Source organism: Ranitomeya variabilis, chromosome 4, assembly GCF_051348905.1.
Source record: "Ranitomeya variabilis isolate aRanVar5 chromosome 4, aRanVar5.hap1, whole genome shotgun sequence".
NCBI lineage: Eukaryota > Metazoa > Chordata > Amphibia > Anura > Dendrobatidae > Ranitomeya > Ranitomeya variabilis.
This window is the reverse complement of record NC_135235.1, coordinates 129069227-129196910: the sequence shown is the minus strand read 5'-3', so window position 1 is coordinate 129196910 and position 127684 is coordinate 129069227. Positions and strand designations below refer to the sequence as shown.

Sequence of the window (127684 nt, the reverse complement as noted above, 5' to 3'; positions counted from 1 at the left end):
TCAATCTGAATGGCCAAAGACATTGACTCATTCAGACCCACCGGCGTGGGGAACCCCACCATAACATCTTTAGGGGCTTCAGAAAGACCCTTTCTGAAAATCGCCGCCAGGGCGCACTCATTCCACTGAGTGAGCACTGACCACTTCCTAAACTTCTGACAATAAACCTCTGCTTCATCCCGACCCTGAGAGAGAGCCAGCAAAACCTTCTCTGCTTGGTCTACCAGATTTGGTTCCTCATAAAGCACTCCAAGCGCCAGAAAAAACGCATCAACATTTAGCAGTGCCGGATCTCCTGGCGCCAAAGAGAATGCCCAATCTTGAGGGTCACCCCGCAACAAAGAAATAACAATTTTGACTTGCTGAACAGAGTCGCCAGATGAGCGAGGTCTCAGAGAAAGAAATAACTTACAATTATTCTTAAAGTTCAAAAACCTAGATCTATCTCCGGAAAACAGCTCAGGAATAGGTATTTTAGGCTCTGACATAGGACTGCGGACTACATAATCCTGAATGCCCTGTACCCTTGCAGTGAGATGATCCACACTAGAAGACAGACTCTGAATGTCCATATTAGTAGCTGCATACAGAACCACCCAGAGATTAAGGGGAGGAGAGAGGCAAAACACAGTGCAGAGGAAAAAAAAAAAAATGACCTTAAGATTTCTCTTCTCCCTCTTTAGCTGCATTAACACTTTCGGGCCTGCTGTACTGTTATGATCCTGGTGGTAGGATCTCAAACTGACCTGACAAATATACCCTGAGTATATAGGACAAGTTCTGGGGATGTGGAAGCTATATTGACCGCAATCCTGATCCTATCCAAGCAAACTAAAGGCAGCTGTGGAACGTTACCTGAAAACCTAGACGTCTCATCACAGCCTGAGAAACTGACTACCCCTAGAGAGAAAGCAAAGACCTCACTTGCCTCAGAGAAATGTACCCCAAAGTTTTAGATAGCCCCCCACAAATAATAACGGTGAGTCAAGGGGAAAACACAAACGTAGAGATGAAACAGATTTAGCAAATGAGGCCCGCTAATACTAGATAGGCAGAAAATAGATAGGTGTCTGTGCGGTCAGTACAAAAACTATCAAAAGTAAACCACGCAGAGAATACAAGAACCCCCACACCGACTCACGATGTGAGGGGCGCACTCTGCACCCCAGAACTAACCAGCAAGCAAAAAATCACATAAAAGCAAGCTGGGCTGAACTCATTATATAATGAGAAACGTTTTCAAGGAAATAATGAGAAACTGAACAAGCAAACTTAGCTTCTCATAGCAGGAGACTGGTCACAAGGAATATTCAGGAGAGCACAGGATCAGGACTGAATACACCGACAGCAGGCGACAAGTAAAGGTCCAGGTGAGTTAAATAGGCCCAGCCTAGCAGGAGATGAAACAGCTGAGCCCAGCCAAGACCAGCCATATCGCTAAAGGCCACCAGAGGGAGCCCAAGAACAAACTCACACAGTACCACTCATGACCACAGGAGGGAGCCCGAGAATGGAATTCACAACAAAAGATACAGTCTAGCCTGTAGTGGAGGTGAAACTTGTTCTGAATTTCAATAAAGTGAACCCGTAGGGGTTAGTGATTCCTCTAGAGAGCCATAGATAGATGGTTGATAGACTTTGCACTTAGAGAAAGAAGAATGTTAAATTATTGTTATAGTACTTAGTAGATAGAATACCTGTATGGGTAATTGGTTCCATAGATAGATAATAATTGTTTTCAATTTGCCTTTGCACAATGTAAATGTGTTTTTGTTTGTAACGTTCAAGTGTTCTCACCTCCCATAAAGGGAAGCACTGTTATATTAATTTGTTCATAGCATTCCAAAAATTTTGCATGTCTTTTAATAACCTGTAATTGTTGTTTTCTTTTCCCAGTCCCGGAGTACTGGATTTAACGGGGGGGGGAGTGCAGCGCCCCAGAGTCCTGGTCGTTGCAGTAATGTCGCTCTTCCACCAGGGGGAGTGATATTACGTCTGATGGTACTAAAGGAGTTCACCTGACCAGGTATCACAAGTCACACACTACACTTCACACTCCAGTTCACCAGGGGGAGCCTTGCTTCTATCTATTAGAGCACTCCTCACATACGGGTAAAACTGGTGGGTTGGATAGCAAGTTAGTCAGAAGCTGCCTGGGTTTGACCCAGAGAGGACCTGTCAGGCAGACAGGGGGAGAAGGAGGAACATCTGAGCTGCAGACAGAGGATCCCTGTCAAGGGTGGGATCTTGACAGAGGTCTAGCACAAGATAGAAAGCTATGGAGCTGCACCTGCCCCTACGTGCAGCAGCATCCTAAGAAAGGACAAGAAAGGAATTGTATTGTGGAGAGTGAGAAACGAAGTCACAGCACAAGGAGATAATACCGGGAGGAGTTCTGCCCCGAGATCGGCAGCCTCCTTCTGAGGCGCATAACTGGTGGCCGGAACACCGAGGGAGTAATAGACTCTACGCATTACTTCAGAGACCAGCAGGACAGTCAATTCCAAGTTGGCTGCCCGACCTTAATACCTAAGAAGACACGGTGGCAAATTGTGGGGGTCGGGGCGTCTCTAGGGTCCCTACAAACAAGCCCCAGGCTATCCCAGTTATACGGGTTGTCCTATCCATACCAGAGAGGGGACAGAGAGAGAGAGAACATCAGAAACATCTACGAGAGTTGTGAGGACTATCCCGTGGTGCTCAGCAGGGAGGTACTACAACACACAGGCGCTAGTAGGAAGGCTACTGATTTCCACCTGGATAAGGGAACTCTGGATGTGCCTTCGGACTGGCCGGATTCCACCTGCCCTGTGACCAGTGCTCTGGACTGTGGACACTGAAGCCTTCAGTAAAAGGTAAAGAGACTGCAACCTTGTGTCCTCGTTATTCACCGCGTCTTATACTATCACCATCTACACTTCTGGGAAGCCCTGGGGGTACACTTCACCTGTGGGAAGGTATACCATCTAGCTGCCATAACATCACCCCAGCGGACCCCTCAGCAGCGTCGGTCACCCTGACCGAATACCACAGGTGGCGTCACGAACACCGTACAAACTACCCCTTTAATTGCACGCCCCTCAGAGGGCCACGGACCGGGTCGGGCCACCGTGACATCCCCAGAACTGAGAAGGACCCGGTACCGAGTACCTCATTGCCCTGACGTGGGGGCGCTCCATATATGTTGTCACTTTTCAGTCCAAGGGTCACTTTAACTTCTATATTACAGTAAAAAAAAAAACGGGAAAAATTCAGACAAAAAACTGGGACTTAATTGGTTATGTTTTCTGTAGAAACATGTTTTAAAGAAAACTTTGCCCAACAACAAAAAAAAAGTATGTTTTAAGAGGATGCAAAAATAAACTGATGAACCTAAGCTTTAGGGTACCGTCACACATTGAAATTTTCATTGCTGCGACGGCACGATCCGTGACGTCGCAGCGATCGTATGAATATCGCTCCAGCGTCGTAGACTGCGGTCACACGTTGCAATCACGGCGCTGGAGCGATGCCGAAGTCCCCGGGTAACCAGGGTAAACATCGGGTAACTAAGCGCAGGGCCGCGCTTAGTAACCCGATGTTTACCCTGGTTACCAGCGTAAACGTAAAAAAACAAACAGTACATACTCACCCGTCGGTGTCCTTCAGGTCCCTTGCCGTCTGCTTCCTGCTCTGAGTGCAGCCGTACAGTGAGAGCAGATCGCAGCACCGCTGTGATCTGCTCTCACTTTCCGGCCGGCACTCAGAGCAGGAAGCAGACGGCAAGGGACCTGAAGGACACCGACGGGTGAGCATGTACGGTTTGTTTTTTTACGTTTACGCTTGTAACCAGGGTAAACATCGGGTTACTAAGCGCGGCCCTGCGCTTAGTTACCCGATGTTTACCCTGGTTACAAGCGAAGACATCGCTGGATCGCTGTCACACACAACGATCCAGCGATGTCAGCGGGTGATCAAGCGACGAAAGAAAGTTCCAAACGATCTGCTACGACGTACGATTCTCAGCAGGGTGTCTGATCGCAGTAGCGTGTCAGACACAGCGATATCGTAACGATATCGCTAGAACGTCACGAATCGTAACGTCGTAGCGATGGAAATTTCAATGTGTGACGGTACCCTTAGTCAAACACCAAGGTTAAAGGGGGTTTTCCAGTTTTGGAAAACCCCTGTTCCCCAGTTGCTCCCTGGGTTGTGGTGTGTTTTAGTGCTGACATTACGTCGACAATGCTGCAGGCCAATCATTGAGATCGGAAAAGGTAACAAGAAAAACAACACTCACCAGATCCTTCTTTCAAGATGTGGTTTTAATCCATAAAATTGGCTACATTGATATTTGTGCAGGTGTCAGGGGAGTTTTTTCATGAACAGTGAGACCTGCACCTCTGCAAATATCAATGTAACCAATTTTATGGATTAAAACCACATCTTGAAAGAAGGATTGTGTGATTGCTGTTTTTCTTGTTACATTTTCCGATATAATACATGTTCTTTATGCACCACCCAGAAAAGATCCGACAAGGCTATTTCTAAGGATTTGGGTTGAAATAACACACAAAAAAGTGACTTGGTGCTTGGAATGACACTTCTTTTTTTTAAACAATCATTGAGATCAATGGCTCGTGCCGTCAGAGTCGGTGAAGTTTGTTATAGCCTGCTGTGTTGTCAACTTGATGTCAGTGTTTTAGACAATAAAAGACACCAGGGGTGGCAGTGGAGGCTCAGTGCTGCACCCAGGGAAGGTAAGTCAGGGAAAGGGGTTTTCCAAAACAGGAAATCCCCTTTAATTGCATAGGAAGCCAATAATCTATAAGTATTTTTTAGACCTGAGAAAATAGCAGAGTGCTAAGAGAAACCCTATGTAAACACACGGAGAACATGCAAACGCCATACATACATACACCGTGTGCACAATTATTAGCAAATGAGTATTTTGACCACATCATGATTTTTATGCAGATTTTCCATCTCCAAGCTGTATAAACTTGAATGCTTATTGGATGAAGCAGATCAGGTGATGTGTAATGAGGTAGGGTGAGGCCTAAGGATACAACGCCCTGTATCAAGGTGCGCAGAATTGTTAGACAGCTTGTTTCCATAGACAAAATGTGCCAAAAGAGATATTTAACGGACTCTGAAACTCAAAAATTGTTGCAAGTCTTACATAGGGCTGCAACACTCTTGAATTGCTAAGACATTGGGGAACAATTAGAGAACCATGAAAACTTTTCTTGCAAATAGTCCATAGAGTCGCAAAAAAACATGTTGAGAAAAAAGTCACACATTGGCTACAAAAGATTTAAAAAGAATCAAAGATGAAGCGCCAAGGACCCCATTATCATATTCCAGAACTGGAACCTCCCTGGAGCGCCCAGAAGTACAAGTTGTTCAATGCTCAGAGACACGACCGACATAAGGAAGACTGAGACCCGACCATCCCTGAGCAAGACACAGAAGGTGAAATGTCAAGACTGGGCCAAGAAATACCTGAAGACAGATCAGTAGCAGGCACAGAACTTTATTTCCACTCAGACGTCAGAAAGCTGGAGGTGAGGTACTGCTATGGGCTGGTATTATTAAAGGGAACCTGTCACCCCCCCCAGGCGTTTGTAACTAAGCCACCTTGTGCAGCACTAATGCTGCATTCTGTCAAGGTGGCTCTTTTATTTGGGGTCCCTTGCACCGCTGAAAGAATCGTTTTTACAATTTGCTCTCCATACCTGTAGTTTGTCAGGGGGGCATGTCTTTCCTCCTAGGACACAATCGCCTCCCAGCCATCACTTATTTCCTCCTTTCCCCTGGGCGCCGCCTCCTCAGCGTTCAGTTATGTCCTCGGTGCCTGCGCTGTAATTTTTTTTCTCGGGCATGCGCAGTTAGTGCTGCCCTTCCACTGACATCACATGATGTCTTCATTCTCGCGCCTGCATGTACGTGCGGCCCGAGATCCCTCCCCGCAGTCCCTTCTGATTTATTCACACTGCGGGGCTGGGAATCTTTCAGCTGAAATGTGTCGCAGCACAGAGAGTCACTGCACTGCAATAAACGCTGCTGGCCAATCCGAGCCTGACAGCTGACGTCGGCGTACATGTTACTGGTGGTACATGGTAGTGACGCCAAGTGCTACTCATCACTTGCACACTAAAGTTCGCTGCAGGTTTCTGCATCAGCTATAGAAGAGGATGCCACATGTTGTGGGAGCAGGAGGATGTGAGTAGAATTGTTTATTTTCTTTACATTTCTTGAAGAAGAGTGGCAGAACTTATACCAAGATGGAGAACATATATTAGTGGAATGGATGGATGGGGGACATTATACCAGGAAAGGGCCCAGAATGGAGACATGCCAGGAAAGGGAGACATTATCACATTATACCAGGAAAGAGAAAGATAATACTAGTATAGGGGACATTATTACTGAAAGGGCCACTTTGCAAGAAAAAGCCCCATGATGCAGAAAATTATATATAGAAGGGCATCAGTATGGGGGACATTATACCAGGAAAGGGAGACATAAGACTAGGAAGGGGCCCAGGCTGGAGACATTATACTATTATGGGGTACATTATTACTGGAAGGGGCCCAGGATGGGGGACATTACGCCAGGAAAAGGCCCAAGGCATTACACCTGGAAGGGGCCCACGATGGTAGATATTATTATAGCAAGTGGCCAGGATGGGGAACATTATTACAGGAAAGGGGCACAGGATGGGGGCATTATTACATGATGGGACATGGTTACATAAGAGGGATAACATGTCTGTCTTCACAAATTGTGGAACGCTCAGAGGTGTAGCTAGGGTTTTGGTTCAATGGGGCAAAACCTGAGTGGGCCCCTAACTAGGTAACCTTGATTGCAACTGTTATGAATCACAGGGGGAATATTTTTATTATCCAACCGCTGCCACCAATATGTGATGAACCGGGGGTGTTTGGTTGCCCCAGTTCTTTCTTCAGGGATTTATTTATATCCCACTTCCCAGTTCCGGCTTGGAACTTGCAGCTCCCTGGTGCCCCCTTACCCTCAGGTCAGTCAGGGTACTTCACCTAGAATAGGTAGTCACCAGAAAGGCTGCTAGGTTGTGTACTGGCTATTGGGCACGCTGCTGTGAGGGTGATATACTATTCCCGGCCGCAGCCGGGCAATACACTTGTAAAACCCTTTCCGTCACTGCCAGCTATACCCAACAAACTCAGTACGCAAAGACCAACATGGATATTACCGCCATATGGTCAGTGGTAGATACCAGTCTGTTATGATCCTTAGTGGCTGAGGATCACAGATTAGACTAGCTAAGTTACTGAACATAGAACAAGCTCTAGGGAGGTGGTAACTGAACTGACCGCAAAACCTGATCCTAACCAAACACAATAAAGGTAGCCGGTGAACGTGCCTAAATTCCTGGACGTCTCGACGCAGCCTGAGAAACTTGCTACCCCTATAGAGAAAGTAAGACCTCACTTGCCTCAGAGAAATGACCCCAAAGATATAGGAAGCCCCCAACAAATAATAACGGTGAGGTAAGGGGAAAATACAAAACGTAGAAATGAAAACAGATTCAGCAAATGAGGCCCACTAATACTAGATAGCAGAAGACAGGCAGGGAACTGTGCGGTCAGTAAAAAACCCTATATAAAATATCCACGCTGAGAATTCAAGAACCCCCACACCAACTAACGGTGTGAGGGGAGAAACTCAGCCCCCTAGAGCTACCAGCAAGCAAGGAAATCACATATTAGCAAGCTGGACAAGGACAAATAAATAACCAAGAAACATATTGAACACTGATGATCAAAAAATGAACAAACAGAAAACTTAGCTTCTCTTGGAGAGACTGATAACGAAGGTAGGCAGGAGAGATCAAAATAGCACTGAATACATTGACAGCAGGCAACAACTGATAGTCCAGGTGAGCTAAATAGGAAACCAGCTAACAGATAACGAGACAGCTGATCCAGCCTCAGACCTGCAGAATGACACAAAGAGCCACCAGAGGGAGCCCAAAGATAGCACTCACACAGTACCACTTGTGACCACAAGAGGGAGCCCAAAAACAGAGTTCACAACACCAGTCCTACAGAACATATAAGAGATTATAGCACAGTTACAGATAATGACTTACTGCTGACGTTCTTTCTGTGGGAATTGTTCATTTTTCCCACCTTTTCCATCTGGCCCAGACCGACATGACAACTTCTTCCAGCCACGACTCGGCTGCAGTGAATACAACAAAGACATATTTTACTTCTCATATTCCAGCCCCATCACCATCTACTGTATTCCCAACCTGCCCAAACTCCTCATCCTGCTGATATCCCAATACTGAGCCGCTGCTGCCGTATGTGTCGCTATTACTGCACCTGCTATGTGGTTCTCTGTGCCTTCTAAATTCTAAAGCAACCCCTCTATAATAAAGTAATGCTTGGTGCAAGTGCCCATAGGCACTTCATATAGTATAATGTACTCCCCTTAGGCCTGCTCTATATTGTATAATGCACCCCCATAGGCAGCCTCTATAGCATAAGGCAGCCCCCATAAGCAGACTCTATAGTATAAGGCAGCCCCCATAGGCAGACTCTATAACACAAAGCAGCCCCCCTAGGCAGACTCTATAGCATAAGGCAGCCCCCATAGGCAGACTCTATAGAACAAGGCAGCCCCCATAGGCAGACTTTATAGCCCAAGACAGCACCCATAGGCAGACTCTGTAGCATAAGGAAGCCCCCATAGGCTGACTCTGTAGTATAAGGTACCCCCCCATAAGCTAACTCTGACAATGAGTGCTTGCCAGTGACCAGATGACATAGGAGATGGCAAACAGTGAACAGCTGAGCCTTAATGCAAGGAAGTTTCCAGGAGTTCTCATCTGAGCAGATTGACTCCTGCACTGCTAAAAGAAACACGCACAGCTTAATATGAAGGTGAAGTGCTTCTAATCAGTGCAGCAGGAGAAATTAGACACTGCATTCTTCTTGCTCCTCTTTGTCTCGGTAGACCCATGACAAAGACTCTATATAGTATAATGCACCCCCATAGGCCTCTATTATATTATGCACTCCCCATATAGCATAATGCACTCCCCATAGACAGACTCTATATAGTATAATGCACTCCCTATAGGCCTTTATAGTATAATGCATTCCCTATAACCAGACTCTATTTAGTATAATGCACCCCCATAGGCCTCTATATTATAATGTGCCCCCATAGTCATCTATAGTATAATCCACCCCCATAGGCCTCTATAGTATAATATACTCCCATAAAAAGTAAATAAATACAATACTCACCTCTCCTCGTTTCCCGCAGCTCCATGCGCTCTCACATAGCGGTTGGGTGGCTGTGCAGGGAGATTGAGTCTCCCTGTTATGCCGCAGAGTGTAACTCTATGGCTATGTGCACATGTTCGGAATTGCTGCGGAAATTTCCACGGCAATTCCGCAACTGTGCCACGGGTAAAACGCATGCGGAATTGGCATGCATTTTCCCGCTAAATCCTGAATGTGTGCACATAGCCTATGGGTGAGCTGCGCAAGCCGATACAGTTACAGTAGCATAGCTCCGGATGGGCCTCTCAGTGAGTAGGGCCCGGGATGACCGCCCTCTCTGCTCCCTGGGTAGCTACGCTATTGGGAACGCTACAGGGGCCCAGTCCAAATTTTGCATCTATGCCCTTCGGACTCTAGTTACAACACTGTAGGTCACCGATATTTGTTTGAAATGTATTTTGTACATTTTGAATCATTTGATTATTATTCTCAGATGAAACACTCACCTTTATTTTTTTAATACAATCCAATAACAGAATAAAAATATTAAGAGACTGAAACTGAAATAAAGCTTTTTAATCTTATATAATCTTTCTTCTAGGTAATCTTACAACATTAGAAAACCATTCATGTGAATAGTTCTGAGCTACAATACCAGACACACCCCATGGACAAGAGGCACAATGTTTCACGTTGAAGTATCATGTCATATTGTCACACCAGGTTACTATTTTATATATTCTTATTATTAGGCTGTGTTTAGATAAGATTATGAAAAATTGACTATTTTTCATCTAGTAAAATGGCCAATTTTTCATCCGTACAGTGTTTCACAGGTCCGATTTTGATATTTGTATGCTATTTATATATCAAAAAATAAAAGAATATGTCATTAATTGCAATGAATGCTGTAAATTGTACTCCGGATTGTGTCTATATTGCATCTTTTATTTTTATGTGCCCATTAAGTTTAAGGGGTGAATCTGGTCGGAATATTGGATCACAGTAGTGAATGGTGTGATTTTTTTACACACAGACCATAGAGTAGAAAGGTTCATCTGAAGGTCCTCATTGACATCCATCAGTCCATGTGCTGTCTGTTTGGCATATAGGCAACATACAGACCGAAAATACGCTCATCTGAACGAGCCCTTAGGGTTTTCTTACTATTCGGCGTGTTTCTTCTCCTGTGACGCTGATGAGACCTTTGCTCCCTTTCGGAAGTCATTTACAGTTTCCACCACCTACTAAGAAAACAATGTTTCACAGCTCGCAGTCATCTGCACAGATACAGTCCTGAAAGTTTGGAATATGATACCACATGTCATATCAGGATGAAAAAAAACAAAAAACAATATTAATCTGAAAAAATATTCATTTTCATTGCGGTGACATTGCTGCACCCTTTCAAAGGTTAAATGGTCCGATTGTTATTGTGCAGTAAATACAGATGGTTACATTTACCGTGACATCATTGGCTTGAAATAACCCATCACAATGGAATTTAGGCTGTGCCACCCCAGAGATAATTAAAATAGTCACCCAGGGTGCATCTGCCAGGGTGGGGGTGATGGAATTGTGTGGGAGAGGACAATGCAAAGTCTGTAGCCTGTATAGGAGCACTGAGATATATGTGTTTATTATTGATTTTTGCACTACAGGCTGTAATACAATATTATGCATTTATTTATTAATACAGACCTATGTATTTTGTTAAATGAGGGTGGGGTAGAAGGACTGGAGTGCAGAATAAGGGTGGGACAGAAGAAAAAGGAGGTGATTGACTGAGCCCTACAGTAGGAGAGTGGGTGGAGGGAGATGTGAGCTGAGCTCCTGGTACAGTCACACACTGACTGCTAGCCTGCACTTGTCTGCTACCTATGTGGATGATGATTCCAACTCCCAGCAGAGGCACAATGCAGCACTAGCACAGTACCAGCACTGCACTCAGTGCTGCAGCCTGTCCTCCAGCACTTCCATGAGGAGCTGACCCAGCCAGAGAGAAGAGAGCAGCTGCACCCACAGAGGAGGCACCATGAGACCTGTGGACTCACATGGAGTGCTGGGCATTCTCATGTGCATCTGCCTTGTATTTGGAGATCGCCAGGTAGGAATTTATGACAGTCCTATCTGCACTTAATAAGTCACAGGTTTCTGATTATCAGTTTGTCAGACTTTGTCCTAGTAATGATGCAATCTGTGCTGCTCTGTATTAATATATGTCTGAGGGTGGAAATCAGGATTCTGCTGCAATACTGGATTACACAGCAAGCAGCAGCACTGCAGTAACAGCAAAAAGTGGTCAGCCCCATTAGTCATTGATGAAGACCACTGAACTGCATTCCCAGTAATCAGACAGAAAGGAGAATCCTCTGCCACATTGGTCAGTGACCGGAATAATGAGGGATGGGTGTCAGTTATCTATGGAATCTGCGTCTGTAAACTCCCCAGTCCTGACATTCTCATACTAAACCCCTCTAGGAAAGCAATCACATACAATACTATTGGATTCAGTTAAAGGGTATCTGTATGAATTCTCTACAAATAACCATGTTTTACGATAGACGATAAATGATAGCATATGAAATGTAATAGTGTCAGTACCAGCAGAAAAAGCCTTTCCTCCCATACAAACCCTAGTAGATGTTCCCGTTATTGTCAGGCAGACTGGAGGTACGGGGAGGAAGTATAGGAAACACCCCCTGAAATCACATCCAAGGTGGCTAGATTACCAGTGCAATGATGATCCCATTACCAGTGCCATGATGATCCCATTACCAGTGCCATGATGATCCCATTACCAGTGCCATAATGATCCCATTATCAGTGCCATGATGATCCCATTACCAGTGCCATCATGATCCCATTACCAGTGCCATCATGATCCCATTACCAATGCCATTATGATCCCATTACCAGTGCCATCATGACCCCATTACCAGTGCCATCATGATCCCATTACCAATGCCATCATGATCCCATTATCAGTGCCATCATGAAACCATTACGGGTGTCATCGAGTTCCCATTACCAGTGCCATCATGATCCCATTATCAGTGCCATCATGATCCCATTACCAGTGCTATCAGGACCCCATTAGCCCTTTATCAAGTACTTGATTAAGACCTACTATACAGTAGGATGAAACGTTGTATTGTGATGGCGGGGATTGGACGCTGTTCTTTTCTACTTCTATGTTGCTGATTCTCCAAGTGGGTTCCTTGGGACCTGAACGAGCATCTAAACTTAGTGAGTGCTGTCAGCCTTCCCTTTTCCTCTTTATAACGTTGTCTACTTCGTCTCCAGACTAATCTCTGGCTATCATTGCATCCAAGAAAAAAGTGAGACTCATCAATAAAGAGGATAAGCCTCCATTACAGCCTCCATTGGCATCAGGCCAATGAAGATGTATTCACAAGGGGAACGTCTAGCCAGTCCTACTCCTATAATTATGGTGTAGAATGGTATAATGCAGTGGTCCCAACCTTTCTTACTTGGAGAGCCACATTCAACTCTGAGAGAGGGTCGTGAGCCACATTCTGGCCTTCCACCTCAGAATGTAACTTCCTGCTCAGCCCCCCTCATTGGTCCAACAAAACGTTCCCACAGAAACCACACTGAGGCAGTATACTTACATCCAGGAATTCCCACCTCACCCCTAATTGGTGATATGTCATAGGTCTGCAAGCCACATGTGGCTCCTGAAGCCACAGATTGGGGACCCCTGTGTGATGTATGGTAGCTGGACCTTTCTAGTGTTTATTCTAGGTACACTAACAGCTCGGAATTACATTAATTTTGTCGTGGAACCAGCCTTATGGCATTTCTTCAAAGTGTCCCAGAAACTGTATCTCAACACAACAATGCCAGGCTGCATGTTGCTTGTGCTATCACTGGTAGTGTAAATGTGCTACCATGGCTGCAGCGTCTCCATATTTGTCTCCTATCAAGCACATCTGGAACGTCATTTGTCAGCAATTGCAAAGGAAGCTGCCAGCAGCGGATCTTGATGATTTCCATTCCCAAGTTCATTCAGTGCCGCAGCACATTCCTCAGTCTTTCATTAATAACATCATAGATAGCAGCCATGGTGTGCATCTTGTTACAATGTGTCAGAGCGCTTACACAGATGTGTGCCTTGTCACAGTGTGTCAGAGCACTCACACAGCAGTATGGCTAGTTAGTGTGTCAGAGCACTTACACAGCAGTATGTTTTGTTACAGTGTGTCACAGCACTTATATAGCAGTATATCTTGTTACAGTGTGTCGGAGCACTTACATAGCAGTATGTCTTGTTACAGTGTGTCAGAGCACTTACACAGTAGTATGACTTGTTACAGTGTGTTGGAGCACTTACACAGTAGTATGACTTGTTACAGTGTGTCGGAGCACTTACACAGCAGTATGTTTTGTTACAGTGTGTCACAGCACTTATATAGCAGTATATCTTGTTACAGTGTGTCGGAGAACTTACATAGCAGTATGTCTTGTTACAGTGTGTCAGAGCACTTACACAGTAGTATGACTTGTTACAGTGTGTCGGAGCACTTACACAGTAGTATGACTTGTTACAGTGTGTCGGAGCACTTACACAGTAGTATGACTTGTTACAGTGTGTCGGAGCACTTACACAGTAATATGACTTGTTACAGTGTGTCGGAGCACTTACATTGATGTTTGTTTTGTCACAGAGTGTCAGAGCACTTACATAGATGTGTGTCTTGTTACAGTGTGTCAGCTCTTACACAGATGTGTGTCTTGTTAGAGTGTGTCAGAGCACTTGCATAGATGTATGTTTTGTTGCAATGTGTTAATTAGAAATGATCAAGATGGGTATTTCCCTTCTGGATGTAATTCAGAATATTAAATTCTCTAACAGCAAGTAGAGAACTAGTAAATAGTGAGCGATTGAAGCACAAAGTATTTTAAAAAGTTGTTGCGATTTTCGCCGGACACTGAACCATTTCCTTCATATGAATCCAGTAATCCACCTCAGTGTCTTGTTGGAAACGACTCTGCCAATGTTTTCTCAATGGAGTCCTGGAGAGAAGGAAAAAGCCAGGTTGTTGTGCAAAAAGTTCATGTGTTCTTATGTTGTAGTGCAAAAAGTTTGGTCACTCCCACTTATATTGGCCGGTTCTACAGACCTCAATCTAAGGTGTGAGGGTCTTCACACACGGGCAGGTACACTACCGATCAGCATTTGGTAAGGACCATGCTGACCTAGCAATGATCGGGAGGCTGGTCCGCATGAATAATGTTCGTATGAATGATTGTTTCCTTCTCTTATATACATGGGGAAGGTGTTGTACCACGATAATAATTTTGTCTGCATGAATGATGTGATCAGTTGAGAAATGAGCTTTTGCTCAGGTGCTGGCTGATCGATGGCCTCGTTTACATGAAGTAATGATCGGTAATGATCCTCCCTGTTTATGTTCGGCTGACTGTCAGCTTATGTCAAAGGACCTTTAACTAATAAACTTCTTTTGAGGATTACTAATGGAACTGATAACATATTATTGTACCGTTTCATGATCTGCGTACTTACACACTCCGTACACTGGGAAGGTGCTATTGGGTTGGACTCATCTTTCTTCTTCCTCCGAACAATGCAAGTGGAGTTGTTACCAAAAAGTCCCATTTTGGTCTCATCTGACTACATGTCCTTCTCCCCGGTCACCTCTGAATCATCCAGATTGTCATTGGCGAACTTCAAGCAAGCCTGGACATGTGTGCTGGTGTGAGTAGGGGGACCTTGCGTGTCCTGCAGGATTTTAATCCATGACGACGTAGTGTGTTGCTAACGGTAATGTTTGAGACTGTTGTCGCAGCTCTCTTCAGGTCATTGACCAGATCCTCCTGTGTAGTTCTGGGCCAATTCCTAACATTTCTAAGAATCATCCTTAGCCCACGAGGCAAGATGTTGCATGGAGCCCCAGACCAAGGAAGATTGACAGTCGTCTTGTGTTTCTTCCATTTACTAATACTTTTGCCAACAGTTGTTGCCTTCTCACCTAGCTGCTTGCCTATTGTCCTGTAGCGCATTCCAGCCTTGTGCAGGTCTACAATTTTGTCCCTGGTGTCATTAGACACCTCTTTGGTCTTGGCCATGGTGGAGAGGTAGAAGTGTGATTGATTGAGTGTGTGAACAGGTATCTTTTAGACAGGCAACAAGTTCAAACAGGTGCAATTAATACAGGTAATGAGTTCAGAGTAGGAGGGCTTCTTAAAGAAAAACTAACAGGTCTGTGAGAGCCAGAATTCTTGCTGGTTGGTAGGTGATCAAATACTTATTTCATGCAATAAAATGAAAATTAATTATGTAAAAATCATACAATGTGATTTTCAGGTTTTTATTTTTAGAGTCTTTCTCTCACAGTTGAAATGTACCTACAATAAAAATTACACCTCTTCATTCTTTGTAGGTGGGAAAATCGGCAGTGTGTCAAATACTTATTTTCCCCTCTGTAGGTACAGTGTAGTGTGGCATGCATCCAGTATATACTGTACTTGATACCTAAAGAAAGACGAAATCTTTATTTTTAAAGAAAATCCTCATTCCAGGTGGATAATCACTAGCATTTGTCCCGGGGATTAGGTGCACAGAGCAGACTACAAATACACACAGTTCAGTTTCAAAAAGGATGTCCTCTATGGGGCTCAGGTTTTTATGGAGTTTTGTATTTATAGCATTCACTGCAATGAAATCATGTAAGTTCATACCTTGCCTGTCGTAACTTCTATTCTGCTCTGTTTCAGCTCAAGATTACTATCCACAGTGTTTATAGACACAATTTTTACATACTTCACATAGAAGACAAAACTACATGATAGCAGATGAGAACATTCAGCTTGTTGACTTTACATTGTGATCATGGACTAAAATGACCCTGTTCTTCAGATAAATGTTGAGTCAGAATAGAAAGAAGGAAGTATGGAAACACTGAAGGGTTAAGTTCTAACACAGTTTTATTTAAAGGGAACCTGTCAGCTGGATTGTGCACAGTATCCAGGGTCTGCTCCAGGTTTTCGTGGGCCCCGGGTGAAAGAGTCTCAGGGGGCCCCTTTAACACATACCACGATTCATGATGCACAGATACGACAGAGAAATATAGGTATAGCACAATGCCAAAGATTTCACTTACTTCTTGTATTACATGACTGTTATCTATTGTAAATTCTACAATAGCTCAGAAACCAGAGAGTATAGTCCTCCATACAGTATTATGTGCACCACATAGTCCTATATACAGTATTATGTGCACCACATAGTCCTCTATACAGTATTATGGGAACCACATAGTCCTCCATACAGTATTATGGGAACACATAGTCCTCCATACAGTATTATGGGAACCACATAGTACTCCATACAGTATTATGGGCATCACCTAGTGCTCCATACAGTAATATGAGCACCACATAGTCCTCCATACAGTATTATGGGCACCACATAGTCCTCCATACAGTATTATGGGCACCACATAGCGCTCCATACACTATTATGGGAACCACATAGTGCTTTCATACAGAATAATGAACCTCATATATTGCTCCATACAGTATTATTGGCACCACATAGTGCTCCATACAGAATAATGAACCTCATATATTGCTCCATACAGTATTATTGGCACCACATAGTGCTCCATACAGCATATGAACCTCAAATATTGCTCCATTCAGTATTATGGGTACCACATAGGGCTCCATACAGAATAATGAACCTCATATATTGCTTCATACAGTATAGTGAGCGACCCCATATATTGCTCCATACAGAATGGACCCATGTAATCCTCCATACAGAATAGACCTCATATAATGCTTCATACAGTATATTATGGGCCCCATATAATGCCCCAGTGTATGATGGGCCCCATATATTGCTCCAAACAGAATGGGCCCCATATAATGCTCCAAAAATAATTGACCCCATAAGATGCTTCATATATAATTGGCCCCATATGATGCTCCAAATATAATGTAAAACATTGATTTGGAGTCAGACAGTTATCTACAGATCTCTGCAAAATAGTCCTTTTGATCCCCCCCACCTGCTCAAGGCCCCGGCACTTGACCGGGTGCTGACGACGGCAGTGACAAATACATACAGAGAGTGTTTGGTTGTTGCCATTATACTGATTAAGATGATACCTTGGTTGATTAACTCCGTCTTGTGGTTGTTGTTTAATCTTTATTTTCAGTTTTGAGTTAATGATATGCTCGTGCTCTGGGGCAGCCTGTGGGGGTCTTCGTGTGATCCCTCATTGATCTGCCCCCTAGTTTACATAGTGTATATATACATATACTGAAAAAAAACCTTCTGCAGGCGGTCGCCAGCCGTGGCCCCTGCGCTGCATCATAATCGCATGTGTAATGTGTTAATAAGAAATGAGCTAGAGGTTATTATGTTCGTAAAAAAAAATCCATTTGAAAATGGCGCTCGCCACGGTGTATATAGAGGTAGTCTCAGAGCTGCTACTGCGCAGGCTCCATATTGGAGGAGGAAATTTTTAGTTTCTCCAGCAAGATGGCGGCATCGGCGCCTGCGCAATAGGAGCAATCGGATTACCTCTATATACAGTGATAGCTGCTACTGCACAGGTGCGGCGGGCGCCATTTTCAAATGGATTTTTTTAACTATCAGGATAACCTCAACCACATTTATTATTAACACAGTACACATGCGATTATGCCGCAGTATGTACATATATTCATTATGTAAACTAGGGGGCCGGTCATTGATGGATCGGTGACCTGTCAGGAGCCTGCATTATAAATACCTAATCAGAACACCACATGAAGACCCCCCACAGGCCGCCCTGGAGCACGGGCATATCATTAACTCAAAACTGAAAATAAAGATTAAGCAACAACCACAAGACAGATTACATCACCCCAGGTATCATTTTAATCAGCATAACGGTGCCAACCTGACACTGTCTTTAGGTTACTGTGCACAGTCCTGCTTATAGGTTACATTTAATGACAAAAAGAACCCTCGTGTTATATTCAGAATCTTAAAGGCGTTGTCTGTCTTTCTTTTCTTTTCTATATCCATAGGATTTCTGTCTCTGAAAATATAATCTGTATTTAACCCCTACTGCTACAGTGCTAGCACTCTGCAGTTTCCCCAGTCTTTGTTGATGTCGCTTCAATGCGGACAATACATCAGCATCATGTGACCACAGCAGCCAATAACCAGGCTCTCCAGTGATGCTTGATGTAGATGGCACAACGCCGCAAAGCCCATTGATTGGATGCAACAATCATGTGATGTCAACAAGACAACACTGTTGCCGCCATATCAACAAAGACCGGGGCAACAATGGTGAATCAGTGATGGACTGACAGCAGCTAAGATTAGGTTATTATTTTCACATACAGGAAGACTATGGATTAAAAAATTATTAAATATAGACAACCTCTTTAAAAGGAACCTGTCACCAGTTTTTTGCCTTATAAACTATTCCCATCACCTTAAAAATCATATAAATGAGGTTCCTGCCACCACTTTATACCCTCAGAGGTGCCCCCCAAAAAGTGGTTTACTCATGTCCTGGCTGTATGCAAATTGTGTGGTCTGGACTGTCTGTCCGATGGGCAAATCAAGATCGTTCTCAGCGCCACCCCGTTCTTTCAAATGCCGGCCTCTTCTATGCGGATGAAAATGGATGACCTCTGTTTATCAAAGTGCTCAAAGTCTGGGCATGGGTTTATAAGGCAAAAAGCTGGTGACAGGTTCCCTTTAAGGTCCCCATTCATATTATTTAAAAGTAATCCAAATCCAATTTTGGTAGTATTAGACAACTATCTAATGTCTCCTGACTTTTCCCCGACTGTTAACTTTGGGAGAGAGAAGGGTCACATAGCTGAAATGTAATGACTGATACTGTAGCTTTCAAGGGAGATAAGATGCTGCCAGATGTGTCTGGCAGCAGCTTTATTATTATTATTATTATTATTATTATTATTTATTGTTATAGCGCCATTTATTCCATGGCACTTTACATGTGAGGAGGGATATACATAATAAAAACAGGTACAATAATCTTAAACAATACAAGTCATAACTGGTACAGGAGGAGAGAGGACCCTGCCCGCGAAGGCTCACAATCTACAAAGGATGGGTGAAAATACAGTAGGCGAGGATAGAGCTGGTCAGCTTTGTCTTCTCTCACCATTCGGGGCACATTAAGGATCTGCTGAGCTCAGTGTTTATATGAAAGCGGGAGTGAGTAGAGAAAGCTGCTGACCAAGAGGCTGTCAAGAGAATGATCTCTCTTGTAGGACCTTTTGCCTGCAAAAATTATTGTGTGGTCTTTGCTGATCACATTGTACATTTTCTCCTATCTGGTAACAAAATTGCAGTAAATATACAAAGTTATAAAGAAAGGCAATGCGTAGCCAGAAAGTGACCTATTGTTTTGATCAGGTTTTTGTGTTACATGTATTTTTTATTTTTAGCAATGTTAATTTTTTCTTATCACAATCTATATTAAAAGATAAAAATTATCTTGTAGTTTTCACAGTGAACCCTGTTTTTTTTTTTAGACTAATACTATAATTTCAGACATCGTTTACAGTAGCTTCCTTATCATCAGAGGCAGGATCCCAATGACAGGGAACACCCCCTAGACACAGCTGATAACACGGGATCCACCAATCACAATAGGCGATATCACAGCTGACCCTGCTCCCCCTCTTTTCACAATGACCTTTGCACAGGCTCATTAGATGCTTCAGTACAAAAGATTGGGTCAGATTTTTTGCGTATTTCCAAAACAGGAGGTTAAGAGTCTAAAATAGCCCTAGTGGCCAGTGTGAAAATTGCAAGATCTCTATTTTTCATTTTTCATACAGATTGTGATATGTAAAAACAATTGACAAAAATTAATTTTTTTCCCAAAAAACCTGTTTTAAACAATATATAATTTTCTGATGACATGTTCCCTTCCAATACAGTTTACTTACATATTTGAGTCACAAACAAGAGGTGCAATTGTTTAGGTCAGTATCCATCCATGTGAAATCCTTTATGATTGCTTCATGCTTATATCCATTTTTTTGTGCAGGACGTTGTCTGAGTCCTAATAGTACAAAGGGACTCACATATCTGTCAAAGTTTTATTGGAAAAGAAACAAAAGTTGGCTGCTCCTTTAAAAGCTATTCAGAGCCGAAGTGTCTCACTGTTTCTTATTGTTTCTAAGAAAAGTTGTCCCTTTCAGAGAGATTTCAAAGAACTAGCCACAAGGCTGCAATCATTTAAAAATTGCTCAGCTAATGTCATATTCCATTGTGCTGTGGCCGTTAGCTGCCGCAGTTTTTTTGCAGTAATTGATGTCATTGTCTTGATTCATCGTTGAACTTTGGGGCAGCGGAGGTTGTGTCTTCTCAGTTCACATGTCTTGGCCCCATCATAAAGAATTGTGGTTGTGTACGAGAAATGAGTACATACCTCCATTATTGGACATAGAGAAGACATAGACTGTGTCCTCATAATGATAGCAGTCTACAAAAGTGCCCTCACAATAGCGGCAGGCTAGAACAATATGTAGCTGTAAGGAGAGATTATTTCTCACTCAACTACATGGTACAATGTTCAATTATCTGCACAAATTTAATGAAACTCAAGGAACCTGCAGGGCATTAAAGAATCCTTCCCATTAAGTTTTTTTTAATTAAATCTGTGTATATAGTGTGTGTATTAACATACTCACCTAGTGTCACCTTCTCCGGTATGCAGCACCATTCTGTGCTTCTTCTCAGTTACGTCACCGCTCTTCAGGCTCATGGGGTTTCTCTATGACACTAATGGGGAATCTCTGGCCCATGAGATGACCTTTTCTTCGGCCCCTGGGCTGTCAGCTACATTTTGACACCCGTCTTAATTTATTTTTGCTCTGCGAGTACTTGCATGCGGTGTTCACTACTGGATATTGCGTGCGTGTGCAATGAAAGATTACATCCGGACACGAGCCAGTGCCAATGTCTGGATGCACTCAGTGGGCGAAGTTAGCGCGCATTGCTCTCCTATCCTACAGAAGAAGATAACAGTCTCATGTCATGTCTATGCTCCTGCCCCAACGTCTCCTGTGACGTCTATACCGCAACCACAGCGTCTCCTGTGATGTCTATCCCACAGCAGAAAAGAGCATGGACGGCACCTCCAAAAAAATCATACATTGATCTAATGCCCCTAGACAAAAATATATATAACTGAACATGAGGGTCTTAGTGTAGCATTCTGATCAGACTGTATGAAGCCCTTCCAAGTCACGGTAAACTTCTTAGTGGGCCCTAACTTTTATTGCTTTAAAGAAGCGGCATTGTGGGCTAACCACTGCTGCAGTGACAATGCCCCAGCAGGGCGGGCAGCCTGGTGCCTCAGCGCCCATGCTGCAAGACTGAGTCCCCATGACTCCAGACAGCACCATCCCACCAGCACAAAACCACAGCAACAATGGCGGCCACAGAGCACCAACACCAAATGAAAGGAGCATTGAAGCTCACCTTCCTCAAGCGCTCAAATGAGAGCAATAATAGGCAGGACCCCTTTTGCAATCTCCAGCCCCATGTCTCCTGTGATGTCTATGCACCAGCCTTATGTCCCCTGTGATGTCTATACCGCAGCCCCAGCGTCTCCTGTGATGTATGTACCGCAGGCCCAGCATCTTCTGAAATGTCTATGTTGCAGCCCTGTGTCTCCTATGATGTATTTTCTGCATCCCCCATGTCTCCAGTGATGTATATACTCCAGTCCTGGAGTATCCTGTCTCGGTGTCTTCTATGTGATGTATATGGCAGTCTCAGTGTCTCCTATATGATGTACACAGCAGTCTCAGTGTTTCCTATGTGATGTATACGGCAGTCTCAGTGTCTCCTATGTAATGTAGACAGCAGTTTCGGTGATTTGGGGAATCGGAGAGTTGGAATGAGAACTTTTTTGAATATTTGTATATTTTGTGATGATGTAACAACGTTGCTCTCCTATCATGTCTGTATTCTCATTATTTATGATGTGATGTTTTGATATTGGATGTTTTTCAAAGTATTTATATAATAGTGTTTCTCTATATGGTGGTGGTGTTACCTTTTTCCTTTTTTCCTTTCTTTATACGATGCGGTCCTTATTGCTGGGGTCCGGGCTGTTATGCTAGCATGATTGGCTGGTTATTTTACCTGCCTGAAATATGACTCTAACAAAATGGTGACGCGCATGCGCATCGCGCACGGGAACCACCATGCTGTTGAAGGCCTCTGTACTATCGGCTGTGCGGATATGACGTCATGGAGGATTTCCTCCCCGCACGCCGATCGTGAGTGCCGGAAACAGCAATGTTTGGGAACCGGAGGCAGCGGCGCCATGCGTGACACAACGCTAGCAGGTGCAGTAATCAATATACATTATAAATTGGGACTTGTAATGGAGACAGGATACGCACAACTTCTCTCCCCTTGATAAAGCAGAAAACGCGAAACGCGCGTCGGGGCTTTCTTTGTGAGGCTGAGGATAGACAGGCGGACTTTATGGGTATGTGCACATTCTGGCTCTCTTTTGCATTGGCACTTTAAATTTTGGCTAAGATGATCACTCTAAATGCATGCTATTATAGAGTTAGTATACTATAGACCTTTATTTCATCCCCATAGCCTGCAGTATTATTATCTCTCTACCTCATGTCTTTGGTTTTTGTGCATTTCACTCGGGTATTATCCTTCCTCTTACCGTTTTTTTGTCTTTCTTGGTTTTAATTATTGCTTTAGTATATGTGTATTTTCAATAAAAATTATCACTCTTTTATACCATCTTTGAGTGGTGTGTCTGATACTTTTGTATCCTATTGGATTAGTGTAAGAGTTACACACCCCCTATATGCTTCCTATGGGATTTCCTACCCTGGTGGAGGAACCCTGTGAGTAGCAGTATTATGTTTATGGACATTTTTGTTTATGCTATGTTGCAGCCCTGTGTCTCCTATGATGTATTTTCTGCATCCCCCATGTCTCCAGTGATGTATATACTCCAGTCCTGGAGTATCCTGTCTCGGTGTCTTCTATGTCATGTATATGGCAGTCTCAGTGTCTCCTATATGATGTACACAGCAGTCTCAGTGTTTCCTATGTGATGTATACGGCAGTCTCAGTGTCTCCTATGTAATGTAGACATCAGTTTCGGTGTCTCCTCTGTGATGTATACAGCAGTCTTGGTGTCTCCTATGTGATTATATGGCAGTCTCGGTGTTTCCTATGTGATGTATATACAGTTGTCTCAGTGTCTCCTATCTGAGGTATATAGCTCTCTCTGTGTCTCCTATATGCTGCATATTCAGCAGATTTCCGACTGCTTGAGTTTTGTAAATGTAACGTGAGCAGTGATGAATTTCCCACTGAAAAGTTTACCTCCAGTCACTGGCATCGGCTAATGGGACTACTGCTCCCATCAGCATACGCCTGCTGCTGCTAATACCAGCAAGAGCAGGCATTGGCTGATTGGAGTATTCATCAGCCGGTGCCTGCGATGTAAAGAAATAATTGAAAAAAAAAAAAAGGCGTTTGTTCCCCTATATTTTTGATAACCAGCCAGGCAAGACTCACAGCTGGTGGTTTCAACGCTCAACTGTCAGCTTCAGCAAGGCTGGTTATCAAAAATAGATGGGTACCCACACCGTTTTTTTAAATTAAAGAACCAGCCAAGCTAAAGCAGACAGCTGGGGGTTGGTATTCTCAGGCTGGTAAGGGGCCATAGACATTTTTCCCCCAGGCTAAAAATAGCTGTCCGCAGCCGCCCAGAAAAGGCGCATCTACTAGCAGCTGCCGCTTGCTCTCGCTGTTATTAGCAGCAGCAGGTGTAGGCTGATGGGAGCAGTAGTTCCATCAGCCGACGTCAATGACTGGAGGTAAACTTTTTACCTCTGGTCACAGCTGTGGGCTCACTCTGTCATTTGACAGGGTGGGAACCGCGGCTGTCTGACCGGTGGTAATGATTTTACCGACGATCAGAAGCAGTGTTTGCTGTGCTGTCATGCATGGCAAACACTGGATATTCGGGCCCCCCATTTAAATTAATGAGATTCGGGTTCAGGTACTGTTCTGGTACCCGAACCCAAGCTTTTTTAACTGTTCGGCCGAAACAGCCGGACCCGAACATCCAGGGGTCTGCCCATCTCTACTAAAGAGTGCACAGAACAGAGTATGGATTCAGTAGAATCTCTGTGGCTGTCTAATGCATCTGCTCTTCACTCTGTACAAGCACTCAGGCTGGAGCTATGCGCACTCTGTACTTCCAAGTGGTCTTCTGAGCGATAGGTGGGGGTCTCAGGATCTGAAGATCTACCAATCTGCTCAAAATTAAATAGGCTAAAACATGTATAAAAAATATACAAAAGTTTACTGATTCTTCAATACCCTTGCAAAACACAGTTATAAAACAGCCCATAGCCTTTTTTGATGGTGCTGTAGCTAATACGTATATACTGTATTCATGTTATATGCAAGGATTGCTGTTCAAGCAATTCCTTTATATGTTCTGAAAAGTCACCCCTAAGGTAGAAGCATTTTTTTAACTGTTATGTATACAATTACAAATTCAGAATATATATAGTCACTGCGACTCCTCTGTCCTCATATATAAAGAATACTAGTGTTATATATACATTAGTCGCCATTTAGAGAGTACTTCCAGGAATACCTCTAGCCTGCAGCATTCCAACAGGTCATAAGCCGCAATATTTATGCCCCTCTACATGCTCTGACCCTGGGGTTATGTAGCTGTAACATAATGGTGTTGTCATTTATATTTATTCCACTGTACTAAATCGCAGCATGCTGAATCAGGATGCGAAAATAATCGCAGATGTGATCTTCCCCATAGAATAACACTGAGCCGAGTGCTATGCGATAAAACATCAGATAGCACTCGGCCGTGTTAGGCCAGTCTCACACGTCCTGATAATTCCGGGACCAGAAAAATCGGTACCGTAGTTATCCGTGTCCGTGTGCTCACGTGGCACATCAGTGTGGCACTCGTGCGGCAGCCGTGTGCCGACTGAGGACCACACGGACCGTGCAGGAGACAGCGCTAAAGTTAAGCGCTGTCCCCCCTGCGTGTGGTGCTGAATCCGGCATTCATTCCTTCTCCCCAGCAGCGTTAGCTGGAGAGAAGGAATGACAAATCAAGGTTTTGTTTTTTTTTTTTTGTGTTTAAAATAAAGTTCGTGGCCACCCATAGGGGTGGAGCCGCATATTCATCACTGTAATGAGCGGCACCACGTGACCGCTCACACAGGACAAGCTGTCGGCGCTGAGAGGAAGCATCGTGGGAGCTGGGTGAGTTTTTTAATGCAAGCGGGTGGGCGCACAGGGGGTGGGAGGCGGGAGGTGACCACGAACTTTATTTTAAACACACAAAAAAAACCACCTTAATTTGTCATTCCTTCTCTCCAGCAAACGCTGCTTGGGAGAAGGAATGAATGCCGGCTTCAGCACCACACGCAGGGGGGACAGCGCTTAACTCTAGCGCTGTCTCCTGCATGGCCCGTGTGGCCCTCAGTCAGCACATGGGCGGCACATGGACAGCATCCGTGTGCGGTACGTGTTTACACGGACCCATTGACTTTAATGGGTCCGTGTGATCCGTGTGCTCCCACGAACACTGACATGTCTCCGTGTTTTGCAAACGGACACACGGTCCGTGAAAACACGCTGACATGTGCAGAGACACATTTATTTTAATGTTTTAATGTGTCTACGTGAGTCAGTGTCTCCGGTACGTGAGGAAACTGTCACCACACGTACCGGAGCCACTGACGTGTGAAACCGGCTTTATACGGTAGTGTAACCCAAACCCAACCCAAAGGTATGACCTGGGATATAAACTGGTGTGCATGCAGCATGTAAGCACACGTTCACACAGGCAACTAAACAGAAAAAAAAACAAAGACTGAAACATAATGATGAAATATCCTGAAGTAAATAAATAAATAAATAGCATAGTGCATGAAAATAATATATGGTACTTAGTTAACTTGTTTTTTTTTTTTTTTAAATGTGAAAGCCATCCTGCCTCTTCATGGCGACCGTAGTTGGGACAGTCCTAACTCTAATATTAGAAAGTGTGTGACTCCAACCTTAGACGAGATCTTGGTCACCGACGCTGTATTGATAGTAAAGTTTATTTTTACACTCGCCCATATAACTACCTCGATTTCTGCATGGCTTTGTCTGGTTCCTAATTGTATATTAGCACTTACAATACTTGTATATTATTTTGTGATTTTTGTTGTTTTTGATACATAGAACTTTGTACACTAAACTTGCAGTAATTTGTAAGTTGGAATAGTAATTTACCGTAATTTCACAGATTGCAGCTCACAATCATATGTGAAAAAGTGGATCTTTAGCACACGGAGCCGTACTTCTCTCTCGCTGACCATGTTGTCATTTTATTGATAGACATTGTCAATGTGACCAATATGCGCTTTTATTACAGATGAAAATAAATCTAAAATAAATACAGTATGTCCTAAAGGGGTTGTCTCATCTTGATCTTTAGGAGTACGCTACTCCTCTGTCTCCCATCTTCCTGTTGCTGGGGGCGGCGCAGTTCTAATTGCTTGATAGTTCGGACCAGCAGCATTGTTACGCCACTTGCCCAAATTTTGTGCTCTCTGATGCTTCAAGCAGAAGCAGCTTTGCCTCTTCAACTCTGGAGGTTCACAGTGGCACTAATGATGAAGTGATCCGACCAGGTTAAGAGCTGCGCTTACAAGCTGTGTGCAAAGAGATTGTAAGCACTGTGCTCTCTGCCTAGGAGACCACTCACCATTGATACTAGTGGTGGCTGGTAACCTAAGCAATGATCAGTAAATAAAGTCAATTCAACAGTTTCCTGCTTTTACGAGCGAGCAGTTTATAATTTGAAAAAAGCGCTGCCATGACGTTTTTCTCTAATTTGCGTATATATGTATGTACTGTAGTGTCATTGCATTGATATAGTCACTTATCACTGTATTCTCCGGTATTCAGTGCCAATCTGCTCCTCTTCTCAGTGACGCCACCGTTCTGGAATCTATCTGGTTCATTGTACGCGTGAGTCAGAAGTCTCTTTTACACGTAAGTCTATGGGGCCTCCTTCTGACTCTCCATAGATTTACACTGTAAAAGCCACCACCGGATCACGCAGAGCGCAGTGTGACCCAGACAGTCTAAAGAGCTGTGATGTCACTCAGAAGAGGGGTGGATCGGTGCTACATGCCCATGAAGGTGGTAGGTGGGTATATTAACACATATTACACACCATACACATACTGTATGCACAGATTTAATTGAAAAAACTACATGGAAGGGCTTCTTTAATAATGAAATATAATCCACTACGGGGGCCATTGATGCATTAAAATACAATATATTCCTTTTGTTTCACTCATGTAGAACAATCCATAGTGTGAAGCACACATTTCGAACCTTAGCATTCTCACTCATGGTATGACATCAGCATACCACACACGTGTCTTTAAAATCAAGCATTACTGTAACATCCCTCCTCCTAATTAACCTTAGGCTATGTGCACACGTTCAGGATTTATTGCAGAAAATTCCTGAGAAAAACCTGAAATTTTCTGCAAGAAATCTGCATGCGTTTTTTGCGCGTTTTTACCGCATTTTTGGTGCGTTTTTTTCCAGACATTTCCCAATGCATTTTACAGTGGGAAATCCGCAAAAAAACTCAAAATTAATGAACATGCTGCGTTTTTTACCGCAATGTGTTTTTTTCGCGGAAAAAAACGCATCATGTGCACAAAAATTGCAGAATTCATTCTAAATGATGGGATGGCTAATGTATGCTTTTTTTTTGTGGTTTTATAGCGAAAAAAACGCGAAAAATCAGCAACGTGTGCACACAGCCTTAAAGTTACAAGAACCTGCATTATCTAAAGACATTAAAAAAGATCATCTATTTTGCATACAATGTAACAAGCACATAAAATATGTGTATGACATACATTAGTCAAGAAATACTTTCAAGCATTAAAGAAGTATTACCATTAAATCTTTATAGGCTAAACCTGTGTGAATGTATATGTAATGTCGTGTAGGTGTATTGACATACTTGCCTATCGTTTCCAGTCCTCTTCACACTCACGGGACTTCTATTCTGAGTCTCCATATCACAGTGGGATCTATGTGTGAGCTGGAGGCCTCTTTTGCAGTGTAAGTCAATGAAGCCTTGTTCTGACACTCCATAGATTTACAGTGTAATAGCGACTTCTGTCTGCATTTTTAAGGTTTAAAGAAGTTGTCCACTACTTGGACAACGCCTTCTCATGCCCCACTGTTGGCTCCAATAAAATAAAAAAGTTTATACTCACCTCCTGTATGGCGCTGTTCCCGTGTTGTCTGCACTTGCTCTTCCCGAGGCTGTCGTGTGGTGTTGTGACCTCGGTGAGCAATCAGCACTGGAGTTACTGTCCCTGCCTTCAGATAAATTGAACATAAAGAGGAAGTCAGAGATCAGCTGCAGCCTGGACTTCCTCTTAATGTTCAAGTTGTCCAAAGGCGGGGACAGTAACTCCAGCGCTGATTAGGCGCTGGGGTCACGTGTCACAACAACCGCATGAGAGGCCCGAGGAGAGAAAGTGCTGACGCTGCGGGCATGGCGGCAGCATGAGAGGTGAATATGAACTTTTTTGTTTTATCGGGGGCAAATTGTGGTGTTTGAGAAGGAGTAAAATGCTGTCCCATAATTAATGACTACAGACCTCCCAACCGTCCCGGATCCAGCGGGACAGTCCCAATTTTAAGACTATGTCCCACTGTCCAAGCCTGGATTTAACTTTTCCCGCACTGCACTGAGGTTGTACCAGCCTCAATAGAAACTACAGAAGCAGTGAGTGCTCAGACACGTGGGTCACATGACTGCAATAAGTCAGAACCTGTCTAGTCGGGAATCTGAACTCTGCCCCCTCTAGTGATGTCACTCACCTATTTCTAGAAGCTGCAGGAGCTCGGAGTCACTGATGATGAGTCTTCATTCTCCTCACACGGTGCCCTGTCTGCCCATCCTGTGGCGTCTGTCTCTGTTACCGGGGGTGCTGTGTAGTTACCGGAGCCAGTCCTGACGCGCTCCCTCCTGAAATGAAGATGCTTACAACCTGGAGTGATGTGCGTTTGGGGGTGCCCAGGGTCACATGGTGTAAACATCTGTGTTGTTTTACCACAGATTACTAGCACAGCATGCAGTGTCAGTAATCTGTGATAAATCTACTACTCCTAGCATGCAGTGTCAGTAATCTGTGGTAAAACTACTACTCCCAGCATGCAGTGTCAGTAATCTGTGGTAAAACTACTACTCCCAGCCTGCAGTGTCAGTAATCTGTGATAAATCTAATACTCCCAGCATGCTGTGCTTGTAATCCATGATAAAACTACTACTCCCAGCATGGTCAAACTACTACTCAGGCAGTAGTAGTTTTATCATGTATCACTGACAGGGAATGGGGGGCATGTACAAGAAAACAGTACAGGGGAATGGGGGCATGTACGAGAAAGCAGTTTGAAGGAATTGGGGGCATGTACGAAAAAATGGTACGGGGGAATGGGAGGCATGTATGAGGAAACAGTATGGGGTATGGGTGCAGAAACAGTGTTGAGGGGTGAAGACAGTATGGAGAGCGCCCAGGGAATGTATGCGGACACAGTATGAGTAGTGATGTGAAAAATGAACGTGGACAGAGTATGGGGAGTGAGGGTGATGGGATGTGTGCAGACACAGTATGGGGAGTCAGGGGTATGTGTGAGCAGGCAGTATAGAAAGTGAGGGGGTAAATATATGAAAAGACAGTATGGTGAACAGGGGGATGTGAGAGAAGACAGTATGAGGAGGGAGGGGAATAGTGTGAGGAGACAGTATGGGGGAGAAAAGTGAGTGGGCACAGAGTAGAAACTGAGTAGTGGGGGTGTAGCATGTACTTTAATTTGTTACTTGTAAATACATTTATTTGTTTCTGTTTATAATTATTGTTTATGAAACAGTGTGATCAGCATTGCTAAATGGCTGTGATTGGGGCGTGGATATAGGTGTGACTAGTTGTGAAATGGGTGGGGTCAGGGTGTGGCATGAAATCTGCTGCGACACACTGTGCCCCCCGCAACCTTTGCCTTTGTCCCTCTTTCCCTTCTTCAAAAGTTGGGAGGTATTATGCTCAATCTTCATATTAACCCTATGCCTTTAAGTTTCTGTATTTATATTTATGCTGACCACTCAATATGTGCATTATGATTGTCAGACCTGTGATCACATGAGTATATTGGTAAGTCTGCAAACCAGTCAAGTGTGTAAGATTGGAGCATGGTCACGTTTTCCTTAAAGGGAATCTGTCACCTACTTTTTCATATATAAGCTGCAGCCACCGCCATCAGGGGCATATCTACAGCATTCTGTAATGCTGTAGATAAGCCCTCGATGTGACCTGAAAGATAAGAAAAACAAGTTAGATTATACTCACCTGGGGGGGCGGTCCGATGCAGTCCGATCCGATGGGCATTGCGGTCCGCGTCCGGCGCCTCCCATCTTCATGCAGTGACGTCCTCTTCTTTGCTTCCTGCGCAGTGGGCAGGCATCGGGAAAGGTCAGAGAGGCCCGGCGCCTGCGCACTGCAGTACTTTGCTCTGCCCTCAACAGGGAAGATAAAGTACGCCTGTGCAGGAGCCGTGACAGGAAGCAAAGAAGAGGACGTCATTGCATGAAGATGGAAGGCGCCGGACCCGGACCTGCGACGCCCATCGGACCGGACCGCCCCGGGTGAGTATAATATAACATGTTTTTCTTATCTTTCAGGTTACATCGGGGGGCTTATCTACAGCATTACAGAATGCTGTAGATAAGCCCCTGATGGTGGTGACCGAAGCTTATATGCGAAAAATTAGGTGACAGATTCCCTTTAAGTGTCTTCATCTGGAAACTTGTCGGTTACGGAGGTGTCTACATATCTTTGGGTATGTTTACACTGATTTTTTGGGGCGTTATTGGAGCAGAAACTGAGCAGTAACTCTACATATCCTCCTGAAAAACTCAAAACTCCTTAAAGACTTGAAGAAAAATTTTCTGCACATGTTCTGTGTGAAACATCAGCAAAAAGACTCAGTGTGCACATACCCTACTGTGCCATCTTCTTGCCAGACCCCAAGACCTGATCCCTCCTACAGACTGCGCTTGTGTATCACAAAAGTGCTAGGTTCTCCAGAGCGAGGGATGATCAATGTAGTCACTCTCCTCTGTAGATGAAAATGACATTGTGAAAAAAGACATTAGCTTTTAACAAGATAAGCTGATTCAGCTATGATCTAAGATGCAATTCAATTAAGATACTTACCGTAAGTAAATCAGAGACAAACTCTTTCCCGTATTGTAGTAGGACAGTCTGACCTTGTGTTATGTGTCTCCTGCCTACTGCTCTGATGGATATACAGTAGGTCCTTATTCATGTATTTGCACCATTTGTTTTGTGCATTTTTACTCTAAATCAAAAATGTATCATCTTATCTGCTGTACAACACGTGTATTTAAATTTTGCTCCAGAATATAAAGCCGTATGCACTATACACATTAGTATGCACATGTGTGCTGAAAAGTGAACATGGTTTGCTGCTTAGCCAGGACTTAGACATATTTTTCTGCACTAAAAACCATAGTGGTAGCAAAAACATGCATTTTTGCCGCATTTCAAGTTGCAGTTTTACTAGCGTTTTTCATGCATTCATTTTAATAGGTGAAAAGCTCTGCAAAAACACTGAAAGAATCAACATACTGTGTCTTGGAAAAAACACAGCATTGTTCAAAATATGCCCAGGGAAAAAAATCCAGCATGTGCATGAGATTTCAGAAATCTCAGTGATAATACTGGAACTGTAAAACGTTGTGCTTTTTTCACACCAAAAAAGCTGCATAAAATATGCAGCAAAAACGCTGCAAAAACACTCTAGGGTATGATCACAATGATTTTTTTAGGAGGCAGAAGCTGAGTGGAAACTGAGCAAAAACTATCCAAATCCTCCTTTAAATCTCAAAACTCTGAACACAAAGCAAGGGTTTTAGTCACTTTTGCAGCCCTCAAGCTTTCCTGGGCCAAGCATCTTAAGCATGCCACTTCTTTTATCCGCTTCAGGGTTTCCATACTCTAAAGTGGTTAAGAGAAATGATTAGTGATGATCACAAGTGCTCGTTACTTGAGTTTGCCTAGGGAGCTCGGTACGCAGCGAGTATCGCAGGTGCTCGAGTCACATGTTCGAGTCCCCGCGCCCTCATGTTTTGTGGCTGTTAGACAGATACAACACGCGGGGATTTCCCGTGTATGTCAGGCAATTCCCACATGTTGTGGCTGTCTAACAGCTGCAAAATATGAGGGCGTGGGGACTCGAACATGTGACTCGAGCATTCGCAATACTCGGTGCGTACCGAGCACCCTAGTCAAACTCCAGTAACAGGAATTTGCGCTCATCACTGGAAGTGACATAAGACGAAACGTGCACTGAAGTGTCATTTTGATATTGCTGTGTATATTATGTACATTTTATGGGGCACTTTTTCTGTGCTTTTTCATGTGGTTTCCAAGCAGAATGTGACCTGAAAAGACTCCGTATACACATAGCCTAAGGTGAAAAAAGTGGGTGATAAATACAGAAGTGGTGACGTGTTTCTATTATACTTTTCCTCTGACTGTTCCTCTCCTGGTTTTGGCTGACAAATACTGAGGTAAAAAAAAACGCAAATACTCAACGTGTTCACGTGTCCTTAAATGGTTTTCAAGAGTTGTGAAATAGTTTTTTCATGTAGCTTTTTTTCAGCCTTTTGGATTTATTGTGCATAGTTTAGAGGTTATGAACTGTTGTTATATTAGTTCATTGGGAAGTTTTTTAAACAGATCCTCTTCAAGTTCCTCAGAAACCTCCGCAGAAAATGCCTTTCATTTTTTTCTAAAGGATATATACTCACATAGTCTTTTTGTATAGTTTTTTAAGCAGAAACCGCTTCACTGGCAGTTTTGCAGTCGTTCTTGCAGTGGCTCTTCTATAGATGTCTTTTCACTCTTAGGCCAGTCTCACACATCCAGATAATTACGGTACCAGAAAAATCGGTACCGGAGTTATCCGTGTCCATGAGCTCACGTAGCACATCAGTGTGGCACACGTGCGGCAGCCGTGTGTAGCCCGTGTGCCGACTGAGTACCACATGGACCGTGCAGGAGACAGCGCTACAGTAAGCGCTGTCCCCCCTGCTTGTGGTGCTGAAGCCGCCATTCATTCCTTCTCCCCAGCAGCGTTCGCTGGAGAGAAGGAATGAAAAATCATGTTTTTTTTATTTTTTTTGTTTTTAAAATAAAGTTCCCGGTCACCTCCCGCCTCCCACCCCCTGTGCGCCCGCCCGCTTGCATTAAAATACTCACCCAGCTCCCGCGATGCTTCCTCTCAGCGCAAAAAAAATAAAAAAAACATGATTTGTCATTCCTTCTCTCCAGCGAACGCTGCTGGGGAGAAGGAATGAATGGCGGCTTCAGCACCACATGCTGGGGACAGCGCTTAACTGTAGCGCTGTCTCCTGCACTGTCCGTGTGGTCCTCAGTCGGCACACGGGCGGCACATGGACAGCATCCGTGTGCGGTACGTGTTTACACGGACCCATTGACTTTAATGGGTCCGTGTGATCCGTGCGCTCCCACGAACACTGACATGTCTCCGTGTTTTTCAAACGGACACATGGTCCATGAAAACACGCTGACATGTGTAGAGACACATTTATTTTAATGTGTCTACGTGAGTCAGTGTCTCCGGTATGTGAGAAAACTGTCACCACACGTACCGGAGCCACTGACCTGTGAAACAGGCCTTACCATGAAATATAGAGAAAGGGCAGCTTCCAGCAGAAGCGGCCTACATAATTAGCATGTCACTTTTTTTAACCACTTCAAGGCTTCCTAACCCTGAAGCACTTAAAATAAGTGCCATGAAATGGAATATGTGCACAGCAATGTTGTTTTGACAGTGATGTTCAGTATATTTATTTTACAGTGCACTATTTTAGGCTGAATCTAGGAAAAAGACATTCTGTTCTCATACCCTAAAATAGATGTCATAAGAACAACGGCAAAATCCTCCAAATAAAACACCGGCTGCCAAAATCGGGGGTCACCTGAGTTTAAAGGACGTTATGTGCACATACCCTAAAAAAAGGAGTGTTTCCTCCTTAGGCTGCTTTCACACTAGTGTCGGTACGGGGCCGTCGCGCTGCGTCAGCCCGACGTACCGACGCATACTGTGAAAAAAATGCCCGGCGTGGGCAGCAGAAGCAGTCTTACGACGCTTCCGCTGCCCCATTGTAAGGTCCGGGGAGGAGGGGGCGGAGTTTCGGCCGCATTTTTTTGTGCCGACGGTCCGCCATAACACGACGCAACCGTCGCATGACGGTTGCGACGTGTGGCACTGCGTTGCAATGCGTCGCTAATAAAAGTCTATGGAGAAAAAACGCATCCTGCAGACAACTTTGCAGGATGCGTTTTTCTCCACAACGACGCATTGCGACGTACAGTGCCCGACGCTAGTGTGAAAGTAGCCTTAAAAAGTCATTGTTTTTTTAACTCCTCATAAAACTCCAAGTGAACATATCCTCAGACTGCTGATTCCGAGTATTTACCTGCTTATTTTAATGTTTCTTTTATCCATCACTTGTTACCTTAGCAGGACAATATTTTTTTGTGAAGCCCATTATAGAGTTTTGTTCTTTTGTGCCTGATTTCCACTCTTTTATTGAGCAGTGAGTTATCAGTATTACACTACAGGAAAGATATATATCTTGGTACCGTGTTAGCCAGTAGATAGAAAAATATTTAGAATTGAGAGTCCTCAGTAGTCCATTAAAAGGTATCAACCACTGAGGACTCTCAATTCTAAATATTTTTCAGTATTACACTAAAAAGTTTTGTCATTTCACTTTTGACCCCCAAACTGCTTCTTTTAGATTTTGAGTTTTTATTAGACCTATACACGTATTCATTTATTAAATTGCAAATGAAAAAAAAATTAGAAAACCTATTGATAAATTAACCTAGTTTTGCCTAAAATATCATGTTTGATAATTAGGCTTCTATTCCATTTTTGTTTCCCAGAGTCATACATAACATTTTTGGAATATTTATGCACTTTAGTAACATAATAGTGTAGGGTTCACTAAAGGTGACGCCATCCTGGAGTGCAGTAGGCTGGTCTATATATTATCTGCATTTTAGGCACCTTTTGCCTGAGGCTGTGATTACACCTGAGATAATGTCAGATTAGTTTGATGTAAATGCAAAAGGCATAGGTCACATTACCTCCCAAGTTGTAATGGCTTAAAGAAAATGTGTATTTCTGCAGGAATAGGTCATGTTTCCTTGTTGGTGCTACACTTTAGGATTAACTATTAAAATGATATAAGGTAATGGGCGCAATGTATAAAGCATGTCATAGCACAATATGGCTCACATTCTGTAAGCTAGAATTCAGATATCGCAGTGACTGACTGGTTATGAATTTATGTACATGGAGTAAGTGTATGTACCATTCCTAATTGACATTCATTTCACTGGAATATTTTCTCTATTTTGCAAATTCCTAGGATATCGTAAATTCCCTCCAAAGCCAGAAGCACCTGCTGCCTACAGGTAAGAACATGACTCTGCCCTGAGTCACAGCTAACATTTCACAACTGCGTCTGCCCTTACAGTTTATTCTTTACCCTTTTATAATTGTGTAACCTTTGTTAAAGAAGTACTCCCATGTATATATATATTTATTAAATGTGTGTATAGGGGCATGTAATGTACTGTGAGTGCATTAATATTCTTGCCTACTGCCACCTTCTCCAGGATCCAGCACCGTTCTCAGTGATGTCATCACACTTCAGACTAGCGGCTCACTCTATGCTGTGTTAGACGGAAGTCTCTTTTAGGGCTCATGCAAACGACCGAGTGTTATTCAATGGGACAGTGCAGATGAATGATTTTTTTTCACTGACCGAATATGTGTGGGAATCGGATGCCATACGGAAACTGTAAATGGTCCTGTAAATGATTAATAATGTATGATGTAAAAAAATCAGACTATATATTATGCATATTAAATTTTCCTGAGAAGCATTGCACTGTGAATAAGCCTCCTTACGTTGGCATGCCAGAGCCGTTAAGTTGCTTTTCGGAAGGAGAACTGTTACCCGTTATGCAAATATACACACATTTAATAAAAAAAATATAGATGGGAGTGCTTCCTTAACTTTTGTATTATATTGCGTCTGAAGAATGAGACAAATTTGGTTTGCAAAATACAATGAAAATAAAATTCCACACAATAGTCATGAATTTTCACTCAGAATGGTGCAGAACTGGAGCTGAATTTTTTAACCATATTGAGTTTGCATATCTAAGAAAATTCTATGCTATAAAATATATGCATATATAGTGGGGATGCACGCTCTCTAGTAGGCTTTAGGCCTTAGGTAGCGTTCACGCATGCAATGCGGAGTTGGTCAAAAACGTGCAGTTTTTACTACTTTCCACAGGTTACACAGTACTAAAACATAATTATAAACCTAAATCCCTAGCCTTGTCCAGTCGTTAAAGGGAACCTGTCACCCCGTTTTTTTCCGTATGAGATAAAAATACTGTTAAATAGGGCCTGAGCTGTGCATTACAATAGTGTATTTTGTGGACCCCGATTCCCCACCTATGCTGCCGAAATACGTTACCAAAGTAGTCGTTTTTGCCTGGTGGAGATGCGAACTCTGCTTCAGGAAAATGGCCGCCGCGATCTCCATCTGCGCACGCGCGGCATCCCGCGCCCATTTTCCTGAAGCCCCGGGCAGCAGAGCGCTCGATCTGCGCACGCGCGGCCACAGGAAGATGGCCGCCCCCACCGATCACCAGGGGAATAGCGCAGATCGCGCTCTTTTCCCTCCCCTGTGCAGTGGATTCTGGACTTGGGCATGCGCACACCACTACGCCACCAACGGAAAACTAAGCAAGATCTGGGGGAAGACAACACGCCCATCTGACCAGACCAGCCTGATTGACAGGCGAAAACGGCTACTTTGGTAACGTATTTCAGCAGCATAGGTGAGGAATCGGGGTCCACAAAATACACTATTGTAATGCACAGCTCAGGCCCTATTTAACAGTATTTTTATCTCATATGGAAAAAACGGGGTGACAGGTTCCCTTTAACTGAACAGAACAGACCCTGACTACTCCTACACGGCTGAGCTAGCCCCAGCTTGGTCAAACAAAACAGCCACTGTGCATAGCAACCACTGATACTTGCAGTTCTCTGCACATGGCCTGTGGACTCTCTTCTCAGAGAGGGATTCTGGGTTCTGGCCTATGTATATGTCACATTTTGTGGAGATTGGTCCAGTATTTTGGCCATTAGTAAATAGTATAATAATATATATTAAGTGATTTTCTCTTGTCTATTACTTATTAATGGCCAACAATTTAGCACACAGATAAGTCAGGGGCTTCAGAAGGTCTTACATCAGGTTTCTCCAGGACCTACTGTTCTTGACATATTCACAAAAGACTAATATAGAAGCAAATATTAACTGAAATCTCTTTGGGACACCACTAGAGACACATAATATTTCAGATATGCTGGATTCACTTCAGTAGCAAACAAAGCTTTGAACCACACACACAACAACAGTTAAACCAAATAGACCTGTGCGGATCTAGGTAATTTTCCTAGTAATTATATATGCAGTATATATGTATATACACACATATATATATATATATATAACAAAAATAAAGGGCGCTGCACAACAAATATATTAAATAGACCTGCTGCAGCAAATATTAAGACCTAACTACCAAATAGGCCAATATCAGGCAAAAAAGCCAAAATAAATCTTCTATATGTGAAAATACTTGCGCTGCAGGTACATTAAGAATTCCCCTTAGAGTTACAAATAATAACAATAATGATCCAGGATAGCGCAGAAAGAATTTTGTACCGGAGAGTACCTAATAGTATTCCTTTCACACACTTTTACCTTGCTCTAGTGTGGTGGTTACAAATTTCCATAAAGCCTTGTCGAAGGTCCTTGACGTCTTCAGATTGCCATGTTGATATCTCCAGACTTTGCTTGAATAGATCCGCAAACCTTCCAAGATGTAGATAATGAGGTGTAAACCTGTCCCGGCCGGTGACAGGCACCTCTATTCTGTTGTGAATAGTTACCCGCTCACTGACCAGTGATGCGCGCTTCCAATAGCAGCTTGCCGGCGAGGTGCAGTGAAGCTGCAGGACCTCGCGTGACGTCACAAACACGTGATGCCTCACGTGATCGGCTAGAGGGTGAATACGGACTGCACCATAGACCAAAATTCATCCGACGCGTTTCGGAGTCAACAGACTCCTTCCTCAGGGAAATTCATCCGACGCGTTTCGGAGTCAACAGACTCCTTCCTCAGGGATCCTCAGGGATCCTTCCCTGAGGAAGGAGTCTGTTGACTCCGAAACGCGTCGGATGAATTTTGGTCTATGGTGTAGTCCGTATTCACCCTCTAGCCGATCACGTGAGGCATCACGTGTTTGTGACGTCACGCGAGGTCCTGCAGCTTCACTGCACCTCGCCGGCAAGCTGCTATTGGAAGCGCGCATCACTGGTCAGTGAGCGGGTAACTATTCACAACAGAATAGAGGTGCCTGTCACCGGCCGGGACAGGTTTACACCTCATTATCTACATCTTGGAAGGTTTGCGGATCTATTCAAGCAAAGTCTGGAGATATCAACATGGCAATCTGAAGACGTCAAGGACCTTCGACAAGGCTTTATGGAAATTTGTAACCACCACACTAGAGCAAGGTAAAAGTGTGTGAAAGGAATACTATTAGGTACTCTCCGGTACAAAATTCTTTCTGCGCTATCCTGGATCATTATTGTTATTATTTGTAACTCTAAGGGGAATTCTTAATGTACCTGCAGCGCATATATATATATATATATATATAATATATATATATATATATATATATATATATATATATATATATATACTGCTCAAAAAAATAAAGGGAACACTAAAATCCCACATCCTAGATATCACTGAATGAAATATTCCAGTTGTAAATCTTTATTTATTACATAGTGGAATGTGTTGGAATGTGTTGAGAACAATAAAACCTAAAAATGATCAACGTAAATCACAACTAATATCCCACGGAGGTCTGGAGTTGGAATAATGCTCAAAATCAAAGTGAAAAATAAAGTTACAGGCTGATCCAACTTCAGTGGAAATGCCTCAAGACAAGAAAATGATGCTCATTAGTGTGTGTGGCCTCCACATGCCTGTATGACCTCCCTACAATGCCTGGGCATGCTCCTGATGAGGCGGCGGATGGTCTCCTGAGGGATCTCCTCCCAGACCAGGACTAAAGCTTGCACCAACTCCTGGACAGTTTGTGGTGCAACGTGACGTTGGTGGATGGTGCGAGACATGATGTCCCAGATGTGTTCAATCGGATTCAGGTCTGGGGAACGGTGGTCCAGTCCATAGCTTCAATGCCTTCATCTTGCAGGAACTGCTGACACACTCCAGCCACATGAGGTCTGGCATTGTCCTGCATTAGGAGGAACCCAGGGCCAACCGCACCAGCATATGGTCTCACAAGGGGTCTGAGGATCTCATCTCGGTACCTAATTGCAGTCAGGCTACCTCTGGCAAGCACATGGTTTGCTGTGCGGCCCTCCAAAGAAATGCCATTACGGACCCACTGCCAAACCGGTCATGCTGAAGGATGTTGCAGGCAGTAGATCGCTTTCCACGGCGTCTCCAGACTCTGTCACGTCTGTCACATGTGCTCAGTGTGAACCTGCTTTCATCTGTGAAGAGCACAGGGTGCCAGTGGCAAATTTGACAATCCTGGTGTTCTGTGGCAAATGCCAAGCTCCCTGCACGGTGTTGGGCTGTGAGCACAACCCCCAACTGTGGACTTTGGGCACTCAGACCATCCTCATGGAGTCGGTTTCTAACCGTTTGTGCAGACACATGCACATTTGTGGCCTGCTGGAGGTCATTTTGCAGGGCTCTGGCAGTGCTTCTCCTGTTCCTGCTTGCACAAAGGCTGAGGTAGCGGTCCTGCTGCTGAGTTATTGCCCTCCTATAGCCCTCTTCACGTCTCCTGGTGTACTGGCCTGTCTCCTGGTAGCGCCTCCAGCCTCTGGACACTATGCTGACAGACACAGCAAACCTTCTTGCCACAGCTCACATTGATGTGCCATCCTGGATGATCTGCACTACCTGAGCCACTTGTGTGGGTTGTAGAGTCCGTCTCATGCTACCATGAGTGTGAAAGCACAACCAACATTCAAAAGTGACCAAAACATCAGCCAGAAAGCATTGGTACTGAGATGTGGTCTGTGGTCCCCACCTTCAGAACCACTCCTTTATTGAGTGTGTCTTGATAATTGCCAATAATTCCAATAATTTCCATCTGTTGTCTATTCCATTTGCACAACAGCATGTGAAATTGATTGTCAAACAGTGTTGCTTCCTAAGTGGACAGTTTGACTTCACAGAAGTTTGATTTACTTTGAGTTATATTCTGTTGTTTAAGTGTTCCCTTTATTTTTTTGAGCAGTGTATATATAATTCCAACCAATATACCATAATACTTTTCTTAGTTCATTTGTGACCACATTTTTTCACTTGTACCATCTATCAACACAATGTTAAAAATATAGCCTTCTACCTTGTCCCCCTGACAAGTTACAAATATAGCTGTACCCATGGGGATCGTAAATGTGCCAGGGCTCTTTAGGAAGGAATCAGCTGCTATATGTGATGTCTTAAGCACAAAGCTTAAACGTATAAACATATCCAAGGTGTAGTAGAAGTGGAGAACCTATATTCTGCATCATTTCTTTCTGTAGTCACATTGTGCTTTGTGTCTGTGTGAGAAAATGTTGGTAAAATATGTAAGTGCATTTGCTTAAATATCAATTCCATGTTATTTAATTTCAAAGGTTCTAAATATATACAGGTGCTTCTCACGAAATTAGAATATCATCAAAAAGTTAATTTATTTCAGTTCTTCAATACAAAAAGTGAAACTCATATATAGAGTCATTACAAACAGAGTGATCTATTTCAAGTGTTTATTTCTGACGAAAAAGGTCCGGTGACCTTCGAAACGCGTAGGCAATTTGGTCCAGCTCGGCACCCGTCCCCCGCTCTCTGCTTCCCACTCTAGGTGACATCACCCAGACCATGCCCCCTTCACCCACCGCTTCCATCTAGTGGCGCTTTCGGCCGAGGCTTGCCGCTCAGCGGTGTTCCAGGTGCGCGTGGCGGCAGGGCACTAGCAGGGGAGGACGCTCCCCGTAGCTCTGCCGCCCCACGCTCTGTTCTGACCCCCAAAGCTCTGGATACACAGGCCGCAGGTCGCCTCTTTCTTTTCCGATATATCACCACTCCGGAGCAGTTTTAGCACCGACACTGCAGCTATTCAACATCAGTAAGTGTTTGCTTCATATATTTTTTCCAATTGGTACCTTCTTTTAGACATTTACTTGCTATTACATTTGGACATATGACTATTATCATTGGTGACTGCGAGGAAGTGTTTAATTGTAATCTGGCATTGTGATATCCCATCCTGGTATTAGTCTATTATCACTGGTGGCTGCTGAATTACGCCAAAATATTCTTGCCCAGATCTGCCATTTATATACATTTCAGCACCGGCCGTCACCACTGTTGGTGGGTGCCAGCCAGTGCGTTATTGATTTGTTTATCTGTATTGGTTGTTTATTTACATGTATACTAGCACCATAAGGTTCACTCAAGTACTCTGTTTGAACTTGCTCATTTAACTCTCTTTCATTTGGTTAGCTCGGTGACCTAATTTGCATACTATTTTTTTCTTTTGATACATGACAGACCTAGCACAGTAGCTGTCTAGGCACCAGCAGCTTTCGACCTACCCATATATATTTTTTTATTTCCTCTGGGAGCGCCGGTGTGTTCTTATCCTTTTTATTTCTGTTAATGTTGATGATTATGGCTTACAGCCAATGAAAAGCCAAAAGTTAGTATCTCAGTAAATTAGAAAAATTAACAAAAAACACCAGCAAAGGCTTCCTAATTGTTTAAAAAGGTCCCTTAGTCTGTTTCAGTAGGCTCCACAATCATGGGGAAGACTGCTGACATGACAGATGTCCAGAAGGCAGTCATTGACACACTCCACAAGAAAGGTAAGCCACAAAAAGGTCATTGCTATAGAAGCTGGCTGTTCTCAGATTGCTGTATCCAAGCATATTATTGGAAAGTTGAGTGGAAGGAAAAAGTGTGGTAGAAAAAGGTTCACAAGCAACCGGGATAAACGCAGCCTTGAAAGGATTGTTAAGAAAAGGCCATTCAAAAATTTGAGGGAGATGCACAAGGAGTGGACTGCTGCTGTAGTCATTGCTTCAAGAGCCACCACACACAGATGTATCCTGGACATGGTCTACAATGTCGCACTCCTTGTGTCAAGCCATTCATGACCAATAGACAACGCCAGAAGCGTCTTACTTGGGCCAAGGAGAAAAAAGAACTGGACTGTTGCTCAGTGGTCCAAGTTGTTTTCAGATTAAAGTAAATTTTTAATTTCATTTGGAAATCAACGTCACAGAGTCTGGAGGAATAGTGGAGAGACAGACAATCCAAGCTGCTTGAGGTATAGTGTGAAGTTTCCACAATCAGTGATGGTTTGGGCAGCCATGTCATCTGCTGGTGTAGGTCCACTGTGTTTTATCAAGACCAAAGTCAGTGCAGCCATCTACCAGGAAATTTTAGAGCACTTCATGCTTCCCTCTGCCGACAAGCTTTTTGGAGATGGAAATTGCATTCTCCATCAGCAATTGTCACCTGTCCACACTGCCAAAAGTACCAATACTTGGTTTAAAAACAACAGTATCACTGTGCTTGATTGGCCAGCAAACTCGCCTGACCTTAACCCTATAAAGAATATACCCGGGGTATTGTCAAGAGCAAGATGAGAGACACCAGACTCAACAATGCAGACAAGCTGAAGGCTGCTATCAAAGCAACCTGGGCTTCCATAACACCTCAGTAGTGCCACAGGCTGATCGCCTCCATGCCTCTCCACATTGATGCAGTAATTGATGCAAAAGGAGCCCCGACCAAGTATTGAGTATATTTACTGAACATACATTTCAGTAGGCCAACTTTTCGGATTTTAAAATTATTTTTCAAGCTGGAGTTATAAAGTATTCTAATTTACTGAGATAATGACTTTTGGGTTTTCATTGGCTGTAAGCCATAATCATCAACATTAACTCAAATAAACACTTGAAATAGATCACTCTGTTTGTAATGACTCTATATAATATATGAGTTTCACTTTTTGTATTGAAGAATTGAAATAAATTAACTTTTTGATGATATTCTAATTTAGTGAGAAGCACCTGTACTTATTATTTCATATCTTTATGTCTAGCAGTCTAGGCAATTTTGAACTAAACACCGCAGAAGCAGACATTTCTCTTATTGTGCTTGTTTACATTTGAGGTACAAACCTGATGATTTACTTGAATGAACCCAATGATTTACGAGAGACCAGCGGACAATCTAATGTTTATAATGATGCCCCAACCTTTCCCTGATGGCAGATGATCAGGCGTGTCAGATTTTGAATGCTCAATCATTTGTTCTCAAAGGAGAGGAGTCTGTCAGTGTCTTATATCCCTTTTCCCATTGAAAACACATGTACCCTTTGTTAGGGTTGGCGGAACGCACCGAGTAAATATACACTCACCGGCCACTTTATTAGGTACACCTGTCCAACTTCTTGTTAACACTTAATTTCTAATCAGCCAATCACATGGCGGCAACTCAGTGCATTTAGGCATGTAGACATGGTCAAGACAATCTCCTGCAGTTCAAACCGAGCATCAGTATGGGGAAGAAAGGTGATTTGAGTGCCTTTGAACGTGGCATGGTTGTTGGTGCCAGAAGGGCTGGTCTGAGTATTTCAGAAACTGCTGATCTACTGGGATTTTCACGCACAACCATCTCTAGGGTTTACAGAGAATGGTCCGAAAAAGAAAAAAAATCCAGTGAGCGGCAGTTCTGTGGGCGGAAATGCCTTGTTGATGCCAGAGGTCAGAGGAGAATGGGCAGACTGGTTCGAGCTGATAGAAAGGCAACAGTGACTCAAATCGCCACCCGTTACAACCAAGGTAGGCCTAAGAGCACCTCTGAACGCACAGTGCGTCGAACTTTGAGACAGATGGGCTACAGCAGCAGAAGACCACACCGGGTACCACTCCTTTCAGCTAAGAACAGGAAACTGAGGCTACAATTTGTACAAGCTCATCGAAATTGTACAGTAGAAGATTGGAAAAACGTTGCTTGGTCTGATGAGTCTCGATTTCTGCTGCGACATTCGGATGGTAGGGTCAGAATTTGGCGTAAACAACATGAAAGCATGGATCCATCCTGCCTTGTATGGAGCATCTTTGGGATGTGCAGCCGACAAATCTGCGGCAACTGTGTGAAGCCATCATGTCAATATGGACCAAAATCTCTGAGGAATGCTTCCAGCACCTTGTTGAATCTATGCCACGAAGAATTGAGGCAGTTCTGAAGGCAAAAGGGGGTCCAACCCGTTACTAGCATGGTGTACCTAATAAAGTGGCCGGTGAGTGTACATGTATTATTAGGTGCGTTCACAACCTGGGGTCCACCGTGCAGGAGAGGAACCTGCTGCTGGCAAATGGTGGCGCTATATGGCGGTATAAGCGAACTCTGTTAACTCCACAGAGTCGCTAGGAAAAAGATGCTGTGCCCTGTTAACCTCATAGAGGTACACAGCTACCAACCAGAGCAAACTGTGGTCATGCAGTCAGAGAAAAAGTTTAGGCACCCCTATTAATCTTAAGCTTAATGTTTTATAAAAATTGTTTTTTTTGCAACAGCTATTTCAGTTTCATATATCTAATAACTGTTGGACACAGTAATGTTTCTGCCTTGAAATGAGGTTTATTGTACTAACAGAAAATGTGCAATCTGCATTCAAACAAAATTTGACAGGTGCATAAGTATGGGCACCCTTATCATTTTCTTGTTTTAAATACTCCTACCTACTTTTTACTGACTTACTAAAGCACTTTTTTTGGTTTTGTAACCTCATTGAGCTTTGAACTTCATAGCCAGGTGTATGCAATCATGAGAAAAGCTACTTAAGGTGGCCACTTGCAAGTTGTTCTCCTGTTTGAATCTCCTCTGAAGAGTGGCATCATGGGCTCCTCAAAACAACTGTCAAGTGATCTGAAAACAAAGATTATTCAACATAGTTGTTCAGGGGAAGGATAAAAAAAGCTGTCTAAGAGATTTAACCAGTCAATTTCCACTGTGAGGAACATAGTAAGGAAATGGAAGAACACAGGTACTGTTCTTGTTAAGGCCAGAAGTGGCAGGCCAAGAAAAACATCAGAAAGGCAGAGAAGAAGAATGGTGAGATCAGTCAAGGACAATCCTCAGACCACCTCCAGAGAGCTGCAGCATCAACTTGCTGCAGATGGTGTCACTGTGCATCGGTCAACTATACAACGCACTTTGCACAAGGAGAAGCTGTATGGGAGAGTGATGCGAAAGAAGCTGTTTCTGCAAGCACGCCACAAACAGTGTCGGCTGAGGTATGCAAAAGCACATTTGGAGAAGCCAATTTATTTTTGGAAGAAGGTCCTGTGGACTGATGAAACCAAGATTGAGTTGTTTGGTCATACAAAAAGGCGTTATGCATGGCGGCAAAAAAACACAGCATTCCAAGAAAAACACTTGCTACCCACAGTAAAATTTGGTGGAGGTTTCATCATGCTTTGGGGCTGTGTGGCCAATGCCGGCACCGGGAATCTTGTTAAAGTTGAGGGACGCATGGATTCCTCTCAGTATCAGCAGATTCTTGACAATAATGTTCATGAATCAGTGACAAAGTTGAAGTTACGCAGGTGATGGATCTTTCAGCAAGACAATGATCCAAAACACCGCTCCAAATCTACTCAGGCATATCATTGAACATCTGTGGAATCATTTGAAGAGGGCTGTCCATGCTCGGTGACCATCAAACGTAACTGAACTGGAATTGTTTTGTAAAGAGGAATGGTCAAAAATACCTTCATCCAGGATCCAGGAACTCATTAAAAGCTACAGGAAACAACTAGAGGCTGTTATTTTTGCAAAAGGAGGATCTACTAAATATTAATGTCACTTTTCTGGTGAGGTGCCCATACTTATGCACCTGTCAAATTTTGTTTGAATGCAGATTGCACATTTTCTGTTAGTACAATAAACCTCATTTCAAGGCAGAAACATTACTGTGTCCAACAGTTATTAGATATATGAAACTGAAATAGCTGTTGCAAAAAAAACAATTTTTATAAAACATTAAGCTTAAGATTAATAGGGGTGCTCAAACTTTTTCATATAACTGTATGTGTATGTGTGAGCTAATATATACTGCCAGGGGGGAGGGCTTCCTGTTGGCTGGGGATTTATCAGGCTGCCAATTTAGCTTACAAATACTGAGGTAAAAATACTGAGCAAATAACGTGTGAACGAGGTCTAATACAGGAGGAGATGACACACAGATATATACTATATACAGGAGGAGATGACACACAGGGGAGATGACACACACATACAGTATATACTATATACAGGGGAAATGACACACACATATATACTGTATACAGGGGAGATGACACACAGGCATATACTATATACAGGAGGAGATGACACACTGGTATATTCTATATACAGGGGAGATGACATACAGGTACCTACTATATACAGGAGAGATGACACACAGGTATATACTATATACAGGGGAGATGACACACAGGTATATGCTATATACAGGAAAAGATGACACACAGGTATATACTATATACAGGAGGAGATGACATACAGGTACATACTATATACAGGAGGAGATGACATACAGGTACATACTATATACAGAGGAGATGACACACAGGGGAGATGACACACACAGTATATACTATATACAGGAGGAGATGACACACAGGTATATACTATATACAGGGGAGATGACACACGTATATACTATATACAGGAGGAGATGACACAAAGGTATATACTATATACAGGAGGAGATGACATACAGGTACATACTATATACAGGAGGAGATGACACACAGGTATATACTATATACAGGAGCAGATGACACAGGTATATACTATATACAGGAGGAGATGACACACGTGTATACTATATACAGGAGGAGATGACATACAAGTATATACTATATAAAAGGGGAGATTACACATAGGTATATAGAGGAGGAGATGACATACAGCAGGTATATACTATATACAGGGGAGATGACATACAGGTATATACTATATATAGGAGGAGATGACATACAGGTATATAGTATATACAGAAGAGATGACATACAGGTATATACTATATACAGGAGGAGATGACACATAGGTATATACAATATACAGGAGGAGATGACATACAGCAGGTATATACTATTTACAGGGGAGATGACATACAGGTATATACTATATACAGGAGATGACATACAGGTGTATACTATATATAAGGGAGATGACAAACATGTATATACTGAGGGGAAAATGAGAGGTGTGAGGTGAAAATGAGGGGTGTGAGGTGAAAATGAAAATGTGTGAGTGCAAAATGAGAGGAGTGAGGGAAAATAGTGGAGTGATTGGAAAATGACAGATGTGAGGTCGAAATGACAAGTGTTAGGGGGGAATGAGAGGAGTGAGGGGGAAAACGAGAGGTGTAAGGGAGAAAATGAGAGATGTGAGGGGGAAAATGAGAGGCGTGATGGGAAAATAAGAGAAGTGAGGTGCTATGACTAACCACAGATACTTACTATGCCCAGGCAACGCCGGGCTCTTCAGCTAGTAGTTATATATAGTCAGGTCCCCAAATCCTCCAGAGGACACAGCAGCTTGGCTTCTAGTATTTTCTGGGTTGGTTTGTGGCCAAAGCAACATGTGAAGGGCTTGGCTGACTGCTTATTTCAATAACTAAGCCAGCCTCCTTCTCTGTCATAGTCGTATAGATGGAAAAGAAGAATGGCTTACATAATAAGAAGTCAGCCCCTTTCACACACTGCTCTGGTCATTTGGACAGTACATGTACAGGATCGGAGGCCAAGGTGCAATGATCCGGGAACGATCTGCTACTGGTGGATTGGGGCACCTGGCCTAATGGAACTATATTAGTAAATTACACTAAATAAGTTACTCTTTATAGGTAATTTATGAATATTTTCTTCCTGGAAACCACTTTAACTACAATGCTGTTATTAATAATAACAATAAAAATTGAGAGACACTTTTGTATCCTTCGCAGGTTACAACCTCTGCTCTGATGGGGTAGATTCTCTGGGTTATTATAATGGCTCCATTTCCAGAACAGAGTTTGGCTTGGACTGCCTGAACTGGGCTGACTTTCCTGACTATATGAAGCAATATCCAGGACGAGGACTAGGGTATCACAACTACTGCAGGAATCCAGATGGAGTAAATACACCATGGTGCTTCTATCGCCAGCCGTCGGGAATGATTAGCTGGGCTCACTGTGACTGCAGCCAGGGTATGTGGGCAGGAAATCAATTATACTTCACTAGCAAACAAAATACTCCTTTTCAAGTCAAATTATAGATAAAAAAAAATTCATTTGATAAATGATGTCTGTTTCCCATTTACACTTCATTAAATGAGTAGCTGGTCATATGTTGTCAATGCTGAGAACTACATATACTCCCTACAGGTGCTATTCGTCTGCTGGCGGCTGGCCATTCTTCCCACAGTGGTGCAGTACAGCTCTATTTCGAAGGGGCTTGGGGAACAATATGTGGTGACTTCTGGACAGATTGGGATGCAAGTGTGGCCTGCCGACAGCTTGGAATCAGGTCAGTTTGAAGAACTGGTACATTGTGCATGACTCTACATTTCTAAGAATAAAGTATGCCTAATTGTTGTTCTCTAGGTGCTCATCTCTGCATATATGTCCTCATCCATGAGCTTGACAATCTTTTCTGCTCTTGTCATGTTGTTTTTTAGTGAGTCGTAAGCTGACCATACATAGGAGATTGATATTGATGTACATCATTCACATCCCTATGAATAATGGTTGACTGGATAACTTACATCTCAACCAGTGCTATCCTGTTGGTTTTCCAAGAGGTGCCTCCCAAGTTGTCTGGCACCTGCTATTATCACTCTTGTCCTTTTTAGCTGACCCAAGCAGATGTTTATAGTGGAGTTATAGGAGTAGGCCTCAATTTGGCCACTGGTTGTGTAACGCCTATGGACAGCTATACCTATATGAGTAGTGCACACTATCAGATATTGAATATTTTGTATAGTTAGTTGGACATGAAATATGTGAATTGGGTAACTTGTGCTCTAAAAACAGATATAGCGAGGACATTCCTTCTAGTGAACCAGATACGAATTGATAAGTAGCTCTAAAGTCATCACAGGAAATTAACTTAAGAAGGAAAAATGCTCATTGCATGTTAAAATGATCTTCATGGACTACAACCTGAACGTCTTATCCTAAATATAGGCAATTGATGTGTAATTGAAGGGGTCTTACACTCGGACCTCTCATAATCTGCAGAACAAAAGGACACAGTAGATTGTCTGTATGTTCAACTATGAAACGCAGCTGCATTTATGAATGCATGTATGAGTCTGGATAAGGATGACGAGACAGAGACATCACTGTACCTTTATTACCCAGTCACTCCAGGGGTCAGACCCACACCGATCAAACGCAAGGATAGGCCGTCAAAACTTTAGTCCTGTAAAACCCCAATAGCAACAAAGGACATTATGTTAATTCAGTTAAGACTGCTTCTCTTTTACACTGGACACCAGCTATGCCTGCATTTCAGATAATGTTTCATGAATTATTGACCCAAACAAAGACAAAAAAAGGGAATTATTCCAACATATACAGTATTGTGCAAAAATTTTAGACAGGTGTTGAAAAAAAAGCTGCAGAATAGAAGTGATTTAAAAAAAGAAGTGTTCATTTATTTTCATCAATTTAACAAAAAAATCAAAGTGAATGAACAAAAGAGAAAACTAAATCATATCAATATTTGTATTGACTGCCCTTTACCTTCAAAATAGCATCAATTCTCCTAAGTACACTTGCACACAGTTTTTTGAAGAAACTTGGGAAAAAGATTGTTCCACACATGTAGGAGAACTAACCACAGATCTTCTGTGGATGTAGACTTACACACATCTGTCTGTCTCTTCATGTAATCCCACACACCCTTGATGTTGAGATCAGGGCTCTGCGAGGCATCTGTTCAAGGACTCCTTGTTCTTCTTTATGCTGAAGATAGCTCTTAATGATACTGGATATATGATTGGGGTCATTGCCAATCAGATCCCTCTTTGATGGTATTACATGGTGGCGTACTATAAGCTTGTATTTCTCAGAATTGAGGAGAACAATAAAATATACCAAGTCCTCCACTCCATTTACTATAATGCACCACCAAACCTGCAAGAACTCCCCTGCTATGCTTCACAGTTGCCTGCAGTCACTCATTATTGACCTGCTCTCCAGCCCTTTTGGCAAACAAACGTCCTTTTATTACAGTTAAATATTTCCCATTTTGACTGACCCACCCAAAGCACTTTCTGTATTTCTACACCATGGTTCCTATGTTTTTTGGCAGAGTTGAGTCACCTGGCCTGTTTCCATGTCAAAGGTATGTCTTTAGACTACTATTCTTCCAATCTTCTGGCCAGACTTCTGTGAAAAGTAAATAGGTGTAGCTGGGTCCCACTAGTTGCTGCCAGTTCTGAGCTGATGGCATTGCTGGACATCTTCCAATTTTGAAAGTGTAAGGAGGAGAGATGGCCGCGGCGTGCCTTTTCCAGAACGAGTCCGGAACCATCGGTGCTCTCACCTGTGTTGCAGGGGGGAGAGTTTAGTTCCCCGGACAGACCTTTGAACTTAAGACCAGGGAGTGTGGAGGACATAAAAGGGTGACAATACATGGGAACCAGGTCAGATTGGGCGAGAAGCTATATGTGCAGGAACAGAGTGCGAGCCTTCCTGCACAGCACAGTCAGGACGAAGTAGGACTAAGGCCTCTTTCACACTTCAGTCTTTTGGCGTCAGTCTGAAACCGCCATTTTCCTCAAATAGCGGATCCGCCATTTTTTTTGGGCGGATCCGCTATTTTCCCATAGACATGGATTAGTGACGGATTGTGGCAGATGGTCGTCCGTTCCATCCGCCATGCGACGGATCCGTCGAAATTTGGCGGACGTTGTCTAGACATTGACGGACATTATAAAGTTTTTTGTCTGCGCCGAAATGGCGGTTCGCGACGGATCCGTCGCGTCCGCCATTCCATAGAATGGCCGCCTATGGGCAACGGATCCGTCGCGACCGTCATTTCGGCGGATCCGTCGCCCCAATCCGCTTTTTCAATTGCGCATGCTCCAAAATGTAGATACTTTTCCCAGACAACCCCCAAGTAACTGATCCGTCAAAAAAACGGATCCGTTAGAACCGTTTTCTCAACAATTGTGACGGATCCGTCGATCTGTCACTATGTCAGAGCAGACTGACGCCAAACAACTGAAGTGTGAAAGAAGCGTTAGCCAGAGGGGCCTACACCAGCTTACCGGAGATCACAGGCGCAGACGCTTCCAGAGACCTCTGACCATGCCGACTCCTGCGGCGCTACCGACCTTGAATGGGTCCTCCGCTCAGCCAGACCGTAGAGGGTGCACCCCCAGACCAGACTACCAGGCCGCAGACAGTGTGCGGCTATCTGACATACCCGCTACCGTACTGTGTCGGTACCTAAAAGAAAGGACTATTCCTCCTTCAGTGAATTTTCCCCTTGGATCCAGAACCTGCAGCCGGATATTTCAGGACCACCGACGACACCAGGATTCAAGGCCCTTTCCAAACCAGGATGACACCGGATTCTCCAAGCTTTCAGGCCAGACCATCTCAGAGACTACCCCTCATCAACGCCAGATTGATAAGTTTATGCTTTTGAACTCTTTTTTGTCTAATCATATACTGGTTGCTCTTAAGTTAATTGTATACAGTTGTACTGCCCCATATTTCATTTATCCCCTCCCTGTGTGGAGTAACGCTGTTAGATTAAATTCCTCTGTTAATCCTTGCTCTGCCTCCGACCGTTACTGCATCCATTTACCTGCTTTCAAAGGACATAAGCATAATGTATTCTTCATCTGTTTCACTATATTTCCTTGGCCGACCATTTATACAACAGTGCTTAGAATTGTCCATTTTGCTTCCTAAAAAGAGCTTGAAGGGTACATCTTCAAACTCCTGGTAAAGACCTTGCTGATGCAGTATAGCTATATTATTATATGTCTTAGGCCTGTCCCACACGTCCAGATAATTCCGGTACCGGAAAAAATCGGTACCGGAGTTATCCGTGTACGTGTGCCCGTGAGCTCACGTAGGCCATATGTGCGGCACACGTGTGCCGCCCGTGTGCCGAGTGGGTACCACACGGAGCGTGCAGGAGACAGCGCTAAAGTTTAGCGTTGTCCCCTGCATCGTGCTGATGCCGCGATTCATATCTTCTGTGCAGCAGCGTTTGCTGCATAGAAGATATGAATAATAGTGTTTAAAAGAAAGATCTATCTGTCCGCCGCCCTCCCATCCCCTGTGCGCCCCCCCCGCTGTTCTGAAAATACTCACCCGCTTCCCTCGTTGGCTGTCGCTGCTTCCTGTCCTGGCTGCACCTTCTCCTGTATGCGGTCACGTGGGGCCGCTCATTTACAGTCATGAATAGGCGGCTCCACCCCTATGGGAGGTGGAGCCGCATATTCATGACTGTAATCGGCGGCCCCACGTGACCGCATACAGTAGAAGGTGCAGCCAGGAAAGGACACTGCGAGGGAGGCGGGTGAGTATTTTCAGAACAGCGGGGGGCGCACAGGGGGTGGGGGGGCGGCGGACAGATAGATCTTTCTTTTAAACACTATTATTCATATCTTCTATGCAGCAATCGCGGCTTCAGCACCATGTGGGGGGGACAGCGCTTACTGGAGCGCTGTCTCCTGCACGCCACACGGAGAACGTCCGTGTGAGGTACGTGTTTTACACGGACCCATTGACTTTAATGGGTCCGTGTAATACGTGCCCTCCCACGAACACTGACATGTCTCCGTGTTTGGCACACGGTCCGCAAAAAATCAATGACATCTGCACAGATGCATTGATTTTAATGGGTCTACGTGTGTCAGTGTCTCCGGTACGTGAGGAAACTGTCACCTCACGTACCGGAGCCACTGACGTGTGAAACCGGCCTTATTGTTGTGCTCAGTCTTGAAAAAAGAACAAAGAGTTCTTGGAAATGAAGATATCACCATCATAGAGTCTGTCTGAGATTAGTTCTCTCTCTGAAGAGTTCCTTCAAAACCTGTGTGCAAGTGTATGTAGATGAATTAATGTCATTTTGAAGGCAAAGGGTGATCACACCAAATATTGTTTTGATTTAGATTTCTCCTTTGTTTGCTCACTTTGCATTTTGTTAAATGATAGAAATAAACTATTAAAACTTATAGTTTTTAAATCATTCTTACTTTGTAGCACTTTTTTCCACTCCTGCCTAAAGCTTTTTTAAAGTACTGTGCTTTTAACCTCAGAAGTGTCATACAAATCCTTAAAAAGTGCGATTTAGACATTAGATGTTTATTGTAGTGTTACACACGCAGGTGGCGCACATGGTTCATAGACTCACTTTGCCATAGACCGGACTTATCCTGGAGGGGCGAGACTAAGCAGCTACCTTGGTATTCACTGAAGCCTCTAGTGGTGAGCTTAGGCTTGTGTGACAGGTGCCACTCCAGGGCATTGTCTGACAGTAGCAGCTGACCCCATGGGTCTAAGTCGTTTACTCAGATTCCTAGACAGGGCTATGCGCTAGAATATGCGCTCTGCCCTTTTAAGAACAGTGGAGCATGCGTATGCGCGTACTAGGTGCGCCGCTGGGAACTGCGGTGCGCACACCAGAAAGCAGGAGGGACACGCCGGGAGACCACGCCGTGGGGCTGGGCCGGTGAGTAAGCCCAACCATGCAGGGGCGCCGGCAGCAGCGCTGCCATGTATCATCTGGTCATCGTTGTATGTGTCGTTTAAATTTGGAAAACATATTTTGCTAATTATTTTAACAGTGAAATTGGCACAGCCAAAAAGATCCCTGATTATGCTCCGTGGTCAATGCCTATACATCTAGAATCTGCCAACTGCCGAGGGGACGAGAAAGCCTTGCTGCACTGCAGTTATACCAAGGGCAAAAGTTGCAGTAACAGAGAGGTGGCTGCTATTAACTGTTCTCCACCTGAAGGTAAATTTTTAACACTTGTCTATCCTGGCAGACAACTATTTTGATATTCTGCTTACCTGAAACCGTCTTATAGGGTAACTAATCACCACTACTAATAAGATCTTATTTTTCATTCTCTGAAGAGCAGATTTAAAGCCCCCTCTCCGTCTCGTGGGAGGAAAGGACCGGTTTGAGGGGCGAATTGAAGTATTTTTTAAGGGTCAGTGGGGAACAATTTGCGATGATCACTGGGATGACAAAGATGCTGAAGTTATATGCAGACAAGTAGGCTTTAAGTGAGTACCATCTACTACAACCTGTTGTATTGTGAGTCTAATAATGTAGTACAGGAGCCTTGCATTTTCTCTGCTCAACATCAAATAAATACATCTATTTTGTAAAGTACTAAAAAAGGGGAACAATGGGCACCAAAAATAAATAAAATATATAAGAAGGGGGGCTGGAAACAATGTAGCAAAACAATTTTACAGTGTATAGCAAAAAAGAATAGAGCCACATTAAATGGAGTCTCTGTGCATATTCAGAATATTACAAACAATAATAATTTAATTGAAATATACAGTGGCGTGTAAAAGCTTGGGCTCCTCTCATCAAAATTACTGCTATTGTGAACAGTTAAAGGTAACTTGTCAGCAGAATTGTGCTGAGTAACCTACAGACACCGTCAGGTTGGTGCTGTTATAATGATTACAATGATACCTTGGTTGATGAAATCTGTCTTGTGGTTGTTGTTTAATCTTTATTTTCAGTTTTGAGTTAATGATATGCTTGTGCGGATATGAGGATCCCCCCCCCCCACACGCACACACACGCACACACACACGCACACACACACGCACACACACAGGCCGCCCCGGAGCCTTTGATAATACTTTGTATTTTAGGCAAAATATATATATATTTTCATTACAAAATTACAAAAAGGAAAATGGGCTTATGCAAAAGTTTGGGCACCCTTGGATATTTATGTGCTCAAATAACTTTGACAAATGTTTCAGACCTTAATTATCCTGTTAGGGTTATGGCTTGTTCACTACCATCGTTAGGAAAGGCCAATTAATGCAAATTTCTAACCTTGTGCCAAAAAGCAGCAGCCATAGATTCTTCTAAGTAGCTGTCTAGCACTCTGAAAATGAAAATAGTGGAGGCCCACAAAGTGGTAGAAGGCTTTATCCCCTTCATGACCTTGGAATTTTCTGTTTTTCTTTTTTCGTTTTTCGCTCCCCTCTTTCCCAGAGCCATAACTTTTTTATTTTTCCGTCAATATGGCCATGTGAGGGCTTATTTTTTGTGGGACGAGTTTTACTTTTGAACGACATCATTGCTTTTACCATGTCGTGTACTGGAAAACGGGAAAAAAATTCCTAGTGCGGTGAAATTGCAAAAAAAGAGCAATCCCACACTTCACTAAATGCTAAAACTGACCTGCCATTTTGATTATCCAGGTCATTAGGAGTTCATAGACACCAAACATGCCTTGGTTCTTTTTTATCTAAGTGGTGAAAAAAAATTCCAGACTTTGCTTAAAAAATTTTAAAAAAAATTGCGCCATTTTCCGATACCCGTAGCGTCTCCATTTTTCGTGATCTGGGGTCGGGTGAGGGCTTATTTTTTGCGTCCCGAGCTGACGTTTTTAGTGATACCACTTTTGTGCAGATACGTTCTTTTAATCGCCCGTTATTACATTTAATGCAATGTCGCGGCGACCAAAAAAACGTAATTCTGGCGTTTCAATTTTTTTTTCTCGCTGCACCATTTAGCGATCAGGTTAATCCTTTTTTTATTGATAGATCGGGCGATTCTGAACACGGCGATACCAAATATGTGTAGGTTTGATTTTTTTTAATTGTTTTATTTTGAATGGGGCGAAAGGGGGGTGATTTAAACCTTTATATATTTTTTATTTTTTTCACATTTTTTATAACTATTTTTTTTTCACTTTTGCCAAGCTTCAGCTGGCACAACTCGATCGGCTCAGCTACATAGCAGCGATCATCAGATCGCTGCTATGTAGCTGAATTGCAGGCTTGCTATGAGCGCCGACCACAGGGTGGCGCTCACAGCAGGCCAGCATCAGTAACCATAGAGGTCTCAAGGACCTCTATGGTTACTATCCTGACGCATCGCTGACCCCCGATCATGTGACGGGGGTCAGCGATATGCTCATTTCCGTCCCGAAGCGCCGGTTAAATGCCGCTGTCAGCGTTTGACAGCGGCATTTAACTAGTTAATAGTGGTGGGTGCATCGCAATTCCGCCCGTCGCTATTGTGGCACATGTCAGCTGTTCAAAGCAGCTGACATGTCCCAGCTTTGATGCAGGCTTACCGCTGGAGCCCTGCATCAAAGCTGGGGTTCTGACCTCGGAAGGACTATCCTGTCCGAGGTCAGAAAGGGGTTAAGAAGATAGATAAAAAAAATCAAACAATACCACATGATAACTAGCAAATACTTAAAGGGACTCTGTCACCCCCTCCAGCCGTTATAAACTAAAAGAGCCACCTTGTGCAGCAGTAATGCTGCATTCTAACAAGTTGGCTCTTTTAGTTTGTGGTGCAGTTATAGCCAAAATAAAGCGTTTTATAATTTCGCCAAAATACCTCTCTTTAGCCCTGGAGGCAGGTCTTAACCCCTCTGCTGCAACCGCCACACTTCAGTCACTCAAATTTTCTTCGGCGCTGGGCGCCGCCCCCTCCGCCCTGTTTTCCACTCAAATCCGGCACCTGCGCTGTTTAGTACTGGCTGGGGCAGGCGCAGTGAGCTCTGGCCGTCTGACCTCACATGCAGTCTTGCAGACTGCGCCTGTGCGGCCACCCAGCTTGTGAATCCCAGCCCCGCACTGTGCATAATGCATAACACACTGTGGGGCTGGGATTCACAAGCTGGGTGGCCGCACAGGCGCAGTCTGCAAGACTGTATGTGAGCCTGCCCCAGCCAGTACTAAACAGCACAGGTGCCGGATTTGAGTGGAAAACAGCGTGGAGGGGGCGGCGCCCGGCGCCGAGGAACATTTGAGTGACTGAAGTGTAGCGGTTGCAGCAGAGGGGTTAAGACCTGCCTCCAGGGCTAAACAGAGGTATTTTGGCGAAATTATAAAATGCTTTATTTTGCCTATAACTGCACCACAAACTAAAAGAGCCAACTTGTTAGAATGCAGCATTACTGCTGCACAAGGTGGCTCTTTTAGTTTATAACGGCTGGAGGGGGTGACAGAGTCCCTTTAAGTAGAAGTGGAGGCAATAAGTGCTCTCCTTGTAAGGGTGTCAATTTAGATGGACGGCCATGTCTTGGTAGGTTTATAGTTGTGCCATATTCCTTCTATTTTTGGACAATGGATTGAACAGTGCTACGTTAGATGTCCAGAGCTTGCGCTCTTTTTTTATAACCTAACCCTGCTTGACTCTACACCACAACTTTATCCCTGACCTATCTGGTGTGTTCCTTGGTTTTCATGTTGCTGTTTGATCCCTAATGTTCTCAAACAAATCTCTGAGACCTTCACAGAACATCTGCAGTTATACTGAGAATAAATTGCAAACAGGTGGACTACATTTACTAATTGTGTGACTTCTGGAGATAATTAGTCACTTGGTATTTTATTTAGGGGTATCTGACCACAGGGGGCTGAATATAAATGCACATCACAATTTTCAGATTTATATTTTTAAAATACCGTAATTAGAAAATTAATGTATCATTTCCTTTACGCTTCACAAATACCTGCTACTTTGTGTTGGTATATCACATACAATTCCAATAAAACACATTTAAGTTTGTGGGTCTAGCGTGAAAAAATATGGAAATGTTCACGTGATATGAATACTTTTTCAAGGCCCTGTAATATTACATGTTGGCCATAGCCAACTATTTACTACATGGATGGCCAGGTGCTGCCAAAACGATGGCAGATTACAACTATGGATTTTCTATGATGTCGAAATGCTTTAATGTAAAATTACTCTAAAACAATCATGTTGTCCAAACATTTAAAGGTAACATTATTTCATTTTAGTGGGAAGCCTAAAGCCTGGGTATGGGCTCATTATGGGCAAGGCAAAGGTCCCGTATTGCTTGATGAAGTTGAGTGTTTGGGTAATGAGTCTTCATTGGATTTCTGTCACAAGAACGACTGGGGACATCACAACTGTGACCATATTGAAGATGCTGGAGTTTCCTGTAATCCTTATACAGGTAGGTTAGTTTTGGCTTGATATTAACCATGTCAAATATGAAAAAAGCCTATTTTAAAGTACATTTTCTGTATGTTACAGATGGAGCTGTGAGATTATCTGGTGGTCAAAATATTGCTGAAGGACGAGTAGAAGTATTTTATAATGGAGATTGGGGAACCGTATGTGATGATGGCTGGACTGAACGTAATGCACAGGTGGTTTGCAGGCATTTAGGCTTCAGGTATTTATAAACCGTAATCAAATAAATAATGAAAGTGGTTGTAGGAAGCGAAACACTTGTCTTCATTGATGAGGACCTATCAGAGACTTAACTTCATGTTTTTGGGCCCTATGCAAACTCTATAGAAAGGTGATGTTTGCATTACTACTACTGCATATTACAGTGGGTACGGAAAGTATTCATACCCCATTACATTTTTCAATCTTTGTTTCATTGCAGTCATTTGGTAAATTCAAAAAAGTTCATTTTTTTCACATTAATCTACAGTCTGCTCCCCATCTTGACTGAAAAAAAAACAGAAATGTAGAAATTTTTGCAAATTTAATCTAATATATAAAGCAGAATGTGTGTATGTATGTGTGTGTGTGTGTATGTCCGGGATTGGCTTCTGAACCGTCGCAGCTACAGGCACAAAATTTTGCACAGTCACACATCTGGACCCCGAGAGCGTCATAGGCTATGTTGTGAGGTGAAATTTTAACCCCGCGCTTTCCAATTCACCAAACAATTTTGCCCCTATCTACATAATGGGGAAAAAATGAAAGGAAAAGTGTTGGAGGCAAATTAACAGCTGCCAGATGTGAACAAGGGGGACTTAAAGAATGAGAGCGATGGCGCCAAAGAGTATATACTGTACAGTTGCTAAGGTGGGGCCCCGACATGGGATAATCACCACACCACCACGGGGATATGAACACACACACAAAATGCGCCACACACTACCACGTGCTCGAACACATATACCACCCTCAGCGCACATTTCACCACACATACACCAACCTCGCCACATAAAAGTCGCAACACAAAAGTCGCCGCTCAAAACTCGCCACGCGCAAAACTCTCCACATGCAAAACTCGCCACACGTGCAAAACTCACCTCATGGAAAACTCGCCACATGCAAAACTTGCACACGCGGAAAAATTGCCACATGCACAAAAGTTGCAACACATGCAAAAGTTGCCTCACACAAAACTTGCACATACTCAAAAGGCACCACACATAAAACTCGCCACGCGCAAAACTCGCCATGCGCAAAACTTGCTGCACACAACTTGCTACACTAACCTGTCACATGCAACTCGACACACAAAAAGTTGCTACACGCATGTCGCCACACAAAACTCATCTCACAAAAGTCGCTACATGCATGTCGCCACACGCAACTCAACACACACAACTTGACACACGAAACTCGCCCTAAAACACACACAAGTCTGGTATTATACTTCAAAAATAAAAATCTGATTAATAAGCAGACAAACTACAAGAACAACAAATGTACCATATAGGAATCCGGCAGCTGTCAGTCACATGACCAGTCTATTATGTGTGAGCTAATATATACTGCCAGGGGGTGGGCTTACTGTTGGCTGGGGATTTATCAGGCTGCCAATTTAGCTTACAAATACTGAGGTAAAAATACTGACCAAATAACGTGTGAACGAGGTCTAATACAGGAGGAGATGACATACAGATATATACTATATACAGGAGGAGATGACACACAGGTATATACTATTTACAGGGGAGATGACACACAGGTATATACTATATACAGGAGGAGATGACACAGATATATACTATATACAGGAGAGATGACACACAGGTATATACTATATAGAGGAGATGACATACAGGTACATACTACATACAGGAGGAGATGACATACAGGTATATACTATATACAGGAGGAGATGACACACAGGTATATACTATATACAGGAGCAGATTACCTACAGGTATATAGTATATACAGGAGGAGATGACATACAGGTATATGCTATGTATAGGAGGAGATGACATACAGGTATATATTATATACAGGAGGAGATGACACACAGATATATACTATATATAGGTGAGATGACACACAGGTATATACTATATACAGGAGGAGATTACATACAGGTATATACTATATATAGGAGGAGATGACATACAGGTATATACTATATACAAGGGAGATGACACACAGCAGGTATATACTATATACAGGGGAGATGACATACAGGTATATACTATATACAGGAGATGACATACAGGTGTATACTATATATAAGGGAGATGACAAACATGTATATACTGAGGTGAAAATGAGAGGAGTGAGGTGAAAATGAAAAGGTGTGAGTGCAAAATGAGAGGAGTGAGGGAAAATAGTGGAGTGATCGGAAAATGACAGATGTGAGGTCGAAATGACAAGTGTTAGGTGGGAATGAGAGGAGTGAGGGGGAAAATAAGAGGAGTGAGGGGGAAAATGAGAGGCGTGAGGGAGAAAATGAGAGATGTGAGGGGGAAAATGAAAGATGTGATGGGGAAAATGAGAGGCGTGATGGGAAAATAAGAGAAGTGAGGTGCTATAACTAACCACAGATATTTACTATGCCCAGGCAACGCCGGGCTCTTCAGCTAGTAAAAATTAAAAACGGAAATATCACATGGTCATAAGTATTCGGACCCTTTGCTCAGACGCTCATATTTAAGTCACATGCTGTCCATTTCCTTGTGATCCTCCTTGAGATGGTTCTATTCCTTCATTGGAGTCCAGCTGTGTTTAATTAAACTGATAGGACTTGATTTGGAAAGGCACACACCTGTCTATATAAGACCTCACAGCTCACAGTGTATGTCAGACCAAATGAGAATTATGAGGTCAAAGGAACTGGCCAAGGAACTCAGAGACAGAATTGTGTCAAGGCACAGATCTGGCCAAGGTTACAACAAAATTTCTGCAGTATTCAAGGTTCCAAAAAGAACAGTGGCCTCCATAATCCTTAAATGGAAGAAATTTGGGACCACCAGAAGTCTTCCTAGAATTGGCCGTCCAGCCAAACTGAGCAATCATCGGAGAAGAGCCTTGGTGAGAGAGGTAAAGAAGAATGCCAAGATCACTGTGACTGAGCTCCAGAGATGCAGTAGGGAGATGGGGGAAAGTTCCACAAAGTCAACTATCACTGCAGCCCTCCACCAGTCGGGCCTTTATGGCAGAGTGGCCCAATGGAAGCCTCTCCTCAGTGCAAGACACATGAAAGCCCTCATAGAGTTTACTAAAAAACACATGAAGGACTCCCAGACTATGAGAAATAAGATTGTCTGGTCTGATGAGATGAAGATAGACCTTTTTGGTGATAATTTTAAGCGGTATGTGTGGAGAAAACCAGGCACTGATCATCACCTGCCCAATACAATCCCAACAGTGAAACATGGTGGTGGCAGAATCATGTTATGGGGTGTTTTTCAGCTGCAGGGACAGGACGACTGGTTGTCATTGAAGGAAACATGAATGCAGCCAAGCCCAGAGATATCCTGGATGAAAACCTTTTCCAGAGTGCTCTGGACCTCAGACTTGGCCGAAGGTTCACATTCCAACAAGACAATGACCCTAAGCACACAGATAAAATAACAAAGGAGTGGCTTTAGAACAACTCTGTGACCATTCTTGACTAGCCCAGCCAGAGCCCTGACCTAAACCCAATTGAGCATCTCTAGAGAGACATGAAAATGGCTGTCCACCAACGTTCACAATCCAACCTAACGGAACTGGAGAGGATCTGCAAGGAAGAATGGCAGACGATCCCCAAATCCAGGTGTGAAAAACTTGTATCATCATTCCCAAGAAGACTCATGGCTATGCTAGCTCAAAAGGGTGTTTCTACTCAATACTGAGCAAAGGGTCTGAATACTTATGACCATGTGATATTTCAGTTTTTCTTTTTTAATAAATTTGCAAAAATTTCTACATTTCTGGGGGCTTTTTCAGTCAAGATGGGGTGCAGAGTGTACATTAATGAGAAAAAAATTAACTTTTTTGAATTACCAAATGGCTGCAAAGAAACAAAGAGTGAAAAATGAAAAGGGGTATGAATCATTTCCGTACCCACTGTATATTAAGGACAGCACTGTGGCTCAGTGGTTAGCAGCCGTGCAGCGCTGGGGTCCTGGATTAAAATCCCACCAAGGACAACATCTGCAAGGAGTTTTTCCTCATGTTTGTGTGAGTTTCCTCCAGCTTCTCTGGTTTCCTCCCACACTCTAGAGATACACCGATATGGAATTTAGATTGTGAGCCGCGATGGAGAGAGCAATGATAATGTACACACGTGGTCAAAATTGTTTGTACCCCTCGTTTAATGACAGAAACCCCACAATGGTCACAGAAATAACTTGAATCTGACAAAGGTAATAATAAATTAAAAATCTATGAAAATGAAGAAATGAAAGTCAGATATTGCTTTTCACCCATGCTTCCACAGAATTAAAAAAAAAATAAAACTCATGAAATAGGCCTGGACAGAAATGATGGTACCCTTAACGTAATATTTTGTTGTACAATCTTTTGAGGCAATCACTGCAATCAAACAATTCCTGTAACTGTCAATGAGACTTCTGCACCTCTCCACAGGTATTTTGGCCCACTCCTCAAGAGCAAACTGCTCCAGTTGTCTCGTGTTTGAAGGTTGCCTTTTCCAGATGGCATGTTTCAGCTCATTCCAAAGATGCTCAATAGGATTCAGGTCAAGGCTTACAGAAGGCCACTTCAGAATAGTCTAATGTTTCCTCTTAGCCATTCTTGGGTGTTTTAGCTGTGTGTTTTGGGTCATTATCCTGTTGCAAGACTCATGACCTACCACTAAGACCAAGCTTTCTGACACTGGGTAGCACATTTATCTCTAGAATCCCTTCATAGTCTTGGGATTTCATTGTACCCTGCACAGATTCTAGACACCCTGTACCAGATGCAGCACAGCAGCCCCAGAACATAACCAAGCCTCCTCCATGTTTCACAGTAAGGACAGTGTTCTTTTCTTGATATGCTTCATTTTTCCCTCTGTAAACATAGAGCTAATGTGCCTTGCCAAAAAGTTCCATTTTTGTCTCATCTGTCCATAGGACATTTACCCAGAAGCTTTGTGGCTTGTCAACATGTAGTTTGGCAAATTCCAGTCAGGCTTTTTTATGATTTTTTTTCAACAATGGTGTCCTCTTTGGTTGTCTCCCATAAGGTCCACTTTGGCTCATACAACGACAGATGGTGCGATCTGACACTGATGTTCCTTGAGCTTCAAGTTCACCTTTAATCTGTTTAGAAGTTTTTTGGGGCTCTTTTGTTAGCATTCGTATTATCCGTCTCTTTGATTTGCCATCAGTTTTCCTCCTGCGGCCACATTCAGGGAGGTTGGCTACAGTCCCATGGATCTTAAATTTCTGAATAATATATGCAACTATAGTAACAGGAACATCAAGCTCCTTGGAGATGGTCTTATAACTTTTACCTTCAACAAGTTTGTCTATAATTTTCTTTCTAATCTCCTGAGACAACTCTTTCCTTCACTTCCTCTGGTCCATGTTGAGTGTGATACACACCATGTCACCAAACAGCACAGTGAGTATCTGTAGCCCTATATACAGGCCCACTCACTGATTCCAAGATTGTAGACACCTGTGATGCTAGTTAGTGGACACACCTTGATTTAACATGTCCCTTTTGTCACATTATTTTCACGGGTACCATCATTTCTGTGTAGGTCTATTTCATGAGTTTTATTTTTATTTTTTTTAATTCTGTGGAAGCATGGTTGAAAAGCAATGTCTGACTTACATTTGTTCACTTTCATAGATTTTTTATTTAGTATTGCTTTTGTCAGATTCAAGTTATTTCTGAGACCATTGTGGGGTTTTCTGTCATTCTGTCAACAATTTTGACCATGTGTGTATGTAAAGGGCTGCGGAATATAATAAGAGCTATATAAGTAATGCGTAATAAATACATAATAATACCACCCAAGCTGCCATCAAAAGTACAAAAAAAATCCTCTTCATTCTCAAGGAGGTATATCCAGACAGGATCAACAGAAGCGCAATACATACAGTAGATGGGATTCTGCCTACCCTCTGTCCACTAAATACACATTAGAGATATTGTCTTGTCCCAAAATGTTTGACCTTGTCACAACTTCATTAATGATAATCATAGTAACATCCTCTCTACATTCCCTAAAACTGATAAAAATGCTTTTACCATCTGGTCAAAATGTTTTAGTTTTTATCATGGGCTCTAGTAGAGTTTCACTGATCCATACACACATCCATTTTAATAACAGATCCATGTGTCCGAGCCACGACGCTCAAAGCATGTCCTATTTTGACCAGTTTTGTCGATCAGACTTGGTCATTAAAGTCTGTGAAGATCCATCAAAAACAGAAAAAACAGAAGACATTCTTTTAACTTCAGTGTTCCATCTGTGTTTTTTTTTTCTAGGGGCTCCTCCAGTTTGGCTGCAAAAGCAGAGTTTGGACCTGGAAATGGGTTGATATTTCTGGATGATGTGGCGTGCACAGGCACGGAGCGCTCTCTAGTGGAATGTTCACATAGTAGCTGGGGTCAGCATGACTGCTCTCATTCTGAAGACGTGGGAATCCGGTGCTCAAATGACAGCAATGACATAGTTGAACCCCCGCCTGGTAAATATCATTATTCTTCTACATCAATCAGCTGCACAATATAGAGTATAGAGTTTCTTACTTATAGAACATGCAGTGCCTTGTGAAAGTATTCGGCCACCTGGAACTTTTCAACCTTTTCCCACATATCATGCTTCAAACATAAAGATACCAAATATAAATTTTTGGTGAAGAATCAACAACAAGTGGAACACAATTGTGAAGATGAACAAAATTTATTGGTTATTTTAAACTTTTGTGGAAATTCAAAAACTGAAAATTGGGGCGTGCAATATTATTCGGCCCCTTTAACTTAATACTTTGTTGTTCCACCTTTTGCTGCAATCACAGCTGCAAGTCGCTTGGGATATGTCTCTATCAGTTTTGTACATCGAGAGACTGAAATTCTTGCCCATTCTTCCTTGGCAAACAGCTCGAGCTCAGTGAGGTTGGATGGAGATCGTTTGTGAACAGCAGTTTGCAACTCTTTCTACAGATTCTTGATTGGATTGAGGTCTGGACTTTGACTTGGCCATTCTAACACCTGGATACATTTATTTGTGAACCATTCCATGGTAGATTTTGCTTTGTTTGGGATCATTGTCTTGTTGGAAGACAAATCTTTGTCCCAGTCTCAGGTCTTTTGCAGACTCCAACAGGATTTCTTCAAGAATGGTCCTGTATTTCGCTCCACCCATCTTCCCATCAATTTTAACCATCTTCACTGTCCCTGCTGAAGAAAAGCAGGCCCAATCCATGATGCTGCCACCACCATGTCTGACAGTGGGGATGGTGTGTTAAGGGTGATGAGCTGTGTTGCCTTTATGCCAAACATATCGTTTGGCATTGTTACCAAAAAGTTAGATTTTGGTTTAATCTGTCCAGAGCACCTTCTTCCATATGTTTGGTGTGCCTCCCAGGTGGCTTGTTGCAAACTTTAAACAACACTTTTTATGGATATCTTTGAGAAATGACTTTCTTCTTGCCACTCTTCCATAAAGGCCAGATTTGTGCAGTGTCCGACTGATTGTTGTCCTATGGACAGACTGTCCCACCTCAGCTGTAGATCTCTGCAGTTCATCCAGAGTGATCATGGGCCTCTTGGCTGCATCTCTGATCAGTCTTCTTGTGTGAGATGAAAGTTTAGAGGGACGGCCGGGTCTTGGTAGATTTGCAGTGGTATGATATTCCTTCCATTTCAATATGATCGCTTGCACAGTGCTCCTTGGGATGTTTAAAGTTTTGGAAATCATTTTGTATCCAAATTCGGATTTAAAGGGAACCTGTCACCACGTTTTTGGAAGATGGGATAAAAATAGCGTTAAATAGGGGCAGAGGTGGGCATTACATTAGTGTGTTTGTTATGCGTTTATTACCCACCTAAGTTGCCGAAATACCTTTGCAAAGTCTCCGTTTTCGCCTGTCAATCAGGCTGGTCTGGTCAAAAGGGCGTCTTGTCTTCCCCCAGATTTTGCGTAGTTTTCCGTTGGTGGCGTAGTGGTGTGCGCATGCCCAAGGTCCCGAATCCTCTGCCAGGGGATTTAAAAAAGCGCGCTGTTCGTGATTTCATTGGTGATCGGTGGGCGCGGCCATCTTCCTTTGGCCGCGCGTGCACAGAAGCGGCGCTCTGCTGGCCGCGGCTTCAGGAAAATGGCTGCGGGATGCCGCGCGTGCGCAGATGGATATCGCGGCGGCCATTTTCCTGAAGCCGCGGCCAGCAGAGCGCCGCTTCTGCGCACGCGCGGCCAAAGGAAGATGGCCGCGCCCACCGATCACCAAGGAAATAACGAACAGCGCGCTCTTTTAAATCCCCTGGCAGTGGATTCGGGACCTTGGGCATGCGCACACCACTACGCCACCAACGGAAAACTACGCAAAATCTGGGGGAAGACAACGCCCTTTTGACCAGACCAGCCTGATTGACAGGCGAAAACGGAGACTTTGCAAAGGTATTTCGGCAACTTAGGTGGGTAATAAACGCATAACAAACACACTAATGTAACGCCCACCTCTGCCCCTATTTAACGCTATTTTTATCCCATCTTCCAAAAACGTGGTGACAGGTTCCCTTTAAACTTCTCCAGAACTGTATCAAGGACCTGCCTGTTGTGTTCCTTGGTCTTCATGATGCTCTCTGTGCTTCTAACAGAACCCTGAGACTATCACAGAGCAGGTGCATTTATACGGAGACTTGATTACACACAGGTGGATTATATTTATTATCATTAGGCATTTAGGACAACATTGGATCATTCAGAGATCCACAATGAGCTTCTGGGGTGAGTTTGCTGCACTGAAGGTAAAGGGGCCGAATAATATTGCACACCCCACTTGTTTTTGAATTTCCACAAAAATTTTAAATAACCAATAAATTTCGTTCAACTTCACAATTGTGTTCCACTTGTTGATTCTTCACCAAAAATTTACATTTGGTATCTTTATGTTTGAAGCATGATATGTGGGAAAGGGTTGAAAAGTTCCAGGGGGCCGAATACTTTCGCAAGGCACTGTACATTGCCCTGGCGTTCATAATTTGTTGGGGGATCCTAATTGTTTCCAGTCTCTTTTTTATAGCTTTGGTGGATTCTGGATTAGTTGGATTGCCGTTCATTATTTTATTAGTTATAACATTAATAATATTGTATTTCGAAGACTCAATAGAGAATTTATATACATTTATATGATATGTTTGGTTTGATTGAAAACAATTATCGAGGAGTAATGCCAACATATACAACATATACCAAATGAGTATTATTATTATTATTATTATTATTATTAATAATAATAATAATAATAATAATAATAATCAATATTGTCATAATTAGTCAAATTCCATTAACAGTACCTGATGGTCCCAAAATGTAGGTAATCCTGTAGGATAAAAAGATGCCTGTTGGATTAGCAGGATTTTACATGATAGTCTGATACTTGATAATTGAGTGATGGCTTCATTTAGCTTCCATCGCTTGCACGAGAGAGGTAAAAAGTGTGATTCTAAGAATCAGTCTTAGTGGAGAAAGGATACGTAAAGGATGGCTAGATAGATAGATGCCAGGTTATCAATATGTTTTTGTTGAAAAGAGTCACTCAGGAGAACCATAATATGTGGACCAATACATTTTTATACGGCTGTTTACAGATTTATACAACATGGATATATATTCTGGTCGTGTGCATGAGACTAATATGAAAAATACAGTACAGTTCTGCTTTTCTTACTCTGTACAGATTTACAAATATCACTATAGTACTTTCATGTGATACTTTATTTGCTTAGTATGAATTCTGTATTTGGTATGATTTCTTAGGATTTTCTTATATTGCATTGGTACAGTATGAAATCATGAGGCTGTTGGTATACATGTAGTTTAGTAATTTAAAAAAATTAAAATATTTTCCCTAGGTATATGGAGGACACATAAGAAGTCTGTGGGAAATAGGAAGCTCAGTGTGCTTCCATGTACTATTCTAGGCTCATAGAGATAGGGTATAAATTCATACCATGCTATTAGTACAACACAAATACTATCTGATGTATAAGTCATAAAGACATTTATATCTGATGACATTTTTAGGACCTCCTGTTCGGCTGGTGGATGGGGAGAGTACTAAGGAAGGCCGAGTGGAGGTATTCCTGAATGGAGAGTGGGGCAGTGTGTGTGACGATGGCTGGACTGACAACGATGCTGTTGTTGTTTGTCGTCAGCTAGGACACAGGTCAGTGCTTCCTTCTTATGTTTTATGTTATTTTCTTCTCATTTTTTATATAGTTCTCCAGTAATTCCAGCACAATTGTATGTTTGCAACACCATTACTATCACTGTCCTATCTACGCTGAACCTATAGTTCTGTTTTTACTGTTTTACTGTTGGCCTTTTTGGTTCACAAATCCAATTTCAAAATGATTGACAATACAGGAAGAAGTTAGTTGTAGCAGTTAGGAAGAGTGTTGTATGTACTAAGTAGCTGCAGATCAGATGAACGAGCCTAAGGCAAGAGTAGTCAAAATAACTGTGTGAGCAATTGAAGGAACAGAACCAGGTTCAGAATAAGGCTACTTTCACACTTACGTTGTTTAGAATCCGTCACAATGCGTCATTTGGGGAAAAAAACGCATCCTGCAAATTTGCCCGCAGGATACGATTTTTTTCCCATAGACTTGTATTACCGACGGATAGCGACTTATGGCCACACGTTTCGTCCGTCGTGCACTGGTTGCGTCGGATTTTGGCGGCCCGTCGTCTGGACAAAACTTTCAAGGCAATGTTTTTCTGTGCGTTGTATCCTGTTTTTCCGTCTGCGCATGCCCGGCAGGAAATCTCTCTCTGTCTTTTTCCTCCCCGGGACTGCAGACGGAAATGTGAAAGGACACACTTCCGTCAGTACGTCGCGCCGACGCTTTGTGACGGGCGACTACCGACGGAAATGTGAAAGTAGCCTAAGAAGGCAATACCGTAGAAAGAGGGGGCAGATACCAGGGAGTCACTCCAAAGCAAAGTATGACCAGCTGGAGTCAAGGTCAGGAGGGATTATGGAGTAAACGAGGTCAGAATCTAGCCGGGTCAGGAGCAGACGATGAGTAGATAAATAGTTTCATGGGAAAACAAACAATAACTGGCAACCCAGTCTGCTGGGAGATAAATAGGATGTGGTGCTGCTGCAAAGGCCAAAGCAGGGAGCTGATTGTCTTGTACCTGATGAGCAGCTCATCAGCACTCACAGATTCTCCCATTGCCATGTTCAACTGGATGGGATGTATCAAAAGTCATAGCCACACCAGAGTTTTAAGGGGAACAATGCCTGCGCATGATTCTGGCAATGCCGTCTCCTCCATCACCACTGCAGTCCGCAAAGTAAACGTAATGGCACCTGGCGAGAAAGGCAGATTTCACTGGAGCTGGTCCAGGTAAGGATATAACAGTGGGAAATTATAGTTGAAAATGTAGCCAAATATAATAGTAAATGCATCTGAAAAGAGGAATAACAATTGATGTTTATACTATTGTCACAATTCCTCGTCTCAGTGTGGTGAGTAGCAGTGCACCTGTCCAACATGGGCCAGGAGCATGCTTGTGCTGTCAGTATGTCAGTATTCTGATAGACAGCTCAGCCATCCAGTCTGATGCTTGGGCGTGCTGAGCTGTCAGTGTGGTGAATGACAGTTCGGTCACCCAATCAGGGCTGGAGCGTGCTGGGTTTCCTACAGGTGTCTCCTGTTCTGAATGATTCCCATACTATTTTTCAGGCTGTTTGTCTCTCTCCTTTGCTAGTTATTATTATTATTTATTTACATAGCACCATTGATTTCATGGTGCTGTACATGAGAAAGGGTTACATACAAATTACAGATATCACTTACAGTAAGCAAACTAACAATTACAGACTGATACAGTCTGCTCTTGCGGGCTTACATTCTACAGAATGGTGGGAAAGGAGACAATAGGTTGAGGTTTGCAGGAGCTCCGGTGTTGGTGAGGCAGTAGCTTCGGTAGTGGTGAGGAGGCAGCGGGGTCAGTGCAGGCTGTAGGCTTTCCTGAAGAGGTGGATTTTCAGGTTCCGTCTGAAGGATCCGAATGTGGTTGATAGTTGGACGGGCTGGGGCAAAGAATTCCAGAGGATGGGAGATATTCAGGAGAAGTTGGGTGAGGAGCGAATAAGTGTGGAGGAGAGAAGGAGGTCTTGGGAGGACCGGAGATTACGTGAGGGAAGATATTGGGAGATTAGTTCAGAGATATATCGAGGAGACAGGTTATGGATGGCTTTGTAGGTTAGTATTAGTGATTTGAACTGGATACGCTGAGGAAATGGGAGCCAGTGAAGAGATTTGCAGAGGGGGGAAGCGGAGGAGTAGCGAGGAGAGAGATGAATTAGTTGGGCAGCGGAGTTAAGGATGGACTGGAGAGGTGCGAGAGTGTTAGCAGGGCGGCCACAGAAAAGGATGTTGCAGTAGTCAAGGCGAGAGATGATGAGGGCATGCACAAGCATTTTAGTAGTTTGACGGTTGAGGAAAGGACGAGTTCTGGAGATATTTTTGAGCTGGAGGCGACAGGAGGTGGAAAGAGCTTGGATGTGCGGTTTGAAGGACAGGGCAGAGTCAAGGGTTACTCCGAGGCAGCAGACTTCCGGTACGGGGGAAAGCGTGATGTTGTTAATTGCGATAGATAGGTCAGGTAAGGAAGATCTATGAGATGGAGGAAAGATGATGAGTTCAGATTTGTCCACATTGAGTTTGAGGAAGCGAGAGGAGAAGAAGGAGGATATGGCTGATAGGCACTCTGGAATTCTGGACAGCAAAGAGGTGACGTCTGGGCCAGAAAGGTAGATCTGAGTGTCATCAGCATAAAGGTGGTACTGGAATCCATGGGACTTTATGAGTTGTCCCAGGCCAAGTGTATAGATTGAGAAGAGTAGGGGTCCTAGAACAGAACCTTGGGGGACTCCAACAGAGAGAGGGTGGGATGAGGAGGTAGTATGGAAGTGGGAGACGCTAAAGGTGCGGTTGGAAAGGTATGAGGAGATCCAGGATAGGGCGAGGTCTTTGATGCCAAAGGAGGAGAGGATCTGTAGTAGGAGGCAGTGGTCTACTGTGTTGAAAGAAGAGGACAGATCTAGAAGGAGCAGTACAGAGTATTGTCCCTCAGATTTGTCTGTAAGTAGGTCCTTAGCAATTTTGGTCACGGCTGTCTCAGTTGAGTGATGGGGGCGGAAACCAGATTGTAGATTGTCAAAGAGCAAGTTAGATGAGAGGTGGGAGGAAAGTTTAGCGTGGACATGCTGCTTCAGGAGTTTGGAAGCGAATGTAGTTGTAGCTCTGCTCAGTGTGGTATGTGTTTGCTCTCTGCTTTGAATTCTAGTATTTTGGTTTTTACCTAGCCCCTTTGTCTTGATCCACTACCTTCTTGCAATTCTGACCCCAGAGTGTGACATCTTTGCCCCAACCCTCTGTTTATGATGTACTCACCTGGCTTTTGACCTCAGGCTCCTTGATTTCCCAACCTCACAGCTTGACCATGAGTATTGACTAGCGTCACAACTATATTGGTTTTCATTAATGAATGTCAAATAGCATGCAATACAATGTACAACACTAATAGCACAGCTTTTCCCAGTTTGATGTACATACAGTGGGGGAAATAAGTATTTAATCCCTTGCTGATTTTGTAAGTTTGCCCACTGACAAAGACATGAACAGTCTATAATTGTAAGGGTAGGTTAATTTTAACATTGAGAGATAGAATATCAAAAATGAAATCCAGAAAATCACATTGTATAAATTATATAAATGTATTTGCATTTTGCAATGAGAAATAAGTATTTGAAAACGTAATATTTGGTGGCAAAACCCTTGTTGGCAAGCACAGCAGTCAGATGTTTTTGTAGTTGATGATGAGGTTTGCGCATGTCTGGAGGAATTTTGGTCCTCTCCTCTTTGCAGATCATCTTTAAATCATTAAGATTTTGAGGCTGTCACTTGGCAACTCGGAGCTTCAACTCCCTCCATAAGTTTTCTATGGGATTAAGGTCTGGAGACTGAATAGGCCACTCCATGACCTTAACGTGCTTCTGTTTGAGCCTCTACTTTGTTGCCTTGGCTGTATGTTTTTGGTCATTGTCTTGCTGGAAGACCCAGCCACAACCCATTTTTAATGTCCTGGCGGAGGGAAGGAGGTTGTCACTTAGGATTTTACGGTACATGGCTCCATCCATTCTCCCATTCATGCGGTGAAGTAGTCCTATTCCCTTAGCAGAGAAACACCCCTAAAACATAATGTTTCTACCTCCATGCTTGACAGTGGGAATGGTGTTCTTTGCGTCATAGGCAGCATTTTTCTTCCTTGAAACACGGCGAGTTGAGTTAATGCCAAAGAGCTCAATTTTCGTCTTATCTGACCATAGCACTTGCTCCCAATCACTCACAGAATCATCCAGGTCTTCATTGGCAAACTTCAGACGGGCCTACACATGTGCCTTCTTGAGCAGGGGGACCTTGCGGGCACTGCGGGATTTTAAACCTTTACGGCGTAATGTGTTAGCAATGGTTTTCTTGGTGACTGTGGTCCCAGCTGCCTTGAGATCATTAATAAGTTCCCCCCCGTGTAGTTTTAGGCTGATCTCTCACCTTCCTCATGATCAAGGATACCCCATGATGTGAGATTTTGCACGGTGCCCCAGATTGATGTTGATTGACAGTCATTATGTATTTCTTCCATTTTCTTACTATTGCACCAACAGTTGTCTTCTTCTCACCCAGGATCTTACTTATGGTTTTGTAGCCATTCCAGCTCTGTGCAGGTCTATAATCTTGTCCCTGACATCCTTTTAAAGCTCTTTGGTCTTGCCCATGTTGTAGAGGTTAGAGTCTGACTGATTAATTGAGTCTGTGAATAGGAGTCTTTAATAAAGGTGACTATGTAAGACAGATGTCTTTAATGCAGGTAACGAGTTGATTAGGAGCATCTAACTGGTCTGTAGGAGCCAGAACTCTTAATGGTTGGTAGGGGATCAAATACTTATTTCTCACTGCAAAATGCAAATACATTTATATAATTTATACAATGTGATTTTTAGGATTTTATTTATGATATTCTATCTCTCAATGTTAAAATTAACCTACCCTTAACCCCTTCCCGACCCATGACGCCACGTAGGCGTCATGAAAGTCGGTGCCAATCCGACCTGTGACGCCTATGTGGCGTCATGGAATGATCGCGTCCCTGCAGATCGGGTGAAAGGGTTAACTCCAATTTCACCCGATCTGCAGGGACAGGGGGAGTGGTACTTCAGCCCAGGGGGGGTGGCTTCACCCCCCCGTGGCTACGATCGCTCTGATTGGCTGTTGAAAGTGAAACTGCCAATCAGAGCGATTTGTAATATTTCACCTAAAAAACTGGTGAAATATTACAATCCAGCCATGGCCGATGCTGCAATATCATCGGCCATGGCTGGAAACCCTGATGTGAGCCCCCCCACCCCACCGATCGCCCCCCCAAGCCACCGATCTGTCCCGTAGTCCCCTCCGTCCTGTGCTCCGCTCCCCCGTACTCCTGTCCGCTCCCCCCGTGCTCCTATGCCACCCCCCTGTGCTCCGACGCCCCCCCGTGCCCCGATCTCCCCCCCTTATACTTACCAAGGCTCCCGGTGCCCGTCCGTCTCCTCCATGGGCGCCGCCATCTTCCAAAATGGCGGGCACATGCACAGTGTGCCCGCCGAATCTGCCGGCCGGCAGATTCGTTACAAGTACATTTTGATCGCTGTGATAGGTTCTATCACAGCGATCAATATAAAAAATAATAAATAACCCCCCCACCCCCTTTATCACCCCCATAGGTAGGGACAATAATAATAAAAAGAAAATATTTTTTTTCTTTTTCCACTAGGGTTAGGGTTAGAACTAGGGTTAGGGTTAGGGGTAGGGTTAGGGTTAGGGATAGGGTTAGGGGTAGGGTTGGGGTTAGGGCATGTGCACACAGTGCGGATTTGGCTGCGGATCTGCAGCGGATTGGCCGCGGATGCGCAGCGGATTGGCCGCGGATCCGCAGCGGATTGGCCGCTGCGAATTCGTAGCAGTTTTCCATGAGGTTTACAGTACCATGTAAACCTATGGAAAACCAAATCCTCTGTGCCCATGGTGCGGAAAATTCCGTGCAGAAACGCTGCGTTGTATTTTCCGCAGCATGTCAATTCTTTGTGCGAATTCCGCAGCGTTTTTCACCTGTTCCTCAATAGGAATCCGCAGGTGAAATCCGCACAAAAAAACACTGGAAATCCGCTGTAAATCCGCAGGTAAAACGCAGTGCCTTTTACCTGCAGATTTTTCAAAAATCATGCGGAAAAATCTCACACGAATCCGCAACGTGGGCACATAGCCTTAGGGTTAGGGTTGGAATTAGAGTTAGGGTTGGAATTAGGGCTAGGGTTGGAAATAGGGTTAAGATTAGGCTTGTGGTTAGGGTTACGGATAGGGTTAGGGGTGTGTTGGAGTTACAGTTGTGGTTAGGGTTGGGATTAGGGTTAGGGTTAGGGTTGGGATTAGGGTTACGGCTGTGTTGGGGTTAGGGTTGTGGTTAGGGGTGTGTTGGGGTTAGGGTTGTGATTAGGGTTATGGCTACAGTTGGGATTAGGGTTAGGGGTGTGTTGGGGTTAGCGTTGAAGTTAGAATTGAGGGGTTTCCACTGTTTAGGCACATCAGGGGTCTGCAAACGTAACATGGCGCCACCATTGATTCCAGCCAATCTTGCGTTCAAAAAGTCAAATGGTGCTCCCTCCCTTCCAAGCCCCGACGTGCGCCCAAACAGTGGTTTACCCCCACATATGGGGTACCAGCGTACTCAGGACAAACTGGGCAACAACTATTGGGGTCCAATTTCTCCTGTTACCCTTGCAAAAATAAAAAATTACTTGCTAAAACATAATTTTTGAGGAAAGAACAATTATTTTTTATTTTCACGGCTCTGCGTTATAAACTTCTGTGAAACACTTGGGGGTTGAAAGTGCTCACCACACATCTAGATAAGTTCCTTGGTGGGTCTAGTTTCCAAAATGGGGTCACTTGTGGGGTGTTTCTAGTGTTTAGGCACATCAGGGGCTCTGCAAATGCAACATGACGCCCGCAGACCATTCCATCAAAGTCTGCATTTCAAATGTCACTACTTCCCTTCCGAGCCCTGACGTGCGCCCAAACAGTGGTTTACCCCCACATATGGGGTATCAGCGTACTCAGGAGAAACTGGACAACAACTTTTGGGGTCAAATTTCTCCTGTTACCCTTGGGAAAATAAAAAATTGCTTGCTAAAACATCTTTTTTGAGGAAAGAAAAATGATTTTTTATTTTCACGGCTCTGCGTTGTAAACTTCTGTGAAGCTCTTGGGGGTTGAACGTGCTCACCACACATCTAGATAAGTTCCTTGGAGGGTCTAGTTTCCAAAATGGGGTCACTTGTGGGGGGTTTCTACTGTTTAGGCACATCAGGGGCTCTGCAAACGTAACATGATGCCCGTAGACCATTCCATCAAAGTCTGCATTCCAAAACGTCACTACTTTCCTTCCGAGCCCCGGCATGTGCCCAAACAGTGGTTTACCCCCACATATGGGGTATCAGCGTACTCAGGAGAAACTGGACAACAACTTTTGGGGTCAAATTTCTCCTGTTACCCTTGAGAAAATTAAAAAATTCTGGGCTAAAAAAATATTTTTGAGGAAAGGAAATACATTTATTATTTTCACGGCTCTGCGTTATAAACTTCTGTGAAGCACTTGGGGGTTCAAAGTGCTCACCACACATCTAGATAAGTTCCCTTGGGGGTCTAGTTTCCAAAATGGGGTCACTTGTGGGGAGTTCCTACTGTTTAGGCACATCAGGGGCTCTGCAAACGCAACCTGACGCCCGCAGAGCATTCCATCAAAGTCTGCATTTCAAAACGTCACTACTTCCCTTCCGAACCCCGACGTGTGCCAAAACATTGGTTTACCCCCACATATGGGGTATCAGCGTACCCAGGAGAAACTGGACAACAACTTTTGGCGTCCAATTTCTCCTGTTACCCTTGGGAAAATAAAAAATTGTGGGCTAAAAAATAATTTTTGAGAAAAGAAAAATTATTTTTTATTTTCATGGCTCTGCGTTATAAACTTCTGTGAAGCACTTGGGAGTTCAAAGTGCTCACTATGCATCTAGATAAGTTCCTTGGGGGTCTAGTTTCCAAAATGGGGTCACTTGTAGGGGAGCTCCAATGTTTAGGCACACAGGGGCTCTCCAAACGCGACATGGTGTCCGCTAACGATTGGAGCTAATTTTCCATTCAAAAAGTCAAATGGCGCTCCTTCCCTTCCGAGCCTTACCATGTGCCCAAACAGTGGTTTACCCCCACATGTGAGGTATCGGTGTACTCAGGAGAAATTGTCCAACAAATTCTAGGATCCATTTTATCCTGTTGCCCATGTGAAAATGAAAAAATTGAGGCTAAAATAATTTTTTTGTGAAAAAAAAGTACTTTTTCATTTTTACGGATCAATTTGTGAAGCACCTGGGGGTTTAAAGTGCTCACTATGCTTCAAGATAAGTTCCTTGGGGGGTCTAGTTTCCAAAATGGGGTCACTTGTGGGGGAGCTCCAATGTTTAGGCACACGGGGGCTCTCCAAAAGCGACATGGTGTCCGCTAAAGATTGGAGCCAATTTTTCATTCAAAAAGTCAAATGGCGCTCCTTTCCTTCCGAGCCCTGCCGTGCGCCCAAACAGTGGTTTACCCCCACATATGAGGTATCAGCGTACTCAGGACAAATTGGACAACATCGTTCGTGGTCCAGTTTCTCCTTTTACCCTTGGGAAAATAAAAAAATTGTTGCTAAAAGATCATTTTTGTGACTAAAAAGTTAAATGTTCGTTTTTTTCTTCCATGTTGCTTCTGCTGCTGTGAAACACCTGAAGGGTTAATAAACTTCTTGAATGTGGTTTTGAGCACCTTGAGGGGTGCAGTTTTTAGAATGGTGTCACTTTTGGGTATTTTCAGCCATATAGAACCCTCAAAAAGACTTCAAATGTGAGGTGGTCCCTAAAAAAAATGGTTTTGTAAATTTTGTTGTAAAAATGAGAAATCACTGGTCAAATTTTAACCCTTATAACTTCCTAGCAAAAAAAAAAATTTGTTTCCAAAATTGTGCTGATGTAAAGTAGACATGTGGGAAATGTTATTTATTAACTATTTTGTGTCACATAACTCTCTGGTTTAGCAGAATAAAAATTCAAAATGTGAAAATTGCAAAATTTTCAAAATTTTCGCCAAATTTCCGTTTTTTTCACAAATAAACTCAGAAATTATCGACCTAAATTTAACACTAACATGATGCCCAATATGTCACAAAAAAACAATCTCAGAATCGCTAGGATCCGTTCCTGAGTTATTACCTCATAAAGGGACACTGGTCAGAATTGCAAAAAACGGCCAGGTCATTAAGGCCAAAATAGGCTGGGTCATGAAGGGGTTAAAATTATAGACTGTTCACATCTTTGTCAGTGGGCAAACTTACAAAATCAGCAAGGGATCAAATACTTCTTTCCCCCACTGTAATTGAAAAATGAAATAAAGGGTGTAATTTCTTTTATATAGGGGCCCAGCAAAGGCAAGAACAATGGCTTATTTTGGGGAAGGACAAGGACCAATTCACTTAGATAATGTGGAATGCAATGGTACGGAAAACACACTAGAACAATGCAAGAAGCAGGACAGTGGAATACACAACTGCTGGCACAGTGAAGATGCTGGAGTCATGTGTGACGTTGTAGAGAAGAAAATAAGTGGCCTCACAGGTACCTGAGTAAATTGTTGATTTCAACACTTACAGTGCCTACAAGTAGTATTCAACCCCCTGCAGATTTAGCAGGTTTAATAAGATGCAAATAAGTTAGAGCCTTCAAACTTCAAACAAGAGCAGAATTTATTAACAGATGCATAAATCTTACAAACCAAAAAGTTTTGTTGCTCAGTTAAATTTTTATAAATTTTAAACATAAAAGTGTGGGTCAATTATTATTCAACCCCTAGGTTTAATATTTTGTGGAATAACCTTTGTTAGCAATTCCAGCTAATAATCGTCTTTTATAAGACCTGATCAGGCCGGCACAGGTCTCTGGAGTTATCTTGGCCCACTCCTCCATGCAGATCTTCTCCAAGTTATCTAGGTTCTTTGGGTGTCTCATGTGGACTTTAATCTTGAGCTCCTTCCACAAGTTTTCAATTGGGTTAAGGTCAGGAGACTGACTAGCCCACTGCAACACCTTGATTTTTTGCCTCTTGAACCAGGCCTTGGTTTTCTTGGCTGTGTGCTTTGGGTCGTTGTCTTGTTGGAAGATGAAATGACGACCCATCTTAAGATCCTTGATGGAGGAGCGGAGGTTCTTGGCCAAAATCTCCAGGTAGGCCGTGCTATCCATCTTCCCATGGATGCGGACCAGATGGCCAGGCCCCTTGGCTGAGAAACAGCCCCACATCATGATGCTGCCACCACCATGCTTGACTGTAGGGATGGTATTCTTGGGGCCGTATGCAGTGCCATCCAGTCTCCAAACGTCACGTGTGTGGTTGGCACCAAAGATCTCGATCTTGGTCTCATCAGACCAGAGAACCTTGAACCAGTCAGTCTCAGAGTCCTCCAAGTGATCATGAGCAAACTGTAGACAAGCCTTGACATGACGCTTTGAAAGTAAAGGTACCTTACGGGCTCGTCTGGAACGGAGACCATTGCGGTGGAGTACGTTACTTATGGTATTGACTGAAACCAATGTCCCCACTGCCATGAGATCTTCCCGGAGCTCCTTCCTTCTTGTCCTTGGGTTAGCCTTGACTCTTTGGACAAGCCTGGCCTCGGCACGGGAGGAAACTTTCAAAGGCTGTCCAGGCCGTGGAAGGCTAACAGTAGTTCCATAAGCCTTCCACTTCCGGATGATGCTCCCAACAGTGGAGACAGGTAGGCCCAACTCCTTGGAAAGGGTTTTGTACCCCTTGCCAGCCTTGTGACCCTCCACGATCTTGTCTCTGATGGCCTTGGAATGCTCCTTTGTCTTTCCCATGTTGACCATGTTTGAGTGCTGTTCACAAGTTTGGGGAGGGTCTTAAATAGTCAGAAATGGCTGGAAAAAGAGATAATTAATCCAAACATGTGAAGCTCATTGTTCTTTGTGCCTGAACTACTTCTTAATACTTTAGGGGAACCAAACAGAATTCTGGTGGGTTGAGGGGTTGAATAATAAATGACCCTCTGGAAATACTTTTCCCAATTTAAAAAAAAAAATAAACAAAGAAATAACTTTCTTTTTTGCTGCAGTGCATTTCACACTTCCAGGCTGATCTACAGTCCAAATGTCACACTGCCAAGTTAATTCCAAATGTGTAAACCTGCTAAATCTGCAGGGGGTTGAATACTACTTGTAGGCACTGTATGTAGCAAATGATCAAAATGTGAAATACAAGCAATATGTTGCAATGTTGTCTATTTTCTCTTTATTATTTACCATGCAAAAGGTAGAACTCATAAAGGACTGTCGCATACATGTAGACTTGATGACATGTTGAACTTTATGATGACTGCTATTTACCTGTCATTTCAGAAATACTTCAGAAAAATGTAACACTATTTATTAGCATTATATGACTTGTATCCTGCATTTTTCTTTTATGCAGGCTCTATTTCCAGTTTTCAATTTCTTCTGATGGTGGAGTCTAGCTGCTATGATGTATCTTATACAAAGTACACAGAGTGATTGTAGTGTTGAGAGCAGCAGCTTAGAGGATGTTATACAGCAGTACTGAGCATTGTACCTGTAAATCCAGCACTGAAGTGAGATAAAATCACTTGCTAGAAGCTGCTGTGCAATCTGTATCAGTGTCTCTCCCTGTTCCTCCTCTTTCACCCTCCCATCTCCATTGCATTTAAAAGGCTCTGTAACCTGATACTTCAGTGAACTGGCAGTCCATCTTGCCAAATAACACAGATTTGTGCTGTTTTGTAGAGTGAATAGTGATTTACGGTAATTGATGAGCTTTATTATATAGATTCTTATACTTGCATGTACTATTGATTTATGCAAAGTTTGTTGAATCGGCAGTGACCACTTAAGTCACAAGAGTAGCCATAAATTTGTCACTGGATAACAGAATACGATCCCACTGAGAATGGAAACCACGTGACGTCTATAAAGGTACTGAGTCTAAATCTGGTCATACAGTTTAGAAACCTGATTCCACTATAAAGAAGTATGTACAATATGTTTATTGCCATGTAGAGATAGGATAAGGGACTGCCAGACTTTGTGACACTTTTTATGGAGACCATAGGATTGGGCATTTTTTGTAATCTTATTACGTACAGTATTTTTTTTGTCTAACAGATGAAACGCAGAACCACTGAGGACAGCCCCTTTATATAAGAAAAGTAGTCCAACTATAGCCTATTGCTAGTGCCATAGCAGAAACATGTGTTTAGGGCCAGGTTTACACCTGCCAGCCAAATACATTTGGTGCTGTCCTCCTTTGTCAGCAGCCACTAGACATATGATGTTGAATTGAAAGACCAATGTGGTCAAACAGGCGCAAACCTCCACGACCTACCAGACGGTGAATGATCCATTTTTTGCTTTTGTGAGCGCTTGTCATCTGGATATTCTCCTCCAGTGATTTCTATGGAAGAATATTGTGGGCATGCTCTGTGACATGTGCAGAGGTCACTGTACAGGGAGGGAGAGGCGGTAAGGTGTGCTTGTCACTTATTGCCACTTTGGATTGTGTTACCTGCCTCCAGCTTTATTACAGATGGGTTATATTTCACTATAATCCTGCCTTGATGATTTTTTTGAGACAATGCCTCCCTGTTTAATTTATGTAAATTATGGCAACGCTAGTCGTATATCCAGAATAGCTTTCAGCTTATATTAGAAATAAATTGTGTCCTGCATCTCCTTCACATACATGTCCTTCTCTTCTTCTTGATTATCAATGCTATAGAGATGTTTCCTTGGAGTCCTAACTACTTCTGAGATGCAGCTTGTGAAAGCACTGAATTGTGCATGTAGTGATGACCCTCTGCAGTGACCCCCAACATTCTCCTACTGGGGGGTAGGGGACATAAAGCGGGTATAGAAACCCTTCTTAATGAATGTGTAACTAGGGCAACCACTGAAGCAACATTTACCACACAAAATATTCTTTTGGGAATGAGCACTGAAGTCATCCTTTGTAACTTCACATCAATGATTCCTCCTATATATTGTGGTAAACCAGATGCCACGCGAATCTACTTGGAATTGAGAGTATGCATGAAATCTCCGTGGTGATTGGGTTATCCCTGGTTACTTGTAAAAGACAAAACTTTCATCTGCAACATATATGAAGAATACAGCTTATAATATACAGTACATACAGCTGATATCAATATGTTGGATATATGCACTTTGCTTCTTATCGTATTCTTCATTACAGAACCTTCCATCAATTTAACACAAGGTTATTTTTTGTAACTTGGGTTTATCACTTAGAATAGATGCTGTGGATTGGCGCCATATTAAATGCAGAAGCGAGGCATCAATGGGATTACATTCCAAGCTTTTTATTGGTCATGTTACAGGAGGCATGGAAACCAAGAAAAGACTCCGATTTCTGTAATGTTGTGTATCGGCCTGTCATGTGCAGATGACATAAACATGTGAAGAACCAATTATAACTATTGTTAGGTTATCTTTGAAAATGTGTAATAATTGATGCTGGTTTAACGTGAGGGTTTCCAAATGGAAAAAAAAAAAGAAGAAAAGTCAATCTAGTATATGGAGACTGATTTCAGGGAAACAAATGACTATATTAAATAGATAGAGGTATAGATAGATAATAGATAAAAGAAAGCTTTTGAAGCAGCACCATAGTAGCTGTGGGTGTAAATCCCAGGACCTCGTCCAGGTCATCGATTAATATATCTTCAAAAAATGGCGGCACCCCAAAAATCCAGATTCAAAACAGTGCAGATGTCTTTATTTAATCAATGGTCAGTTGTTATGCTAGAGTAGCAACTCACTTGGGATCAAAGGTAAAGCTAAAAACTGAGACTGATCCTGACGGTTCCGGTACAGACAGGAGATCCTGACCCTATAGTCCCTAGTGATTTCTGCATGGGCTGAGATAGCCCTAACCACAGACTGAAAGATGGCAACTCAGTCCAGTGCTGCCTGAAAGGCCATTGAGTGCTTCACGTTCCTCATAAAGAACTGAAGGGCAAAGCAGAGTGTGAATTACCTACAAAATGGCAGATGTGCTGAAATAGAAAGAGATCCCAGAGTGAGTAAAACAAACCACGAAATACAAAACAAAGTATAAAGCAAGAATTGTTTGAATATATGCCACCTACTTTCTAAGAAGAAACAGAAGATAGATGCAGGTAAAAGAACAGAAACAGCAAAATGGTAAGCTCACCGTCATCAGGGGCTTATCTACAACATTCTGTAATGCTGTAGATAAGCCCCCGATGTTACCTAAAAGAGGAGAAAAAGAGGTTAGATTATACTCACCCAGGGGCGGTCCCGCTGTGGTCCGGGTCTGATGGGTGTCTCAGGTCCGGTCCGGGGCCTCCCATCTTCATTTCATGACGTCCTCTTCTGGTCTTCACGCCGCGGCTGCGGCGTAGGCGTACTTTGTCTGCCCTGTTGCAGGCAGAGCAAAGTACTGCAATGCGCCGGCGTCGGGCCTCTTTGACCTGTCCCGGCGCCTGCACACTGCAGTACTTTGCTCTGCCCTCAACAGGGCAGACAACGTACACCTGCGCCGCAGCTGCAGCGTGAAGACCAGAAGAGGACGTCATGGAATGAAGATGGGAGGCCCCGGACCGGAGACACCCATCGGACCCGGACCGCAGCGGGACCGCCCCTGGGTGAGTATAATCTAACCTCTTTTTCTCCTCTTTTAGGTAACATCAGGGGCTTATCTACAGCATTACAGAATGCTGTAGATAAGCCCCTGATGAAGGTGGGCTTACCTCACCAGCGATTTTGGGGATGACAGGTTCCCTTTAAACTACAGCAGAATGGCTGGACATCCAAATGAGACCATCATCAGCAGGAAATTCCACCAGGGAAAAAAAAGAACAGAAAGCTGCACTAAAAGCTGATAGGGCAGACAAATTAAAACACCTGTGTTATATTAAACAGACTCCAGCCAAAATAACAGAGAAAGAAAGAAGAAAAAAGAAAAAGGAAGAAAGAAAGAAAGAAAGAAAGAAAGAAAGAAAGAAAGAAAGAAAGAAAGAAAGAAGCACCAAAATCCTATAAAATTTAGACACATATCCTTCAGGTCCAATGCAATATACTGGGCAAAATAAGCATTACTCCAATAAGGCATGAAAAAACATTGAAGGACTTTTTATTAGCCCATGTGGCAATATTTCTGCTCCATAGTAGAGCCTTTCTCATGTTTGAGAAAAGCTCTACTATGGAATCAAAACGTTTCCAAATGGGCTAATAAAAAGTCCTTCAAAGTTTTTCATGCCTTATAGGAGTACTGCTTATTTTCCTCTATATAGATAGTGTATTATTTCCAATGTTGCTTGGCTTTGCAAAAAGTGGAAAGACAAATGTGTCATTTGACTTTTAACCAGATAAGCTACAGGTAAAGTGTATTATTAATATAAAATATTACTATAATTCAGTCTTCTATGTTTGCACAGGAATTGTTGGCTGGTATTTATGCTATTATATTCTATACAAGGCAAGATGGCATGAACGAGGATTGTCTGGTTTAGAAAAACCCCTTGAAAAAATTAACTTTAAGGGAATTACTTGTTAATGTGAGTATTTAGAGTAGTTGGCCAAATCTTTATTTTACATAATGTATTGAAAATATGATTTTGTGGCACTTGCTAATGTCTGAGTATTACATGTTCTCCTCCTGCACTTGTCACGTAGCCTTCCTCACAGACTGCACATCTGATCTATTTTCATAAGAGATGATAGACCAGACCTGATAATCGGCATTGTCGAAATGAAAAAACGTCTTTCTCATTTGTGCTGCTTTTCAATTGGAGGAGGCCGTTGGCAGCCATCAACTAACATTTTCAGTACAGAAGCTGTGAAGAAGACTGCACTAACCAGAAAACCTGGCAGATCTCAGCTACCAACCCCCCCCCCCCCACACACACACACACACACACCCGCCTTCTTTGTAATTGCAGACCTCAGACCACATTCGGTGACATGTAAAAGTTTTGGCACCCATGGTCAAAATTACTGTTATTGTGAACAATTAAGCAAGTTGAAGATGAAATGATCTCTAAAAGGCCTGAAGTGCAGATGACACATTGCCTTTATATTTTAAGCAAAACAAACAATTTCTTCTTTTACTTTTAAAAAATTACAAAAGGAAAATGGACAATGCAAATGTTTTAGGCACCCTGCATGGTTAGTACTTAGTTGCACCCCCTTTTGCAAGTATCACAGAGTACAAATGCTTTTTGCAGCCAGCCAAGAGTTTTTCAGTTCTTGTTTGAGGGATTTTCATCCATTCTTCCTTGGAAAACTCTTCCTGTTCTGTGAGATTCCAGGGTCGTCTTGCACTCACTGCTATTTTGAGGTCTAGCCACAGATTTTCAATGATGTTCAGATCAGGGGACTGTGAGGGCTATTGTTAAACCTTCAGCTTGCGCCTTTTGAGGTAGTCTATTGTAGATGCTAACATGTGTATACGATACAATACGATATGATACACTTTATTGATCCCAAGGGAAATTATGGTATTACGGCAGCGTTACAAACTGCATTTCAAACATTACAACATTACAGCATTACAAATAGCATTACATAAAGTAATTACTAGACACAGATCTTGCACATGACTAACCACAATACGTAACAAACAAATTTGGGTGAATGTTGTTACTTAAATCTCTGATCATTGCTATTAGTGCACCAGCCATAGGTCATTGTTGTCTTTCACCCTTAGGAAATTGTTCACTCTTCTTATCTGCATCTCAAAAACATTTCTAGAATTCGCCCTTTTCTTACTTTCGACTCTGCAAAAACTCTTACCGTTTCACTCATTCATTCTCGTCTGGACGATTGTAACTCTCTACTAATTGGCCTCCTTCTGACCAAACTCTCCCCGCTCCAATCTGTCCTAAATGCTGCAGCCAGGATCAAATTCCTCACCAACCGTTACACCGATGCCTCTACCTTGTGCCAGTCATTACACTGGTTACCCATCCACTCCAGAATCCAGTACAAAACTATTACCCTCATCCACAAAGCACTCCATGGCTCAGCACCACCCTACATCTCCTCTCTGGTCTCAGTCTACCACCCTACCCGTGCCCTCCGCTCCGCTAATGACATCAGTTTAGCATCCTCAATAATCAGAACCTCCCACTCCCGTCTCCAAGACTTTACACGTGCTGCGCCGATTCTTTGGAATGCACTACCCAGGTTAATACGATTAATTCCCAATCCCCACAGTTTTAAGCGTGCCCTAAAAACGCATTTGTTCAGACTGACCTACCGCCTCAACGCATTAACCTAACTATCCCTGTGTGGCCCATTCAGAAAACTTAAACCATGATCAGGTTCCTTGCATCATGTTCTCATACAATTTATGCAGTTAATAGCCCTCTGCGTCTGTACTGTTACATATTTAGGCTGTTAACTGGTTCATGCAGCTTTACATGAACACCCGATCCTTACAATATGGCTGGTTCGAACAACGAAAGCAATTGTTACCATCTACCTCTCGTGTCTCCCCTTCTTCCTCATAGTTTGTAAACTTGCGAGCAGGGCCCTCACTCCTCTTGGTATCTATTTTGAGCTGTGATTATTGTTATGCTGTAATGTGTATTGTCTGTACAAATTCCCTCTATAATTTGTAAAGCGCTGCGGAATATGTTGCCGCTATATAAATAAAATTATTATTATTATTCTCCCATAGCAGTAGGCACAAACGATTTCCTAAATTTCTCCTTCTTGCACCTAAGTAAGATTAGACGACTGCTGAATGTCCTCTTCTGCTTCAAGAACAGCTCGTATAATGGGTGTGTATTATTGTTCATTATAGCCCTACACTTCATCTGAATAATATCTTCCACTACCTCCTCAAAAGAGTCAAGATGGAGGCCAACAGCCGCTCTTGCCTTCTTGATAAGTATGTTGAGCTTATTAGCGTCAGCTACTCGCACACTACTGCCCAGCAAATGATAGCAAAAAAGATGGCGCTTGCCACAACGGACTGGTAAAACATTTAGAGCATTTTACTGCACACATTGAACGACCCGAGCTAGAATGTTTAGTCTCCTCATTCCCTTCTTGTAAACCTTCTCCGTATAATACCTCCAATCAAGTTTGCCATCTAGGTGAACCCCCAAATATTTGTAGCTCTCAACCATCTCCACCTCCTGGCCAGCAATAGTGATCGGTAAGTAATCGTCCTTTTTCCTTCTATGACTCACCACCATCCCCATGTTCTTCACATTTAGTTCTAGACAGGTAGTCTGGCACCAATCCACAAAGTCAGAAACCAGCCTTCTATATTCCTCCTCCCCCCGGTCCCCCACAATGCCCCCTACAGTCACTCAGTCATCTGAGAATTTTTGGAGGTGACAGATTTATACTGAAAGTCAGCTGTATACAATGTGAAGAGGAAGGGTGACAACACTGTACCCTGAGGGGCTCCAACATTGCTCTGTACACTGCTAGATACCACCTCCCCCATCCTTACAAACTGCAGCCTGTCCATCAGGTAGTCGTTTATCCAGTTCACCATCCCCTCATCTGCCGCCATATCAGTCAACATATTTCGTGGTAAGGGCAGCTGTAAGGTATTGAAAGCACTTGAGAAGTCAAAGAACATGGCGCAAACTGCCGTCTCATCATTGTCCAAGAATGAATGTACTGTATGTAGCAGAGACACTACTGCATCATCCACCCCCAATCCCTGCTGGTACGCAAACTGTAGGGGGTCAGTGTAGGCCCTCACCCTCGGGCACAAGTAGGCAAGTACTCTCTCCAACGACTTCATAGCATGCGATGTTAAGGCCACTGGACGATAGTCGTGTAGGGAAGTCGGAAACATGATCTTGGAAACCGGCACCAGGCAGGTGGTATTCCACAGCATTGGTACTCTCTGTAATTGTAGGCTCCAGTTAAACAGGAGCTGGAAGACAGTACACAGTTGGTTTATGCACGCTATGAGAACACGTGGACTGAGGTCATCAGGTCCAGCTGCTTTGCCAATGACTAGTTTACTAAACTGTTTCCTCACATCGCTTGGGGAGACAGTGAAAGCAGGCAGTTTATCCCCCAATGTCAATGCTGCTGATCGTTCTCCTGCTCCATCCCCCATTCCTGATGACGCTGCTCATATGTTGGTGAATCTGTTGAAAAACTCGTTCATTTCATTAGCCAAGGGCAGATCCACTTCCCCACGCTCCGGCCTTGCCGTAAACCCAGTTAACTGCTTCATGCCCGACCACACCTCCATGGAATTGTTGTGTGACAGTTTATTTTGTAATTCAATTTGGAACACCTCACAGGCATTCTTAATTTTCCCCTTTAAGTCCCTTTGTATCTGTTTCAGTTTCTTTGTATCCTTAATTTTGAATGCCAGTTTTTTCTTGTTTAGTAAGTACAGCGCCCCAGAGTCCTGGTCGTTGCAGTGATGTCATTCTTCCACCAGGGGGAGTGATATTACGTCTGATGGCAATAAAGGAGATCTCCCTACCAGGTATCACAAACCATACACCACACTTCACACTCCAGACCACCAGGGGGAGCCTTGCTCCTATCTACTAGGGCACTCCTCACAGAAGGGTAAAACTGGTGGGCTGGATAGAAAGTTAGAGAAAAGCTGACTGGGCTTTGCCCAGGCAACACCTGTCAGGCAGACAGGGGGAAAAGAGGAACATCGGAGCTGTAGACAGAGGGTCCCTGACAGGGGTGGGATCCTGTCAGAGGCCTAGCGAGACAGAAAGACACGGAGCTGCGCCTGCCCCACGTGCGGCAGCATCCTAAGAAAGGACACGAAGAGAATTGTGTTGTAGAGGGTGAGAAACGAAGTCATAGCACAAGGAGAAAACACCAGGAGTTCTACCCTGAAATAGGCTGCCTCCTTCTGAGGCGCGTAGCCGGTGGCCGGAACACCGAGGGAGCAACCGTCTCCAAGCCTTGCTCCAGAGACCAGCAGGACAGTCAATTCCAAGTTGGCTGCCCGACCTTAATACCTAGGAGACACGGTGGCAACTTGTGGGCGCCGGGGTGTCTCTAGGGTCCCTGTAAAAAGCCTCAGGCCATCAGTCATACGGGTTTGTCCTATCCATACCATCTGGGGGACAGAGAGGAAGACATAACATCTAGAACATCTACAACAGTTGTGAGGACATTACCGAGAAGCTCAGCAGGGAGGTACTACAACACACAGGTGCTAGAGGAAGGCTACTGATTTCCACCTGGATAAGGGGACTCTGGATTTGCCTTCAGACCAGCTGGACTCTGCCTACCCTGTGGTCTGTACCCTGGACTGTGGATGCTGAAGCCTTCAGTAAAGGTAAAGAGACTGCACCCTTGTGTCCTCGTTATTCACTGCGCCTCTCACATCCACTATCTACACTCTGGGAAGCCCTGGGGACACACTTCACCTGTGGGAAGGTATACCATCTCAGCTGCCATAACATCACCCCAGCGGACCCCTTAAACCAGCGTCGGTCACCCTGACCGAATACCACAGGTGGCGTCACGAACTACCCCTTTAAAGACCTTTCCCAAAACCATAAAAACTCTTTCCTTTATTTGGACGTCCCTCAAAGGGCCACGGACCGGGTCGGGCCACCGTGACATTCCCCGAACCGAAGGATCCGGTACCAAGTACCCCAGTGCCCTTACGTGGGGGCGCTCCATAAGTATTTCAGTTCTTTTGTAATCCAAGGCTTGTTATTTGCATAACATCGAATCTTCTTAACTGGTACTACAGTATCAGTACAAAAATGTATATAATCAGTTACTCTCCCGACAATATCACAATATCACTTACATTATCATGATCTCCCCTGTCGCATATCACTACCCAGTCTGTGAGGTCAAAGCAGTCTTGCAGTGCCTCCTCAGCTGCAGGAGACCACCTCCTAATTAGTTTCATAGTCACTGGTTGTTTGCTGACAACTGGTTGATATAAGATGGAGACAATAGTATGAGGTTGTGGTCAGATTTCCCCGGGGGGGGTTGTTGGGGTCAGGCGAAGAATAGGCATCTTTAACATTTGCTTAGAGGAGATCTGATATACTGCTGTCCCTTGTTGCACATTTAACATATTGATAGAACTTTGGAAGAGCCTTTGAGATTATGACCCATTTTTATGATCATGACTGAGCATTTTTTTTAAACCTCATTCTATGTATACTTTTCCCCTTTATAAGTACATTCCTCTGATGACATGTTAATATGGAGAAAGAAATGCGTCAGGAGGGAATTTTTTTTTCTGGGATAAGCTGTAAGAGAGCAACACTTGGCCCTTGTTAAGGCCCCGTCACACACAGCGACACTGCAGCGATACAGACAACGATGCTTATCGCTGCAGCGTCGCTGTTTAGTCGCTGTGTGGTCGCTGGGGAGCTGTCACACAGACTGCTCTCCAGCAACCAACGATGCCGAGGTCCCCGGGTAACCAGGGTAAACATCGGGTTGCTAAGCGCAGGGCCGCGCTTAGTAACCCGATGTTTACCCTGGTTACCAGTGTAAAATGTAAAAAAACAAACAGTACATACTCACCTTCGCGTCCCCCGGCGTCCGCTTCCTGCACTGACTGAGCGCCGGCCCTAACAGCAGAGCGGTGATGTCACTGCTGTGCTCTGCTTTCACTTTCCGGCCGGCAGTCAGTGCGGGAAGCGGACGGCAAGGGACCTGATGGACACCGGAATGTGAGTATGTACTGTTTTTTTTTTTTTACATTTACGATGGTAACCAGGGTAAACATCGGGTTACTAAGCGCGGCCCTGCGCTTAGTAACCCAATGTTTACCCTGGTTACCAGTGAAGACATCGCTGAATCCGTGTCACACACACCGATTCAGCGATGTCAGCGGGACCTCAATGATCAAAAAAAGGTCCAGGCCATTCCGACACGACCAGCGATCTCGCAGCAGGGGCCTGGTCGCTGGTACGTGTCAAACATAGCGAGATCGCTACTGAGGTCGCTGTTGCGTCACAAAACTTGTGACTCAGCAGCGATCTCGCTAGCGATCTCGCTATGTGAGACGGGGCCTTTAGGGTGGGAGCATTTACATGGGCCATGACAGGGCAGAAAGAAGTGATGATTGAATATTGCCATCCCCGTTGAAACTCTGTGGAATCTAATACCTGTTTGGCTCAAATGACTGAGATCTAAACTTTTTCTTTTCTTTAGCACTTCTGCACTTTATTTGTATTTGTTCTATACTCATATGGCACTAACTGATATGTGTTTAAGGCTAATGCGGTATACAAAGGCTCCACAATAGGGTCAGTATGAAGTGTACAGTATATATTGCCTGGGTCAATCCTTATTTTATTATTTTTTCTCATTAAAAGTTATATTTTAAGTTATCTTTCTATGCTGTTTGGATTATATATACCCTGAGAGATTTTTTGGGATCCTGTACAAGATAGCAGGTGTCTGTGCTACTATAATCAGATGTATGGGTCCTCGTAGATTTCTAAATCCTATAAAAACATATATGTTTGCCCCCACCCTTCATTATAATAATAATAATAGTAATGTCACCCATCCAGTGCCCCTTCCAGACATATATGTTAGTCCATCTTTTGCAACTTCCTGGTATGTACGTCCCCCATCCTGTGCCCATTTCTGGTATATATGTCCCCATTCTGCCTGTGCATAAAAAAACCCAAAAACATTTTATTCACCTTGCTCCGATCCCACAATGTGCGTCTTCCTCCTCTAGAGCTGGTGCAGAGGCCATCAGCAGCCATTGGCGTGCCTGCTATGGCGATGCATCATGTCACTTCCATGCAATGCCAATGCCTGGCACACCGATGTCAGCTGCTAGCTTCTGATTGGCTCTCGGTGTGTATTGCAGCACAAGGAGCTGGAGGGTGCCTGCTGTGCAATACACTTCAGCTGAAGCAGGGGCTGCGGTCAGTGGGCCCCCCTCCAGCACTGGCCCAATTGAACCCTCTGTGACAGCGATTGTTATGCCATTGCCAAGGCCATATCAGAATACCAATGCGTTAATAGGATGCAGCAGGCCCCCATGAAAGAGGCGGGGCATCACAGGTACAAAATACTGATGAAACAATCACTCACAAACCTACCAATTTGTGGAGGGGGTGGTTGTCTAGTATTAAAAATATACCCACATGAGGCTTGCATAGGGTCACACAGGTACATGTGATGCACAGTGCCTGTCTTAACAGACGCTTAACTCATTGGTGACGCCCATACTATTACATCAGTTGGGCTGTCCAGCACCACAAAAATGCACCCTACAAGGACAGATATCCCAATTCACACAGCTAACACTAAGGGACCTGGCTGCATTCTGCAGGAAAATTGAAAAATGTGAAATAAAAAGATAAAAATTATGTATAAAACATATGAGGTATTGGTTGATATTTTGGCAAAAAATACGCAGCAAGTTCACAACTCAACTAAAAGGTCTTCATTGTCTTGCGAGTCCCTACATTAAGATGAAAAACGGCTCACAGAAGGACATAAATTAAAAAAAGATCTAATTTGCATATTTTTTCCATGCCAATTAGTAATTAACATCTGGTCTTCTAATACAGAGGCGGATATACAAAGACGTTCCCATATGTGTGAATAGATATGTCTTTATTTCCTTACTAGATGGTGCACCTACCAAGTGTGGCATAAGTCACGTGTCTCGGAGAAAAAAGAGAATTGTTGGTGGAACCAAATCCATAAGGTAATAAATTCAACCCTTGTGCATAGTTGCTGCCTTTTTATTTTTTATAGGAGTTGACAAATTATTTGCCACTTTCACCCCTCTTGAAAAGTCTGACACTTGCCAAAAAGAATGTGTCTAAAAACATCTGCACATGTTTATATAATGGTTACAGCGCTTGTGTTCAGCGGATAACTAGCTCTCATTTCTCACCAAACATGGTCAAGACGGTGACAGTGGAGAGATGTTATGGCTGAATGATACGTTCATTGGTTTCTTTTCTTCTGCTTTCAATTGAAGATATGTATTAAATAATAAAAAGCATTAAATAATAAAAAGCATTGTAACTGATCACTTTAGAAAACTAGATTACATTTTGAATTGGTGACACTGGTAGACACAGACAGAAAAGGGCCCCTGTGCAAGAACAATATATGGGCCCTTTGCAGCCCAAGAGCTCCTAAAAATGCTAAATTGCACCTGCTTTGGAGATAGAAATGGGGCCCTTTACCTCTTGGGCCCTTGGCGGCCGCACAGGTTGCACCAATGATATGTCCGCCCCTGCTTGGTGACATTTACTTTTTTCTTTACAGGCGTGAGTTAAATGTTGGTTGGAATATATTTGTGTATTTGTAGCTTTATATATATAGAGAGAGCTAAAAGGCAATGAGGGAAAATGTATTCTTCCTACACAGTGTACAAAGCTGTGCCAAAATTGTCACGGCAGCACATGCTTTATGTCTCGTGGTAGACTCGTTAATCATCTTTCTAAACTTTTCATCACATATTAATTGGCTTACTTTTTATCAATATTTTGAACAAAAATTTAGCGCATGGTATTGTATTTTAAGCCATGCCCACATCCTGCTTTCCTCTAAGCCATGCCCAATTGTCTAGTGTCTACAATATATCCAAACATGGTGCAAGGCATGAACTCTAGTTTTTCACCGCAAAGTAGCTAGAATTCTAGAAGGTAGAAGGTATTGATGCTTTTTCTTCCTACCTAATATTATTAAAATATACCAAATAAATTATAAGTTAATGTATTTAATATTTCTTTCCACAGGGGTGGATGGCCATGGCAGTCCTCACTGCGCCTTAAGGGATTCCACAAAGAGACACGTCTGTTATGTGGAGCTACACTAATTAGCAGCTGCTGGGCTCTAACAGCCGCTCACTGTTTCAAAAGGTTAGAAAGATGTTCCACTATTTAGCCTGCAAGCAAAATAGGTTTGTGCCAAAGTCCAGCAAAAGTATGGAGCTCATTGCTTCGTAAGGCCCGATGAAGGCACTAGTTCAGTGCAGAAACATGCAGCCTTATATATTTCTAAATAAACTTTTTCCTTGGATTTTCTTTTCTTCATCAGTATTTTTATCTTTTGGAATCAGCAGCCCTTTTAATGATATTTTATCTACTCACATAATGTCTACAGCGCTGGCAAAAATTAAGAGACCACTGCAAAATGTTCAGTTTGTCTGATTTTTTCTCTTTATAGGTATATTTTTGAGTAAAATGTAAATCGTTCATTTAGGCTAAGTGCACACGTTGCAGAATTGCCGCGGAAATTTCCGCAACTCCTGCCACGGTTATATCGCATGCGGAATTGGCATGCGTATTCCCGCTAAACACTAGCATTTTGCAAGCATAATTAGCTTGCAAAATGCTAGAGTTTTCCAAACGATCTGTAGCATCGCTTGGAAAACTGATTGACAGGTTGGTCACACTTGTCAAACATAGTGTTTGACAAGTGTGACCAATTTTTTACTATTGATGCTGCCTATGCAGCATCAATAGTAAAAAGATCTAATGTTAAAAATAATAAAAAAAATAAAAAAAATGGTTATTCTCACCTTCCGGCGGCCCCCGATCTCCTCAGCGGTGCACGCGGCGGCTTCCGTTCCCAGGGATGCTGTGTGCGAAGGACCAGGGATGACGTCACAGTCACAGGAATGTGACATCATCCCAGGTCCTTCGCCGCCGCTTGCACCGCTGAGAGGTGGGAGAACTCTGGGGACCATCAGAAGGTGAGTATATCACGATTTTTTATTTAAATTATTTTTTTCTAACAGTGATATGGTGCCCAGTCCGTGGAAGAGAGTCTCCTCTCCTCCAACCTGGGTACCATCCGCACATGATCCGCTTACTTCCCGCATGGTGGGCATAGCCACATGCGGGAAGTAAGCAGATCAATGCATTCCTACATGTGCGGAAACCCCGCGATTCTGCAAATTAATGAACATGCTGCGTTTTTTTCCGGAATGCGTTTCCACTCAGGAAAAAAACGCAGCATGTGCATACAAAATGCGGATTGCATTCTTTTAAAAAGGGGGTGACCAAGGACTCGCTCCGAAACGCGCATCGGGGCACGTGTATGCTGGACCCACTCATCCCTTAAAGGTATACCATCCTATACTTAAAACCCAATAAGCTCAGCAAATTCACCTGATTTTCTATTTGCACTGTTTCACTTTTATAGAGTGCTGGTTTTCATTTAGGGAATTGCTGTTCCTTGCACCTTATCTTGATATCACTTGGCACTTTGTTGTGACAGTAAATACTGTCCTCACTTGTGATTCTTTTATTATATTTATATTTTTTGCGTTTTTTTGCACATATTTTGCAATTTTTGCACAGTTATAATAGCATATGGGTCTATAGTCATTATTCTTTTTTAGGGATTTTAAATGAACTGATTATGTATATTGATTGATTTCTTCCATATATTCATCTTGCATACATGCGTATTGTTTTTTATTATTTCTTATTTATTGTGGAATGCTGTTGCCGCAATTAATTAATAAAATTTAATAATATTTCACCTATTTTCTTGCCTGACTCCCTGTTAGTCCATTGTTTCTGCACCATGGTGTCTTTTATTCATATGGTTCTGTAGCTTGGTGGCTATGATACCTGACAGGAGTTTCCATGTTGTAAGTCAGGTTAGTGGGTGATAGTTGGATGGAAGTGTTCCTTTGTGAGGATCCTTCATGATCCGCACTATTCTGCCTTGTGTTAGCCAAGCTGGCTGGTGACCTGCTTCTAGCAGTTGGCTCATCTGCTTTGCCATGCGTTCATGTACCGCTGTTAATTTCTTAAGCCAGTAGGTGTGGATCATGTCTGGGCCAGGTGCTGTCCAGCTCTTCATGTTCTTGACACGCTGCTGAATGTCTGCTTCTGTAATGGTGACTGGTTCTTGCGCTAGGCGGTTGCTATGTTTCATTCTCAGATCTTGCAGCCACATTGCAATGGTGTTGTGTTTTTTCCTTCTCCCATATGTTCCTCCAGTATTGTTCAGTCTCTGCTATTCGAGGAGTTGCTGCCTTTGTGCTCTTGCTCTGTAGTTCGGAGTACACCTTGGATGGTTCTTTGGAGAACAGGGCATTTATCTTCTTGGCCACAGCATCTCTAATGTATCTCCCTAGTCTTGCAGTGAGTGCTGTGAGCCTTTGTTTAGCAGTCTCTAGGCCTTCAGTTTGGGTCAGGCCTTTGTACTTGTCTAACTTGGCCTTATTCTTGATCTTTACACCATTCTGTTAGTTGGCCGATTTCCCTTCGTGTCACCCTGATCTTTGTCTCCAGTCTTCATTTCCAAGGGGGCATGTACTTCTGGTGTTATGGTGATGGTAGGTATTGATGCAAGTGCTCTATTGGCATCTTCTAGCATGCTGTCTGGTGGTGTTTCTTTGCTGAGCCTTGGCAGTCGATCTCTGGTATTGATGGTATTTAGTTTATCTATGATCTTCTGTTTCAGATCAGCCACAGTGCTCTCTAGTTAGCTAGATTTGATCAGGATTTTCAGGGGATTGCACCTGTTGATCTTCCAGGTCTTCATTTGCAAGTAGATCTGCAGTGCAGTTAATCCATCTCAAGTTGTGATAATAGCTTTCTCTTTATGACATTGAAACATTGGGTGACAAGTTGTTTCTCAGTCTGTGGACATGCAGATCTTGTATCCATCCACAGTTTCCTCATACACTTCATATATCCTCTCTCATTAGGTCTGCTGTTAAAGTAGCATTTCATCAGATCCAGGTTCTCTTTCCTTGTCCATGTTTGGTTTGTTCCAACAGCCCATTTATCATAAGATTGTACTGGTTCCTCAACATACTGCTCAAAAAAATAAAGGGAACACTTAAACAACAGGATATAACTCCAAGTAAATCAAACTTCTGTGAAATCAAACTGTCCACTTAGGAAGCAACACTGTTTGACAATCAATCAAATGCAAATGGAATAGACAACAGATGGAAATTATTGGCAATTATCAAGACACACTCAATAAAGGAGTGGTTCTGTAGGTGGGGACCACAGACCACATCTCAGTACCAATGCTTTCTGGCTGATGTTTTGGTCATTTTTGAATGTTGGTTGTGCTTTCACACTCGTGGTAGCATGAGACGGACTCTACAACCCACACAAGGTGACTCAGGTAGTGCAGCTCATCCAGGATAGCACATCATTGCGATCTGTGGCAAGAAGGTTTACTGTGTCTATCAGCATAGTGTCCAGAGGCTGGAGGCGCTACCAGGAGACAGGCCAGTACACCAGGAGACGTGGATGGGGCCGTAGGAGGTCAACAACCCAGCAGCAGGACCGCTACCTGAGCCTTTGTGCAAGGAGGAACAGGAGGAGCACTGCCAGAGCCCTGCAAAATGACCTCCAGCAGGCCACAAATGTGCATGCGTCTGCACAAACGGTTTGAAACCGACTCCATGAGGATGGTCTGAGTGCCCAACGTCTACAGATGGGGGTTATGCTCACAGCCCAACACTGTGGAGAACGCTTGGCATTTGCCACAGAACACCAGGATTGGCAAATTCGCCACTGGCGCCCTGTGCCCTTCACAGATGAAAGCAGGTTCACACTGAGCACATGTGACAGATGTGACAGAGTCTGGAGACGCCGTGGAGAGCGATCTGCTGCCTGCAACATCCTTCAGCATGACCGGTTTGGCAGTGGGTCAGTAATGGTGTGGGGTGGCATTTCTTTGGAGGGCCGCACAGCCCTCCATGTGCTCACCAGAGGTAGCCTGACTGCCATTAGGTACCGAGATGAGATCCTCAGACCCCTTGTGAGACCATATGGTGGTGCGTTTGGCCCTGGGTTCCTCCTAATGCAGGACAATGCCAGACCTCATGTGGCTGGAGTGTGTCAGCAGTTCCTGCAAGATAAAGGCATTGAAGCTATGGACTGACCCGCCCATTCCCCAGACCTGAATCCGATTGAACACATCTGAGACATCATGTCTCGCACCATCCACCAACGTCATGTTGCACCACAGACTGTCAAGGAGTTGGCGGATGTTTTAATCCAGGTCTGGGAGGAAATCCCTCAGGAGACCATCCACCGCCTCATTAGGAGCATGCCCAGGCATTGTAGGGAGGTCATACAAGTACATGGAGGCAACAATATAAAACTGAACATCATTTCCTTGTCTTGAGGCATTTCCACTGAAGTTGGATCAGCCTGTAATTTGATTTTCCACCTTGATTTTGAGCATCATTCCAAATCCAGACTTCCTTGGGATATTAGTTGTGATTGACATTGATCATTTTTAGGTTTTATTGTTCTCAACACATTCCACCATGTAATGAATAAAGATTTGCAACTGAAATATTTCATTCAGTGATATCTAGGATGTGGAATTTTAGTGTTCCCTTTATTTTTTTGAGCAGTATATATATATATATATATATATATATATATATATATATATATATATATATATATATATATATATATATATATATATATATATATAGTACAGACCAAAAGTTTGGACACACCTTCTCATTTAAAGATTTTTCTGTATTTTCATGACTATGAAAATTGTACATTCACATTGAAGGCATCAAAACTATGAATTAACACATGTGGAATTATATACTTAACACAAAAGTGTGAAACAACTGAAATTATGTCTTATATTCTAGGTTCTTCAAAGTAGCCACCTTTTGCTTTGATGACTGCTTTGCACACTCTTGGCATTCTCTTGATGAGCTTCAAGAGGTAGTCACCGGGAATGGTCTTCCAACAATCTTGAAGGAGTTCCCAGAGATGCTTAGCACTTGTTGGCAATTTTGCCTTCCCTCTGCGGTCCAGCTCACCCCAAACCATCTTGATTGGGTTCAGGTCTGGTGACTGTGGAGGCCAGGTCATCTGGTGTAGCACCCCATCACTCTCCTTCTTGGTCAAATAGCTCTTACACAGCCTGGATGTGAGTTTGGGGTCATTGTCCTGTTGAAAAATAAATGATGGTCCAACTAAACGCAAACCGGATGAAATAGCGTGCCGCTGCAAGATGTTGTGGTAGTCATGCTGTTTCAGTATGCCTTCAATTTTGAATAAATCCCCAATAGTGTCACCAGCAAAGCACCCCCACACCATCAGACCTCCTCCTCCATGCTTCACGGTGGGAACCAGGCATGTAGAGTCCATCCGTTCACCTTTTCTGCTTCGCACAAAGACACAGTGGTTGGAACCAAAGATCTCAAATTTAGACTTATCAGACCAAAGCACAGATTTCCACTGGTCTAATGTCCATTCCTTGTGTTCTTTAGTCCAAACAAGTCTCTTATGCTTGTTGCCTGTCCTTGGCAGTGGTTTCCTAGCAGCTATTTTACCATGAAGGCCTGCTACACAAGGTCTCCTCTTAAAAGTTGTTGTGGAGATGTGTCTGCTGCTAGAACTCTGTGTGGCATTGACCTGGTCTCTAATGTGAGCTACAGTTAACCTGCGATTTCTGAGGCTGGTGACTCGGATAAACTTATGCTCAGAAGCAGAGGTGACTCTTGGTCTTCCTTTCCTGGGGCGGTCCTCATGTGAGCCAGTTTCTTTGTAGCGCTTGATGTTTTTATGCCACTGCACTTGGGGATACTTTCAAAGTTTGCCCAATTTTTCAGACTGACTGACCTTCATTTCTTAAAGTAATGATGGCCAATTGTTTTTTTTTCTACTTAGCTGCTTTTTTCTTGCCATTATACAAATTCTAACAGTCTATTCAGTAGGACTATCAGCTGTGTATCCACCAGACTTCTGCACAACAAAACTGATGGTCCCAACCCCATTTATAAGCCAAGAAATCCCACTTATTAAACCTAACAGGGAACACCTGTGAATTGAAAACCATTCCCGGTGACTACCTCTTGAAGCTCACCAAGAGAATGCCAAGAGTGTGCAAAGCCGTCATCAAAGCAAAAGGTGACCACTTTGAAGAACCGAGAATATAAGACAAAATTTCAGTTGTTTCACACTTTTTTGTTAAGTATATAATTCCACATGTGTTAATTTATAGTTTTGATGCCTTCAGTGTCAATTTACAATTTCCATAGTCATGAAAATACAGAAAAATCTTTAAATGAGAAGGTGTGTCCAAACTTTTGGTCTGTACTGCAATTACCTTAAATTGTCTGTCATCCACTTCCGTCTGGACGTCTTTGAATCCCACAATCCACTGTGCCGCACCAGAAGTACGCTGACCGCCATATTGGAATACCCAAGTGATGGGTATTCCAATATGGCACCCGCTGGTGGTACCAGTCTGTCCGTCACTCCCCGTCTCCCCTCTCTTCTGTCCATCGCTCCCCGTCTCCCCTCTCTTCTGTCTGTCGCTCCCCCATCTCCCCTCGCTCCTCTCCGTCGCTCGCCCGTCTCCCCTCGCTCCTCTCCGTCACTCCCCGTCTCCCCTATCTTCTGTCCGTCGCTCTCCGTCTCCCCTCTCTTCTGTCCATTACTCCCCATCTCACCTCGCTCCTCTCCGTTGCTCCCTGTCTCACCTCGCTCCTCTCCGTCGCTACCCTCAGTCCTCTCCGTTGCTCCCCGTCTCCCCTCACTCCTCCCACCAACAATCATAGCGGCGGCCATGTTGGTGGGACAGAGTGCTGATCGCCAATCACATGGATGAGAGCAGGCGCGGCAGATGGATCCTGGAGATGCTGCTCTCCGCGCTGCTGATCTAGGGGCTCCTGAGTTCGGAGGTGCAAGGAGCAGAGAGCGGCAGAGACGGTGAGAGGCGGAGCTCCAGAGGGAGGTGGGGCTCCTGGAATCACCGGCTGTAGCAGAGCGTGTCCTCCGAGCAGAGGAGGAAATACTGTATAATGTGATGGAGGCCCGATGCGAGGGTGGTGGCGTGCCAATGGGGGCAGGCTTTCCAGCATGCCCCCTTTAGCACGTCACCACCCTCCTGATGCGATAGCATCAGGCCTCCATCTAGTAATTCACATAAAACCAGAAAAATGGGGCAGAAAAAATTGTGGGCAGCTTTCCAAAATTGTGGGTAAACAACTTCAAACATGTGATGCTCATTCAAACTCACCTGTGTCAAGTAGCAGGTGTGGGCAATACGAAAAGAACACCTGAAACCAGATAAAAAGGAGAGAAGTTGACTCAATATTTGTATAGTGTGTGCCATACTAAGCATTGAGAAGATAAAGAGAAAACTGACTTGACAACCAAAATTGTTGAAAAATATATACAAAACTCAATGTTATAAGTTCATCTCCAGAGATCTTGATGTTCCATTGTCCATGCTGCGCAACATAATCAAGAAGTTTACAGCCCACGGGACTGTAGCTAATCTCCCTGGACGTGGATGGCAGAGAGAAATTGATGAAAGTTTGCAACGCAGGATAGTCCGGATGATGGATTAGCATCCCCAATCATGTTCCAAAGAAATTCAAGCTGTCCTGCAGGCTCAGGGTGCATCAGTGTCCGCACTAACTATCCGCCGACATTTGAATGAAATGAAAAGCTATGGCAGGAGACCCAAGAGTAGCCCACTGCTGACACAGAGACATATAAAAGCAAGACTGCAGTTTGATAAAATGTACCTGAATAAACCAAAAATTCTCCTGGGAAAGTGTCTTGTGAACAGATGAGACAAACATAGAACTTTATGATAAAGCACAACATTGGCGCGACCAATCAGCGAAGCAGGGTTTAAATCCCACGCCAGTATCGCTGATTGGCCGCATGCGAGCAATTAGCAAAGCGAGGTTCAAATCCCGCGCCAATTCGCGGCCGGACTGCGCCCGTCACTGATTGGTCGTGGACAGCCGGGCGAGACCAATCAGCAAAGCGGGGTTTAAATCCCGCGCCAATATCGCTGACTGGTCGCGGCCGGCCGGGGGCGACCAATCGGGGAAACGAGGTTCAAATCCCGAGCCAATTCGCGGCCGGACTGCGCCTGTCACTGATTGGTCGCGGCTGGCCAGGCACGCGACCAATCAGCGACGCAGGATTTCCATTACAGAGAAACAGGCAGAATTAGACGATTATATAGTAGATTAAATGTAGCCATTGCAAGTGTTTGTACATATCATTCTGTAGTATTAAATATATTGTTCCTTTTTATATTCGGTTTTCTAGATTTGGTGACAAGCCTCATAAATACTCACTTAGAGTTGGTGATTACCACACTGGAGTGGAGGATGATTTTGAGCGTGAGTTGCCAGTGCAGAAGATCGTTGTACATAAGAAATACCACGCTGGCAGCAATGACAATGACATTGCATTGGTCAGATTAAAGGGAAAGGAAGGTCATTGCATGTCATTTACCTACCATGTCCTGCCAATATGTCTTCCGGAAAGGAAGGAGTCATTTGTACACAAGAAGCCATGCTTCATTTCTGGCTGGGGAGACACAGGTATTTCAATCTATTGTATTATTATATTACACCTATACCTAAATATTACTGTATAATATTACTTTATATTACCTGATTGCTGAAATGTACAGTAAATAATGTACATCTCTTAACCAGTAAATTGAATTTTTGACAGTGTCCACTATGGTACTAATTTAGAAGTGTTTATGAAAATTAGGTCAAAGGCTACCGTATATACTCGAGTATAAGCCGACCTGAGTATAAGCCGACCCCCCTAATTTTGCCACAAAAAACTGGGAAAACTTATTGACTCGAGTATAAGCCTAGGGTGGAAAATGCAGCAGGTACCGGTGAATTTCAAAATTAGAAATAGATACTCCATACCATTCATTATGGCCCCATAGATGCTCCACATAAAGCTGTGCCATATATAATGCTCTGCATCGTTGCCCCATAGATACTCCACATAAAGCTGTGCCATATATACAATGCTCTGCACCGTTGCCCCATAGATAGCTGTGCCATATATATAATGCTCTGCACCGTTGCCCCATAGCTGTGCCATATAGTGCTCTGCACCATTGCCCCATAGCTGTGCCATATAGTGCTCTGCACCGTTACCCCATAGCTGTGCCATATAGTGCTCTGCATCATTGCCCCATAGCTTTGCCATATAGTGCGCTGCACCGTTGCCACATAGCTGTGCCATATAGTGCTCTGCACCGTTGCCCCATAGCTGTGCCATATAGTGCTCTGCACCATTGCCCCATAGATAGCTGTGCCATATAGTGCTCTGCACCGTTGCCCCATAGCTGTGCCATATAGTGCTCTGCACCGTTGCCCCATAGCTGTGCCATATAGTGCTCTGCACCGTTGCCCCATAGCTGTGCCATACAGTGCTCTGCACCGTTGCCCCATAGCTGTGCCATATAGTGCTCTGCACCATTGCCCCATAGATGCTCCACATAAATCTGTGCTGCTGCTGCTGCAATAAAAAAAAAAAAAACACATACTCGCCTGTCTTGCTTGCAGCTCCTCGGCGCCATCTTCCCGGCGTCTCTCCGCACTGACTGATCAGGCAGAGGGCGGCGCGCACACTATATGCGTCATCGCGCCCTCTGACCTGCACAGTCAGTGCAGAGAGACGCCGGGAAGATGGCGCGACGCCCGGCGTGTGGAACGAGGACAGGTGAATATGTCATACTTACCTGCTCCCGGCGTCCCGCTCCTTCCCCCGGACAGCTGGTCTTCGGTGCCGCAGCCTCTTTCTCTATCAGCGGTCACCGGCACCGCTTCATTAGAGAAATGAATAGGCGGCTCCGCCCCTATGGGAGGTGGAGCAGCCTATTCATTTCTCTAATGAGCGGTCCCACGTGACCGCTCAGGGGAAGAGGCTGCGGCACCCGGAGACCGTGGGACGTGCAGGGGGGGCGCCAGGAGCCCCGGAAGCAGGTAAGTATATGACAGTGCTCACCCGCCGACCCCACCACCGATCATGACTCAAGTATAAGCCGAGAGGGGCACTTTCAGCCCAAAAATTTGGGCTGAAAATCTCGGCTTATACTCGAGTATATACGGTACTTTGTTTGTGTCAGGCTACTAGTTGCAATTTTTGGGGCAGTTTGGGCATTATTTTGTGTGCAACCTAATTACCAAAAATACTGAATAAACGTTCATGCTAGATAATGTGATGCTACAAAACGGACAAACTGTGAGGCAGAAGAGTCAGACGTTCCGGGGTCAATACCAAGAGAGTACGTAGATAGCCAAGGGAAAAGACGAAGGCGTAAGTCAGGTCACAATCCATGGTCAATAACAAGAGATTATGAATCAAAAGCTAAAGGACAAGACAAAGTAATAGTCAGAACACGGTCCAAAGGCAGCAGAAGATCAGAACTCAGAGCATCAGAATCAGGCTAACACTCACCAAGAAGCCCAAACTACGTCTGACAGGGATCAGGGACAGACAGCTCAGTTAAGTAGCTGGGTAATCACCAGGATACCGAACACCTGGAGAAAGTCCCGCACATCCTAGTCACAGATTGGACAGTTGAGTTGTCAATCAAAGCACCGACACCTCAGCAAGCCCATCACAGGATTGGACAGCCAAGCTGCCATTCAAGACACAGACAACTCAGCAATACAGTTTCCTTAGAACAGCACAGCAATCACTCACTGAGTGGAGGAATCATGACAGATAAGGCTACTTTCACACTAGCGTCGTTTGGCCTCCGTCGCAATGCGTCGTTTTGGAGAAAAAACGCATCCTGCAAAAATGCTTGCAGGATGCATTTTTCTCCATTGACTTGCATTAGCAACGCATTGCGACGGATTACCACACGTCGCATCCGTCGTGCGACGGATGCGTCGTGTTTTGGCGGACCGTCGGCACAAAAAAACTCTACATGTAACGTTTTTTTGTGCGTCGTGTCCGCCATTTCCGACCGCGCATGCGCCGCCGGAACTCCGCCCCCTCCTCCCCGGACATTATAATGGGGCAGCGGTTGCGTTAAAAAACTGCATCCGCTGCCCCGTTTGTGCGGCGCTTTCAACGCTAGCGTCGTTGCGTCGGCACGTCGCATTGCGACGTGCAGTGCACGACGCTAGTGTGAAAGTAGCCTAACCCACTATTTGCTACTCAAATTAGCTTTAGGTTTCTAAATAGGGTGCCTGGGAAACAGTGCCCTCAAATTCTTCACCTTTGCTCCCAGGCAATCCTCCACTCTTTCCCCAAATTAATGAAAAGAAAACACTGAAACCAGTTCTATGAAAGCTCAAAGGTTTTTGTAGAATTATTTCTCCTGCTAATTTTGAGCAATTCTGTATTCTCATACTTTAGCCATGCGGCCCCTGATGTACAACCTAACACGGTTATTTTAACCAGGATGGCACTATATCTTGCCTTTCATTGTCAAGAGACTGAGTAGACAATTGGTCCAAGATTTTCCAGCTTGTACAATCTCTAGCTATACTTCAAGGCTTTATCCAATGTTTCGACATTTTGTAAAAATGGTTGCAAGTATTTTAAATTAACAAATGATATCATGATCCCAGTAGAGGATCACATGATGGCTGTGACCATTGATTGGCTGCAGTCAAGAAAATGAACACTTGAAGCGCATCAGAAAAGTCAGGTTTAGATTGTTTGCAAAGAGAATAGGTGAGAAATATTTTGTACATTATTTTACGATACTGGCAGCCATTTTTAAAATATTAGAACATATTTATTGGTCCTGCCCAGTCATTCAAACCTTCTGAGAAATGTGTCTACTCTTTATAATACAGAGTGCTCTGCTTTGTAACTTCTACCCTGAAATTTGCACCGTTATTCTTTTTCCACATATCAGTTTCTAGTTTAAAAATATTTTATTGAGACACGTCCTTCAACCCATGAGATAAGTAATATCTTCTACAGCAGAGGAATTTATTGATAGCTTACATGCAAATGGAACAATGTTTGGTTCACGCTGATGGTTCCAGTGGCATATTCATATAGACCTGGTTTTATTGAATGACATTAAAAAGCTCAAGTATAAGAGTAGATAGGTGTCAGATAAATCAAGATAACGGGGACCTTATGGAATTTTATGGAATTAATTTTATGGAATTTTATGAAATGAAGGCCTTTTTGCTGTCTTTTTTTTTTTTTCTTTCTGTCTTCATTTCTTTGAGTTTTCGTGTCAATTTAAAGTTAAATCAGGGATATTTGCGATCACAATTCATATAACTGCTTATTATATGGTCTTGGCCGTTCTAACAGGAACCTGTTTAAAATGAGAACAGTCAGTGATATTTTTTAATTCATACTTTCAGTAGTCGCCCAATATATATAATTCAGTTAATGGGAATCTGTCACCCCAAAAATCGTATATGAGCTAAGCCCACCGGCATCAGGGCCTTATCTACAGCATTCTGTAATGCTGTAGATAAGCCCCCGATGTAACATGAAAGGTAAGAAAAACATTTTATATTATACTCACCCAGGGGCTGTCCCGCTGCGGTCCGGGTCCGATGGGCGTCGCGGTCCGGGTCCGGCGCCTCCTATCTTCTTACGATGACGTCCTCCTCTTGTCTTCCTGCCACAGCTCTGGCGCAGGCATATTTTGTCTGCCCTGTTGAAGGCAGAGCAAAGTGCTGCAGTGCGCAGGCGCCGGGCCTCTCTGACCTTTCCCGGCGCCTGCACACTGCAGTACTTTGCTCTGCCCTCAACAGGGCAGACAAAGTACGCCGGAGCTGGAGCCGCGGCAGGAAGACAAGAAGAGGACGTCATCGTATGAAGATAGGAGTCGCCGGACCCTGACCGTGATGCCCATCGGACCCGGACCGCAGCGGGAGCACCCATGGGTGAGTATAATATAACCTGTTTTTCTTACCTTTCAGGTTACATCGGAGGCTTATCTACGGCATTACAGAATGCTGTAGATAAGGCCCTGATGCCGGTGGCCTTATCACATACGATTTTTGGGGTGACAGATTCCCTTTAAGATTCTTTCTCTTTTGATGGTTCATAGAATCTCATGTTTAAACCTTAAAATTGCATGTTCTTACGTTCTTTCAATTGGGACACCATCTCAGTAATCAGAGGTTTCTGTATAATGAAATTGCATGGACTGGACTACTGAAGTTCTTCACAGAGGGAGTCTGAAACACTTATCACAGTTATTGATAATGAGTAGACAGCTCTTGTCGTACAGCTATAATATAGGTACTGACAGTTCATCCTCCCTGATTGTACATTTATAACTCAGCAACTTATTTAGGAGAATATAGAGAAAAGGACACTTAAAGTATTACCATAGCAAGCAGAGGTTTTACTGGCTATAGCTGACCATGTGATGCAGTGCTGATTTATCAAGGAGTTTATGGCAGAACATAGAAGACAAAATGTAAGGTGAAATCTGGTTATAGAGACAAAGATAAGGCTGAACTGAAGCAAAGTACATACATCTCACTGTATTTAGATTTTTTTCCCATTTTTTAGTACCCTGTATGTTAAGGTGAAAAAGCGATAGCTCTTGGAAAAAGGGGAGGTGAAAATGGAAACACATAGAACGGAAATTGGCCTCAGCGGAAAGGGGTTAATATAATTGCAGTCTTACCATTCTTCATTTCATAGGTCTAACTGCTGTATTTTTGATTCACCAAAAAGATTCACGTATTTTCGATCATTTAATGTAAAAGCAAAAATATTGCTACGGTATTGCTTTTCCCATGCGAAAAGCTCTCTTCAAAAGGTTAAATATATCTTCTTCTAATTTTAATTTCTTTTCACAGGTACTTCCTATTCGAAGACCCTTCTGGAAGGCGCAGTTCCAATTCTTCCCAAAGAGAAATGTGTATTTCGTTATAAAGGGAAATTTACAAATCGAATGATCTGTGCCGGAAATTTATCTGAAGACAATAGAGTAGATAGTTGTCAAGGAGACAGTGGCGGTCCTCTCATGTGCCAAAATGACCATGGACAATGGATAATAGTAGGAATAACTTCTTGGGGCTATGGGTGTGGACGAAAGGACTCTCCCGGAGTATATACCAAAGTTAACAGGTTTATCCCTTGGATTAAAAGAGTTACGAAGCTGAAATAAGCTAAAAACGAAACAATCTTCATTCATTGTTATTTACCTGACTCGTGTTGAAAACTATGAACTTTTTACCATGAGATTCATCTTGGAACAATATGTGCTCTACAACATGCCTTAATTCCATGTATAGCCTTTGATGTAAAAAAACAAAGCTGTGAAATGTCCCCATGTTTTGTCCTTGTCACTGTAACAACCGTATTGTGTATAGAAATATATCATTTAATTTCCTGTTTATTGTCGCCATATGATTTCTACTATGATCATACAGACATACTACTGACAACAAGGCGCATCCTAGGTTTGCAATGTGGACAGCAAACAATTTAAAACAAATTCTATGCCAGTTTTCAGCCCAATCCATGTGCAGCATGTATCAGGCAGTGACTGTATGAGTTCAGCCAGGTATGTTTGAAAGTTGCTTGGCACTGAGCTGCACAGGAGACTAGTTGAAAAGGTAGGTCCCTGCGACTTATCTCCACCCAACACCATTGACTGTCTGCGTGTATACGGAGAGACTCATCTCTCAAGGGGAGCAGGTGGGGAGAACCAGCCAGTAACCAGCCTTTTCCAGTAGGTACCCTTTCAGTTTGGTCCCCTTTAATCCCTTAACGTCCAATGACGGACACAGTCCGTCATTGGACGCCTCCCTCTGTTTAGTGTGGGCTCCAGCGATGAGCCTGTACCTTTTCTGGCACATGACAGCTGATCTGATCAGCTGACATGTGCCCGGAATAGTCACGGGTGGAATCGCAATTCACCCGCGACTGTTAACATGTTAAATGCCGCTGTCAAACACTGACAGTGGCATTTAACATGCACACGCAGGAAGCGCATCATTAACTCCTCCCATCAGCACCTGTGTCTCACGACTGCGGGTCGCCGATGAGTTGGCATGACAACCCGGAGTCAGCAGGAGACCCCTGTGGTTGTCATTGCTGGATCGCTATGAGCGCCGCCTGGTGCTCTATGTAGCAGAGGCGATCAGACAAGTGCAGCTTCTAGTCTCCCATAGAGACTATTGAAGCAAGTAAAAAGTATAAAAAAAATGTTTTTAAAAATATTTAAAAAATAAAAAAAATAAAAGTTCAAATCACCCCCCTTTCGCCCCATTCAAAATAAAACAATAAAAAAAATCAAATATGCACATATTTGGTACCACCACGTTCATAATCGCCCAATCTATCAATATAAAAAAAGAATTAATCCAATCGGTAAATGGCGTAGTGAGAAAAAAAATCAAAACACCAGAATTACGTTTTTTTTGGTCACTGAAACATTGCAATAAAATGCAATAACAGGCGATCAAAAGATTGTATACACACCAAAATGGTATCAATAAAAATGTCAGATCAGCGAGCAAAAAATAAGCCCTCGCCCGGCCCCAGATCCCAAAAAATTGAGACGCTACGGGACTCGGAAAATGGCAACTTTTTTTTTTTCACAAACTTTGGATTTTTTTTTCACCGCTTAGATAAAAAATAACCTAGACATGTTTGGTGTCTATGAACTCATAATGACCTGTAGAATCATAGTGGCAGGTCAGTTTTCGCATTTAGTGAATCTATTAAAAAAGGCAAACGAAAAACAAGTGTGGGATTGCACTTTTTTTTGTAATTTCACCGAACTTGGAATTTTTTTTCCATTTTCTAGTACACGACATGGCAAAACCAATAGTCTCGTTCAAAAGTACAACTCGTCCTGCAAAAAACAAGCCCTCACATGGCCATTTTGATAAAAAAGTTAAAAAGTTATGGCTCTGGGAAGAAGGGGAGCAAAAAATGAAAATGCAAAACCAAAAACACCCCTTGTCGTTAAGTGGTTAAAGGGAACCTGTCACCTGAATTTGGCGGGCCCTTTTTTTGGTCCGATGGGTGGTGTTTTTGGGTGTTTTATTCACCCCTTCCTTTCCCGCTGGCTCCACGCTGGCTGCAATATCGTCTTGAAGTTGATTCGCTTTCCTTCGTAGAACAAGCCTGCGCAAGGCAATCTTGCCTTGCGCACGCGCAGTATGCTTTGCCCAACTGCGGGCAAAGCCGAAAAGCATTAGTGCGCATGCGCCGGCGCACTATGTCCCGGAACACAGCGAAATACTTCCGGGACATAGTGCGCCGGCGCATGCGCACTAATGCTTTTCGGCTTTGCCCGCAGTTGGGCAAAGTATACTGCGCGTGCGCAAGGCAAGATTGCCTTGCACAGGCGTGTTCTACGAAGGAAAGCGAATCAACTTCAAGACGGTATTGCGGCCAGCGGGAAACGAAGGGGTGAATAAAACACCCGAAAACACCGCCCATCGGACCGAAAATAGGGCCCGGCAAATTCAGGTGACAGGTTCCCTAAGTAAGTTTTTCTCTGAAATGCCACAGTGTTTCACAGTCAAACATACATGGCTAAAAGGATACAGCCAGTGCCAAATACATGCTCACTGTAGTTCAGGCAGCCTGCATCTCTTGTCAGGCTCACTTTATTTTTAAGACCTCTTTAGCTTAACCCCTTCACGACCAGAGGTATTTCTGTTTTTGCATTATTTTTAGTTTTTTGCTCCCCTTCTTCCCAGAGCCATAACTTTTTTTAGTTTTTGGTCAATATGGTCTTATTTTTTGTGGGACAAGTTGTACTTTTCAAAGACACCATTGGTTTTAACATAACGTGTACTGGAAATCAGAAGAAAAATCCAAATGTGGTGAAGTTGCCAAAAAAGTGCAATTCCACAGATGTTTTTTGGGTTTGTTTTCTACTATGTTCAGTAAATGCTAAAACTGACCTGCCATTATGATTCTCCAGGTCAATACAAGTTCATAGACACCAAACATGTCAAGGTTCTTTTTTATTTAAGCGGTGAAAAAAAATCCAAAATTTGGTTAACAAAAACCTGTAGCGTTTCCATTTTTTGTGAACTAGAGCTGGGTGAGGGCTTATTTTTTGTGCACCGTGCTGACAATTTTATTGATACCATTTTCGTCTAGATACAATCTTTTGATCGCCCATTATTGCAAAGTAGCGGCGACCAAAACAACGTAATTCTGACATTTTTAATTTTTCTCTCGTTATGCCATTTAGCGATCGGGGTAATTTTTATTTTCATATATTGTTAGATCGGGCAACGCGGCAATACCATATATGTGTATATTTGATTTTTTTTTCTTGTTTTTTTTTAAAGGGGGCGAAAGGGGGATGATTTGAACTTTTATATTTTTCTATTTTTTTATATTTTTAAAAACTTTTTTTTACTTTTTACATGCTTCACTAGTCTCCATGGGAGACTAGAAGCTGCAGTACTTCGATCGCCTCTGCTACACATAGGCAATGATCAGATCGCCTATATGTAGCAGTAATGGTCAATTGCTATGATCGCTGACCACGGGGCGGCGCTCATAGCAATCTGGCAATTACAACCATAGAAGTCTGTTTCAGACCTCTGGTTATCTTGCCGACCCATTGGTGACCCGTGATCATGTGACAGGGTCACGGATGGATGGGATTTATGATGTGCTTCCGGTAAGCGCCAGTTAAATTCCACTGTCGGAAATTAACAGCAGCATTTAACTAATTAACAGCCGAGGGTGGATCGTGATTTCCCCCACGGCTGTTGCGGGCACATGTCAGCTGTGTAGATCAGCTGTCATGTGTCTGGAAAGAGAGGGAGGCCGACATCGGCATACTATTATGCCCGATGTTGGCAAGGGGTTAAAAAAAAAATTCTAGCAAATTTTTATATTTGCTTTTATAATGCTGCATAGGTTGTTATTTATTTTACTCACGTATATAGCGCAATTCATTTCTCAGTGCTTTACAGACATTATCATCACTGTCCCCATTGGGGGCTCACAATCGGGATTTCCTATCAGTATGTTATTGACTGAATAATGAAGAGACTCTTCGTTTATGCCTTGTATATACATTTTTTTCGTTGTTGCACAATGTCTGCTATTTTGATTCCTTCTTTCCTTCCCAAAAAGGTTGGAAGGGGAAGAGTCTCAGAGTTGCACAGAGGGATTTGATTATTTCTTTCTGCAGCTCACAGGAAGTCCAAGGTTGACTTCTAGTATACACGTTAGCACATGTACTGGACAAGTTGTTAGACTACAGATCTCCTAGAATATTGACCATGAGTAATGCCTCCACCCCATAGCTGTTGATGGCACAGCCGATCGAATGGCCAGCAGCTATAGCGAGTGAAATAAGTATTGAACGCGTCACCAATATTCTAATTAAAGTGAATATATTTCTAGAGGTAACAATCCATCCAATCAAACCATAGATGTCCATAAATTAAGTTAAGTGTAATAGTGAGAAATGACACAGGGAAAATGTATTGAATGCATGAAGAAATTGAGGTCCAAAAAGCCATGGAAAGTCAGACACCAGCTGAAATCTATCAGTAATTAGAAAGCAATCCTGCCACAAAGTGAAAAATAATATCAGCTGTTTCAACTGATGGCCTATAAAAACATGGGAAGTTTGCTAGATGCCGATACAGCTGACCTTGCAGTGACAGGCGGGGGGCCCACTGCTGGTACCGGGTCCCCCGCCTGCTCAGGGGCCCCATAGCGGCTGGGCGGCAGAGCAGGGAGAATGCTGCAGATTGTAACTGTATTTGCACGCTGCGCGTGCCGATACAGTTGCAGTGGCGTAGCTCCGGGTGGGACCCCTCTGAGCTCCGGGCCCGGGCTGCTCACACCCTCTGCCCCCCGGTAGCTATGCTACTGTGTGGAGGAAAACTACTGCTTGGCGTACGGAAGGGAACCTTACGTGCAGACAACCCTCAATCCCTATGATTGAATTAGCTCTTATGAGGTAAGAGCAAGATTTACTTCTGCTACAGAGGATAAGTTTATCAGAGATACAAGCATCAAAAACCGTTAATTGACAGCAGCTTAGATAACAGCCCATATAAATTATGCACAGACATCAAGTTGGAGACACATTTAAACATCCACTGTCCAACACATGCTTTTACTATAAAATTGTACTTTAAATCAGTGTAACTATGTACTGTGGTCTAATGAGTCAAAATGTGAGATTTTTGGCAACCAATTGCCATATATTTGTAAGATGCTGCAAAGGTGAGTAGACAGTTTCAACATGTGTGTTGCTCCATGTAGAGCACAGAAGGGTAAGTGTGATAATTGTGGTGACGAGAACTTTACTTATTTATTCCAAATTCACAGCACACCTATCTAGGATGGCAACCACATCATTTTACAATGATTTACCATTCCATCTAGTCTGCACTTAATGGCACCATCATTTATGTTGCAACAGAACAATGACCCAAAACACACCTCCAGGCTCGTTAAGGCTATGTGACCAAGAAGAAGAGAAATGGAGTGTTGTGTAATATGTTTTGGCATCCACAATCTCCAGACCCATTTGGCATGTTTTGAGGTAAGTTGGACCACAGAGTAAAAGCAAATCAGCCCGCAAAAGCTGAGTACCTCTGGGAATGATTTCAGGACTTTTGTAAAGCCAATCCAGGTGACTACTTGATAAACTGCTTGAGAGAATGCAAAGGGTATGTAAAGATGTCATAAGAGTAAAATGGTGGTACTTTGAGGAATCTAAGTTCTAACACACATTATGGTTTGTTTCATATGCGTTTCTTTATTCTTTGTTTCCATTTGTGTTCCTGTGTGTTTTTGCTGCCTTGAATCTGAATCTATAATGTGCACATTCCAATTGCATGAACATGTGTGTCCAAAATATTGAAGGAATGACAACCTGACCTTTTGCTACACAGAACTCAAGTATTAATCAGACTTTGAATAGAAGTTCTGACACACAGGTAAGATCTGTGACTGACCATAAACATGAGAATAATGTTGACCGAACAGCAAGTTTTCGATGTAAACCAAAGACATTATGGCTGATGACCATTCACAACAGCAAGCCTGTTGATTTTAGTGGGACCAGAGGACCATATAATGAATTTGGGGTGTCCTGAATTCATCCCATTGGGGATGTCTGGAAAAAAAACAATTAAGCTGTTGGATTTGATCATGACCAATGTTTAGTTCTCAGGCTATATAACCCACTGTGAAAAGTATCTGACAGAAACTTACTCCGCTCTCTGTTTTTTGATGTTTATAGTTGGGCACAGAAATATTTGAACAGTAACACAATTTTTGCATTTTAGCAGTTTAGCAAAACATTCTCACTACACAGTTATATAATCAATATGAGCTTAAAGTGCAGACTCTTAACTTTAATTTGAAGGTATTCAAATCCTAATTGGAGTAAGGGTTTAGGAATTACAGCTCTTTAATATGTAGATGCTTCTTTTTAAAGTGACCAAAAGTAGTTGAACAATTATCTCAAAGCTCTTTATTGGTCTGTCTCACAAAACCTTATCCATCAAAAGTTATATACTTTATTAACACCTTATTAAAAAAGAACTTATGCGTATTAAAAAAGAACTTATGCGTATGTTTCCAAACAGACACAAAATTAACAGATTGGCACTAGAAAACCCTATAAGTCTTATGCCATATATATCAAATCAGGGGTAATATGTAGGTAGGGAGGGGAGGAAATCTTAATCCTTTCCCTAATAATTATCCTTCATTAATCACTATTCCTTACAGTGGAAGTTGGCAACCTAATGAAGCAGGCAAGTTATGTTATCCCCGCTCATCATCATCTCACCCTGATAAGCTCTAGGTGACCCTAGGCACTACAACCCCTCAATGGAGGAAAAATTCAAACTAAACAAAGTTTTGGCATATATTACAAGAGTCAGCAGAGATATCCATAATTAAAGTGACAATGCATACAACTTAATATAGCTTATACTACATATGAGGTTTCATCAATAAATTTCAGAAGTATAATTCTAATATTCACAAGACAATTTTAAAAAAGTGCTTGTGCCTCTAGTAAAGTATCTCTAAACCTTGTGATGTAAGTATTGAGCCCATTCAAATACAATAAACATGACGTACTGTCGAGAAACAGGCATCATGAACTTATGAAACCACAAGTGATTCTATATTTTCTAAAAGGTTACCTCTTGAAAGCCTCCTGATGAACCATGAACTAATGGGGAAATGCGCTGAGGTCGCAGTAGAATGGTATGTGGGGTCTCTATCTTATATGATAAGCTGGGACCTATTATATGGTAATGGGCTCAATACTTACATATTGATCACAAGGTTTAGAGGTACATAATTAATAATCTCCGATACCGGTGAGCTTGGGAACTGGAAATGGTCTGGATGTCCATGGTGAAGAAAAACTCCTTCACAATATCCACCCAAGTTAAGAACACTCTCCAGAAAGTAGGTTGTTCAGTATATGTCTACCAGAAAGAGAATACTTAATGAGATCATATACAGAAAGTTCACCACAACGTGCAAACCATTAATCAACCTTAAAAATAGAAAGTTGAGATTAGTTTTTGCCAGAAAACATTTAAAGAAGCTGCCCAGTTCTTGAAAAGCATTCTTTAGACAGATGAAACTAAGACCAACCTCTACTAGAATGATGGGACGAAGAAAGGATCAATCAATCACCAGATCTCAACCACATCGAGCAGCATTTCTCATGCTAAAAGCAAAACTTCAGGCACAAACACCCACAAACAAGCAACAACTAAAGATAGCTGCAGTTAAAAACAAAGAAAGCATCACAATGGAGGAAACCCAGTGTTTGGTGATGTCCAGGGCTTACAGACTTTACAGGCTTACAGACTTTAGGCAGTCATTGCCTGTGAAGGATTCTCTACAAAGTATTAAAAATGAATATTTAATTTATGGTAAAGTTAATTTGTCCAATTACTATATGTAATTGTAATGTATGGGGAAGGGTTGTAAGAATTAGCTGCCAGCCGAACAAGCAATTGTTCGGCTGGCAGCTATCTAACATGCATGTTTATTGTAATCAGGTGAAATATTTAATACATATAGTCCTACTCCTACAGTGGGATCTGATAGGCTGTAGTGTATTCGAGACTCATAAACCATAATCAGGCCACCAGTTGCCATTGCAACCCATCATCATACCCACCAGCACATTTTGGGGGGTGCTGATAGGCTGGCAGAGGAAGTGCTCTCCGTCTGTCAAACTCCTCATGTGCTTCTGTCACTTGTGTAAGCCAACATATTAGGGGTTAATCCCAAACCGTGTAGCAATACCACAATGAATATTGCCGGTGATGATCCTGCCTGTCCCTAAGGGTTTCTCAGCAAGTAATCCTGCGAACCCAGATGAGTATACTAATAACGCAAAGTACATTTGGTCCACTATTTGAACCCATGCTATATATACTGGCATTTGATGTGTATATATATATATATATATATATATATATATATATATATATATATATATATAGTGGAATCAAAAAATACCCTAGTTTTTTATACCTGATACCAAAGTTAAAATACAGTTTTTATTTATATAAGTCTAAAACCATGAAACAGCCACAAACAGATATCCACAAAAATAACACACAACCGTGCACTCTCAAGATACCCCTATAGCTAATTGTCCTACCAGCAGTTTCTACCTGTCAGTGGAGGTTGGCACCCTACACATTGATTCGAGATTGGCGCCCCCACTCACCGTCGGCTCGCCCTGTAACTCCTCAGATCAGCCCTATTTATAGTGTTATCAAGCAAGCCAGCATCTATACACGACAGGAAATTGTATAGGACACAAAAAAACATCAGGCTTTAGTTAAAAGGCCAGATTAAGGGTGCTGTACACGGACACTGGTGCAAAAAATAAAAGTGCATGTGAAAAAAACTAAACGTGACAATACTGATGCTGTCCACTACTGATACTGCATCCACATATCATGTCCTCCTGATGATCCGACCAGGTGAAACGCGTAGAGGCGTTATATTCCACATCAACTGATAAGTATCATGCTCTTTATTGTTTGCTGTCTTGCTGTGCATTAGCATGTACTTGCTGTCTATACATCAGAACAAACAGTTGCTGGGGTTTTATATTGCATTGTAGTGTCTTTCTCATGGCAACTTTTGGAGCAACTGTTTTTGTTAGTTGACATCGAATTATCAGTAGGGTCAATTCAGGGACAGCCGCCGCCGAGTGGGGGCGCCATATCCGCTGACAAGTAGGGTGCCAACCCCCACAATCAGGCAGGTGACTATCAGTAGTGGACAGCATCAGTATTGTCACGTTCAGTTTTTTTCACATGCACTTTTATTTTTTGCACCAATGTCTGTGTCCGTGTACAGCACCCTTAATCTGGCCTTTTAACTAAAGCCTGATGTTTTTTTGTGTCCTATACAATTTCCTGTCGTGTATAGATGCTGGCTTGCTTGATAACACTATAAATAGGGCTGACCTGAGGAGTTACAGGGGGAGCCGACGGTGAGTGGGGGCGCCAATCTCGAATCAATGTGTAGGGTGCCAACCTCCACTGACAGGTAGAAACTGCTGGTAGGACAATTAGTTATAGGGGTATCTTGAGAGTGCACGGTTGTGTGTTATTTTTGTGGATATCTGTTTGTGGCTGTTTCATGGTTTTAGACTTATATAAATAAAAACTGTATTTTAACTTTGGTATCAGGTATAAAAAAACTAGGGTATTTTTTGATTCCTATATTGACATTTGGTTGACCTTTAAAGCTGTCTATAGCTCTTGTGATATTGATATATATATAGTGGACAAAGATTGCGTGACTGAGATGTGATTGATGGTACATCTCTGGGGTAATATGCAGACGAGCATGTTGATTATATACCACTAAATGCTTTATTTTACGAATACTACATATATATGAGATCAAAGATAGCGATCAATCCCCGATATGGGATCAGTTCCATAAGTCATTGGAGCTGTGTTGATATGTCAGGATTAAGGAAGTGTATTTTCAGGTGAAGTGAACACCTAAGTGGAATAATTTTGATAAAAAGGGTTGTTCATAGAGACCAGGTTATGATGGTATACTGGTTATACACCTAATGAAACACAAAATATCCTGATATATGCAGTAACTAATAAAAGGACTTTGTATACATGAAATTTGATTGAGCGTTCCAATCACCTAGACTACCTTAAGGGACACTCTGGTGTAAGAATAGGTCCTTTATAATATAATTAGTGGTATCTATCTTTTTATACTGCCTTTTTATTTCATTCTTCTATTTGTTTTGCACTCAGCACTTTTCTATTGCACGGTTTACATGCACCTTAGGTTAGATATTTTTAATATAATCTAGTAAAAGCTATGTTTTAATGCTTGAATTGATATCCGTTGCTACTCTTATAGAACAGGTGATCGAAGTATTGCAGCTTCTAGTCTCCCATGGAGACTATTGAAGCATGCAAGAAGTAAAAAAAAAAAAAGTTTTTAAAAATATAAAAAAATATAAAAGTTCAAATCACCCCCCTTTCGCCCCATTCAAAATAAACCAATAAAAAAAATCAAATATACAAATATTTTGTATCACCGAGATCAGAAATGCTCGATCTATCAATATAAAAAAATAATTATCCCGAACCCAAAACGGCAGAATGAGAAAAAACACCAGAATTACGTTTTTTTAGTCACCGCTACATTGCAATAAAATGCAATAACTGGCGATCAAATGATCGTATCGACACCAAAATGGTAACAATAAAAATGTCAGCTCGGTGAGCAAAAAATAAGCCCCCACCCAGCCCCAGACCACTAAAAATGGAGAAGTTACAGGTCTTCTTTTAACAAATTTTGGAATTTTTTTCACCACTTAAATAAAAAAGAACCTATACATGTTTGGTGTCTATGAACTCGTAATGACGTGTAGAATTATAATGGCTGGTCAGTGTTAGCATTTAGTGAACATGTAAAAAATAAAAAAACAACTCTGGAATTGCACTTGAAATTTTTACCTGTTTTCTAGTACACGATATTTTAAAACCAATGGTGTCGTTCAAAAGTCCAACTTTTCCTGCAAACAACAAGGCCTCACATGACCATATTGACGGAAAAATAAAAAGTTATGGCTCTGGGAAGAAGAGGAGCAAAAAAAGAAATTCAGAAACTGAAATACCACTGGTCATTAAGGGGATAAACCGTCATCCTTGTTACAAAAGTCTCAAAAAAGTAATCTCTGCCTTTTGATGATATGGGTATAGTGAAAGATCCATTGGATAAGAAGGTGGAAGATTTTCTTAGAAGAGCATGAAAGGCATCTGCTGCCTTTTTTAAACAAAATATTGCAGCAACCTGTACATCTCAGCCCCTTTGTGAGGTTGTTGCTTCAGGTTGAGTCCTATTTAGGAGGAGAAAACCCAAGAGATTACAAAAAAGGTAGGTTTTTATGCCATTTTTTTTGGTAAATGACCCTAACAGATAATAAGGAATCTCTAATAATTGAACATATTCATCAAATACAGAACATTCAAGATGGAACCTACTGTATAAAATCAACCCCAAAAACTCTTCTATCCTTTTAGTTTCATGTCTGTAATACATTTAAGAGATGTTTATTTTAAAGGATGACACTGGAGAGATCACACAGAATCCCACCGCTGCCACCACTTGTGGTAAACCCACACCTCACCACCCCATCTGACGTCACTATCACATAATGCATTCTCCCCACTATCACCAACATGATGTTCTGCACCCCTTGGGGACATGTAAGTTCAGCTTGGTACAGTTTTACACAGACACCCCCTGTCCACATGGGCCCAGGGAGGAAAGGGGAGCGAGAGGATGTGGCCCACACTCGCTCACGACCCTGACAGGCTGAGAGGTCCCTTTCACTAGCACCAGTGAAACAGCACCTGACTAGCTCGATAGGACTACGTAATAAGAACAAGATACACGGCACTCTATAGATTTGTGAGTAGAGGTGCTCAAGTAGGGTTTCCAGCCCCTTAAATCAAATGTATCAAAAAGCTTGGCACTCAATAATGCTTGTAGAAAATAAAGTCATTTATTTTACATCTGGACAAACAGATCAGCGGTAGCTCGTTTCTTGCTAAACGTTTTTGGTCCTTTGTGGAGGCGACAATCCCTCAGCGTCTCAGCACGCCACCAGCGCTCCAGGCAACAGAACGTGCACAGTGTTGGCACATCGCATGCCCAAGCAGCTTATTCTGCTCACAGTCACGGTCTCCATTACTGCCTCTGAAATTTGCCTCTACATATATTGCCAGTATACTCATGCATCTGATTAAATGTCCAGATCCTACGCTCCAGATAAATTGGCTCTGAGGAAGGTCCACAAAGGACCGAAAACGTTTAGCAAGAAACGAGCTACCGCTGATCTGTTTGTCCAGATGTAAAATAAATGACTTTATTTTCTACAAGCATTATTGAGTGCCAAGATTTTTTATACATTAGCTCGATAGGACTGCCACCAGTTCCTTGTTAGACATAAACCTGGTCTGTTGATGGGATTATATCACACTAGAATCCAGACCCGGTAGAATGTAAAGTTAAGCCGAGAAATGGACATGTTGATTCATGGTTTAAGATAAAAGAGCAGCTCAAGGTTAAATTATATATTTTATCACCTTGAGGGCACACTAGACACTACACTATATACACAATGGTTATACATATTCAATGCACAGATATGCAAATACAACTATTGTTAGTACAAAAAATATGAGCAGATGGATCATGTCAATTATCGGGTTGATGTTCGAAAATATGTGTTGGGCCGCAGGGGGCATGGGCTGCCAACTGGTTCCTAGGACCTTTCAAGAATGTTAGTCAGTGTGGCCCCCACTTTTCAAAGTGAACCGCAAACATAGCAGAGAGAGTGCCCACATGGCCTAACACTAACCTTTATCCCCTTTGGGTCATTACCCTCCTGCCCTCTTGGCTTAACCTAAACCCCTTGCCTCTAGCAGCTAAAAACTCCAAAACATAAGATAGGCCATAACTCCTTAATGAATGGTCCTAGAGAGTTGGTTTTGGCATCATCGGACCAGGCCGGGCCCATGTTACTTGTTGACACTAAAGAGACCTGTGTTACTTGGCTCCTACTAGCCATTTTACATATCTCCTCACCCTGTGGTGCTTGAACGGATCGATATCCTGGAAGGCATTCAGTTTGTTCCAGAGATCTCAAAAATGTAATTGGTGTGTGGCTATGACATACAATAAGTCCATATTCTCCTTATAAAATTCTAGCTGTCTGAACAAAGCAGTTAGATCGCATGGTATGGACATTGCAAGCAAGCCTTTTGTTCTGAGCTTAGCTGGCTCAAGGTGTGAGATCTGTCACTTACATCCTTTTCAGGCTTGACTCCTTGATAAGCTAGGTGTTTTGTTACAGCTGCACAGCAGATGGGGTTTTATAATCCCATGCTAAATAGGATACAAATGATTGACATGAAATTATATCTCCAGTATTGTTCACACTTCCCCTTTAGAGGTCGCTAGGGGGTAGCACTTTCTGGTGTTCATCAGTGCACCCTTCCGCAACCTCCTGTCATCGGGATAGTGTGTCTGCATTACCGTGGTCACGGCTCTTCTTGTGAATGACAAAGTGATACTGTTCGAGCGCAAGGCTCCAGTGCAGCATCCTCTCTGTCACGCCACCGCCGCTATCCCTTCTGTCCCGTTATACTTACCGCTCTACGGCATCCCGGCGTGCTCCTCTTCTTCCAGCGTCTGCTTCTCTGCCCGCGCAGCCGGCTTCTGTCTCCTGTCGGGTGCGCACGCGCACACTGCTCTCATTGATCTCAGCCACTCCTTCTGCTCAGCTCTATACTCCTGGAGGACCCTGATCCGGAAGGAACGCTGCTGCTCTGCTTATCAGGCTGCCTCTTCCTCCTGGCTGTGCCTGACTATCATTTGTTATCCGCAAGTGATTCTGGCCCCCATGTCTCCCTGACCTTAGCTATTTATCTAGTGCCTTACCATTGTCCTTCTCTTTGCTTTCTTCCAGCCCCGGTCCTCCTGTGTCTCTGACTCGTCTTTGTTCCTGTGTCTCTGCTGTGCCAGTCTGCTAGTATCATCTCCTCATCTGTTTTCCTGTGTCTCCGCCTTGTTTGCCGGTTTGTTTCCCTTCCCCCGGGCTTCCGTGTCTTTACCATGACAGCCTGCTTCTCAGTCCTGCCCGTGGTTCCTGTGTCCCTGCCTTGTCATTCTTCCCACCTATTCTCCCTGCCTCCTGCTGTTATTCCTATTCTCTTTCCTTGGGTACCAGCTGCCGTAGCAGTAGTCTCCTCTGGGCCTGTCCCTAACGCTCCCTGTATAGGGGGTGGTCTACCAGGTCTCCTCGCCCTAGGGAGGAACTATTCCATTGGTGATAGGGAGCTATTGGCCATCAAGTTGGTGTTGCAAGAGTGGAGGTATCTATTGGAAGGAGCCGTTCATCCGTTCAAAATCTATACAGACCACAAGAACTTAGCTTATATCCGTTCGGCACAGAGACTTAACCCCCGGCAAGCTAGATGGTCTCTGTTCTTTGCCCGTTTTAATTTTGAGTTGCACTTCTGTCCCGGCAATAAGAATCTCAAGGCTGACACATTGTCCAGATCCTTTTTGTCTATCGATACGAAGAACCCACGCACATCTTGGATCCCTCCAAGGTCATCATGGTAGCACCTGTCAATCTGACTTCTTTACCTCCAGGTAAAACCTTTGTTTCGGAGTACAACAGGAGGCTAGTCTTACGTTGGGGACATGCCTCCAAATTCGCAGTCCATGTTGGTTTCAAGAAGACTCTCATGCTCGTGTCTCGCTACTACTGGTGGCCAACCCTTTTTCGAGATGTCCAAAGCTTTATAGCCTCCTGTCCGTCTTGTGCCAAGAACAAGGTTCCTAGGCAGCTACCTTCTGGACTCCTTCATCTGCTTCCAGTCCCATCGGCTCCTTGGCAACACATTGCAATGGACTTTATCACCGATCTGCCTCGCTCCTCCGACTGCACCGTCATCCACGTGGTTGTGGATAGGTTCTCCAAGATGGCTCATTTCATATCTCTTCCTGGTTTGCCCTCAGCACTTGAGTTGGCGAAAGTTTTTGTCCACCATATTTTTCGTATTCATGGCCTTCCTCAACATATCGTTTCGGACAGGGGAGTACAGTTCACCTCTCGGTTCTGGAAGGCTCTCTGTAAATTTATGAACATCACGCTTGACTTCTCCTCTGCCTACCACCCACAGACCAATGGTCAGGTGGAACGTACTAATCAGACTTTGGTGACTTATCTCCTTCATTTCTCTAACTCCCGCCAGATTGACTGGTCCGATTTACTCCCGTGGGCTGAATTCGATTACAACAATCACACCAGTGAATCTTCTTCCAAGTCACCTTTCTTTATCGTCTACGGGCAACATCCTGGTGTACCTCTACCGGTTCCTCCTGTCTCGGCTGTGCTGGTGGCTGATCTTCTGTCCGGGGAGTTCTCCAGGATTTGGCAGGAGACCAAGACCGCTCTTGAACTAGCACGTGACAGAATGAAAAAGCATGCGGACAAGAGGCGCTTAGATCCTCCGCTATATCATCCTGGTGATAAGGTGTGGTTATCTTCCAAGTTCGATTGCTTAAAGATTCTCTCACGTAAGTTGGGTCCCCACTATATTGGACCCTTTGAGGTCTTGGCCCACATTAATGATGTCTGTTACAAGTTGAGGCTACCCGCCTCGCACCGTATTCCCAATTCTTTCCATGTTTCCCTCCTGAAGCCAGTTGTCCTCAACCAGTTCCATACCTCTACTGCTCAATCACCTCGGCCTTTCTCCGCTAATGATGTCTTTGAAGTTAAGTACATCCTTGCTATGAAGAAATTAAAAGGGAGGACCTTTTTTCTGGTGGATTGGAAGGGTTTTGGTCCTGAGGAGAGATCTTGCGAGCCTCAGGAGAACATCCAGGCTCCCCGAATCTTTGCAAGATTTCTTTCCGGTCTTAGGAGGAAAGGACGTAAGGAGGGGGGTACTGTAATGCCGCTGCCACCGCCGCTATCCCTTCTGCCCCATTATACTTACCGCTCCACAGCGCCCTGGCGCACTCCTCTTCTTCTCCCAGAGTCTGCTTCTCTGCCCGCGCTGCCGGCTTCTGTCTCCCGTCGGGTGCGCGTGCACACTAGGTTCTACAGCACACGCGCACACTGCTCTCACTGATCCCAGCCTCTCCTTCCGCTCTGCTCTATACTCCTGGAGGACCCTGACATGGAAGGTACACTGCCTCTCTGCCTACCAGGCCGCCTGGCTGTGCCTGACTATCATTTGTTATCCGCAAGTGATTCTGGCCTCCACGTCTCCCAACGGTCTCTCTACAGCTTGTCTCCCTGACCCTAACTATTTATCTAGTGCCTTACCATTGTCCTTCTCTTTGCTTTCTTCCAGCCCCTGTCCTCCTGTGTCTCTGACTCGTCAGTGTTCCTGTGTCTCTGCTGTGCCAGTCTGCTAGTATCATCTCATCCGTTTTCCTGTGTTTCCTGTTATGATCCTTAGTGGCTGAGGATCACGAATAGACCAGCAAGTGAATAAACGAAGGACAAGCTCTAGGGAGATGGTAACTGGACTGATCGCAAATCTGAACCTATCCAAAACAACTAGAGGTAGCCGGTGAACGTGCCTAAAAAATTCCTAGACGTCTCGAGCCAGCCTGAGGAACTAGCTACCCCTAAAGAGAAAGAAAGACCTCGCTTGCCTCCAGAGAAATAATCCCCAAAGATATAGAAGCCCCCAACAAATATTAACGGTGAAGTAAGAAGAAGGCACATACGTAGGGATGAAATCAGATTCAGCAAAAGAGGCCCACTAGTACTAGAAAGCAGAAAATAGAGCAGGGGTCTATGCGATCAATAAAAACCCTTACAAAATATCCATCCTGAGATTTCAAGAACCCACGCACCAACTAATGGTGTGTGGGGAGAAACTCAGTCCACTAGAGCATCCAGCAAGCGAGGGAATAACATTTTAGCAATCTGGACAAGAAAACATGATAAACACTGCTGATCAAAAAATGAGCAAACAAAACTTAGCTTGTCCTGGATGGACTGGGAGCAAGGTAGTCAGAAGGAATCTGAGTAGCACTGATTACATCGACAGCCGGCAACAAGTGGAAGTAAAACAGAACTATATAGGAACCTCCCAGAGGATAACGAACCAGCTGATAGCCAGAGACCAGCAGGATAACAAACAAAGCCACCAGGGGGAGCCCAAAGCAAAAGTCACACCATACCACCAGTGACCACAAGAGGGAGCCCGAAAACAGAGTTCACAACAGTACCCCCCCCCCTTAAGGAGGGGTCACCGAACCCTCATGAAAACCCCCAGGGCGATCAGGATGAGCCACATGGAAGGCACGAACCAAATCGGCCGCATGAACATCAGAGGCGACAACCCAAGAATTATCCTCCTGACCATAGCCCTTCCACTTGACCAAATACTGGAGCCTCTGTCTAGAAACACGAGAATCCAAGATCTTCTCCACCACGTATTCCAATTCTCCCTCAACCAGCACCGGGGCAGGAGGCTCAACCGGAGGAACCACAGGTACCACATACCTCCGCAACAACGAGCGATGGAACACATTATGAATAGCAAATGATGCCGGGAGGTCCAGATGGAATGACACAGGGCCAAGGACTTCCAGAATCTTATAAGGACCGATAAACCGAGGCTTGAACTTTGGAGATGAGACCTTCATAGGAACGAAGCGAGAAGACAACCACACCAAGTCCCCAACGCGAAGTCGGGGACCCACACAGCGACGGCGGTTGGCAAAGAGCTGAGCCTTCTCTTGTGACAACTTCAAATTGTCCACCACATGATTCCAAATCTGATGCAACCTATCCACCACAACATCCACTCCAGGACAGTCAGAAGGCTCCACCTGACCCGAGGAAAAACGAGGATGAAACCCCGAATTACAAAAAAAAGGAGAAACCAAGGTAGCAGAACTAGCCCGATTATTAAGGGCAAACTCGGCCAACGGTAAAAAAGTAACCCAGTCGTCCTGGTCAGCAGAAACAAAACATCTTAAATAAGTCTCCAAGGTCTGATTAGTTCGCTCGGTTTGGCCATTCGTCTGAGGATGGAAGGCCAACGAAAAAGACAATTCAATGCCCAACTTAGCACAAAAGGTCCGCCAAAATCTAGACACAAACTGGGATCCTCTGTCAGAAACAATGTTCTCAGGAATCCCGTGCAAACGAACCACATTTTGAAAAAACAGTGGAACCAACTCGGAGGAGGAAGGCAACTTAGGCAAGGGCACCAAATGGACCATCTTAGAAAAACGATCACACACCACCCAGATAACAGACATTCTCTGAGAGACAGGGAGATCTGAAATAAAATCCATGGAAATGTGCGTCCAAGGCCTCTTCGGGACAGGCAAAGGTAACAGCAAACCACTGGCACGAGAACAGCAAGGCTTCGCCCGAGCACAAATTCCACAAGACTGCACAAAGGAACGCACATCCCGCGACAAGGAAGGCCACCAAAAAGACCTGGCCACCAAGTCTCTGGTACCAAATATTCCAGGATGGCCCGCCAACACCGAAGAATGAACCTCGGAGATGACTTGTTGGTCCATCTATCCGGGACAAACAGTCTCTCCGGTGGACAGCGGTCAGGTCTATCCGCCTGAAACTTTTGCAGCACACGTCGCAAATCTGGGGAGATGGCAGACAAAATCACCCCTTCTCTAAGGATACCAGCCGGCTCTGAATCTCCAGGAGAGTCAGGCACAAAACTCCTAGAACAGTGATGGGCAACCTTTTGAGCTCGGTGTGTCAAAATTCGCCAAAAAACCGAGCATAACTTGGGTGGTGTGTCACCTTGATAAAAAAACATAATTTTGCGACATGTATAGTTTAAATAACAAATATGTATAATTAGAATTAACTTACCTGCTTAGTGACTTCTTTGTTCATCTGTCAGTTGGTTTCTTTTGTTGGTCTTGCTATTATTTAACTTGTGTGGGGTGCCGTGAACTAAGATAAGTGAGGGGGAGGGGGAATTCTTCCAGTGATGGCGAACCTGTGGCACTCCAGCTGTTGCAAAACTACAATTCCCATCATGTCTTCACAGCCAAAGCCTTTGCTTTGAATGGCCAGCCATGATGGGAATTGTAGTTTTGCAACAGCTGGACTGCCACAGGTTCGCCATCACTGATGCCTCCCTCTCACTTATCTCAGTAATGGCCAATGACACCCCACAGTTCACTGGATGATGGTTGCTGTAGTAGTCACAGGGCCTCCAGACAGCAATCACAGGGCCTGAGTCCAGACAGCAATCACAGGGCCTGAGTCCAGACAGCAATCACAGGGCCTGAGTCCAGACAGCAATCACAGGGCCTGAGTCCAGACAGCAATCACAGGGCCTGAGTCCAGACAGCAATCACAGGGCCTGAGTTCAGACAGCAATCACAGGGCCTGAGTCCAGACAGCAATCACAGGGCCTGAGTCCAGACAGCAATCACAGGGCCTGAGTCCAGACAGCTATCACAGGGCCTGAGTCCAGACAGCTATCACAGGGCCTGAGTCCAGACAGCTATCACAGGGCCTGAGTCCAGACAGCAATCACAGGGCCTGAGTCCAGACAGCAATCACAGGGCCTGAGTCCAGA

General features: G+C 43.4%; 1 protein-coding gene across 2 annotated transcripts; it reads left to right on the top strand.

The window, feature by feature from the left end:
- The first annotated feature begins 11080 nt into the window (after positions 1–11080).
- Positions 11081–108418, top strand: LOC143770034 (neurotrypsin-like). Of its 2 annotated transcripts, none has more exons than XM_077259246.1 (15): positions 11081–11370; positions 35918–35963; positions 48718–48960; positions 49138–49279; positions 54570–54742; positions 54870–55017; positions 58753–58931; positions 59012–59153; positions 65411–65613; positions 69171–69312; positions 78701–78900; positions 92941–93019; positions 94065–94187; positions 102366–102643; positions 107879–108418. In XM_077259246.1, exons 1-15 carry the CDS (start codon positions 11299–11301, stop codon positions 108187–108189), a joined length of 2481 nt encoding a protein of 826 aa, XP_077115361.1. In that variant the 5' UTR covers positions 11081–11298; the 3' UTR covers positions 108190–108418. The 2 variants fall into 2 exon arrangements, with proteins under 2 accessions (XP_077115361.1, XP_077115362.1); XM_077259247.1 differs by lacking the exon at positions 11081–11370 and adding an exon at positions 18619–18636.
- The last annotated feature ends 19266 nt before the right edge of the window (positions 108419–127684 follow it).

Bases quoted from the DNA above. Each gene is read 5' to 3' on its own strand.
- LOC143770034 (XM_077259246.1), top strand. From the start codon at position 11,299: ATGAGACCTGTGGACTCACATGGAGTGCTGGGCATTCTCATGTGCATC. The intron at 48,961-49,137 runs GTATGTGGGCAG...TACTCCCTACAG, and splicing joins TCACTGTGACTGCAGCCAGG to GTGCTATTCGTCTGCTGGCG. The intron at 55,018-58,752 runs GTGAGTACCATC...ATTTCATTTTAG, and splicing joins TGCAGACAAGTAGGCTTTAA to TGGGAAGCCTAAAGCCTGGG.